The 144,179-nt window shown below is 33.0% G+C and overlaps 12 protein-coding genes, 1 long non-coding RNA gene and 2 pseudogenes across 18 annotated transcripts in view; 7 read left to right on the forward strand and 8 right to left on the reverse strand.

The window, feature by feature from the left end:
* The window catches only part of ABCC5 (multidrug resistance-associated protein 5), a 9,114-nt gene extending 5,565 nt beyond the window's left edge, over positions 1-3,549 (forward strand). Inside the window, exons 7-11 of the mRNA XM_085728190.1 lie at positions 217-431; positions 728-1,033; positions 1,291-1,354; positions 1,478-1,717; positions 2,786-3,549. Coding sequence (XP_085584316.1) covers positions 217-431; positions 728-1,033; positions 1,291-1,354; positions 1,478-1,717; positions 2,786-2,898 — 938 coding nt within the window. The 3' untranslated portion in view covers positions 2,899-3,549. The remainder of the gene's footprint in view (positions 1-216; positions 432-727; positions 1,034-1,290; positions 1,355-1,477; positions 1,718-2,785) is intronic.
* A 1,797-nt stretch (positions 3,550-5,346) lies between these two features.
* Positions 5,347-11,794, forward strand: LOC146956273 (NAD(P)-binding Rossmann-fold superfamily protein). Its single transcript, XM_085728194.1, has 12 exons — positions 5,347-5,525; positions 5,607-5,703; positions 7,149-7,213; positions 7,324-7,409; positions 7,558-7,642; positions 7,744-7,814; positions 8,858-8,989; positions 9,604-9,719; positions 9,861-9,984; positions 10,625-10,693; positions 11,229-11,349; positions 11,472-11,794. Exons 1-12 carry the CDS (start codon positions 5,441-5,443, stop codon positions 11,609-11,611), a joined length of 1,191 nt encoding a protein of 396 aa, XP_085584320.1. The 5' UTR covers positions 5,347-5,440; the 3' UTR covers positions 11,612-11,794.
* A 4,737-nt stretch (positions 11,795-16,531) lies between these two features.
* LOC146956274 (xyloglucan galactosyltransferase MUR3-like) lies at positions 16,532-19,247 on the forward strand. Of its 2 annotated transcripts, XR_015020075.1 has the most exons (2): positions 16,532-19,078; positions 19,116-19,247. XR_015020075.1 is itself a non-coding variant. In XM_085728199.1 (1 exon), the coding sequence occupies exon 1, from the start codon at positions 16,960-16,962 to the stop codon at positions 18,805-18,807; it is 1,848 nt and encodes a 615-aa protein (XP_085584325.1). In that variant the 5' UTR covers positions 16,532-16,959; the 3' UTR covers positions 18,808-19,247. The 2 variants fall into 2 exon arrangements, 1 of the variants encoding a protein (XP_085584325.1); XM_085728199.1 differs by having other exon boundaries at positions 16,532-19,247.
* Positions 19,248-20,557: 1,310 nt separating this feature from the next.
* Positions 20,558-22,091, reverse strand: PSB28 (photosystem II reaction center PSB28 protein). Its single transcript, XM_085728205.1, has 2 exons — positions 21,998-22,091; positions 20,558-21,270 (listed from the first exon to the last, which is right to left on the reverse strand). The coding sequence occupies exons 1-2, from the start codon at positions 22,068-22,070 to the stop codon at positions 20,795-20,797; spliced, it is 549 nt and encodes a 182-aa protein (XP_085584331.1). The 5' UTR covers positions 22,071-22,091; the 3' UTR covers positions 20,558-20,794.
* Positions 22,092-34,427: 12,336 nt separating this feature from the next.
* On the forward strand, positions 34,428-38,003 carry LOC146956276 (Leucine-rich repeat transmembrane protein kinase family protein). The gene is given in 3 exon segments (XM_085728212.1): positions 34,428-37,230; positions 37,349-37,711; positions 37,714-38,003. Coding segments are annotated over 3 exon segments (3,045 nt in total). The 5' UTR covers positions 34,428-34,586; the 3' UTR covers positions 37,752-38,003.
* A 1,016-nt stretch (positions 38,004-39,019) lies between these two features.
* Positions 39,020-40,010, reverse strand: LOC146956277 (uncharacterized). Its single transcript, XR_015020076.1, has 3 exons — positions 39,870-40,010; positions 39,602-39,712; positions 39,020-39,335 (listed from the first exon to the last, which is right to left on the reverse strand). It is a non-coding gene; the product is annotated as an uncharacterized LOC146956277 (long non-coding RNA).
* A 3,999-nt stretch (positions 40,011-44,009) lies between these two features.
* Positions 44,010-48,259, reverse strand: IAA11 (indole-3-acetic acid inducible 11). Its single transcript, XM_085728225.1, has 5 exons — positions 47,906-48,259; positions 46,712-47,040; positions 46,107-46,242; positions 44,536-44,597; positions 44,010-44,452 (listed from the first exon to the last, which is right to left on the reverse strand). Exons 1-5 carry the CDS (start codon positions 48,154-48,156, stop codon positions 44,418-44,420), a joined length of 813 nt encoding a protein of 270 aa, XP_085584351.1. The 5' UTR covers positions 48,157-48,259; the 3' UTR covers positions 44,010-44,417.
* A 7,333-nt stretch (positions 48,260-55,592) lies between these two features.
* LOC146956279 (uncharacterized) lies at positions 55,593-75,817 on the reverse strand. Its single transcript, XM_085728229.1, has 6 exons — positions 75,669-75,817; positions 75,127-75,571; positions 74,702-74,985; positions 56,602-56,743; positions 56,168-56,460; positions 55,593-55,943 (listed from the first exon to the last, which is right to left on the reverse strand). Exons 1-6 carry the CDS (start codon positions 75,693-75,695, stop codon positions 55,827-55,829), a joined length of 1,308 nt encoding a protein of 435 aa, XP_085584355.1. The 5' UTR covers positions 75,696-75,817; the 3' UTR covers positions 55,593-55,826.
* On the forward strand, positions 68,002-69,534 carry LOC146956280 (uncharacterized). Its single transcript, XM_085718152.1, has one exon. The coding sequence runs from the start codon at positions 68,026-68,028 to the stop codon at positions 69,250-69,252; it is 1,227 nt and encodes a 408-aa protein (XP_085574278.1). The 5' UTR covers positions 68,002-68,025; the 3' UTR covers positions 69,253-69,534.
* On the reverse strand, positions 71,334-72,448 carry LOC146956281 (uncharacterized; annotated as a pseudogene). The gene is made up of 4 exons (XR_015025021.1): positions 72,318-72,448; positions 71,988-72,076; positions 71,803-71,900; positions 71,334-71,645 (listed from the first exon to the last, which is right to left on the reverse strand). The product of XR_015025021.1 is annotated as an uncharacterized LOC146956281 (transcript).
* Positions 75,818-76,546: 729 nt separating the features above from the next.
* LOC146956282 (uncharacterized) lies at positions 76,547-78,256 on the reverse strand. 2 transcript variants are annotated; one of them, XM_085728236.1, is made up of 5 exons: positions 77,839-78,256; positions 77,635-77,745; positions 77,382-77,480; positions 77,199-77,297; positions 76,547-76,992 (listed from the first exon to the last, which is right to left on the reverse strand). In XM_085728236.1, coding segments are annotated over exons 1-5 (468 nt in total). In that variant the 5' UTR covers positions 77,840-78,256; the 3' UTR covers positions 76,547-76,834. The 2 variants fall into 2 exon arrangements, with proteins under 2 accessions (XP_085584362.1, XP_085584365.1); XM_085728239.1 differs by having other exon boundaries at positions 77,382-77,477; positions 77,839-77,972.
* A 1,789-nt stretch (positions 78,257-80,045) lies between these two features.
* Positions 80,046-80,651, forward strand: LOC146956283 (mitochondrial import receptor subunit TOM9-2 pseudogene; annotated as a pseudogene).
* A 6,407-nt stretch (positions 80,652-87,058) lies between these two features.
* Positions 87,059-94,829, reverse strand: LOC146956284 (lysine-specific demethylase JMJ25-like). Its single transcript, XM_085728246.1, has 13 exons — positions 94,323-94,829; positions 94,071-94,207; positions 93,215-93,314; positions 92,993-93,131; positions 92,653-92,716; positions 91,833-92,574; positions 90,712-91,041; positions 89,778-90,188; positions 88,923-88,995; positions 88,737-88,822; positions 88,193-88,312; positions 87,600-87,658; positions 87,059-87,409 (listed from the first exon to the last, which is right to left on the reverse strand). The coding sequence occupies exons 1-13, from the start codon at positions 94,704-94,706 to the stop codon at positions 87,382-87,384; spliced, it is 2,673 nt and encodes an 890-aa protein (XP_085584372.1). The 5' UTR covers positions 94,707-94,829; the 3' UTR covers positions 87,059-87,381.
* Positions 94,830-132,054: 37,225 nt separating this feature from the next.
* Positions 132,055-138,339, forward strand: LOC146956285 (putative inactive histone-lysine N-methyltransferase SUVR2). Of its 3 annotated transcripts, none has more exons than XM_085728255.1 (11): positions 132,055-132,137; positions 132,248-132,320; positions 132,925-133,142; positions 133,231-133,266; positions 133,370-133,727; positions 134,383-135,563; positions 135,768-136,030; positions 137,047-137,113; positions 137,230-137,280; positions 137,619-137,715; positions 138,000-138,339. In XM_085728255.1, exons 3-11 carry the CDS (start codon positions 132,951-132,953, stop codon positions 138,029-138,031), a joined length of 2,277 nt encoding a protein of 758 aa, XP_085584381.1. In that variant the 5' UTR covers positions 132,055-132,137; positions 132,248-132,320; positions 132,925-132,950; the 3' UTR covers positions 138,032-138,339. The 3 variants fall into 3 exon arrangements, with proteins under 3 accessions (XP_085584381.1, XP_085584384.1, XP_085584378.1); XM_085728258.1 differs by having other exon boundaries at positions 132,055-132,133; positions 132,218-132,320; XM_085728252.1 differs by having other exon boundaries at positions 132,055-132,133.
* Positions 138,340-138,419: 80 nt separating this feature from the next.
* Positions 138,420-140,329, reverse strand: LOC146956286 (Glutathione S-transferase family protein). Its single transcript, XM_085728264.1, has 3 exons — positions 139,545-140,329; positions 139,013-139,262; positions 138,420-138,923 (listed from the first exon to the last, which is right to left on the reverse strand). The coding sequence occupies exons 1-3, from the start codon at positions 140,318-140,320 to the stop codon at positions 138,738-138,740; spliced, it is 1,212 nt and encodes a 403-aa protein (XP_085584390.1). The 5' UTR covers positions 140,321-140,329; the 3' UTR covers positions 138,420-138,737.
* Between the last annotated feature and the right edge of the window lie 3,850 nt (positions 140,330-144,179).

Consider the following 144,179-nt stretch of genomic DNA (forward strand, 5'->3'; position numbering starts at 1 on the left):
CTTTACTGTTGAATTTGTTTATCACATGGAATAGTCTACTGATAGCTCATAATTGGTGTATGATTTTGTTCTTTTGCATTTCAATTTCGTTTAAAGGAGGTGTATATGGTATTAGATTGTATTATAGGAAAGGGCTTAAGTCATGGTTTGGAACAGAGCAGAATGCAATAGTAAACAATGTTCTGTTGCTAATTACTGTTACTTTTCTGCTTATAGGTATGGCCGGACTTGCTGTAACGTATGGCCTGAATTTAAATGGACGTTTGTCTCGCTGGATACTTAGCTTTTGTAAACTTGAAAATAAAATTATATCTATTGAAAGGATTTATCAGTACAGTCAAATTCCTAGTGAAGCACCACCACTTATTGAAGATTTTCGCCCTCCACCCTCATGGCCCGTGAATGGGACAATCCAACTAATTGATCTGAAGGTACCATCTAAGTTTCACATTAAATATGCTCTTTGTTCTTTGTTCAGCACCAAGTAGTTCATGCCTATTCTACTGCATTTAATTTTGATTTTAGCCATTATAATTTTTATTTATTTTTTAAATTTTTTGAGTGCGGGAAGATTCTTATGTTTTCTTCTGTTGCACAACATTAGAGTCTAATCCAAACTCTTAGAAATGTGCATTGCATCAAAAATTTTATTGTGATTTTTCTACTGCAATTGCCTCTTTCTGGCGATAATCCACCTCATTTTCCCTCTACTGTCTCTCTCTTGAAGGTTTGTTACAAGGAAAATCTTCCCTTGGTGCTTCATGGAGTATCCTGCACATTTCCTGGTGGGAAGAAGATTGGAATAGTTGGGCGAACTGGCAGTGGCAAATCTACTTTGATTCAGGCATTATTTCGATTGGTTGAACCAGCAGCCGGGAGTATCCTTATAGACAACATTGATATCTCAGGAATTGGCCTTCATGACCTTCGGAGCCATTTGAGTATCATACCACAAGATCCGACCTTATTTGAAGGCACCATTCGAGGCAATCTGGATCCTCTTGAAGAGCATTCTGATAAAGAGATTTGGGAGGTTAGTATAATAGTATTATTTAGATAGATAGGTTCGTTTAAATAATTGCACAAATTGTGTAATTTTTAACTTAGTAATGCTATTTTATTGTTAGATGATTGAATTAACTTCCGAATCCGCTTATAATTTTCACTCCTTTTCTAAATCTAATAGCATAAAAAAATAATTGAATAGTCCGTGTTATTTGAAAATTATGGCTATCTTATGTAAGAGTAGGTGGTTCTAATTTTGATTGCTTTGTGTTTAACTTCTCACAGGCACTAGATAAGTCTCAGCTTGGAGAGATCATTCGTGAGAAAGGACAAAAGCTTGATACACCAGGTAAGAGACCACCAAAATACTGGAATATTCCCGGTATCTTTTCTTCACCAACCCCTGAAAAAAGAAAAAGGGAAGGTAAAAGATTGAGTCACGGGTATCTTATGATTTGTTTCAAATTTGCAGTGCTAGAAAATGGTGATAATTGGAGTGTAGGACAGCGGCAACTTGTTTCTCTTGGCCGAGCTCTGCTCAAGCAGTCAAAGATACTTGTACTTGATGAAGCAACAGCTTCTGTTGACAGTGCTACTGATAATCTTATCCAGAAGGTTATCCGAGAGGAGTTCAGAGACTGTACTGTGTGCACTATTGCTCATCGTATTCCTACTGTTATTGACAGTGATCTTGTCCTGGTACTCAGTGATGGTACGTATTGTTTTATACTGTTCTTTGGCTTTCCTTTCTTTTTTGCAGTAAAATGCTTATAGGCTTTGCTTTGTCTAACAGGACAGTAAACAATTTTTTCCAAGTTTAATGTTGAAATCACATCAATATACCTCTTTGTTTCCTGTTGCAGCTTTGAGAAATTGTTCCATGAAAGTAAACATTCATGTCCCAAACAAAATAAAGTATGAGTTGTGTTTTTTGACACATAAATTTGACAATAATTTGGATAGTAACATAGTTCAAATATTCGATTAATTACATTCAAGTGGATAGTTTACGAATATAACAAGGTGTCACAACTCATTAACCATCCACTGGATATAATTTACCATTATTTTAAATGTCATTAACTACTCTTTTCTGGTGTATATTTAAACAAAACTTGTTGTTAATGGATATCAATATCATGTATATTTAAACACAATTTGGATGGTTAAAGGATATTAAGTATATTTGAACACCAAAATTTTTGTGGTTAACGACATTGAAAATCATGCTTAACTACGTTCAATAGATGGTTAGTGAGTTGCGACACCTTGTCATATTCACTAACCATCATCAGACAGTACTAACCACATATTAAAACTGTTTTAACTATCTAGATCGTTGTCAAAATTTTGTGTCAAAATGTCATCTCTGATAAAGTAAATACCAGTCATATAAGAGAGTTGAAAGTTCAGCAGGTTGTAGATTCTGCTTTTATAACGCGAGATTCTGTTATAGTGTCAGTTTTAAATCCATTTAGTATTTTAGTCAACGGAATACCAAAAATAGTAAAATTAGCTGACAATGTGTTCAATTTATGATTGCGCTTACGTGTTACTTTACTACATGCGTCTGCTCACTTCTAAATCTGTCAGGTAGCAATATGTATCTATATAATTCTTTTCTTTATCTTCCCATATCATGCTCAACATGAAAAGGAAATAGAGCGCAGATGTGATTTTAAATTGAGTGCTTGGGATGGCTGGAAATGATTTTTTTTATTTTATTTTTTATGTTTCACTACTAGGTGCTCATGATGTTAGCTTTTGACATTTTTTGCAGGTCTAGTTGCAGAGTTTGACACTCCATTGAAGCTATTAGAAGATAAGTCATCCATGTTTTTGAAGTTGGTGACTGAATATTCATCGCGATCAACTGGCATGCCGGATTTTTAAACAAGTTGAGAATGTCTGAAAATATTCAGAGTTAGTGGTGGAAAGATATTAAGAACCTTCAGAGGCAGAGGCAATCAAAAGCGGAAACAGTGGTGATGCTTAAGCTGCTGCCACTGCTGCATTGGCACACGCAGAGACATAAAATGAACAGACGTGTCCATCAACCGCTCCAGCGGGGGAGTAAACGAGTTTCCTGGTTGAAAGTGTTATGAGTTGATTCATCCTTTTGAGGAGTTCATGCATGGTTGACATGTTTTGTTACAAGAAAAAAGTAAGATGATCTGCTGTTACAGGAAGGTTGACATGGGGTGTCTGAATTGGGATCGTCAATTATGTACAATAAAGTAGTTTTGAGAATGAGGCAGTAGAGTTTTTACTTGGAAAAGTTTAGAGTTGGAACTAGTCTTGTGTATTCCACGTTTTTCTTATTAGTAGCAATGCAGAATCAAGCCGGTTTCTAGGCTGAAGTTTTGACTACATTTACTATCCCACAGAAATGACATTGCTTATATTTTCTCTTTTGCATAGTTGGCTGTTTAGTTTTGTTTTATCATCTGTAATCAACTCTTTTGTACAATGTCATAATTTGCTAGTGAACTATCCTTTGCAATATGATATTATATATTATGAATACTCTACGAATTTAATTTACGTTGTATGTGTAAATATTTTTACATTTTCAATATTTTAATAACAACTATTTCTAAAGTTATTATACATATTAGTAACTTAAAATCATAGGAGCTAGTGACTTTGCTGGTTTAGCAACTACCTGTAAGTGCTCTTAACTTGTACAAAGAATGCTACCTCTCTTGTTGATTGATTAAAATTCACATGTGTCCTATCAAATTATGAGTTCCATAAAAATTTGGAGATGGTTGTATACCTTTTAAGAATTTGAGAATGTATAAATGTGTACCAAAAATTAACCTTTTACGTCCGTATTTTATCTGAAAATCAAATTTTGTAGATTTTATAAGTTCATTTGCCAATAGCATTCCATCTTTGTTTCAAACACATTTTGTTTTTGTTTTTTTTTTGAAGGAAGGAACAAACACATTTTGTTTTGAACTGTACCTTAAGAGTTTGAAAAATAAGAATCTGTAAAACAATTAAGGCTAAAATATGGTATTGGTCTCTGCAAAATAGGTCAGTTTTGGTTTTAGCCCCTGCAAATTTTTTTTATGGTTTTTGGTCCCTGCAAAAATAGGTCAGTTTTGGTTTTAGTCCCTGCAATTTTTTTTATAGTTTTTGGTCCTTGCAAAAATAGGCTAGTTTTGGTTTTAGTCCCTGCAATTTTTTTTTTTTTTTTTTATAGTTTTTGGTCCCTGCAAAAATTTTTGTTTTTGAAAATAGTCCCTGACCCCAATTATGTGATGATTTGTCACTTTTGTGCATATGTGGCATATGTGCTTACTTAATAAAAAGAATATTATTTTTTTATAATTTATATAACAATAATTTTTTTTTAATTAAAAAATAATAATAAAACAGAGACAATAATTATTTTTTAATTTATAAAAGTGACAAATCATCACATAAATGGGGTCAGGGACTATTTCCAAAAATAAAAATTTTTGCAGGGACCAAAAACTATAAAAAAAATTTGCAGGGACTAAAACCAAAACTGACCTATTTTTGCAGGGACCAAAAACTATAAAAAAAATTTGCAGGGACTAAAACCAAAACTGGCCTATTTTGCAGGGACCAATACCATATTTAAGCCAACAATTAATGATAGGATTTTTTGTTTACCATTGTCGAAAAACCATAAATGATTAAAAATATGAAATGGAAAAACATAGTAATGTTTAGTTAAAGGAGAGTGTATTCGATAAGGGTGTGTTTGTTTCAAGTTTACCAAATTAATTCCTAGGAATAACATTCCTTGGAATATAAAGATGAGAATTTTATTCCAAGGTATTTAGGAAAAATATGTTTGGTTAACTTTATAATATTCCTAGGAACCATAAAAATAGGGATTATAATAGGTAACTATTTATGAATTTATTCTCATCTCCATGGGAACTTTATTCCCACCCTTCTCCTTGGGAAATTTTTTATATTCCCAGGAACGTTTTATACCCGGGAATAAAATTTAGTAAACTTGTAACAAACATAAGCATATATATTCCTATCCTTTTATTCCCGGGAATCAACAAATATAACTTGAAACAAACACACCCTAAGAGATTTTTTCAGCTTAACCAAATGTCACGTGTTTGCATCTAACCATAAAATGCAATAATGTTATATCTCTTCTAGAGAAAGAGTTTTTTTCACCCACCGTGGTTTTACCGGATCTATGAATTAATCTTTGCAGTTGCATGTAGAGATATCTATTTTCTATTTCATAAAAAAAGAAAAAGGGGTGGGTGTATTTTAGAATAAAAGAGGTGGTAATAATAGATCTAGTCCAAATATCGTGCACCTTCCGGCCTCCATAGCATATCAACATTTCTCTCTGTGTTCCCTTCTCTCCTCTATCTTTCTTTCTGCTTAGGTTCTTCTTCTTCTTCTTCGTTGTTGTGGTAACGCTAAGATGCAAGCCATTACAAGACGCTTAGGTCACGATTCTCTGAAATCCTCAACTTTGCTCAAATCCATCTATCCAATTTCCGATCACTGTACGTTTTCTCCAATGTAATGCATCATCCTTAATTCTCAATTCCATTTTTAATTAATTAATCAACTAATTGTAATTGCAGATTATGGTGTAAATCACGAGCGTTATGTTTCCACTATAGCTACCAAGGGCGTTGGTCACCTCGTCCGCAAGGGTACTGGTGGAAGATCATCTGTCAGGTTAACCTCATTGCTTCCATTTTTTAATTTTATTATAATATTCATTTCTCTTAGTTTAGGTTCTACATTTTGTATATGAGTTTTGAGCTAGATAGCTATTGAGTGAGGTATTTGAATTTGATGGAAGTTGTTGAGAGAAATGAGTATGGTAAAAGTCATTGATTTATTGAATCCGCTCATGTGGAGAGATATTTGAATGGTGTAGGACTTTTGGTATAGATGCAGACCTAGTGTTTTGACCTTGCTAGATCTTGGATTAGCAAGAAACAAAAACTAAAGCTGTAATTGTAAGCACAAACACCGACACTTCTCGGACACACCTTGAACACGTGTCAAACACCTCTCAATGGTGTTCGATTAAAAAGATGGTTAGATACATGTCAAGAGACTGAGCTACACTTCTCGAACTCCCTAACATTAGATTATATCGTATACTTTTTGAGACAAATACAACAATGATGTCTCATATCATTTTTTTAGGCTCATTATCATAGGATTAACTTTTTGTTATTAAAGACACGATTCATCTTCTTATCTTAGGATTATATATGTGAAGAATAGAATTGCATTATAAATGATTCCTCGTAATTTTAATATTCTTTTGTGAGGGCCTTAATCTTAATTCTCAGTTTAGATTTTTGTCATGTTAATTATATATTTGTATGCGGTGTCTCAGTCTCCTATATTTTGGACATTAGCCATGTTGCAGTATCTGTGTTGTGTTAGAGTCCGTGCTCCATAGCTGGCAATGAAGCCTACTGCTAGTGATTTCACCATTAACTGTTCGTTAACTTTGGCTCCTATATTTGTGTGGTCTAGAGTCTAGACACATTTTATAGCTGATATTTCCATCTCTTAACTTATCCATAGAAGAAGATTTGATAAGTTTTCCTAATTGGATGTAGTTTCTGCACTTGAGACAATCTGAAATAATGTTTTCACGAAATGAAGTTACATTGTTGAGTACATACTGATGTTCATCAAACTGTGAAAATGTTTAAGATTTGTTTAGGAAGGACTAGACACTGTAAATAATCATTTGTATGATCATCAGTTCATTATTTAGTGTAATGTATGATGTTTAATATTATGCCTTCTTGAAGTTATATCATGACTGTTTCTCTTTTATTGAATGTATGCTTGCAGTTTTAAGGCTAGGATTGATTTTCCTTGGGAGGTGTTCAACTTTGTTTTTTCGCGTTCTGAATTAATAGAAATGGTTATTTTGAAATTTTTTCTTGTAGTATGAATTATAGTTTATTAACCTCATTAACCTAAAGATTAGGATCATACTTCGGATCAAAATCTTCTTTTCACCTTTTTACTTGGTTTACTTGCTTTCCATTACTTTTTTGAGTAAGTATAGGGTTCGGAAGGTTTTGCTCTGTGTTAAATGTTCTTGTAAATGGCTGGTAAATTAATCTTGAAAGCAATTCCTTGTGCAGTGGTATTGTTGCTACAGTATTTGGAGCGACTGGATTCCTTGGTCGTTATGTTGTTCAACAACTTGGTAAGTTTGTGGGTTATGTAATTGTTTCAACGAAATTTTTACCCGAATATTGTTAAGAAAGCTTAAATCTTGTATTGCTTGTTTTTTGGGATGTCATTCCCCTCTTCCAGCTAAAATGGGATCTCAAGTCTTAGTTCCTTTCCGAGGCTCTGAAGATTCTCCTCGTCATCTCAAACTGATGGGAGATTTAGGACAGGTAACATTTTTAAACATTTGAATACTTGTGAAGAATCCACTTTTGTCTTTTCTTTCTTCCTTATTAGAATGGAAAGTAAGTAGTGGTATGTTTGTGGGCTATTTCCATTCACTATTTGTGCTAATCATCCAATGATTAATATGCCCAGATTGTACCCATGAAATTCAATCCAAGAGATGAGAGTTCGGTTAAAGCTGTAATGGCTAGAGCCAATGTTGTCATCAATCTTATTGGTAAATCTCACATAATTCTCACATAATCTCACATAATGGAAAGTATGTGATTTTTTGTCTCATAATCACATACTCATTTTGGCTTATTTGTTTGTTGGCAGGAAGGGATTATGAGACAAGAAACTACAGCTATGAGGAAGTGCACTATCACATGGCCGAGAAACTTGCAAAGGCATGTTCTTTCACATTTGTTAATTTTTTCTCATCCCATATCATCATGTTAATGTCTTATTCTTAAATTATGAAGCACTCACTACTTTCTCCGAGAATTTTATTTGCTTAGTGTTTGTACATTGGCGTTTATTTTCAATAATAACAGAACATTCTAAATCTTTAAAAGAAAATGAATTTAAATGTAGCCTCCAATGTTGATAAACACACTGCTAACTGAAATTTAGGATGTTCGTGAAGTTGTGAGAGAAAGGGGAAAAAGAAAGTCAACTCGACATGGTTACCATAATGTTCTCTCAAGAATCTATTGTGTATTATGGGATCTGGTCAACTAAATTTGATACCAAGCATAAAAAATATAACATCTCCAAATTGTTCAGTGCGACTCTCAAACTGCATATTGACTCTTGTGTTATGTAATGCAACCATTCCTAACAGGGTTTCAATTATTTAAAAGAAAGTCTTCCGAAATGATTATCGAATCAATTGAAAAATTGTAAGATTCACTAGATTGAGTTATCAGCTTATCTGAGGAAAGCAGTCAGTTTAGAGGTTCAAAGCAGTTTCAATGGGCTCAGAAGCCTCTTGCAAACTTTAGGTGATATCTCCAATGGATTTGAGTATTGGTTGAATCATACAATAATGAGAGGTTTAGAGCCCCTTTGTTACAGCTTTTTTTCAAATAAAATAATCACTTTTTCAAATGAGAAGCTGTTTTTAGTAGCTTCTCGCAAAATCAATTTTTTTATAACAGATTTTTTAAAGAAAAGGTGAATTTCATTATGGCAAACAAACACAGAAACTTCTGCTTTTTTTAAAAATCTCTAAAAATTAATCTCTAAAATATTGAGTATTAAAATCACTTTTTTTTAGGTCGTACCAAACGGGCCCTTAGTGCATGTTAAGTGAGCCAATATCAAGCCTTGCAAAGCTTGGTTTTGTTTAGTTTGAATGTTTTTTTTTTTTTTTTTTTTTTTTTTTATTGTAATATCTGTAATTCCCAAATTTGATCTGATATTTGATATTCATATTGAGTCGTTGCAGATTTCAAAAGAGCATGGTGGTATCATGAGGTTCATTCAAGTTTCTTGCTTAGGTGCATCTCCGTCATCTTCTTCCAGGATGCTTAGATGTAAAGCAGCTGCCGAAGAAGCGGTTTTAAGAGAATTACCTGAGGTACATTTAGTTTCTCACTCTCTAGGCCAATAATTTATTTCTAGTTTCGTTTTCATATGTAAAAGGAGCAACTATTCTCTAATATTTTGTTGACATTTGAAGCCTAGCAAAGAAAGGCTATATTTTTTGTCTCTTGTTTTCATTGGCTTTTGGATGGAAACAAAAATGATTAAGGATTTGATAAAAAATAACGCTCAATGATAGAGATAGATGTCAAAGACCAATCAATAATACTTTTTACCACCCAAGTATTGACTCTTAATTGTCTTGGTCTTGGTTTTTATTATTCTATGAGCGAATGGTAAATTAAATATAATTGACTCTTAATTGTCTTGGTCTTGGTTTATCTAGCAATGTCTTGAATATCAAGTAAAAGGGAAGTTTGATAGCATTCTTACTACTTTTTCAAAATGTCTCCAGGAAGTATATCTTGCCCTGTTTAAGCACTGATGCACTGTATATATCTGATAACAAAATAGAGACATACATTTTTTTCTTCTGTGAATGGTGAAATGAAAATCATATGCATTAATACAGTTAAAATATCGTGATCATCATGCTTTGCTATCTTGCAAGAGCATTAATTTGAGAATTCATAATATCACACTTAACAGGCCACGATCTTCAAACCTGCTGTTATGATTGGTACAGAGGACCGGATTTTAAACCGATGGGCTCATTTTGCAAAGAAGTATGGCTTTATTCCATTGATGGGGAACGGGAACACAAAGTATGAGTAAATCTATCAAACAATTACTCTTAACTTCAATGATTTTTACTGAAGTGAAGTGTATAGTTAGTGATTCTTCCTTTTGGCATTGAAATTTACTTTTTTTTTTATTTTTTTATTTTTTACATTCAATTATTGCAGAACCCAACCTGTATATGTTGTTGATGTCGCTGCCGCACTTACTACAGCTTTGAAGGATGATGGCACTAGCATGGGAAAGATTTATGAGTTGGGTGGTCCTGAGATCTTTACTGTGCATCAGTTGGTAATCTTTGACTTTATCCCTTCATTCGTGCATGCCTTGTCAAAACAAGAGATATTGCTTGTTAGGAAAAATTTGTTGAAGAAATCAATGAAATGATGTATGATAGAAAGTTGAGAGAAAGTGAGGAAAACTGAGAAAGTCATATCTGTGTTTGTAATCCTTTTGTTTCTGAAATTACAAAATTTACAGAATCTACAGTGATTAGAGTATTTATCGAGAAGTCTATCTAACCAACTTAATTAGTTACAGCACTAACTATTTTACTAGAAGATAGATGCTTCTGGAACAAGCTGCCCGAGTTTAACATCTCAGCAATTCACTCCGTCCCTATATACAAGACCCTTTTGATAAAAGCAAAAGAATTAAGAAAAAATGTTCTTGCATTAAGTTTGTCAACAATGTACATTCTTTTTCCAAATTTATCCTTCATTTTTTTAAGAGGGAGAAATGATTGATCTTTTAAATCTCTTCGTTAATTGGGGGTATTTTTGTGAAAAATTAGTTAATGATATTTGAAGAGGTTCTTATAAAAAGGGACAACAAAATTTGGCAAAAGGGTCTTATAAATAGGGACGGATGTCGTAGTAGCTAGCTAATAGTATTTTCCTAACGATGTTGAATCTTTTTATGTTAAATGCAGGCAGAGATTATGTATGATGTGATTCGTGAATGGCCTCGATATGTAAACGTGCCTCTTCCCATTGCAAAGGTAGGTTCATCACTTGTTCATTAGTTGATTACTTGTCTACTTACTTACTAATGAAATGCCATTAATGGGCATATTTTTGGTCTGCTGGGGTTATTATAATGCTTTCAATATTTTTATACAATGCAATTCCAGAAGTCTCACATTTAGAGTTTCATGCATCCTTAGCTCATTTTTTTAACGCATCCAGTAATCCTATATTAAATATGTAATTGGGGAGGGATATAATTTCTTGCAATGAAGCTATCTTCCTCAGTTGAAGATAAGTCAAAGACTCGTATAGATTTATGTTAATTTTCTGCGCTTTATATGCTATTTGGGGATATCTGGGTTAGTAGCTCACAATCTCATACGTGACTTGGAAGAGAGCTATTAGTTGGTTCTCTTCTGTTGTTTTAGTATTTTATTTTGGAACAAGGTCCCTTTTTCTTTTAGCTGTGCATGGGAGGGGAATAATCTGTTTCCTACTAAGAGTAAATTATGTCACTCTAATGTCATCATTGTATGCCAACGTTGTGTGGGACATGATTGATTTCAGGCATTGGCAACACCAAGGGAATTATTCTTAAACAAGCTTCCCTTTCCACTACCCAAGCCTGAGATGTTCAATCTGGATCAGATCCATGCTTATGCTGCAGATACTGTTGTTTCAGAAAATGGTGAGTTCCTTACTTAATCACAAGGTCTTCACAAGGTCTTTGATTCATTGTTTCAAGACATTATTCTGCAATTATCTTTCACTGTCTTGTGTCCGACATTTTCTGTTTGTTGAAATTTGCAGCTTTGACATTCAATGATCTTGGAATTGTTCCTCATAAGCTGAAGGGATACCCTATTGAGTTTCTTATTCAATACAGGAAAGGAGGTCCACAATTTGGTTCCACAATCAGTGAAAAGGTCTCTCCAGATGCTTGGCCATAAGATTCTTTGGATATTTGGGCCTGAATCATTTTTCTTTTTTTTGCTTGTACTATCACCATTTCATTTCACTATTTAAAAGTGATGGGAAAAGTTCAACTTTTTGTACCTTCCTTTCATAATGTAGAGTGGGTAACCATGTTTGTTGATGACGATAATAAAATCCAGATACCTGATTTCTGAAAACGGCTTCGAATCAAAGTCAAAGTTATATTTCTAATTGTAATATTGGATGCTATCTAATGTTCATGTACTCGTTTAGTCCTGAATCAGTTTCAAACCTCGAATCAACCACCGTGCTTAACCCTGTCGTCAACAGCTCCAGGAAAAACAAATTATGCATATCTAAAGAGAAGCAACTAATAGTAATTCAATAAATTTAAATATCAAAACAGGAAGAAACAGAGAGGAGGAGGTTTTATTTTTAAGAAAAAACAAAACAAAAGCCAAGGCATAAGTAAGTGACGGGAGAAGTTTAGCACTGTACTTAATAAAATAGATTATAATTGTCTCGTTTGAATTCCATAGCGTTTAGTCATAATGCATAAAGATAATTAAACGTTTTTTTTTTTTTGGTGGTGGCCGGATTTGAACCCCAACCTTTGCATATATTATACATTGTCCCTACCAACTGAGCTAAGCTCACGAGGACAATTAAACGATGTTTAAGTGTTAAGAATAAGCTAATTAACTTTTAAATTTTTTAAACATCAAAATACTTGTTTCCCGATCTTTTTATGTGTGCTTATTCAATTATGTGAAATATTTTTAGGCGATGTTTGGGTTTTAAAAGTTCAATGTTTGAAGTTTTTTTTTGCCTGGCAAAGCGATAACAAATTTTGAGAAATGATATTTGTACAATCATAAGTCATAACCTTCTTATTCTCTTTTTCTTAAGACAAAAACAATAGTCATAATACAATGCAAAAATTTGTAGAAATATCACTTCTCCAAATTTCATTTAGACACGGTAAGAAAACTGGTATAAGATGTACAAAAGTCTTGCACAGCTTTACACCGACTCCCCTTACACATTCATCTCAATATCCAATTGGACATCACGTACCAGTTTCATTTTTCAGCTTCCTTACAAATAAATAAATAGATCCCCTCGACCCCGGATGCAATAAAGGAATGTGGACATTATTATTCCATAAAAAGCAGCTTTACTCACAATTGGTCCCAGTACGTGCAGGATCCTTGCTGTGAGGACATATATATTTTTTATTTGTTAATATTAGTGGTTCTAACATCGGTCGTTAATAATTGAATTGAATCATGGTGGATCTGATGTTTGATATGGTGATGGTGATAATGATGATACAACGACGTCTTAAAATGATTTGTGCAAAATAGAAAGATTTGAAAGCGTTGTTGTATGTGTGTCGGTTGCACTTTTACAAGTAGACAATGCCGCGTCTCTGGCTGCGACCTTAATTATGAGGAAAAATATCAATCCACACTTATTAACCTTAATTATGAGAAAAAATTCAATCCACGCTTAATTAATGTAGGATATTTTGGAAACAATGATAGTTGACATTTACTTATATTTTGAGGAAAATGTTAATGAGTGTTATGTGACATTCTTTATGCATGTAAAATAGTAGTAAGATTTTATCAAAATTTATGCGTTTATTGTATTAGAAATCAAAATCTTTGATTTTTTTTAAAGAATTATTCCTTTATTAGAAATCTTTAATGAGTGTCATGGAGACACTTGTTAGCAAGACCCTATAAATAAAGTCAGAGATGAGAGATGCATATATTTTTTCTCATTTTTTAAATAAATTTTATAGACAGGTAAAATGACAAAAAAAAAAAAAACTATTGAAACTCGCACACATAATTAGAGGGGTTCAAACCCTAATTATGGTGTCTGACCTAAATAATTTCGGTATTTTTGTCGTTGAGCTAGAACTTGCGGACATTGTTTTCAAACTATTCCAATCGTATTCTTGACTACTTTTGCATAGAGAAAAAGAGAAACTCGGTTGCAAGACTTTTGACACATTTATTAAATTTTTAAAAAATATATAGAAAGAAAAAATAATTGTAAAATGTGTATTTTTGTATATGTCTAAATATTATGCCGAAAATTTTTTCTACTTGATTTTCAGAGAAAAATATATAGAGCCTAAGCACAAATAGTTAATATCATGGAGAGAAAAACAAAATATTCATTGAAAATGTTTTTTATTTTTTTTCAAAAATAAACGATATTCATTCATTCAAATTATTAGAATACGCTGATACAATATGTGAACAAATTCAGAACATTTATGTTAATAACATAAAACGGTAGAATGCATATATACCTACAAATATAATTATACTCAAGTCTCCATATCTGCAACCTTGACGAAGATAAATTCATTTATTTTAAGAGATAGTCTGTCCATGAATCTATCCAAAAAACACTTGAATAAGATAGTAAGAAATTTCTGCTAGCTTAACTAGAGGCATGAGTTCAAATCCAAGCCCTGCTAAGTCCTAATACAACAATGTTAAATTTCTTGAGGGAGTGCTCTGTCATATATTGCGGTTTTATCTGACTTGAGACATTAGTATATGAACTTGCGTGCGTAAAATATATAATTCACACTAAAAATATTATGTGTCTAAATGGAATGCTCAAATGCTTGTAACCAATTAAGCCATATCATGATGAATATGGCAGAATCACGGTGAACCACCATAATTTTGTTGAAATTAAAGAGTGTAACTTTTAAAAAAATCACAATAAATCATCATAATTTTGACACATCAACTCAACTGTAATACCAAACATGTACAAAGTATATTATGGGTTAGAGTCCATTTTATATAAACATAACTTTAAAAAGAAAATAAAGAATGAAAATGATACCCCCTCCGGTCACTATTATAAGCAAAACTTGACTTTTTAAATACATTGAATAATTATTGTATTCGGTCTATAATAGAGACTAGATACATTAATTATTCAATGTATCTAAAAAGTAGAATTTTGCTTATAATAGTGACCGGAGGGAGTAGTATTACCTAGTTTTGGTAATCCCATTGGTGATTTTTTTTTTTGCAGGCCCTAGTTTCCAAAAAAAAATATCCAATGTGCCCTAGTTTGAAAAAAAATATCCAATATGCCCTACTTTGTCATTTTCCCTTACATAGCTCCATCTGAGATGGCACCATGTATCCTTTAGGATAGCTCCATCTCAGATGGAGCCATCCTACCTCCTTTTTTTTTTTTTTTTTTTTTTTCGATTTTAAATTTTTTTTGGCTTATTATTTAATATCTCCTTTAGGGTGGCTCCAACTCAGTTGGCACCATCCTACTACCTTCTTTTAATTTTTTTTGTTTAATTTTTTTGCTGAAAATTTATTAAATGAATTTATTAAATAGAAATAATATAAAATAACTTAATAATATTGATTGGTACATTAAAAAAAATTAAAACAACATTATTATATAAGATGATATTTAAATAAAATATTACAATAAAAAGTATTTAAATATAAATATTACATTATTTTCTAGTTTTTCTAACTACTTTATGTCCGCCTGTACCACATGTTTTAGGTATCGGCACACGAGAGGACTTTTGTTGTTGAATTATTGGTTCCTCGTTTTCTTCGTCCCCATCTTCTTCTTCTTCATTGCAACTTTCACGAAGCCAGCAAGCTGCAAATTGGGTTGACGATCTACCAAAAGAGAAGTGGGCTTAAGCGTATGATGCAGGTCGAAGATGAGGCCACATGACATCAAACCTTGTTGAGTCAATGAACAATATATATATATAAGGTATTCGCAACATGCCAATTTCAGCTATGGTCAAAGCAACCTACTATAGGACAGCGGCGCTGTTTGCATTAAGAGGACATGGGGTAGGAGCAACAATAGGTTCTGGTGCGCAATTTGCAGAAAAGTGCATGGATTTGATTAAGGAAGAGGTGAGTAAGTCAACCACTCACGAAGTCACCCATTTTGATCGAATGGGATACACCTTCTCTGTTCGTGAAACTATCGATCATAAGGAAGGAATGGCGAAGGGAGAATACAAGGTCGACCTACAAGCAAGGTGGTGTGACTGTGGAAAATTCCAAGCTCTACATATGCCATGTTCACATGTCATAGGTGCATGTTCGAGCTTCAGTCATGACTATTCTTCCTATATAGATCCAGTTTTCCGAAATAAGAGAGTATACGCTGTTTACAACAGAAGCTTCAACCCTGTTCACCACCAGAGTTATTGGCCCCCGTATGTGGGATTTGTACTTTGCCCGAATTTGTTTACGCAAAGACCGAAAAAGGGTCGTCCAAATACCACTCTCATTAGGACCGAAATGGATGAAGTTGAAAAGGTTCCAAGAAAATGTAAATTGTGTCGAGGCGAAGGTCATTATCGCACAAATTGCCCTAATTTTAATCTTGCACGTCAGTAGTACTTTTCATTGTAATATTTATCATTTTATATAATAATGTTGTTTTAATTTTTTTAATGTATCAATCAATATTATTAAGTTATTTTATATTATTTCTATTTAATAAATTAATTTAATAAATTTTCAGCAAAAAATTAAACAAAAAAAATTAAAAGAAGCTAGTAGGATTTTGCCAATTGAAATGGAGCTACCTTAAAGGAGATATTAAATAATAAGCAAAAAAAAAAAATTTAAAATCGAAATAAAAAGGAGGTAGGATGGCTCCATATGAGATGGAGCCATCCTAAAGGATACATAGTGCCATCTCAGATGAAGCTATGTAAGGGAATGACAAAGTAGAGCATATTAGATATATTTTTTTTCAAACTAGGGCACATTGGATATTTTTTTTGAAAACGAGAGCCTGCAAAAAAAAAATTCCCCATTGGTATTTGGGAGCATGAGCATAGAACACAATTTGATGCAATGTACAAGGAGAGGAAACACTTCCCACATTACACACACTCTCATAAACACGCGTCAAAATCCAACTCGGCACCGACACGTTAATCATGAGAGACAATCTCGGCGCACGTTACTAACCTGCGCTCCTTCTCTCTCCCTCGTTGATTATTCAACCCCTCTCTCTCTCTCTCTCTCTCTCTGCAATATTCTCCCCCTTCAATCTCTCTCTCCAATCTCCATCTCTGTAAGTCTCGAATCCCCCTTTCTTCTTCATTCCATCCAATCAACTCCATTTTCATTTTTGTTTCAAAACTCATCCTTCTTTCAATTATTATTATTTACCACCTTAGCTTCAAAATCTTGTTCCATCTCAGATTAATCTCTAATCCTAATCATACTTCTTAGGTTTAGGTTTTTATTAAGATTTAGGGTTAGGGTTAGGTTTAGGTTAAGATTTGATGAACAAATGAATTGTTGATTGAATGCAAATGAGACGGCGCCCTGTGGCGGGCGTTCTCCCTGACCAAATGGAAAAAGGGGGATCAAAGAATCAAACTTCACGTCTTTGTTGTTTAGCTTCTTTATCAGCTTTTCTATGGATTTTTCTATTATACTTTCATTTTGTCTTCCTTAGAGCTGATAATACTACTACAAATACCACTCAATTTGTTGATGATCACATTACCAAATCAACACCTGTTTCTGTTCATTTTGATGAATCTACATCAACCCATGATGTAATTGATAAACCTCGAGTTAAATCATCGCAACCGCCTCCGAGGAAAATTGGGTTTCCTGACCCTGTTGTGATAAAGAATGACACCCCTGACCCTGTTGCGGTAAAGAGTGACACCCCTGTCCCTGAGAAGGAGGAGAAGAAGGAGGAGAAGAGTTTTCCTTTTATGAAAGCGTTGAAAACCGGTGAAAATAAGAGTGATCCTTGTGGGGGGAGGTATATTTATGTGCATGATCTTCCTTCAAGGTTTAATGAGGATATGTTGAAGGAGTGTAAAAGTTTGAGTCTTTGGACTAATATGTGTAAGTTTACTACCAATGCTGGTCTTGGGCCGCCGCTTGAGAATGTTGAAGGGGTTTTCTCGGATACGGGTTGGTATGCGACAAATCAGTTTGCGGTTGATGTTATATTTAGCAATAGGATGAAGCAGTATGAGTGCTTGACTGAGGATTCTTCGATTGCTGCTGCGATTTTTGTTCCGTTTTATGCTGGGTTTGATATTGCACGTTATCTTTGGGGTTATAATATCTCGAGGAGGGATGCGGCTTCGCTTGATCTGGTTGACTGGCTTATGAAGAGGCCGGAGTGGAGTATAATGAATGGGAAGGATCATTTTCTTGTTGCGGGGAGGATAACGTGGGATTTTCGGAGATTGTCTGAGGAAGAAACAGACTGGGGGAATAAGCTTCTGTTTTTACCGGCAGCAAAGAATATGTCCATGCTTGTGGTAGAGTCGAGTCCGTGGAATGCAAATGATTTTGGTATTCCTTATCCTACATACTTCCACCCTGCAAAAGATGCTGATGTGTTCAATTGGCAGGACAGAATGAGGCGATTAGAGAGGAAGTGGCTTTTCTCATTTGCTGGAGCTCCCCGTCCTGACAATGCCAAATCAATCAGGGGTCAGTTAATTGAGCAATGTAGAAGTTCTCCGGTTGGTAAGCTTTTGGAATGTGACTTTGGTGAAAGCAAATGTCATTCTCCCAGCAGCATAATGCAGATGTTTCAAAGCTCACAGTTCTGCTTGCAACCTCAGGGTGATTCATACACTCGAAGGTCTGCCTTTGATTCCATGTTGGCTGGCTGTATACCTGTCTTCTTCCATCCAGGTTCGGCATACACACAGTATACTTGGCATCTTCCTAAGAATTATACCAAGTATTCTGTCTTCATTCCAGAGGATGACATTCGTAAGAGGAACATGAGTATCGAGGAAATACTTGGTCAGATACCTCCTGAACAAGTGAGAATCATGAGAGAAGAGGTCATTGGTCTCATTCCAAGACTAGTATATGCTGACCCTCGCTCCAAGTTAGAAACTCTTAGAGACGCATTCGATGTTGCTGTACAAGCAGTAATTGACAAAGTTACACATTTGAGGAAGGATATTATTGAAGATCGTATTGATAAAAACTTCATTGAGGAGAACAGTTGGAAATATGCTTTGTTGGATGAGGGAAAACACGAGGTTGGTCCTCATGAATGGGATCCTTTCTTCTCAAAACCAAAAAATGATGGTAGTGGAGAGTCCACTGATTCATCTGCTGAAGCTGCAAAAAATTCTTGGAAGAATGAGCAAAGAAATCCATTGTAAAAGAATGGGAAAAGATTATATCACTGGCTGCAGTGAGGTTTAATTCAGATTGAGATATGCTTTCCCTGAATTGAGGAAGAACTGCAAGTTATTGTTGGGATCTTGCTGTGAACTTACTGCTGAACATGTGTCCAAGCATATTGAGCGGGTTCCTTTGTTGAAAACCCCGGCTCGGGGACTTAATCTTTTGGTTTACACGTTTTGTTTACCGGCTTTCCTGATTTCTGCTTCATGTATTCTACTTAGTGGTTACTAGAATGCATTTTATAAGGTTTATTACCAAAAAAAAAAAGAATGCATTTTATAAGGTTTAAATTTTCTTTTATGTAATATTTTTGTTCATTTGATTCATATAGGAAAAATAAACAAATTTATCATGGTTAATGGTAAACACCAACAAGTTTGTCATTGAAATCAGGAAAGAACTTGTTCTGTTGGGACGTGGCTATCTTTTGTCTTTTGATAATGGCGCTTTTATTTGAGTATATCTGGCACTTCATTTTCTGTCTATAGCTAGCTGCGTGAATAGGTTATTATCACTGTCATGCTACTTTATAATGGACTCAACTAGATAAAATTATGAGCTGTTTCTTTTGTCACCCGCTGCTTCTGGTTTTTGTACAATTGAAGTTTCTGCTGGTAAATTTTTTGTGAAGTCTACCACTTGATTAATTAAACTTTTCTGTAGTCGTTTTTAGAACTAGAACCAGTTGATATTATTAAACAATAATTGTTAAATGACTTTTAAACAATCGAAGGTAGAAAAGAAATTGCAGTGAAATTCTCTTCCAAGGTATGCAAGGTTCATTTTTTGATGTGCAATTATGCATGAAATGTATACTCCATGTTGATGTTGAGATTAGCATCTGTGAAATAATTCATCACATAGTGATAGATACCAGAAGTTTCTTTTCGGACAAATCTTGTAGCATTATTTTTTGCATGACTTGACACTGGCAAATGACAATTTTGTCTGTTATGGAGGAAATGCTAGCAACTACCAGGTTTGGTAAACTTCACTTCCTGCTGAGTATGATTATTTTATTGGGTAATGTTCACCTTAAAGCATCTTCGACTATTCTAAATTCTAATAGTTTGATTTGATCCATTCAACTATGCGAAAACTATGGTTAGGTATAGTTAAAACCATTTGTGCTTAATCCTTAAGAAAATAAATCATTTCAGTAACGGACAAGGTCCAGAACAACAAGTTGTTGTACGTGGTTTTGATTTTCCCACTGTCTAGAAGTATCCATAATCAAATAGTTTGAACATGTCACATATTAAAAATGATTGACAAGGAAAATCCTGTACATAGAGGCTAGAGCCATACGAATACTTCTCTTATCTGATGTCATTTTCTTTTTTAGCAGGCGCATAGGAATTGAGTAGAAGACAACCACTAGAAAAGGGTTATCCTGTATTTATTAATGATATACAAATTAATTTTTATGTATTGACGCTATAAGTTTACAACCTCGGAGTATATAATAAATCCTTAATGATAATGGCACTAGTAGAGATCATTGGTGTTGTATGTGTCTATGTGAGAAATAGAACTCAACATCCCTTTTAGTGGTGAAGTCCCTTTTGGATCCTAGCAGGGTTTAGTACTCAAAACTTGTATCATTCCAATTCGATAAAATCTGGCTAGAGCATCTAGATTCTAGACTATTTCCTCCTCTATTAGCTAGGGAGATATTCTACTACGATAACCGGTAAATAGTCACCCACAAATAAGCTCAGTAGGAAAAACAACAGACAAAACATGCTCAAAGAATTGCAATGCAGCTGCATGTTTGTATTACAATATTTCCTAACAAAAACTCTTGCCTTTTTTAATCATAATAAAAGAAAGCCGTAGAAGTGTAGAACAATAAGCTTTGGGATCTATAGGAAAGCAGTTACATGGTGGTAACTAAATTACAGAAAACAAACTTCTTGACAGAGGACAAAAGAATAGAAGGGAAAAAGTTAGCACATCAACTCAATATTTTATGAATTGCAAACCATTAGCATCAGAGTATCGCTCCATGAATCTCATGAACCTATCCCAGTCCCGTGGAGTCCGCATTATATACTTGGCTTCAATCCCTGAGGGCTTTCCGTTGACAAATTTAGCATTTACATCAACAGATTGAAGGACTCCTTCCTCATCAATCATATAAAAACCAGTAATGTCGCCTACTTCTCCAGAAGAATCAAAAACTGAGGGTTGATCAAACCTGAAGATAGCCATGCCATTTGTTCCATCCTTTGATTTTGTCAGCTTCACATCAGGTATTGTCAGTTCATCAGTTCCTTGAATGAATTGAATTTTGGGCTTCCCCGCCATCATGATAACCGGCATGTGCATGGGAGTTTTTTGAGTAATCATCGGTAACCTCAAACTTGGCACATGCAAATGTTGACCATTGAATGAGGAATTTAAGTTCAAACTTCCATGGATAATTAAAGAAGTGGCTGCATAAACAAATAGTCTATAATTTTCATCATGCATATCATATATCATATGCATCACTTTTTATTTTCTATGGCTAAAAATCTTCAAAGAAATCATATGTTCAAGATTTCAAGGTCAGGGGTCAAGGGAAGCAATGATATACTAGAAATTGCTCTACATGTATAAAGAATACTTGAAACTAATGGGAATTCTAAGATTACTTCATGTTCATACATTGCAAAAGTACAATTTTGTTATTAATTGCAAATTTTCTATTGTCCTGTTACTCCACAATTCTAGTACAAGTATAACTCAAAACTTCCCAATGCCATTCTGTTCCATAGAGTGTTGCCAAGAACATCATACATACCATCAGGGTGGAAGCTATATTAAATTATTGTTTCCAAATACTGAACAATGCAAGAATTAATGTTGTCAAGAAAAAAATGTTGGCAAAAAGATAAACAAAAGAAAATAATGTCACCCATCTTTTGTTTTGTTTATTTGGCATTCTGGAAAGCACATTAATTTACAAGTCAACAATTGGAGCAAACTATATAAGGCCTTAACCCCAAAAATGTTAACCTGATTCATATTATGAATTTACTGTTATTTTTTTAAAAATCTGACAACTGTTATAAAATTGTATAGTCCAAACAATGTCCAAACATAAGTTCTCAAAACATTTCACAGGAACCACAAAACAATAACAAACAAAGAAAGTAATGTTGAAGAGAGTGTTTGTACCTGAGTATGAGCGTGGCTTCTGAATTGAGTTGTAGAGTGGAGAGGAGAATGCAAGAGAGTGCATAGTTGCCATTGCCAAGAAAAAGAGAGAAGCAGTTCTTCTCAACACCTTGCTTCTCTAGTTGTCATAAAATCAAAAGATAGAAGTAAAATTGTGGTCCACAGAATGTCTATTGTGTCACAAACACAGCCATTCACTTGTGATGATAATGTTAAGAATGTGAGTCCATCAGATTTGTGACAATCCATTGGTGTTGCTGACATGGCATTTGCAATCAGCAAATGATAGACGTGGCATGAACTATAACATTTATGCTCTGTGTGTCGTCTCACACTCTATGTTCTTTATGAGAATGCTAACTTTCAATTTTAGATTTCTGATTTATCATATTTAAATTGAAGTTTTTAAAGAGTTCTCTGATAACATTATGGTGGTGGATAATTCTATATCACCTGATCGTATGACATGTCATTTAAAATATATGATATCAACAATTCTAAGTAAAAATAAATAAATGAAAAAAGACCAAAATTACGTGATTTAAAAATGGGGGATGAATTTCATGAGTTGGTTAAAATTGGAGGAAAAAAATTGTAATTAAGCCTTTGAAAAAAATCACGCAAACGAATGCTCCAAGAGTACTGTTTAAAGAATCTATGAAAAAAAATGTGTTTTAAAAAATACAAGTCAAACAATTGTCATAGTAAAAAATACACAGTTCTTTACGTAAAAGAAGGATTGAGTTGAGTTCCTCACCCCTCAAGAAGAATTGAGTTTCTTAAATGGATCTCACTTAATTCTTTATATTATTTCATACTTCCCAATTATTTAATCAATTGAACATTTTTTTTCTTAAAAAAAATTAAACTACATTTTTTAAATATTCATACAATTCATTATAAATTCTTAATACATAGCACCCTTTGAGTTCATTATTTGAGGTACATTGTTTTATAAATTCAACAAAGCACAAAAACATCGTTGTTGTTTTGCAGGACAACGATTGCAATTTTATGTCATTGCCAAAAAGATAAATATCGTTGTTACTTTAGTACAATGTCTTCGGGTTTGGTGAAAAGACACTAATAGCCAATTGATATTGGATGCTCTAAGGATACTTATTAACATTTTTTTTTATTTTTAAAAATATCATTTATCTGTCCCATTAATATTTTTGTATTAAAAAGTAGGTTACATGTTTTTAGATCCTGTAAAGATAACGACTTTCATTCTTTATCCCTTTAAAAATGCAATTTTAATCTTGTTTCTCCAAGTTTTTTATTACCAATGTTAATAATTATTTTTTTTACAAAAAGTCACGTTTTATGTTAGAGTAGCTTTTTTGACGACATATCATCGTTAAAATCTTGAAATATCATTGACATTTAACTATTTAAGGTTTATTTTCTTTTCTAAATTGAGTTCAACTAAAAATCAAAGTTTTTTTTTTTGACGTTAAAAATCAAAGTTAATATGCCTAGAGGAACTGGAAACATATTCAACTCCAAAAATAACACCTCTATTTTCATTTCTCTGACTCCCACTTTTTTGTTTTTCATTTTTCAAATTTACGGGCTACAATAAATTTGAAGTTTATGATACATATTTTTGTCTGCCGTTAACTTCAACAAGAAAAAAGTTATTTATCTGCAAATCAATAGGTTTGAAGTAAATTTACCAAAAAAATTATTGAGTTAAAAAATGTATTAAAGATTAACTTGAAGTGAATTTAGCAAAACACAACTTTTGAACCGATGAACATGAAGCAAAATTATTGAAACATAACATTACTCCGGTAAACTTGCTCCAAGTTTACCTTATCATAATTTAGAATCGGGAAACTTGAATATAATTTACTGGTTCAAAAATCAAAATTATGATCCGTTAAACTTGGTGGAGTTTTGTACTTGCAAAAAGTACGGTAAGGATTCTAGGGTTAAGAATCGTATGCTAGGGTTTAGACTGATTATTGGATGCCTTGAGAATGCTCTCAAGAGTAGTATTTATAGCCTGTCATGGGCTTGGGTTTCGGTTGCTTGGTTCCCAAGCAACAGGGGTATTTATGTATTTTAGGCGGTTTCTAGAGGTTTCTAGAAGCCTAGAAGGGCGGTGCCTCAAGGCGAGCGCGCCAGAGTCTCAGGAGCCCTTCTGGAGGGCGCCTGAGCCTTTCTGGAGGTCTTAGAGCCTTTCTGGAGGGCTTCTAAGCCTTTAGGAATATTATGACGGTTCACAGCCCCCCAAGCACGAGTCTTGGGACAAGGCGAAGTGATGATAACATGGGACTGGACCTTCTAGAGGTCATTTAAGTCTTTAGGAAGGTTTTGGTGGTTCACAGCCCCCCAAGCACGAGTCTTGGAACAAGACGAAGTGTTTGAATTTGCTTAATGTTTTGTTTTTAGTACGTATGTGCCTATGGGCGTCGTTTGTCTGAACTTGGAGAGTCGCCCTAGGGTGATTTTACGTTTTCTTCGGAGACCCCCAGGGAGTATATATTCGAATTGTTTTATAGGTCGACCTCTCGAAGCCCCCCAAGCACGAGTCTTGGGACAAGGCGAAGTGGTTTGTACGTCGTGACGAGTTGACTTCTTTATGGCGATTCCTCATTAAATTTGCATCAATTTTGTTTGCCGAATTCGTTTTAGAGATTTACATAAACAATTTTATTACTTTTGATGCTTCGGCGATTTTCAACGATTTTGAATTGTCGTGCTTATTTTCTTATATGCTCCGGTGACTGTGTCACCTCAGATTCTCAACATTTGGCGTTGATGTTCCGGCGACTTTTGTCGGCTCGGTTGACCTTCATTTGTTTGGCGATTTGGAGACTTTATTTTTCCATTCTCTTGTTTTTCTAATGGAGTCGATTTGCCGATTTTCCACCCCGCCAGAGCCTTTGACGTTTAGGGCGCTTGTCGATTTGTAGATTTCGTTGATGTCGTAGTAGTAGCGCTTTTTTAATCGCACTTCCCACTCTGAGGGAAGGCGTGCTTCCCACTCTGAGGGAAGACTTTTTATTTTACACTTCCAACTCTGATGGAAGGCGCTTCCCACTCTGAGGGAAGACTTTTGCTTCCCGCTCTGGGGGAAGACTTTTCACTTCCAACTCTGATGGAAGGCGCCTCCTACTCTGAAGGAGGACTTTTGGCTTCCCGCTCTGGGGGAAGATTTTTCACTTCCAACTCTGATGGAAGGCGCCTCCTACTCTGAAGGAGGACTTTTGGCTTCCCGCTCTGGGGGAAGACTTTTCACTTCCAACTCTGATGGAAGGCGCCTCCTACTCTGAAGGAGGACTTTTGCTTCCCGCTCTGGGGGAAGACTTTTCACTTCCAACTCTGATGGAAGGCGCCTCCTACTCTGAAGGAGGACTTTTGGCTTCCCGCTCTGGGGGAAGACTTTTCACTTCCAACTCTGATGGAAGGCGCCTCCTACTCTGAAGGAGGACTTTTGGCTTCCCGCTCTGGGGGAAGACTTTTCACTTCCAACTCTGATGGAAGGCGCCTCCTACTCTGAAGGAGGACTTTTGGCTTCCCGCTCTGGGGGAAGACTTTTCACTTCCAACTCTGATGGAAGGCGCCTCCTACTCTGAAGGAGGACTTTTGCTTCCCGCTCTGGGGGAAGACTTTTCACTTCCAACTCTGATGGAAGGCGCCTCCTACTCTGAAGGAGGACTTTTGGCTTCCCGCTCTGGGGGAAGACTTTTCACTTCCAACTCTGATGGAAGGCGCCTCCTACTCTGAAGGAGGACTTTTGGCTTCCCGCTCTGGGGGAAGACTTTTCACTTCCAACTCTGATGGAAGGCGCCTCCTACTCTGAAGGAGGACTTTTGCTTCCCGCTCTGGGGGAAGACTTTTCTCTGAGAAGGCTTTAATCATGCTTCCCACTCTGAGGGAAGGCTTCACTCTGAGAAGGCTTTTATCCTTGTTAAAAACCTGCAAAACAAATCTCAAAGTTTGATAAAGGTTAGGATAACTTAGAGTTTCATATTCCTGTTCTTAATGGTGGGACGATTGCTTCCTTGCATTTTTAATCATGGCGCCTTGTTTGGTGAGTTCTTCTTGTTTTGTTTAACCTCGCCCTTGGCGGGCTTGTCTTCCTTCCAAACTTTATTCATCTGAAATATAACGTTATTTCCGAACTTCCAAAGTAAATAAATAAATAAAAGAGTTTTAATCATTTGCAATTATATTTAATGGGAACTAACTGTTCTTTGTCTTCTTTTATTTAGCTCTTATTTAGCTCGCCTACGCTTTGTACTCTTCTTCCTTTTCCTCTCCACTCTTCTAATTGAATACCTCGCCTATTAACTTATTATTCTCCCATTAAATCCGAACTAACTCGCTCACTCCATTATTTTCTATGTCTTTTCTTCAACAAAAAGTCTCTTCCTAAACCTTTTAGTAGAAATACCGAATTTAATACAACTAAGCTTCCTTTATCATATAGCAGAAGTAGAACCGTGCCTCCAAAATTAGTAACAGTGGGAACATGGTTAATTTGAAACTAATTGAATAAGTGCTATCTTGGCCTTAAATCACCGATGAAGATAGAGAAAGAGAGGAAGTACCTTGGCAAAGGTAGTGCTCAACGAAATTTAATGGAACAATAGTACCTAATACGAGATGGCTTCAAGGGAGCTGTTTTTGTAGAACTCGCCATGTTATCGCACCGCTGGAGCTAGTTCACCAACCAATTTTATTGCAATTTATAAACTGATGTTGATGTGGATGAGTGCTACTTCACCAAGCCAACCGTTCATCCAACCTGCCGCTTTCGTTGACGTCCTCGCCCGACCTTGTTATGTTGAATTCCTGTTTGTTAATTTTCTTCCAATGGCGTCGTTCTGTCAGCTCTACCCCTTTGTTTTTAGACGAGAAGGGGGGGTTCATACTGTCGGCAATTAACATCAGTGCACCAATTCTCCGTTTCCAATTTGTTCAATTCTTTATAGATTTTGTTTATCTGATTTCAAATATGTATGGCCCGAACTTTGACGGCGGATAGATCACTTGATCGGTAAAATCTCGTGTCTTCAAAACGGCGTAATTGTTCCAGCTTTAATCTTGGTGAAGAGTGCCACTTTCGTTGAAATCCTCGTCCAACCTTGTTTTGTAGAATTTTCCTTATAAAGATATCACACACATAGTGTGAACAAATCATGTTAGCTGCGTTCATATTAATTGTAAAAACTCCTATAATATCATATACATAGTTTGTATACGAAAATTTAGAGACACAGAGCGTATGATTTCTTTTCCGAAAAGTGGAAGATCACGCAAAATAGTATTGATTCTTGTCAAAATTAATTAGTCCTTTTCGGTATATGCTCGCTCTGATGATCGAACATAGACAACATATATTAAAAAACAAACAAAGTTTAAACTGGACAAAGCAATCATCCCCTAATTGAATATGCAACCTTTTAACACAATTATTTTCATAATAATAATGCTAGAATAACAGTATAGTAGTATATTATATGACAGAGAGAGATGTTTCAACGATTTTAATTCGTCTTCCATCAAAATATGAAAGTAGCAATCCTATAAATTTATTTAGGGTCCTTAAAGGCATGAAGATAACACAAGTAACAAAGCTTCGTGAAACAATGGAATAATGGGAGTACAAGGAATAAGCCTCGAACAAATAATTACTAGGAATAAGAAACATGAATTTATAGGAAAGAGAAAATGATACCATGAATAATAATTACTAGGATTAAAATTAATAAGAACCAAAAACGCTTACGTATGAGGTATATTAGATAGCCAATTGGAATCTAAAGCACGCATTGATTGGATTACCATTCATGAGAATCAAACGATCACGTAGCAGATTGAAAAATAAAAAATCGAAGAGAAAACCTGGCGAAACATTCATGCGGGAAACACGATGAAAAAATTGAAAGGAGGCGTGGTGAAACCACGGCGGCGGCGATCTGGTGATTTGGAAGGATTTTAGGGTTTCCAAATCGTGATTTTCGATTCAGAAACGTGGTCAAGGTTAGTTTTACCTTTTCCCACAGACGGCGCCAACTGTACTTGCAAAAAGTACGGTAAGGATTCTAGGGTTAAGAATCGTATGCTAGGGTTTAGACTGATTATTGGATGCCTTGAGAATGCTCTCAAGAGTAGTATTTATAGCCTGTCATGGGCTTGGGTTTCGGTTGCTTGGTTCCCAAGCAACAGGGGTATTTATGTATTTTAGGCGGTTTCTAGAGGTTTCTAGAAGCCTAGAAGGGCGGTGCCTCAAGGCGAGCGCGCCAGAGTCTCAGGAGCCCTTCTGGAGGGCGCCTGAGCCTTTCTGGAGGTCTTAGAGCCTTTCTGGAGGGCTTCTAAGCCTTTAGGAATATTATGACGGTTCAAGTTTAACATGGGAAAGGGTAATCCTTTCCCACCATGGGTCAATTGAGTTTTTACCATGTGATCAAAAGAAGACCATGATATTATTGTGCTCTCTCAACATTATATTTTTTTCACATCATCTTCCCCAACCATTCTCTCTCCTCTCTCTCACCACCACTTGCAGCAACTCATCCACCACCAACAACCTCACTATCACAATATCATTTAGTCACTTACCAATGGCTTCTAATTGAAAACCAAAAAAATAAATGTAAACATTAATCATCATCAAACTCAAATATCCAAGTCATAAAACTTATAACAACTACATTTCACTCAAAGATGCAAATTTTTTATACTGGTGTTGTTCTAGATCTAACAGTTGAAAAGCTTTTTCCTCAACAAAAACAAAAAAACAAGTTGATCGAAAGTCAATTTTGCAAATTTCTTAAAACTAAATTATTCATCAACAATCTTTTGTGATACCACTGCCATTCCCGTTCAGGAAATTTTTGGTCAATATCATGCCAAGATTTTCCCATCCAAAAATCATGATGTTTGAACTATAATTTGAAATTAATTAATATATGATTTTTCTTTTACAGAAATTAATTCATATGAGTTATTTATTGAAATTAATATGGAGTTGTTAGTTTTTTTTTTTTTTGAAAGAATGGAGTTGTTTTTTTTTGAAGGAAGAAAGAATGGAGTTGTTAGTTAATGGCATGAAATTTTCGGTCAATATCTTGCCCAGATTTCAGTATGAGTTATTTATTGAAATTAATATGGAGTTATTTATCTATCTTTAATTGATTTCTGGGCAGTGGACTGATGGTGGGTTGCAATGGCGTGGGAACATATATGTTAATAACATGAAGGAGAGATAGTGGTTGGGAAAGAAGAAACTAGGAAAAAATATAGTGTTGAGGGAACAGGATTATATTGTGGTCTTCTTTTGATCAAATGGTAAAAACCCAATTGACCTATGGTGGGAAAGGATTACCCTTTCCCATGTTAAACTCCACCGTTAAGGTTAAACTTTGGATGAAGCTTACCAATTTGTATTTTCTTTTAAATTATTTAATTAAATAGTACAGTGGCGAACAAATGCAGAGGATGAGACAGTGGGATACTAATTTTGTGACACAATGTTACACCAAGATGAGGAGCATGAGGAGTCTGGACATGTTTCGGTAGAGGACCAATTGTGCTCTTAAATAGTAGGACAATAATATCGCTTGTAGAGTGTGGAATAAAAGGGTAAGTAATTTTTTTTAGTTTATTTTTCTTTTTTACATAAAATAAATATTTTGTTAACTATATGTTGGAAACTCATGTTGAGGCATAATCCGGAAAGTGTAAAATTAGTCCGCATTATATAATCTGAATCTATCCAATGCACTTTGACATCAATACATAAATAAAATAAACATTTTGTTAACTATATGTTGGAAACTCATGTTGAGGCATAATCCGGAAAGTGTAAAATTAGTCTGCATTATATAATCTGAATCTATCCAATGCACTTTGACATCAAGAGCCTTCAGGATGCTTCAAGTTCCAAAATCCACAAAATTATCCGGATTATATAATTCAAAAGTAGTTCGGATTATGAAATCCGGACTAGGAGTATTTTTGAAAAAAAAATAGGGTGCGCTAGAATCCAGCAGAGTGGAAAAAGTAATAGTCATTTTCTAATTGTTGGGTTCCAAAAGTTCATTAAATGTGCTAACTGACATGCTTGTATTGAACTTTGCAAGCCCAAACCGACATATATCAACTTTGAGGGAATTGCTCTTCTCCCATCTGTTTTTGCTCATTTCCGCTGAGAAATACACTTGCGTGAGTTAACTCATGCTGAGAATACACATGCGTGAGTTAACTCACGCTCAACTATTTTAACGGGAATGAGGAAAAACAGATGAGTGAAGAACGGTACCCCAACTTTAAAGGTTTTAATAAAGGGGAGGGAAATTCCGTTTAAAAATAAAATAAATGGAAGTGAAATGAGGAAAAAATAAAAGGAGCAAAGGAAAAGGATAATTTTTTTCTTCATAAGTAAACGATATTCATTCATTCAAATTGATAAAGTACATCATTACAATACAAATTCAAAGTTGCTAAAAACAAAAAAATGACAAATATGCTGTTCTGGACCGGCCAAAAGGACCTTAGGCCCATTTACTTAAGCCCAAACACCACGAGGGGGGTGCAAGGAGCAAGCAGGACCGGTTCAAACGAACCACAACGTCTCTCTGCACGTTCCCGCAATTATTTCTTTGGCGGTTACACTTCCCATGATTTCGTAACCGCCAAACCCAGGTGTGCTATTACAATGGCTCTACAGCCCTCCACCTCTATATATAGGGGACTCTCAGCAGTCCCCAAGGTAGAAGCTATCTCTCTCTCTCTCTCTCTCTCTCTCTCTCTCTCTCTTAACCCCCACTCTCTGATCTCTACTGACTTGAGTGTCGAAGCGCCTGCAGGTACACACCCCCCGCCGTTCCAAGAAGCATTCTTGACGCATTCTACCACCATCCAAGCCACTGCATTCAAAGCACCGGCAGTTACCATCTGATCAGGTACAATCATATGCAAACAAACTTACATAATCCATGTTAATGACATAAAACGACAGTGTGTCTATGCTTACAAATATGACTATATTCAAGCCTTCAGAATATTCATGTCTTCAGATCTGCAACGTTGACGACTCGTAAGACATTGATTGAATCTGCACTTGATCAAAACTAATCTTTCAACCTGATCAATAGAATAAACATTGCACTAAGACAAGGAAATAAAAAAATACACCGCACAAAGACGGTAAATCAAAACAAACAAAGTAATGATAAGACAACGAAATCATAAAAACAAAAAGAAATAAGATTGAAAATATGTGGAAAAGGATTATTGGAAAACCAATATACATGCATTACATACATCATACATTTTTTTTAGGGTACATACATCATACATGTACACTTGGTCAAAAAAGAAATATAATGCATCATACATATACATGTGCAATTAGGAGCACCTTGATCCCGTTTTAGCATCTCTTTGCTGTATGTAATAGTAATAATATGACATATCTTTTTCTTTTCTTTTTAAAAAATGTGAATGCTTGGCATGAAACCCCATGTGGACGCACGTAAGCAAAGTTTTCATTTTTCAACATTCTCCAATATACCACCCCTTGGATTCCTATAAAAATAATGGTATATATAACTATAAGAAAGAACATCACAAAAAAATTATAAGAAAGAAATAACAGCCATCAAATAATTCAGCACCATGACCAATTGATTATTTAAAATCCTCACTGTCTCTGTCAAAAAATAATGAGAAAAGAAAATGTACTTCACTAGGAAGCTGCTATTTCACATGCCTTCCATATGATTCAGTATATGGATGGATCATATAATAGGTGGCAAATGTGTTATAGGGCAATAGAAACGGTAGTAGTACTAGTAATGTGTATCACTTACCTAAATCCAACACACCACATGCTTGCATGTGAATATTGTAAGAGAGAAAAGAAGTAAAAAACAAAAAATAATGAATTTTGATATGAAAGAAGTGGCAGTTGGTGGGCTCATACTCTCATCATGCCATGATTGATTAAGTGCACCACTCTCCCCCCATTTTCTTCTGTTTCATATTTCCTATAATAGTTTACTATTATACTTTCTTAATGACATTGGCATTTGACCCTACTTTTATCTAGTACTGCAGTTTTGAGTCCTTTTTATTTGTATTCAAAAAGTTTAAAAGGTGAAAGAAAAATAAACCTCCCTCGGAAATTAACCTAATGTACTATATATCAAATTGTAGAACTATAAATTTTTGGTTACATTGTTTGGGTTCCTCTGTTGGCTACAGGTTCTTTTGTATATAATTCTAATATGATGCAAATGATAATTTTTGCATGTTTTTTTAAAAGGATATAATTTGTGCATGTTATTATTTGAGTTAAATACAATTTTGATCCTCCGAATTTTGTTGAAAATATAGTTCCAAAGTTTTAAAAGTTCTTAAAATTTTCTTACTACTAAATTTGAGTTTTTTTTTTTTTTTTTTGAAAGAACTGAATTTGAGCCTTGTTTTGTTCATGTTTTAAATTGAATAATAAGTTGATAACGTTTGTTGATTGCGTCTTATTGCTTTATTTTTCATATGACTGAAGTATTGTTTTAAAACTAAAAAACAAAAAAACTTTACTCCCTCCATTTCTTTTCTTTTGATGTTTTAGGTGATTGCACAAATATTAAGGAATCATTAAATTAAAAGAATAATTGTATGGTTATACTAAAATACCCTTACTTACTCCTTGATTTTTTTTCTCAAAATTCTAATCTCCTTAATTATTGACACTCACCACACAAATTGCATTTATTATTTAAACTTCCAATTTTCTCAAACTTATCACGTGACTTTAAATTGAACGTGGGAGCTGTGCAATTGTACTCCTTCTAAATTTTTTAACCCATTTTTTAATTCAATTGTGATAAGTCAATAGTCCCAACTTATTTAATTACTATTAAAGTGTGTTTTTCAACAAGGGTAGAATTGGATAAAAAGTATTAAAAATTCTAAAACATCAAAAGTTTTGGAATAAAGTTTAAGTTCTAAAACATCAAAAGAAAAGGAATGGAGGGAGTAATAAAATTATATTCCTCGAAAAGTATGCTTCATCACTTTACCTAGCGACTCCATTAAAAAAAAATCTAACGACTTGCCAGCTCATTATTCAACATGACACCTCAGCGAAAAATAAGTTCAAAATTTATTGGCGCAGAAAATTTATGAAAGTATAAAAATTAGAGCTTAGGGAATAAAATTTGTGAATAAGCAAAAATACCAAAATGTATTTATGCTTCCTGTTTATAGTTGATACTGTAACAGATGCTCTACTCTTAATACCCCACATTCCCACAATCATTTGTGTTCTTTCATTTCTTTGAAAGCAATTAGTGAGTGAATGGTAGAATTTGTCTTTTTTTCATGTTTCTTTCTCCCTCTAACATGGAAAGATTCCCTTTAAATCATTATGAATAATTAACATTTGTGAGGATAAAACCATCAAGTGGGGATGGATAATGGTTCATTTGTTATAATATTTCTTTTGGTTTAGATTTTCATATTAAGATAATCACAAGTACATAATTGTTCAGGTTAGGTAGATCCTACTTTTAAGTTTTAACCAATATGTTAGTTTGGACCATTTTATTCATCATTTCTGAATCTTTGTCATAGTTAAAAGTTACCCTTCAAGTCCACCACAAATTCAACTTTAACAATCATGAAACACACTTGAAGTAGCTTAATGAATACTTTTATTTTCTTATACTTAGAATAAATATTTTTATTGAATGCACTGTCATGGGCCATGACAAGATCTTTTGTGTTTGAATATTGTTTATTAGCTTCCCAAAAGGAAAGGTTCTAAAAACATTCATCCTTAAAGTTCAAATGAGTTTGTAAAGTTTACTTAACTATGTAGTAGCTTAGTAGTTACATTTTTTTTAATTCCTTTTACTACCTTTTCACATGAAATACTCTCAACACCGGCAATAATTTAAGAAAATGAATAAATTAATCACATAAGTTAGTGTCGAACATTGACATGTGTCAGACGCTAACATGTTACTAACACGTCTTTAATTTAAAGTGTCAGTGTTACCATTGACAGTTAATATAGGGGTAAAACTGTATGCTGATGATATAAATTCTTTCATATCTTTGCTGTAAAAAGGGATTCATAATAAACAAATAAGAGAAACAATTGGTTTTAATTTTAAATAAAAGAAAAAAAGTACATCTCTATTCCTTCTTCAAGTTGACAATGAAAACACATAAAAGAAGTAGGAACTAAATGGCATGAAGGGTCACATTCTCTACCATGTTTTATGTCGGAGAAATTTCCAATAATTCCAAACCTTCACTGTCACTATGTTAACATTATTATCTGCTATCAAATACTAATCCATAAACCTGACAAACCTTAAAAAAATGACCAAAATTAATGAATGGTTTATAACTAACCCAACCTTATTATATATCAAATCATATTTACATTAACCATATCCTCCTTTATCCTTCCAATCAATTCCTTATCAAAATCAAGAGATATCACTCTCTGTCAGTGTCATGTCTACTCCTTACAACACCATTGTCCTTCATTAGAGAGTGCAAATGGTAGAAAACTGAGACACTGATCGAGCAGAAGAAGAACAACAACAAAATGCAGCTCAAAACTCAGTCTTTCATCATCTTCTTCTTCTTCTTCTTCTTCTTCTTCTGTTGCATTTGTTGTGCTACAGAAGCAGATAATGAAGCATCTGCTTTACTTTCTATAAAAGCAGGTCTCATTGATCCATTGAATAGCCTACATGGTTGGAAGGATGCAGGTGCAGCTCAAGCTCATTGTAACTGGACTGGTGTCCAGTGCAACTCAGCTGGAGCTGTAGAGAAGCTTAATCTCTCACACATGAATCTGAGTGGAAGTGTCTCAAATGAGATACAAAGTTTAAAGAGTCTAACTTTTTTAAACTTGTGCTGCAATGGATTTGAGTCATCACTTTCAAAACACATAACCAACCTCACCTCACTAAAGAGTCTTGACGTAAGCCAGAATTTCTTCACCGGCGACTTTCCATTAGGCCTTGGAAAGGCGTCGGAACTTGTTACCTTGAATGCATCAAGCAACAATTTCTCAGGTTTTCTTCCTGAGGACCTTGGAAATATCTCTTCCTTAGAGACACTTGATCTTAGAGGCAGCTTCTTTGAAGGGTCTATTCCAAAATCCATCAGTAACTTGAGTAATCTGAAGTACCTTGGTCTATCTGGGAATAATCTCACCGGGAAAATCCCGGCTGAGATTGGTAAACTTTCGTCGCTGGAGTATATGATCATCGGTTATAACGAATTTGAAGGTGGAATTCCAAAGGAGTTCGGTAATTTAACCGAGCTGAAGTATCTTGATTTAGCAGAAGGCAATGTTGGTGGTGAAATTCCTGATGAGTTGGGAAAACTCAAGTTATTGAACACAGTTTTCTTATACAAGAACAGTTTTGAAGGAAAGATTCCAACAACTATTGGAAACATGACTTCATTGGTGCTGCTTGATCTCTCAGACAACATGTTATCAGGACATATTCCAGCTGAAATAAGTCAGCTGAAGAATTTGCAACTTCTGAACTTCATGAGGAACAAGCTATCTGGTCCTGTACCTTCTGGCCTTGGAGATTTGCCTCAACTAGAGGTGCTTGAGTTATGGAACAATTCTTTGTCAGGGCCATTGCCTAGAGACCTTGGCAAGAATTCTCCGCTGCAGTGGTTGGATGTATCGTCCAATTCACTCTCCGGCGAGATTCCAGAAACTCTTTGTACTAAGGGAAATCTCACCAAGCTTATACTTTTCAACAATGCCTTCAAGGGTCCGATTCCAACAAGCCTATCAAAATGTCCTTCACTCGTTCGTGTTCGGATTCAAAACAATTTTCTTTCTGGTACAATTCCTGTTGGTTTTGGTAAGCTTGAGAAGCTTCAGAGGCTAGAATTGGCTAACAATAGTCTCACTGGTGGAATTCCTGAGGACATTGCTTCTTCCACATCTCTTTCGTTCATTGATTTCTCCAGAAACAACCTCCACTCTTCTCTTCCTTCCACCATTATTTCCATTTCAAATCTGCAGACGTTCATCGTCTCTGAAAACAACCTGGAAGGGGATATTCCAGACCAATTCCAAGACTGTCCCTCACTTGGAGTTTTGGATCTCTCATCAAACTTTTTCACTGGAGTCATTCCAGAAAGCATTGCTTCGTGTCAGAAATTGGTAAAATTGAGCCTGCAAAACAACCTTTTGACGGGCGGCATTCCAAAAGCTATAGCAAGCATGCCTACATTGTCCATTCTTGATCTTGCTAATAACTCTCTAACTGGTCAAATACCTGATAACTTTGGTATGTCTCCAGCTCTGGAAACATTCAATGTCTCATACAACAAGTTAGAAGGTCCTGTCCCGGAAAATGGCATGCTAAGAGCAATAAATCCAAATGATCTTGTGGGAAATGCTGGCCTTTGCGGTGGTTTCTTCCCTCCATGTGGGAAAACCTCAGCATATACAATGAGGCACGGAAGCTCACACACAAAGCACATTATTGTAGGATGGATAATTGGAATATCATCCATCTTAGCCATTGGAGTTGCTGCTTTGGTAGCAAGATCCATATACATGAAGTGGTACACTGAAGGATTGTGCTTTCGAGGAAGATTTTATGGAGGTAGCAAGGGATGGCCTTGGAGATTGATGGCATTTCAGAGACTCGATTTTACAAGTACTGATATCTTATCCTGCATCAAGGAAACAAATGTGATAGGCATGGGAGGGACCGGGGTTGTTTATAAGGCTGAGATTGCGCAATCAAGTACAGTTGTGGCAGTCAAAAAATTATGGAGAACAGAATCTGATATCGAAGTAGGAAGTGGTGATGATCTTGTTGGAGAGGTGAATCTTTTAGGGAGGCTAAGGCATAGGAACATTGTTAGACTACTAGGTTTTCTTTATAATGACACTGATGTGATGATAGTTTATGAATTTATGGTCAATGGAAACCTTGGAGATGCCTTGCATGGTAAACAATCAGAGAGATTGCTTGTAGACTGGGTTTCACGGTATAACATAGCTCTAGGAATCGCACAAGGACTCGCTTATCTTCATCATGACTGTCATCCACCTGTTATCCATCGAGATATCAAGTCGAATAATATACTTCTTGACGCAAATCTTGAGGCAAGGATAGCAGATTTTGGATTAGCCAAGATGATGGTTCGCAAGAATGAAACAGTCTCCATGATTGCCGGATCCTATGGATACATTGCCCCTGGTGAGTTACTCCTTACAATACCGACTGTTTTTATTTTGTAGGGTACGCAATGTTTCTTCATTGTTCGATTTACAATATTCACATTTCTATCCATTTTAATGCTTTACTATTTTGGCAGAATATGGATACTCCTTGAAGGTGGATGAAAAGATTGACATTTACAGCTTTGGAATAGTTCTTTTGGAGCTTATTACAGGAAAGAGGCCTATAGATCCGGACTTTGGAGAATCTGTAGACATTGTAGGGTGGATTAGAAGTAAGATTGACAAAAATTCTCCAGAAGAGGCATTAGATCCAAGTGTAGGAAACTGTAAGCATGTTCAAGAAGAGATGCTTTTAGTTCTCAGAATAGCACTTCTTTGCACTGCTAAGCTACCTAAAGAAAGACCCTCCATGAGGGATGTTATAATGATGCTAGGAGAGGCAAAACCAAGGAGGAAAGGTGGCAAGAAAAATGAAACATTAACTGCTAACAAAGAGAGCATGTAACTAGCACATCACCAGTTAATGGCCTTCTTTAACTAAAAATTGAGTTTTTCCAACCCAGCAACTCAAATCTTCCATTGTACTTAGATGTTAATTTCCTGTAATTTTGTAATCAATTTAGCTGCTTACATTTACTTTCAAAATTTGTATATCAAGATGGATTAATGTTTGCAAATAATTGTATGTATCATGATTTTGGCGCCAGGCGGCATATATTTAAGCCAGAAAACCAAATAAAACAATTGTACCTACCATCATTTGAATAACAATAACAAATTTCTATCCAATCTTTTGCCATGTGTTCGTGTTACAACTTACAATTAACCCTTTAATCCGCAAGATTGAGTGTACTTTAAGTTCTGAACCACAAGATTGAGGAGAAACATATCCCAACACACATCATAACTTTGTCTGAAGGCTACAACCCTGAACCACTTCATTGCATTTATACCAGAACATTATTTATCTCTAAAACAGAGATACAAACACTTGACATGGCAATGACACATCGACATCGGTAATAATTTGAAAAAGTAGAAGAATCAAATGTAATCACATGTGTCATTGCCGTGTCATTGTCAGACATTGACACGTGTCAGACACTGGACACGGCTTCAATGTGAAGTGGCAATGCTACATGGTTATTTATTAGCCTCAATTTTGAATGATTTCTATTTTAAAGTAAGGAACCAATAATCAATGTGGCCAAACTGATCCTTCTGAAAATAGGTGTTATTTCAAAGGAAATTCTGAATTACAACAGCAGGGAAAGAAAGTTCAATCAGAACTAGATGGCTGCGGAAGTTAGCAATCACCTCGCATTTACAGCATTAAGAACTAAATTGACTTGCATGATTAGTAGTATTACATGAAAATTTATGGTGCCTGCATCCCAAGTGGATGGGGCACTCTTTGTTTTATGTATGGATCATCAAGAATCAGAGTTTCACTCATTTTAAGGTTGCATCATGGAAGTAGTTCTGGGTTAGGTTAAAGAGTGGCCACTGCTTCTTTTATGAGTGATATTTAAGCCCTATAGGATTGTATAATTACATGGTGGTTCTTGGCTGAGGCATGCTCTTGTTTTTCCTTGTATTAGCTCGCCTTTTTAATCATTGTTGTATTATTCAATGACTACTTTGACACTATTCTTACTACTTATATGTTTGCTATGAATAAATAAAAAGTACATAGAGTAGTATGTGACAAAATATTAAATGGTTAATGGTTTACAACATGTTATAAGTTCAAGTCTATCCACAGTTATCGTATCGAAAAAAGAAACTAAAACTATCAAATAACCATATGTTATATAATAAATTAAGGATTAATTGAATAGATTTTTCACTGCAACAAAATATTTCATATAATTGACAAAAAATCTGGATATCTTCACTCCAAAGCAATAGAAGACAACTGTATAGCTAAGCTAACCATCTTTCTGTGCAGCAATTGCACAAGCAGCAAAAATCTCATCATCTCTTGCTGCATGCTATATATCCATAATCACAGAGCCAAGAGTTACAACTTACAATAATGAGCCATCTGCCCTCTTGGCCTTTTCTCTTACCATTGTCTGGACAAACAAACAGATCCCCAGCCCTGTACGAAGATCATACCTGCACAGCACAAATATGGGGATCACGATCAAAATGACGAAAGTTCAACGACGACAATAATCAAAATGTTTGGACAATTTAATAATCAAGATGGTATATATCCAAGAGGATGGTTAGAGGCATACTGCATATTCCTTTTGTCCATTTAGGTAGAATTGTTGTTTGATCGCATCGCATAAGATTTGTAAGCTAATTGTTACCAAGTCATAAACCAAAAGAAGGGGTGCAAATGCAATGACATTTTAATGCATCTGTTAAGAGCTTACCAGTGGGCCGCTGGGTACATAACGAAAACTGATAGACTCCCCATTTTCTTTCCAGAAAGCAAACTTGTCAGGCGTAACATACTCTTTTACTGTCAAGTGCAAAGGAGTCGGCTACAACAATATCATTTTTAATAAATTAGTACAATCCAAAACAATCTAGGCATAAATTAAATTTAACATGCAATATATAGTAAGATTGTGTGAATAATTAGCATCATCTGTAGACTGTAACCATGGGAAGAACCAAAAAAACTTCATATAAGCTAACCTGCAAATACTGAGCAAGAGTCAGAATATCCACATTTATGGCCCTCAAACCCATCATTGTTTCCTTCACCTCATCATCAGATTCTCCATGCCCTACTTCCTTTGTTTTGCATGTTTTAGAATCGCCAAGCTTTGCTCATACCTGCAACCATACTACTCATTAGAAGTAGAACTAATGATGATTCAGAATGGAGAAAATATGGCTATGAAAACAGAAGGTAAGTTCTAAATCAGGTTCCCTAATATTAGGGATATTAGTATTGGAGAATGAGGTAATTATAACCCACAAAATTAGAAATGAGACTGACTTTTGGATATTAATCGGACCATATATGCTACCCTACTTAACACCTAAACAGAAAAACATAAAGAAATTGAATAGAAGACCAATGACTCAGTTTCCAAGTTAAGAAAGAAAAGATGACACTAAACACTAATTTCTGAATTTTGCTGTGCAAGCTTTTATATATTTCCTCCGTCCCAAATTATAAGACGCTTTGGTCATTTCACACGCATTAAGAAATGTAACTAATTTATCCCCATGAACTTAGCTCAGTTGGCAATAACAATGCATAATATATGCAGAGGTCGGTATTCGAACGCTGAACACCCACTTCTCCACGTTTAAAATGTGTGAGTTCTAGCCACTAGGCTACTTGATAAAAAAAATAAGAAATGTAATAAATATTTCAAGATATATATAATATGATTAATGCTTCAATAGTATTGTAAAAGGACATATAATATTGGAAAATTTTTTCCCCAAAGCCACTTATAATTTAGTACGGATGGAATATTTACCATGCATAAATAAATTCAACGTTTAAATTATTAGCACAAAATATTATTTCTAAGGACCTCTTATGTTTTGTATGGAATTCCCTCAAAAAAAAAAAAATGTTTTGTATGGGATGTGGGGCCAAATTTGAATGAAGGAAATGAGAGGGAATGAGAGCAAAGGGTTATTGCAAACCTAACAAGCTTTACATATAAGGAAGAGAAGGATTATTCATGCAAGATAAAACAAAGAAACAAAACAAAACCATGATCGGGAAAAGAAGAAATACCATAAGAAAAAGAGAAAAACGCATTCTCCGTGGCCGTCGTAGATCAGCCTCAGCCACCGTAGTTCAGCCTCAGCCTCAACCTGAAAAAGTTCCCTCAGAACCTGTTGAAATCTCTGACGATGAATTAATGGACGTCTCCCATCACCGTGGCAAACTTGGGTTTTATGATGATGATGTTGTATTAGAAAAGCTCTTTTACTCAAATCTTAAGCTTCTAATTGTTACCGGTGGGTCAGAGGGTTGTAGATATTAAGCTTGCCAAAGTCATTTAACTCATATTTTAATTGTCTGAATAGGTTTTATAATCCCTCATTCTAGTTGTTGATTTTCGAGGTAATTCAGACATCTTTACACATTCTAGTTGTTGATTTAGAAAAAAAGTTGTCAGTGTGCCAGGATGAGAAACTTCTCCGAAATGCGTTATATTTCGCCAATGTATGTGATGCAATCATGGTGACGGCGAGAGGGGCAATTTCTGCATTACCGACAAAAGATGTCGTCCTGCAATTTTATAAAATGTAACATCGGTGATTAACCTACTAACTTGGTTTTGATGGCACTAATTTGTGAAGTCCTTCATTGCAACATTTAGGCTAGATAGAAGAACATATCATTATGTTAAGTTGGATTTCTCTTTTGATGATGCCAGCTGTCGCGCATATGTTTTGATCTTGTTGTTTTGAACTCATAAGTATTGTGTTATCTTCTTCCATTTTGACTCCCCCTTATGGTAAATATATGATTGTTGAAACAACGGTTGTTCACAAAATTGAGTTGTGAAGAAACTATTTTCATGTGTGGATTAGTGAATGTAAAGTGAAAAACAATTGTGTGATGGAATTCAACGTATAATTGTCCATGATTGAACACTGACTTAGGAAGATAAATGTAAATATGAGAAATTGGTTCATCATGACTTTTATTTTTTGTCATTTTGAGATAATTATTTTCTCGTAAACTTAAAAGGTAATCCAATATCACTTGGTATAGTAAAAGAGTGGAATATATTTGGCTCAAAGTCTCGCCGGTTATGCTATACAAAAAAGAGGTGGTGATTATTATGAGTATCTTCCGTATTAAGCCCTAATAGTTATCGTGCTCTTGAACTTCGCGGGTAAGCTAGCTTTCTACTGCAAATGTTCTGAAACAACTTTTCTGAGACTAAAACAATTTGAAACTTTGAAATTGAAAGGTTATATAGATTATGAAAAAAAATTAATTGAAATAATAATGAGTAGTAGCAGCAATTAAAGAAGTAATTTGTTTCTAACAAGAAATCTTAAACTTATTGAAGCGAAATTGCAGGAAAAAATAAACTAATGAATAAGTCTACGTTGCGCCTTTGAACCTCTTTAGAGTTGGTTCATATTCTTACCTTAGGCTTTGTTTGGGAGTTTGGAGGGGAGGGGAAGGGAGGGTTTTGAAAAAAAGGAAGGAGCAAGTGGAAGAAATAGAAGACATTGGGAGGAGAGGGCTTTGGAGGTTAATTTTTTACTCATAATAAAAAATCCCCCTCATTTGGGGGAACTCAAAAATTGTATTGGGGGAGGGTTTTGGGGGTTTATATGAATTTTTCAAATCCAATCTATCTTGTTATAATATTTTTTTTTTGAAGGAATGTTGTTATAATATTCTTAAAATTAAAAGTATATTAATCATAAGTATTAGTTTATCATTCTCTAAAAAACTGTTCTTTAAAAAAATGTGAATTTTTTGTCCATTTTTCTATATATTTCCAACCCCCCAAAGCCCTCCCCTCCCTTCCCTTCCAAACTCCCAAACAAAGCCTTAGTGAAAATTAATTTGAGACATCATTCATTGTTATAATTTATTTTTAGTGAAAATTACTTTGTTATTAAAATCATTGAGTGCACATTAATGAAAGAAATTGAATGTCGGTTATTGTGAGACCATCGCAACAGAGCACCTTAAATTGGGTGCTTAAATTGATTTTATATGTCCACATCACTTATTTTACGGTAATACTTAATAGACACCAATTTTCTCCAACCCAGCACCTCAAAAGAAATTATTAAATAAATCCTACCAATAATTTTATATTATTACATTTCAACAAAATTTATTTATTTTATTAAGATTTATTAAATATGACCCATAAAAAATGAAGAGAGGGAGAGGGTGCTTCCATAGCCACCCTTCTCCATAGCCACCCATATATTATACCCCACAATGGGGGTGCCTATTTAATATGATGCTAAATAGATGAAGCACCCGCCATTGTGGATGGCGTGAATTCTTAATATTGAATTTCAAATTTCATTTAATTTTTTTTTTGTAATGATTGTTTTTAATATTTGAAAATCAGAAATTTAAAACTCTGAAGATTAGTGGAGAGCATGCTTGTTGCGAGTGAGTCTTTAGAAAATGTTGCATTAATTAAGTTGTGTTTAGAAAATGTTGCATTAATTGAGTTTTCCAAGCCAGCAACTCAAATCTTCCATTGTACTTTGAGCTTTAACTTTGTTCATTTAGTGTAATTTTGTACTCCATCCTGTCACTATTATAAGTAAAATTTGACTTTTTAGATACATTGAATAATTAATGTATCTAGTCTTTATTAACTTGATACATTAATTATTCAATGTATCTAAAAAGTGAAATTTTGTTTATAATAGCGACCGGAGGGAGTAATCAATTTAGTGGTTAACAGTTGCTCTTAAACTATGTACATCAAGATGGATTCACTTTTGCAAATAACATTTTTATGTGTATCATGGTTTTGATGCAGCTGCATATATTCAAACCAGAAAATCAAATAAAACAATTGTACCTACCATCACTTGAATAACAACAAATTTTTATCCAATTATTTGGCGTGTGTTATAAGTAACCCTTTAAACCCACAAGATTGTGTGTGCTTTAAGTTCTAAACCACAAGATTGAGGAGAAACATATCACAAGACACATTCTAACTTTGTCTGAAGGCAACAACCATGAATCACTTGAGTATGTTTTGCACTAGAGCATTATTAGCCTCAATTTTCAATGAGTGCTATTTTAAAGTAAAGGACCAATAATCAACATGACAAAATTGATCCTACTGAAAATAAGTGTTCTGTCAAAGGAAACTTTGAATTACAATCAGAAAAGGTAAGTTCAATTAAAACTAGATGGCTGAGGAAGTTAGCAAGCACCTCACATTTACAGCATTAAGAAATAGACTAACTTGTATGATTAGTTAGTAGTATTACATGAAAATTTATGACGCCGGCATCATCTAAGTGATGATGTATATTGGCAGTGACAGAAATACCAAGGTAAACAACCAAAAACCAAATCAGGAAAACCCAAAAAAAAAAAAAAAACAAAAAAAAAAAACGATTTTATCATTTGAATCTCAAAATCCATTTACTTGCTGTACTTCATTACTTTTTTCTTCCTTCTATTTGTGTTACATATAAGGTGGATAAGTAAGTTCCTCTTATCCTTAGCCATGAAAACAATATTTATATGGGCTTGCTTTACTGTTTTCTGTTCTTTTCTTCCAATCTTGGTGCTGCAAAAAAGTAATCAAATTAGCAAAGTAAAAATGTTTAGGGTAAGTTAAGTCGTATTAAGTATAACTACGCATCTGCTTACCGAGTCCATTAGCCTCGGATGTCCTCATGATTCTTAGCCTCCTCACAGAACTAAGGAACATCCTGATGTTATTTGCAAGAGGGAGATTAATAAATATCAAAGCAGAGAAAACATTATATCCCTTCAGTATTAAATCACATAAAGGCAAACTAACATGAAACTACAAACAAGCAATATTTTCCCAGGTTCCAGAACAAAGCCACAGGCACTATCTAATATAGGAAGTCCTGATTTTTGTGGACTCGTAATAGGCTGGAGGATTGTGCTGAATGGTGGATTAAGTTTTGCAAATATAAGTATAGGATGTGCAAATAGTAATAAATTGTGATATATTATTGCCTATAGCTTGAATTTCTGAAACTAGTGATATTATAGAACCATGAGAATGAGTGTCCCTGCACATTAAGCAAGCGGACATATGAATGCTCGCACGTAAAGCCATCCCTGCAGAGACATGAAAACAGTCTCCCTACAGAGAGACCAGTTGCTAAACCATTGAACAGGATATTAACCAAGAGAATCAATCCAGTAAACAAGCTTTAAACACATGATTTTTTGTTAAACATTGGAACAGGCTATTAACCCATTCACTTGCTAAACCATATCTGGTGAGAATGAGATTTTATCAGAGTGAGAGGGACTTTTATTAGACTTAATATTAAAATGCATGGCTAAGATTGAAAAGTTCATTGAGAGACTTCACATGACCTTTTTCAAAACCTTATCCCAGCAAAATTGCAGCCAACAAATTTGGCTTTTCCTCTTCCATTAACCCAACCCACCTATTCTTCTTCCTCCATTAAAATTGTCTAAGACCATCCCGTCTCTTCTTCCCAGCCCCCATTAGACTCTTATTTCATGTGATGAACAACTATGTCTTCTCTCAACCGTGTCTCTTCCTCTCTTCGCAATGTGTTTTTTTTTTTTTTTGTTTCCTGTTTTGATCCTTCAGTTTTTCTTTGCTCGCTCACAATTGTCCAGTAAAAACTTTCGATTTCGGCCTAACAATTGTTTCTGTGCCCTTTTATATCAAATAGTTGAAACTTGGCTATTGAAACTAAAAGTTTGAAGTAAAAAATAACATGAAAATTTAATTATGTCATCTGACATGCCAGACCCCTTCTCTCAAGATGGAACAGGGAGCCGAATAATGAAATTAGTTTCGATAGTGCCATATTATTGGGGAAGTCAAAATCATGGGCTTATATATGTACTACTATGCAAATGGCTAAAAAGTATGCATAAAGTTGAAATCTTTGTATCAAATACTCAAACTCAAACTGTAACAATGCCTCTGGCTATCTTTTTTCTTCTAAAGTACGACCAACTATTGCTACCATCATATTGACAATTTAAGAGTGCAAAAATTAGGAAACGGAAAACAGAAGAAACAAGAGAAGATATCAGAGTGGTGATGGATGAAAGAAGGGACAATGCAGAGATAGAAGCAGTGGAAGAAGCAAGTTGTAATGACAAGTTTTTAAATTTGGAGATGTTGGGGACAGGAAGGAGAGACATGTGTGATATATACTATCTATAACTTTAATGCAATAGAAAACTAGTTTACTTACCCCCACGGAACATCTCCAACAAGCATCCAATCTCCTTCCTTGTCTTCATAAGTGAGTACAAACTTGGACGATCCATCCAACAGTATTGAATGCCTTTCTCCTCTGGTAGTCATGTTGTGATCCTCCCCATTTGATCCTATTGACCATGATTTCAATACCATTAGGAGAAAAAAAGTAATAAAACACATCAAAGAGGAAAACACAAAATTAATGTTTTTTTGCTTTTCAAAATAGAAATATGATATAGACAATAATAGAAAGTATGGCAAGCTGCATGCACGAGTGTTGAGATCATATCTCGATCAATAACTATACTTAACAACAAGAATTTTTTTTAATGGTATAAACCATCATATTGTGGTATATTTGTTAACATTTATGCCCAATGCCATTGTGCAGTTTGAAAACGTAAAAAAGAAAAAGTTGCTTCATAAACAAATGAAACAATACCTTACTATTAAGCTATATTTAAAGCAGTAACAAAAAAAGTATAAAATGGATAAAATATTCACCATGAAGATAAAATTCTTGGTATCTTGAAAACATGACAGAATTCAAAGAAATGACATTCTCTTATGATGAGTATAGAAACCAAGAAAATATACCTTTGCAAGTGACGCTTGTAGTTGATTCGTCAAACATGTCCTCCAACGTCCGTGCCAATGTTTCATAGGAACTGTGGGCACTCAAATCAACCTTTCTTCCAATAGGTATCCCATCCATATTTACTTTGACAAACGGGGATTTCCTGAGGTGTCTTTTTTCTTTGATATTAATGTTGTTATCATCATTTCCGTTGTCAGTACTCTTCCTTACCACAGTATTATTATTCTTGCTCTTCTCGGCCACAGAGTTGAATGCTTCAGTTGATTTAGCGTTGGCATTAAAGCTATTCACTCGATATGATCGAAGGGGCGGCCATCCAACTACTTGACTGTTTTGGTAAATTCAATCACAAAAGAAACGACAACCCCATCAGTGAAGGACCGAGGGAAAAAAAATCAGTAAATATTTGATTAATTTGTTTTTCTACAGAAGGGGACAGCATGATACCACATACACTCCCTTTACATTTTTAAGTAGCTGAGTCAAATTATAAGGAAACTCTTAATTATGCATTAGATGAAATGTTTTAGATTGTGTATTCATCAATAGAATTGGAACAATAATTAACCAATCAAGAATCAATACCATATAAGTTCAGTTAAATCTACAGAAAATTACAGCACTATTGGTCTTCAGAGTTGAATATTACAGCGTTGAGAATTAATGGTATGAATCTATGACACATAAATGAAACCAAATAGGTCTAGATCATCTTAAAGCATAGATAGCAAGTTGAAAATACCATTACCATCCCTTTTCACAGTTACTATCAAGTAAACCCTCTTGCAGATTTATACAAAAAATAATATAAAAAATCCTCTTGCAGATTACAGCAATACAGAAACAAAAAGAGTTCTAATTGCCAATCAAGTAAAATCAAATTGGTTTCTCTTAACCCCTAAAGTCATTTAGTCTTTGAACTTTCCAAACCAATTCTAGCCTATTGAATTGAATTGAATTGAATTGAATTTCTTAAGGTAAGTAACACCATGTGACCCTTAATTCCACAAACTAGCGACAAAAAAACTAAATTTTGGACAGACATACAAACAAGACCCCATATGGGCCATATCTATGAATATTCTACAACACCAGATATAAAAAACAACAAGATCAAATCATAACATTGATTATGCAACATAATAATATACTAAAACAAAATATACAAAACAATATTAAGATGGTAATTAAACCTGGGACGGTTAGTAGCATCAAGAGAATCAGCAGGTCTTTTGGTTCCAGCAGAGGAAGGTGAAGAAGAAGAAGAAAAATCTTTAGCAGTGAAAATTCTAGCATAAGAACCATGATGTTGATGATGGTAGTTATGTGATTTTGCAGGGTGAGAAAGGCTTAACCCAAGACCCAATTCAAGCTCAGACTCATCTGGGCTAGAAGAATCCTCAGAAGAAAGTGTCAAGTTTTCATCTTTAGACACAGTAGACATGACCCAACACAGAAAAAAAAAATCAACTGGGTAGTGAAAAAATTTGATTTTTTTGAAGAATTTGAAGAAGAAGAAGAAGAAGAAGAGAAAGAAAAGGGTGAATGAATTTGAAGGGTGTAGAGAGAGTAATAAATGGTTAGGTGAGAAGAATGAATAGTGTGAAGTTGAAGAGAAGGAGAAGAAGGAAAGGAAAGGAAAGGAAAGGAAAGAAGTGTGGGCCCCACGTGTCTGGTCTAGTTTGTTTGTGCGTCCATCAATGAATGGTTTTGCTTTAAATTGGTGGTACAACTTTTCTATCTTTCTTTCCTCTTCTTCTAGATTCTCTCTCTTGTCTTTGTCTATACTCTACGCTCTGCTCTGCTAACTTTTTCAATTTCTCCTCCTCGATCATATCGCACAAATTCATTTCTCTCTATCAAACTATGCTAAAATTTAAATCAACAAATTAAATTAAATAAACTAATCGCTTCCTTTAAACTTTAGTATCCGATCAAATGACCGACTAATTTGATTGATTCAATCTCATTCTTCCTCCGTGAAGACCTCATTTAAACATAAAGTAAGACTTTCTATGGACAAACCTTCCAAAAAAACTCAAACACATTTTCGATGGTTTTGGGCATCGCTAATGTCAAAATAACCGTCAGAAGTTATCGTGTGCTTTAAATTGCAATTAAGACCATGATTTCTTGTAGTGTATTATAAATTTGCTAACATTTTGAATAGTTTAAACTTATTAATCTACATTAGTTTTTTTTTTTAAGTATTATGTGTATTTTTGTCAAATATAATTGAAAGATGATATCATGTAATTCGATAATATAAATGTCATGTAAAATATCAAAATGACGTTTAATATATCATTGATCAGTTAGTTCGTTAGTCTATTTAAACATATGATAGATTACTTATTTAAATAAGTTCATGTGAAATATGTCTTTAAGCAGACTAACAAGCCGTAACAGACTTTCAAAAAAGTCAGTCTTAGACCTAAAAATAAGTTTATGATATACATGTCAGACCTAACCTTCAATATTTTGACCAGATTAAAATTGGTTTTTATAACACCTGACCCTGACCAACTTATAGTTTGGTCTTTGGTTAAATCTAAATATGAGGGTTTCTTCAACAATTTATATCAATGGAGTATTTGGCCACTTAGATTGTGTGACCATTACTAAAATTTGATTGTATAAGACAGAACAACGCATGACAAACTATTACGGTACTGAACATTTTTTTTGTCTTAAACGATGTTTAGTGAACAAAATGTTATTTTGGTATTTTAGACAACTTGTAATTTGGATAAAAATTTATGTTGTAGTTTAGTGAGAAACAAGAATTTCAGTTTTTGTCATGTCCATTTCCCCCAAATTTGTCATATCGTCGGAACAATTTTAAAATCAAATACAGTACAACTGAAGTTGTCTTATCTTGTCCCTTGTTTAGGTTGGTAGCGTCATTGTGTTTTGGTGTTTTTGTTTTTTGTATCTTTTCAATCTTAGCACTTCATGTATTTTGATTGTTCTATTGAAAATATAAATTATTAAACTTTTACAACATTAAATACACGAGTTTCAAAAAATAATTTTATCTTTAAGTTTTTAACTTGTGTTTTAGGTGCATAAGTTAACATTTTCCTCGTCTATCTTAAAGGGAGAACTTTCTTTGAAAAAAAATCTTAGAGGGATATTTAATGAAGGGATTTTTCTATAATGGTAAATTTGCACATGTTAGAAAATTCAAAATAATAAGTTTGTTTTAAAGCTTGTGTATTTTACATTGAATATACAACTTTTTACTAACTGTTGTTTTTTATATAAAATTGCTACTTTTAGTTTCTTTAACATGTGAAATATTGTACGTAATAGACAAACCTTTTCACGAAGGAGAATGTTAACCACTGCCCCAAATGTATTGGTTAAACATTCAAAACAAATAAGTTTTCATGAAAAAGTTATGTAATTATTGCTTGATATGTTATATTTCCAAGACAAAATTTTTATTTGAAGATTCCTTAACAATTGTTCTGAGGACACTGATCATCAAGACTTTTTAATGAAGGGAAATGTTAACTTGTGCTCTTGGGGCACAAGTTTAGAAACTATACATAGTAACTTTTTTTTGAAAAGTGTGCATTCAATGCATTTAAATTTTAAAGTTTAATCTTTTCAATGCAGAAGTTATCTTTTAATTCCTTTTTTAACTTCTTAACTTGTGCCCTTAGGGCACAAGTTAAGAGGACCCTTTAATGAAAACCTAGTGATTTTTTTATTACAAATTTCCTACCCCTAATTAAATGACACATGTCCAAAATTTGTGATTATTGATTTTTTTTTTTTTCTCTGCAGATATACAGCAGAGCGAGCGAAGATAAGAGATGAGATATTGGCGAGAAAATAGATAGGGTAGAATCAAAACAGAAAAGATATGCAAGTGTGGTAGGACCCAGGGGACCAACATACATGCTTTCCAAACGACAAGCCGACAAAGGAGGGGACCAAACATCACACGGCTCGGGAAAAGAAACATAATAGCCTGTCGTTTTCTCAAGAAAAACAACCTGTGAGATTAGATGAGTAAGTAAGTATGGTGGCCGTGTGGAATGGGGACAGCCCACCACACCACACCACACCACACCATCAGGTCGTGACCCATTCCTCTTGCTTTGCCTATAAAATCATCCATGTTTTGTGTAGACATGGAGATAAAATAAGAAGCCTATAAGGCTAGACAAAGTGAGTGGGAAAAAAAACAAGATTTTTGAAAGAAATAGAAACATTTACGACTTACTATTTCATTTGATTATAGAGCAAGTAAAAGAAGAGTCTCCTTTCTAATGATCTTTATTTAGGAAGAAACAAATGATCCAAAAAAACACTTATAATTAAATGCAGGGTGTATAAATAATTCTCCATAGTAGAAGTGGGGTATTCAATTCATTTAATAAAAGTTAAAAATTTGTATTTTTAACATGATTTAATTTATTTTTATTCTTTCAAAGGTGATTTAAGGACCAAAATTTTGAATACAAAGTTCATCTAATAATTATGAGTTATATTACCAAGTTTTCTAAGAGCACATGTTAAAGATTAAAAATATAAATAATTAACTTATCAGACCACTCTCTTTATTTATCTCTTTCAAGTGTCCATAAACCATTTTCCTTAAAAAAATAAAATTTCCACTTTACTATTTTATAACAACATTTTTTGTAAAACGAAAACATAATGGACATACATAATAGCACATTATTTTATGAAAAAATTTCACTGTGTGAACTTTAACCAAATTTTAATAAAAAATGAATTTTATGTTTCAAAGTGAATTATACATTTTCCCTTCTTTTTTAGTTGCTTCTTTTGTAAATAAGAAATTGTTCCTATTAATTTATCATTTTTCAAAGTTTAATTCAACATAAGTTTTTTTTTTGTGGTCGTTGAAGTTTTGCATATATCATGCATTGTCCATACCAACTGAGCTAAGCTCACGAGGACAATTCAACATTAATTATGATTATACGAATAACATTCTTTACTATTTATTGAAAAGAGATAAATGAGTGAAATTAGATAATAAATAATCATTGTCATTATAGGAAAAGACAAATGAGTCATACAAAATTTATTGGTTTTTTGATATTGATATGTTTAGAATGTTTTTTTTTTGGTACATATGTTTAGAATGTTTAAAACGCAACCAAAAGGAAATTGAGTGAGTATAAAATTCATTCAATGAATACAAAATTACTTCACTCATAAAAAAAATTACTAGAATAAATGAAAAAGGCTGTTTTGAACTTTTGTTTATGAAGAAGATATGGGTTCCCCATTTCATAAACTTGGCTTTCGATTTAGTGGATATGTGGGGAGAGATGAATGAATGAATTTGGCTGGCAGTTAGATATGCTGCGTATATATTCTTATATACATTTCCAATCTCTTTTCTTGTATATCACATAGGATGAGGCTGACCTTAGCTTAAGTTGCAGGTTACATACACACTCGACAGTCGATAAAAATATACAAAAATTCATACATTGGGACCCTGTGACTGATTAGTGCTTAAATTTCACTTTTAGCTTCCAAAATTTTGAGCCCATCAAAGTTCCCTATTGGTTTGAGCCCAAATTGGCCCCCCTAGTCACCAAAAAATATGTCAATGTGTTACAATATTTTGTTGTTTTGTAGGGATGGTGACAATAGGGATTGGTCTCATTACCACAAGCATTAATTATGCATGATATAGTAGAACTAGAAGATTGCAGCTACCAGTTGAGATCAATGCAATCCTAGTATTTTTTTACTAGACTGCAATACTTGTTTGGAGAAAAACATCACTAGTAACATACAATAGTCTAAGCTAAGGTTAATATTAAAACAAGTTTTACCAAAGTAAACATGAATTGCTAAAAAAAATTACTCTGGTGACAGAACAACAGATAATTCAGCACAAGTTGCATCAATCTACTTATATATATAAGAAAGGAAATGTCCATTGAATTTACCAATTTGCCCCTATGAGGGGCATTTTGGTAATTCAATTATTGGAGGTTTTTTTTTTTTTTTAAGGTTTGACCTATGAATTTCCATTTTTGCCCCTAACCAATTTTTTTAATTATTTTCTTATTTTTATATTTTTAATAACATTTAATTATTTTCCAATTTTTATATTTTTAACTATTTTTTCAATTTTTCCTCCCAAATTCAATTGCTTCTACATTGCCGTTGTGGGAGATTAAGGTATCGTTTGACCCGACTTTTTTTCAAACTTCTCTACATTTTTAAGGAGAAGTTAGGCCGAATACAATATCAATTAAGTACTTACTAAAAAAAGTATTTTTTTGAACGCATAAAATTGAATGGAATGAGCTTTGACCAAAAGCTGTTGAATGTTACTTTAAAAAACTACTTCTCGACAATTTATTTCACAAGCACCTCTTTTCAACTCACGCCAGAAACTTTTTCTTTATTTTTTAATATTATATTTCAATATGTTTTTTTCTTCCATTTAACTTTATTTTTTTTTAACCGTTCCATTAATTTTTTAAGGAGATTCCATTTAATTTTATTACCTTTTTTCAAAGGAATTTTATTATCTTTTTATCACTTATATATTTAATTTCAATATCGTTTAATCATCACAATGTCACAAATATTTTTATTCACGCTGTCATTTAATGATCCCAAATATTTTTATCTCCTTTCTTCAACCTCGCGAATATATACACACATTAACGTTTAGAGTAATATTTTATGTCCGTCTGTCTGTTTTTTTGTTACGCTAATGCATATAATTTTTTTAGTGTTGCTTGGTTGAGTGCTACCTCACCAATTTTTTTAAATATTTTCCAATTTTTATATTTTTAAAAACTTTTAACTATTTTACAATTTTTTTATTTTTAACTATTTAAAACTAAGTTGATGGTTCATGGTTTTTAAGGTTTATATTTTGACATATTACAATGATTCACAATTATCCGTCATTTTACCATCTATCCTTTCAATGTAATCTTCCAGACTGAATATTACTAAGCATATGTGAAGAGACTGAATATTGCTCTGTTGATATTACTTTTTTGACGTCAAAGAGATTTTTTATTTTTTAACGGTCAAAATATTAATAACAAGTTCCTACACAAGACGCTAAAGAGTTTAATGTGTTTCTTTCGTTCATTTTGTGTCATATAAATATTGGTGTTAATCCCTTTTTGGTAACTCTATGACAGTAGCGCTCACTTTTATAATTTTAACTATTATGTAATTTATGATGTTTTCCTGCTCTTGATAAAGCTTTCATAAATATTTTGATAAAGTTTCTTAATTTTTGTGCCATATTCATTAATTTGTTCATTTTTCCTTCGGAACAATTTTTTTACAAAATACGTTACTGAACCCCATGCCTTAAACCATGCATCACAAATATTTGGATTATGCGAACTTCATTCTCAAATTTACTAAGAATGGTAATATTCCGTAATTTGAACATCTCTCCTTTAAAACAAGTTTTTAAAAGTGCGTATAATTCACATGAAAGGACTCGATACTAAATTGCAGTTAATATCTGCCTTTGCTGTAGATCATGTGAAATGATTTATATACGTTGAAACTGAAAGGCAAAATGATATAAATCAAGTAGAGAGGCATTCAACTATCTGTCTGATTCAGAAGTTTGTTCACCTGAAAGGAATGGATACTAAATTACAGTTACTATCTACCTTCGTTGTAGATCATGTGAAAGGATTTATATATGTGGTACTAAATTGCATTTAATATCTGCCTTTGCTAGGGGTGGCAAAAATACCCATGCCCACGGGTACCCGTGGGTAAAATCCGTCACGGGTATGGAGCGGGTAGCTAAACTGGCATCCACGGGTATAATAAACGGGTATTTGACTACCCATTATTATCTGGACACAGACACGGATTGGATTGTATCCATACCTATGGGTACCCATACCCGATAATAAATTAAGTAAATTACTAATATATCTTTATATATCATATCTTATTACTTAAAGTTGGTACCTTATTGAAGAAAATTTTACCCCCCACCTAAAAATCCTCAATAATAACCTATTTTTATTTTAAATTTTTTTAATTCATCTTATTAAGTTCACCGTTTCCACTTCATTCACATCAAAAAACATATAGATTATATAAGAATCATGAATTTTCTATGAATTATGTATGATTTATGAAATTTTGAGTGGATTATGTATGGATGTTTAAAAGTTGAAGTTTTTTGGTAATTAAAAAAAGTTATTATTTGTACCAAAAAATAAATAAATTCAAAACTCCATGGGTACCCATGGATACCTCAATACCCACGGGTACCCGTATAGTGAGTACCCACGAGGATACGGGGCGGGCACGGGTATCATACTTATCCAACGGGGCGGGGACGGGTATCATATTATCCGTACCCATGGGTATCCATTGACATCCTTAGCCTTTGCTGTAGATAATGTGAAAAGATTTATATACGTTAAAGCTAAAAACACAAAATGATATAAATTAGGTAGAGAGGCTTTCAGCTATCTATCTGATGCAGAAGTTTGTTCGCCTGAAAGAACTAGATACTAAATTGCAGTTAATATCTGTCTTTGCTGTAGATCATGTGAAATGATTTATATATGTTGAAGCTGAAAGTCAAAATGATATAAATCAGGCAGCTTTGGTAATAGGGTTTTCATTGGTTTATAGATAGATATCAATTATTACTGGAAAAATGTTTCTACAGCTGACAAAATATGTTTTCATTTGTTACTTGTGATCAAACCATTTTAAAGATTTAATTTTGTAATCCGTAATGTAAGAGTACTCTAAATATTGTATTATGGTTTATAATTATCTGTCATTTCACAATCTATCCTTCCAATATAATATTTTGTCAAATACGTTACTGAACCCCCGTGCGAAGCACGGGTTTGTAACTAGTTTAGGTTCAAACAAAATTTCCCTTTTCTAACATCTCTATCATCATAGAATAATGCCTCACGATCCCTAACATAAGACTACAAATAGAAACCGGTCAAGAACAACAAATTGATCTATGCTTGCTTGCTTGCAAAAGAAGAAAACAGGGTCTCAAATGCTTTAACATATAAAACAAGATAACTAATATTTTTCAAAACATATTCCAATTGTGAACTAGGCTGAGCTGGATAATCATCGCTGTAACTTCGGAAGCCCACGCGTCTCTAAAACTGTGGTATTTTTTCTCCTTGATCCCCTGACCTTTCCACCAGAACCACGCCCCCCTTCTATTATTGCCTCCGCCTCTGCCTGTCAATGTTGATGTTCACATAATTAAGAGAACATATAACATGCGATTTAAGGCTTTTCCACTGATAATTAATCAATGCCATATAACTTAGTGTTTAAAATTTAGTTACTCTAATGATGTGGACCTTATTAATTGTTTATTCAATTCAAAGTTGGATAAAATCACAAAACTTAACCTCCAAATTCAGGAAAACATTATAGTGAAATAAATTAGAGGTACTTACATTAAAACCGTCAGGTATCTGAGGAGGCTCCTCCTGAACAGCATCCATGTTTTCTGGGGTTGTAACATCAGCATTAGCAACACGTGATGAATTTGATGAAGATGCCTCATCCTGTGCAAGTGGAGTTTCCGAGACAATAGGTTGCTTTTGAAGATCATAACGGCCCCTTTGTTTTTTTTGTGGTTGTAGTTGTTGTTGTTGCAGTGTTGGAAACTCAATGTCATTCACCTTCTGAGACATTAACTGTTCAAACCTTTTCACTTCTGATTCATCCAATTTACCTTTGTCCGCAACTAACAAAAAAATAACACGTAATTCAAATTAATTCCAAAGAATCAAGAAATTGATGGTACATTATATATAAACTATAGTATGAAATCAAACTATAATATATTTCATCTCTTCTTAAATACAAGCAAAAAGTCAATAATTACCGGGTGGTGGATGCTCGGAACGAAATTGTGGATCAATATCTTGGGCTTTTTTCTTTCCGTTGTCCCTGCCACCAGAATCACGTTCCCTTGTATTATTGCCCCCGCCTCTGCCTGTCGATGTTGGTGTAGTAGGCGTATCTGACTGCAACATTAACATTCATATCACATAATTAAGAGAACATATAGCATTTGATTTAAGGCTTTTCCACTGATAATTAATCAAACCATATATATAGCTTTGTATTTAAAATTTAGTTACCTCAATGATATATGTGGACCTTATTAATAGTTTATTCAATTCAAATTTGAATAAAATCACAAAACTTAAACTCCAAATTCAGGAAAATATCATGGCAAACATTAAATTATACTAAAATTAATTAGAGGTACATAGAATAGACATGTTAGATACCTGTGAAAACTCCTCTTGAGCAGCCACAGGTTCTTCAATCTCAAGAGCATCCTTGTTTTCATCAGCATTAGCAACACCTGATGAATTTGATGAAGATGCCTCTTCCTGTGCATGTGGAGTTTCCATGACATAAGGTTGAATTTGAAGATCATCACGGCCAGAGACATTCACCTCCAGAGACATTAACCGTTCAAACCTTTTCACGACTGACTCATCCAAATTACCATTGTCCGTAACTAACAACAAAAAATAACACGTAATTCAAATTAAATCCAAAGAATCAAGAAATTGGTGGTACATTATAAACTATAGGATGAAATTAAAATATATTATAAAACTATAGTCTTCAATACAAGCAAAAGATCAATAATTACCGGGTGGTGGATGCTCGGAATAAAATCGAGGTTCAATATCTTTGGATGTTATTGGGGCTGGATTTAATTCATGTGGTACTTGATGATCATGAGTAATGATATGAAGAATATCATTCTTTATATAATAACCTGTTCGGTATGGAGCAAGATACATGCTGTGAACAAATTTGCGACATTCCACAGTATCTTTGATTTTCACAAATCCTGAAACAACTAAAAGCACACCATTAGGGTTTTCTTCACATTCAAGAGTATGTATTGATGTGGTTTCTATTGTAACGGAATGTCTCGATATAAGTTTCTGAATTTGGTCGATTCCGGTGGCTGATTCAGCGGGTCCTTCGTCGGTTACAAGAATCATGGTGCTGTGTTCGGAGTAGAAGCCATGCATGTTGTTAGCATCACTACAAAGAAGTCCATAGTATTGTGAAGCAAAGGATTCACCCAACTGCGTGACACACAGAAATTATGACATTAATATCATTACATTATCATTAATCAAGAAATAAAAAGAAATGAAAATGAAGAATGAATGAATACTTGAGGAAGAGGCATGCCAGCCATTTTTGAGGTATCTTGCAAGAAAGAGGATGGATCAACGTGTCTTTGCACTGGAGAGAGAGAGAGTGAGAGAGAGAGATTGAAGAATTAATGAAGAAAATGGTGTGGTTTATAGGAATTTAGTTTTGTTGGAAAGTTAGGAAGAAGAGTAAAATAGAGAGGATATGGTTGTGGAGATTAACAAAGAAAGCACCTTCAAAATATTGAAGAGACTAGAATTTGTGACGGTTAGTTTTGGCGGGGCTTTCCTTTTCCTTCCTTTAACTGTTTATTTGCAACTTACAAGTACTACTAATCACTATGTGATATATTTGATTTAGGTACCTTGGACTTATTGATCATTTTCTTAATATATAGTAATTTTTTTTATGAGTGAAGTCCCATTCATTTGCTTGAGAAAGAAAAGAAAAAAAAACAAAGATCTAATTTGGTCCTTAAAAATATAAATTCAACCTTTTTCTTTAGTAATAATAATAAATTCAACTTTTCATTTCTTAAAAAAGAACTTGTTTATTTTAATTCTTGGCTCAATCTCTATCCAAAAACAGTTTTTTGTGTTGATATCTACATTTTAAGAGACAATATGGCCTCTTTCAATAATAAAAAATTCACGGGGATATTTTGATCCCTAAAATTGGATTTACAATTCATATTTATCTTTCTTCTTTATTCCTTCGTCTTTCTTCAAATACTTTGTTCAATTGTACAATGCATCACTATTATTACATTTTTCTGCAATTAAGGGAGACTAATCTAATAAAGCCTAAATGACACTGGATACGACTGAAAGATATACTGAGGCGGGGTTTTATCAACATTTTTGGGATGATCTTGGAGGATTTTGTGATCGTTAGATATCATGGATGATGATGTGCATCACCTCGGTTGACTACCATATTCTTTTCAACGGTTATTGAATTAAATTAATCCTATCACCCCGGCAAGAGGGCTTCAACAAGGGTGTCCTTGTAAATAAGGAGTTGATTTGTTCTCCTTATTATATTTACTAGCGGAAAGATGGGCACTATCGTGCCCGTCTGTCCACTCTTTCTACTGCACTAACGCATGTGATTATTTTATTATGTTTGTTTGTATAATTTTGATTAAATTTTTTAAATTTTAAAATATTAATAGAAATTATTGATATATTGATTTATAAACAAAATATTGTCAAAGCATATAACAAAATTATTTATGAACTCTACATATTTTAGTTTGCCTGCATATAAAATAAAGATAAAATAATGATCATTTATTGTTTATTCTAATAGTAATTAGTAACATCATAACATAAATGTTTAAATGACATGTTATGTAAAAGAAACATTGCTATAGATTATTTAATTTAGTCGACATACCTTGACAACGACGACAACGCAACGATGTAAAATTAACTCTGTCTTCTATATCCACATCTTGTATTTGTGCATCTTCAAAATTTTCATTAACTGTGTCCTCCATATCCACATTTTGTATTTGTGCATCTCCAAAATTTTCATTAATTGTGTCTTCCATATCCACATCTTGTATTTGTGCATTGTCAAAATTTTCATCAACTTCCACATTATCGGCGACCAAAGTGATATTATAATTTATGACATAACAAATGTAAATATTTGATATATTCTACAAAAGCATTGAAGTTACCATATTCTTGTTCATAATATCTTGGTTCATCATATTCTGATTCATTATCATGAGTTCCTTGAAAAGTTGATGCATTATTAAGATCTGGTAGTTAAAATAAATATATAAGAATATTTATGACAAAAAAAAGTATCACAATATAATAATAAATAATAGTAATTGTTAAATAAGTGTAAAAGTATATAATTTTTTCCTAAAAAAAAAAAGTGTAAAACTATATAATTTTGTTTTCATCACTAACCAAGTGTTGGGTCATTAATATGTATGGTACTTGATTCTTCTTAGTTGTCATGGGTTCCTTAAAAGTGTGTATTTGAAAAATTCATAGCTGTGAAAATTTGATTGGGCACGTTTGGCTCAACGATATCATTAGTGCATGATATTTCAACTTCATTTCCTTTTTCTTTTTCTTTCCGTCATTTATAATTTTCTCGTCTTTGAAGTAGTCGTTGTTGTTTTGCTCATTGTCCATTCCTGTTTTCTTTTCCTTTCATAATTTGTCCTTACTTTCTGGTGATCCTCCCTCGATAGTTGACTTTTGCTATTTCCCATTTTTTAATAAGAACCGTCAAAATTAAAAGATTAATAATTAATAATGAAAGAGATTTTTGTTTTTTGTTTTAAAGGGGTAATAATGAAAGAGTTAGTAAAAGTACCATCATATACTTAATTTTTTTTAACAAAAGAAGGCATGACTTTTTAATATTTTTTTATCAATGTATGACTGTGATATTTGTCCAAACAGTGACATCCATATCATTGCTCCATTTAGGTGTGCTCTATTTACCCAATTTCAAGCCATAGATGTGTGACATGTCGCCAAAATAAATTTAAGTGTTAAGATTAAATAGAATGTGGGAGCTAATGTAAATGCGAGATTGTTCTGCGGCTATGCTACAACAGCAGGAATGAGAGAAGGCCATTTGAAAATATTGGAGGTACTTATCAATGGTGCGGCATCACAACTTGCATGTGAAGAGGACAACCATTGCTAACTAAACTAACTAATAAAAACTTGAATGGGGAAACAAAGATCACATAGAAAGCATAAAGGAGTTGAGTGATAGAGGGTTCAATGTCATCATCGGCACCGACATTACATATGTTGCTGAAGCTATATTGCCTTTATTAAACAAATAATTAAAAAAACCATGATTCTCTTTATATAAAAAAAACCACACTATTAGTTTGTATAAGCAATTATAAACCAGCAAACTCAAATAATCCATAAAATTAATCGATTTTGATTAGTTGTAACATGAAAGAAAAAGAAAAAATTAATTCTGAATTCTGATGCAGAGGATTGAGAGAGGTTGATAAAAACTAAACAATGCGGGAACGAACCATAAACTGTGAGAATCCTACTTATTAATATTTAATATTTAATATAGTGCTAACAAATCTTTTTTTAAAATATTTTGAGTCATAATCTTTTTTTAGAGGATTTAAAGTCCAATTTTTAACATTATTTTTTGCTCACTTTGTTACTAATATTTTTTTAGATGATTTAAAGTCCAATCTTTAACAATATTGTTTGCTCACGTTTGTTACTAATCTTTTGTTTACTCACGTTTGTAACTAATCTTTTGTTTAGAGGATTTAAAGTCCAATCTTTAACATTATTTTTTGCTCATGTTTGTTACATTTGTTTTAATATTTAAATTAAATTTATTTTTATCTATTTGTTACATGTGTTATTTGTATTTAAAATTAAAGGTATTTTTGAAAAAAAATCCAACCCAAAAGTGTTGAAAGGGATAATTTTCTTTAGGCTTAAATGTGTCATTGGTCCCTGCACTTTTACCAATTTTTGGCATTAGTCCCTGCACTTTTTTTTGTTTGGTTTTAGTCCCTGCACTTTGTAAAAATATTGTTATTGGTCCTTCTGTTGATAAAAAAAAGTTAGAACTAACAGAATTGTTGTTAATCTGTTTTATAATTATTTTATTAACAAATTATATTATTTAGAATAATAATAATAATAAACGGCTGTTTAAAAAAACAAAATTCCCCTAAAAAAAAAACAAAATAAAATCTCCTTTAATAAACAAAATAATAATAATTATTTTGACGCACGGAACCAAAGTCTAATCCATCTTCTTCCTCAATTTATCACTACCACCATACAAACATTCCCCAAACACTAATAGAACAGCTAAACATAGAACAGCTTAACATTCCTCAAACACTAATAAGTAAAACCATACAAACAAGCCACTACTCCTCTAGCAACAAAACCAGCAGGTATGATAGAGCAGTATAAAAAGCAACATGAAACATAGGTTCTGCATAGTATAACCACAGCAAAAACAAGGCATCTGTGAAAGATTAAAAGATCTGCAACATAAAAAACATAGTATTCCCCAAAAGCTATTTTATAGAAAAAGTAGCTCAGCGATATACGAACATAAACGACATCAGAAACACAAAGGGAAACCAGAAACGCGAAATCAGATTGATGATGGAGATCGAAATAATGATCGATTTGGGATCTCAAACAACAATTTGGGTTGCTGAAAATGAATTGGGGTTCAATTTAAAACCTAAAATCCATTTCCCCTTTCTCAATATTCAATCGTGTTTTTGTTTCATGCTCATTTCCTTTTTTTTTTGTCTAATTTAATAATAAAAATAATAAAACTAATTAAAAATCAATTGTTTTATTTGTTTTATTTTTAATTTTTAATTTTTGTTTTTCTGTGCCACGTGGCGTAACATGATTGGGTCACGCGGCATTCTGTTAGTTCTAACTTTTTTTAATTAACAGAAGGACCAATAACAATACTTTTACAAAGTGCAGGGACTAAAACCAAACAAAAAAAAGTGCAGGGACCAATGCCAAAATTTGGTAAAAGTGCAGGGACCAATGACACATTTAAGCCATATATATAGTACTTCTGCTCTTTTTATTGCGCTAACGTTTGAAAATTATGAACGGTGTTTTTTTTATGAAATTTTGATTTTGATTAAAACAAAAAAATATATAAATGGTTGTTGCTTTCAAGTTATAAAATTCAAACTAACTATGATTATCTATTTCAACGACACCAACAATAATACAATATAACAAAAAAATATAATGTAAACCCTTTTTTTAATGACACCAACAACAATTTTAATATAGAAAAAGTTGTTTAAGGGTATAATTGGAATGATGAAAAAGTAAGTATAAATATATTCATCTAGTTTGTTACACTTTTTAAATGATAAAGAAAAAAACAAAATATATATATATTCATATCGTGTTTGTTACATTTGTTTTAATATTTAATTTTATTCTTATCTATTTGTTAGATGTGTTATTTCTATTGAAAATTAAGGGTATTTTTGGAGAGAAAAATCCAACCCAAAAGTGTTGGAAGAGATGGTTTTCTTTATATATAACTAGTGGAAAGACGGACACTATCGCTCCCGTCTGTCCGCTCTTTCTACTGCGCTAACACATGTGATTATTTTATTATGTTTGTTTGTATAATTTTGATTAAAATTTTTAATTTTTAAATATTAATGAAAATTATTGATATATTGAGTTATAAACAAAATATTGTCAAGGCATATAACAATTATTTATGAACTCAACATATTTTAGTTTGTTTGCGTATAAAATAATTATCTTTTATTGTTTATTCTAATAGTAATTAGTAACATCATAACATAAATGTATAAATGACATGTTATGTAAAAGAAACATTGTTAAAAAATATCTTTAAAAACTACATTTTTTGTAAAGTCTCCATCTTCTCCTTTCTATTTTCCCTTCTTTAATGAAAACTTTTGGTGAATTTTGATAAACTCATCTTGATAAAGCTACATATAATTGACCATGGCTGAAAACATGCCGTAGAAGATAGATTCCGACATTGGGAATGGTCTGCCCTTGTGACTTATTTATAGTAATAGCAAAACTTAGTCTAAAGATAAACTATTTTCTACTAAGCACAAAGGGAAGTCCTGAACTCGCATTTACCTTTATTAAACATATAATGATTTTTATTTAATAATTAGATAAAAAAAACCATGGTTCAATGTTCTTAATAAATTTGATCCAGAATCCTTAAAATTAGGCCAGAATTCTTCGCACTAAATCAAAGAAATTATTTGATTGCTCTCTATGAATAATGCTCACAAACTTGCTAATAACTTAATAAATTTTTACGATGTGCCTTTATTTATTAGAAATAACTTGCTAATAAAACTTTCTCTTTGAATACATACACTGTTTGGCCTAATTTTAGATTGCTAGGTCAAATATAATCAATTATAAACCAACAATGTCAAATAATCCATAAAATTAATCGACTTTGATTAGTTGTAACATGAAAGAAAAAGAAAAAAAAACTTATAGATTAATTCTGAATTCTGATGCAGAGGGCTGAGAGAGGTTGAGAAAAACTAAACAATGCGGGAGCGAACTATGAATTGTGAGAACCTTTATTTAATATAGTGCTAACAAATTTTTTTTCTAAAATATTTTGAGTCCTAATCTTTTCTTTAGAGGATTTAAAGTCCAATCTTTAACATTATTTTTTGCTCACGTTTGTTACTAATATTTTTTTAGAGGATTTAAAGTCCAATCTTTAACATTATTTATTGCTCACGTTTGTTACTAATCTTTTTTTAGAGGATTTAAAGTCCAATCTTTAACATTATTTTTTGCTCACGTTTTGTTACTAATACTTTTTTAGAGGATTTAAAGTCCAATCTTTAACATTATTTTTTGCTCACGTTTTGTTACTAATACTTTTTTAGAGGATTTAAAGTCCAACCTTTAACATTATTTTTTGCTCACGTTTTTTACTAATATTTTTTTTAGAGGATTTAAAGTCCAATCTTTAACATTATTTTTTGCTAACGTCTGTTACTAATATTTTTTTAGAGGATTTAAAATCCAATCTTTAACATTATTTTTTGCTCACGTTTGTTACCAATCTTTTTTTTAGAGGAATTAAAGTTCAATCTTTAACATTATTTTTTGCTAACGTTTGTTACTAATCTTTTTTTAGAGGATTTAAAGTCCTATCTTTAACATTATTTTTTGCTCACATTTGTTACTAATCTTTTTTTTAGAGGATTTAAGGTCCAATCTTTAACATTATTTTTTGCTCAATCGGTTTCTGTTTTTGGAACAACATCCGGCTATCTTGCCTGTGTTATTTCCAGTCTGCATTCAAAATGATCAAAGAATGAGAGTGACTTGAATTCTTCTATCTTCGGTGAGAGTGAGGGTTTAGTTTCTAAACTGAGAGTGATATCGGAAAAGAAAATAGGATTTTCGATTTTTTTTTCCTTTCAAATTTTGTTTAGTTTGAAATTTTTCGGCTATTATTTTTGTTTAAAAAAATTTAAAAAAACTCATAGACTCGTGAGAAATAAAGCAGGAAAAAAACTTAAACTTCGGATTATTTTTTTTGCATAAGTGATTATTGTTCACCTTTGATTTTCTCAAATTCCGATTCATTCATTCTTCTAACAATAGTAATCTACTAACCCTGCAAATAAAGCAGGGAAAACATAAATTTCACACAACTAATAATATTAATATGATCAATTTTGGATTGCAAACAAATACCCATAATTACTATGATGAATTCTGGATCGATTTGATTTCATGAGAAGAGACATAAAGAATAAAGAATGCAAATATAATTGGCATTAACGGTGGTAAAAGAGCATTAACGGAGACGATTAGTGACATGGATTACTAATCCACGTGTTATTTTATAATTGGCTATTTGTATTTAAAATTAAGGGTATTTTTGGAAAGAAAAGTCCAACCCAAAAGTGTGCTGAAAGGACTAGTTTTCTTTATATATAGTATAGATATAGAAATATAGATAAGTAAATAGGCTAAAACGCACTTTTTGCTCCTTAAGTTTGCAAAAGTTGCAATTTTGCCCCCTATTAAAAAAATGGCAAAAGTGACCCCCTATGTCTACCCCTTTTGCAAAACATCAATTTTGAATTGGTCAATCCTACGTGTCATGCCACCTGGGTATTTTTTTGAATTAATAAAAATAAAAAAAAGTCACATGTGTGTTTACAGAATTAAAAAAAAGGGCGCTAATTTTAGCGAGAAGCAATTTCACGAGCCTTCGTGAATTCAAGGCCACCGTTAGATTTTGTTTGGCATTAATCAAGGATGGTTGGAAAAAAAGATGACATCATGCTACAGTATCAAGATACACAATACAAAGGTGGTCGTGATAACTTCGCTTTAAATTTTGTCGTGATCTCCAGCATTTTCCTCAAAAAAAAGGATCGATTGGAGGGCAGCACGTGACATTCATCTTCTTTGTCTAAATCATTCATCTTCTTCCTTCATTTCTTCATACCCCAAATCCAGCAAAACAAAAAAAAAATCAATTAACATGAAATTACAATAGATTTCCAGCAACAATAAATCAATTAACAAAAATTCACACTTCACCCCTTCTTTCTCCTTAACAAAAAATCACTCCTTGTTTTCCGGCACGGTGTTGACAAAGGATGGTTGGAAAATTATAATTATCCCTTTCCTATTTCAATTAGCTTCACGTAGGGATATTTGACTAACTTACTACAAAGCATTCAATTAGCAGGCTTAATGCATCGAACATTTAGTGTTGTTGTTGTAAAGAAGAATAAAAAGGGTGTGGGTGGTGGGTTTGGAAGATGATTTATTCATGTTATTCATGCTTTTCTTTCTCCCTCTCTTCACACACAACAAACAGCAACAGCAAAAGCACGCTTGCTTTCTTTCTATGCAGCAACGTGTTGGTTTGTTCACGCCCGCTTTCTGTAGAATAACCAAAGGACGCTCGCTTTCTTCTTCTTTCAGCAACGTGTTGTGTTGTTCATGTTATTTTCAACATTATGATTCACTCGTTTTTGGAGCATTGGTGAAACTGAAGCTTCCAACATATTCTTTTCCCTTTTCTTCTTTCTTTTTTTCTCTTCTAATTCCTTCAAATTAACCGATTAAATAGCAAGAAAAAAACCCAGAATATTTGATTTGTGTTGCTGGGGATAGTGAAGAAAAACCCAGAATATTTGATATAAACGCGTGGCAATTTTAATATTTTTTAATTAAAAATTTACACATGTGGCATGCCATTCAGCGTTGACCAGGTCAAAATTGAGGTTTTGCAAAAGGGGTAGACATGGGGTCACTTTTGCCATTTTTTTTAATAGGGGGTCAAAATTGCAACTTTTGCAAACGGGCAAAAAGTGTGTTTTAGCCAAATAAATATATGTGACTTTTAAATGTAACAAACTCAACAAACCATGTTTATGTTTTTTTAGTGACAACAACAGTATAACAAATAAAACAAAGTTTTTTTTTTGTTACTAATAAAACAAAGCTTAACACCAACAATATAACATTATTATAGGAAAATTTGTTTAAGGTTATAATCAAAATAACAAAAAATCAGTCCGAAATCTCCCTGAAGTCTATCGTATTCTTTGTAACAAAAAATTGCAGAATAAAACAACTGGGTCTCTTTATAAATAGTGCGAAAGTTTAAGTGTATAAACATTGACAAGGGTTTCTCTTATCAACGTTATCAAAGGGTTATTCAGTGGAGGTAACCAATTTGACCTATCCTCGTAATTCTTGTCTTGCATATGCATCTCTGATTTTTATGTTATTTTCTATCATAGTTGTTTAATTTTTTTTTTGTTTAAATTAAACCGTGTATTATTCAAAGAATTTCTTAATACACGATATACAATGAATCCATCTATTTATCATTGCAACAAACACAAGTGTCTCTACCATTGATATGATGTTGCGAAATTTGAATGCACGAGAATAATGGTTAATACCTATTATCATCTTTTATTTTAGAGTTTGTTGTTATTATGTTTTTTTTTTTAAGGGTGTTGTTATTATGTTTATTATTGTTGTTGCCGCCGTTGCTGTGCTGTTCAGTTTGATACATTTATCGCAAATCTGAATGCAAAAGAACAAGTACTCTTTTGTTTAAAGTTTGAATTCTAATAATGTTTAAAGTTTGAATTCTAATAATTATTATCATTATTATTGTTATTTTTATCATTATTACTATTATTATCAGTATATGATGATGATCATGATGATTGATGATATCTGATGTTTAGAGCTTTGTTGATGAATTACGTTTTGAAGTGTCGGGACACTTCAATTAGATATCAAGGGTTATTCGATTCCTAATTTTTGGGTTGATAGTGGACCTTTATGGTTTATCAATTTTCTGCCATATTGGCTGCTGATTTAGTGTGAGTGTTATGGTTGTTACATGATAGGTTTTGACATAGTTGGAATTTCTTTTCTTATATAGTGATGTCAACACATTTCAACTAATTAGCCTTTTTATATCAAAATCAAGAGAACCTTACAGTTCTTTTATAACACTAATATTTGCATGCTGGCAATCATTCTGCAGTGGCTCAGTGAGAAATACATACGAGATGGAAGAAAACAATATATTGACAAATCTACCGGTCGATGTGTTGGAATTGATGATTATGAACCGCTTGCCCCTTAAAGATTGGCTTGGATTAAGGGCAACCTGTCGTTCTTGTAGGAAAACAGTTTCTAATTTCTTTGAAAACAAGCGTTGCTGCCATTTACCTGAACTGCCATTAGTTTTCCTGAAATCCAAAAAATCAAGGTTCATTTATAGCTTGGATACAAAAAGTGTATATCGCATTAGAACACCACAATTAGGGCGCAACAATAGATGTCTTGGCTCAGTTGACGGTTGGTTGATTGTGGGTGACTTTTCTGAAAAGGGTTTTGCAAAATTTTTCTTCTCAAATCCAGTGACTGATGCTAGAATCACGATACCATCAAAGCTGCACTTGCCCCCTTCCGCCCAATGTGATGGAAAGTTACATGTGAGCAAAATGGTGGCCTCTTCCAAACCAAATTGTGATGGTTCTGATTGTTATTTAGTCGGTCTTTTAGGTGATGATTGTCACATTGCAATTTATAAACTTTTTGATAAGTCATGGATTATAGTTGAGCCAGATAAGGATTCAAGGACTTATTTTATAGATGTGGAAATTATTGGTACAAAATTGTATGCATGTGACGGGTTCTCAAATTCTATATTGGTTTATGATCTCAAAGACTCCATTAATGGACCTCCAAAGGCTAAAATGTTGATTGAACTTCCAGAAATAATGCCACAAGAATCAAGTATAACTAGTAACCAGTGTTACATTTTGCTAGCTAAAGATGAAGTGTTAAGAGAGTTATACTTGATTCATATGTTAAGTAACGGAGAGGTTAAAAATCAACATGTTGTCTTTGACCGTTTGGAAATACCCACATCATTTGTTAAGCCGCCTCAGATTAACAGCTTTGAAGTCTTCAAGCTGGACACGGACAAGGATTCTATTGGATGGCAGAATGTGAAGCTGGAAGATAGAGTGTCTTTTTTTTTGTCTTTTGTTAGTAGCTACAAGAGTATGGTTATGTCAAGGGATGTACTTAATTGCAATAAAGAGTTGAGGATTGGAGGGAATAGCATTTATTTTGCTGTTACTTTTCCATGTCCTATAAATCCATGGTCAGGTTTAGAGTTGGGGATGTTTTGTTTGACTGATAGCAGCATCAAATACTTTCCCGTGGAGACATCGAAGCATGGCGATGTCCCTTATCCTTCATGGTTTGTACCAAGTTTATGGTAATTCCACTGTCTTGACACTTACATATGTTTTGATCCATTGCATGCCAATGGTGTCTTACAGATTTTAATGTCAAGGCCAAGATGCTTTAAAATATTTACGCCTCAAAATGCAAGAACTTGGAGATTCATGTCCACATTTGGCATAAGTTTTTTTTTTTATTTGTTATTGAACAATGGCTTGCAGCCTTTTATTTCTTTTTTTCTTTTCCATTTTGTTTAAGGACCTCTATTTATTATTTCTTTCTTCAAAGCATGCAGTGTTGATCCCATACAAAGGGATTTAGTCCAGGTTTGGCTGTATCTATATTTGAAAGCATTGCTAATAGTTCTTTCTTTATGAATTTAGCAGTTTCATATTCTTCTGTTGTTTTCCTTACCAATAACTAGAAGATTGCAGCTACCAGAGATTTGTTAAGGTGGTCCCCCAAGTTGAGATCAATGCAATCCTAGTATTTTTTACTAGACTGCAATACTTGTTAGGAGAAAAACATCACTAGTAAAATACAATATTCTAAGGTTAACAATAAAACAAGTTTTACCAAAGTAAACATGAATTGGTAAAAGAAAATACTTTGGTGACAGAATAACAGATAATTCAGCACAAGTTACATCAATTTAGGTTCAAACAAAATTTCCCTTTTCTAACATCTCTATCATCATTGAATAATGCCTCACAATCCCTAACATAAGACTAGAAATATGCGCAAAACTTCCCCCCTGAATGACCAAATAGAAACCGGTCAAGAACAACAAATTGATCTATGCTTGCTTGCTTGCAAAAGAAGAAAACAGGGTGGTCTCAAATGCTTTAACATATAAAAGAAGATAACTACAAGTCTACAACACCTAAGATTGATACCAGTAACTGCATATAACCACCTCAAATCTCGATTTGAAATATCAGGAATGAGGAAAGGCCATTTGAAAATATTGGAGGTTCTTATCAACTGTGGGGCGTCGCAACTTGCATGTGAAGAGGACAACCATTGCTGACTAAACTAAGTACAAAAAAACTTGAGTGGAGAAACAAATATCACATAGAAAGCTTAAAGGAGTTAAGTGATAGAGGGTTCAATATCATCATCGACACCGACGTTACACACGTTGCTGAATAAGAAATTTTGTTTTACTTGGAAACTACTTACGAAGAAGAAGAAAGAAAGAAAAGTAAAATAAAGAAGAGTTGGTTGTTGAGATTAACAAAGAAACCTTCTAAATATGAAAAGCAAAATAAAAGATTATAAAGAGACAGAGACTAGAAGTGTCGGTTTGTTTTTCTTTTGCTTTCCTTTCTTAGTTTGCTAAAATATGGCGAATAGCTCATAAGATAGTTTGTTACGGTTGAGCTTATGATGACTAAAATTAACGTTGAAATAGTTTATCAATATGAAATGACATAAAAATAATGTATTTGTATTTGATTAATCTTTAATTTCTTTCAATAAATACAGACTTCTTTCCAAACAAGCCTATAAGTTACTTGAAAATTAACTTACCTAAAAATGGTATAAGATATAAGTTCATGAGAAATCAACGGTTACCAAACAAGCCTAAATGAGCTTATAAGACATAAGTTTTATGCTAAAAAATGGGACTTGCCAAACACCCTTAATTATGTGTGTGTGGTGTATATATGTAATTACGTAAATATTTTTTAGGGGATTGTGGATTTCTAATGGCCATTACTCAAAGTTACATGGGTCGATCCACGAATGACTTTAGTGATGGATAGTATAGTAATGGTCACTAAAAGTCACTTTTCTTGTAGTTTGGGTATCAATTTAACTCTCATTACATAATTTATTGTTTCTCACAACATTTTTTTATGCAATGTGTGAAAAATGTTTCCTAAATTGATTTTTCTTTTTTGACAAATCCTTAATTGAAAAATGCTGTAGTGTCTATTTTGAGGTATGTAATATTATCTACAACTACAAGATTTTGGTAGTGGCCTCAAAATGAAAATAATATATGTTGAATTAAGAATGCTACATGAATATCTCAGAATACATTAGTAAGTTAAACAACTAGTGTCTTCAGTAGAAAATAAATTGTCCATGCACACAAAAAGGCATTTATGATCCACCAAAACTTCACTCTTGCAAAAACATTCTTATTTAAAATCTTAACCATATAAAAGGGCAAATCAATGAACAACATAGTAGTATAGGAATCATGTTCCAACTGAGTTTCATGCTCCTTCTTTCAAGCATGGCCTCTTTTAAGATCAAAAGTTTGAAACTTGCACTTTGCTTTTGGAGGAGCTTTGCCTTTGGCTTTGATTAGCCAAAACCTTGGCATGACCTCTCATGGCCCCTCTTGCATCTTTATTTCTCTTAGGTAAGGACACATTATTGTTCATATCATCTATACTTCCAATTAATTCATCATTATCTGAAACAAAAATTCATTAAAATTATCACGTTTATACACGAATGACAATTTAGTAATAATCATATATAAAATGTACACATTAATTACCCTATCAATTTTTTAACGTATGTGAAAAATACCAAAATGGACTTATATATACGGACAAATGTAGTATTACCGGGACTAGATAGGACTGCACGGGGGCGTATAACAGAACTAGCTCTTGCATTTTCTTTTGGAAAACCTCACCAGCTCGATTGCTATTCTTCAATATTCCTGTGGAAGTTGAAACATCATTCACCAATCATTACTCCTTTACCAAAAGAAAGTGATGCTAAATTGACATTATATGTAGAATTCAACCTTCGATTGAAGGAGTGAATCTTCTTGTTATTATAAAGCCTTTGTGTTTTTGGAATTTGATCGTTGACTTTTACTCTGATTCTCCTCTTCTGCATTTAAAGATTAACAATTTCATGTTTGAAGCCGATGCCGGCCGGAAAAGAAAATTGCAAAGGCAAAAATTACGAGTTGAGATTCTCTCAATTTCGTAAAAGAAATAGAAAGTTCCATTTATTATATGTTTGAAAGAGATACAAATAGAGTATTGATAAATAAATCGAGAGGATCTTGACCCAAAAAAAATAGAGATTATTGCTAAACCAAATCAAAAGCTCCATGTAGACAAATTACCTTCAAAGTGTAAAGACTCAATGAGCTTCAAAAAAGCCAAAATTCCACTATCATTTTCAGGATAAACAGTCTTCTTGCTCTGTGACCCTCACTTTCACTCTTGGATACACTTCAAAAAACAGCACAAGTTTAAGTTAGTGAGGAAAAAAGTGATTAACACTATACTAGTTGTGTCTATATATTTGAAGGAAACTCACTTGAATATGTTGTTTGAAATAGAACTGATGTTGAAAATTGATAGAGGATAGTTGTAGAGTTGAACACTTGTTCTAGTTTATAAAGATGAGCCTCATACACAATTACAACCTAGCTATTGGTGGCCCTGTTAAATGAGTAAAAAGGAAGTAACAAAAAAGTGACAATGATGTTTCTTTGCTTAAACATCAAGTAGGTAAGATTGTTCAGATTAACTAGTGGTTCATAACATACTCTTTAATATATTCATTTGTATATGATTTGATAAACCTTAATCCCCATGACAATTTAATTTAGGACTTTGTGATAGTGTAAAATGTGGCGTCCTAAGGCTTATATTTGAAAAGAAATTGTAATACTCATTTCAAAATCTGCCGCAAATCTTTATCGAAACTAGTCTATTTTACAAAGTATTTTAAATTGGAGGTTAAGGGTGTTCCTCCTCACGTATAACAGAGAGTAGAGACAAAGTGGAAAATATTTTTGATATCATGAATCAGGTATGGAAACACTTTTCGCCTCGCCATGTTGACATTCCTACCTAGGGGCAGAGCATTAATTATGCATGATATAGTAGAACTGTAAGATTGCAGCTACCAGAGATTTGTTAAGGCGGTCCCCCAAGTTGAGATCAATGCAATCCTACTATTTTTTACTAGACTGCAATACTTGTTTGGAGAAAAACATCACTAGTAAAATACAATAGTCTAAGCTAAGGTTAATATTAAAACAAGTTTTACCAAAGTAAACATGAATTGGTAAAAAAATTACTCTGGTGACAGAACAACAGATAATTCAGCACAAGTTGCATCAATTTAGGTTCAAACAAAATTTCCCTTTTCTAACATCTCTATCATCATTGAATAATGCCTCACAATCCCTAACATAAGACTACAAATAGAAACCAGTCAAGAACAACAAATTGATCTATGCTTGCTTGCTTGCAAAAGAAGAAAACAGGGTCTCAAATGCTTTAACATATAAAACAAGATAACTAATATTTTTCAAAACATATTCCAATTGTGAACTAGGCTGAGCTGGATAATCGTGGCCATGTCTCCCTATCAGTTTTCGGCTTTTTTCTTTCCATTGTCCCTGCCACCAGAATCACGCTCCCTTGTATTATTGCCGCTGCCTCTCCATGACGATGCCTGTGGCTTTGGAATCGGAAGCTGATTCGTGGATATTATGTCCTTTCCTTTCTTTGATCTCTTGACCCTTCCACTAGAACCACACCCCCTTGTATTATCTAACTGCAACATTAACATTCATATCACAGAATTAAGAGAACATATAACATTCGATCCAAGGCTTTTCCACTGATAATTAATCCTTAGTGTTTAAAATTTAGTTACTCTAATGATGTGGCAAACATAACCTCCAAATTCAGGAAAATATTATGGCAAACATTATAGTATACTGAAATAAATTAGAGGTACTTACATTAGAACGGTCAGGTATCTGAGGAGGCTCCTCCTGAACAGCCATATTTGACGAAGATGCCTCATCTTGTGCAGTTGGAGTTTTCGAGACAATAGGTTGCTTTTGAAGATCATGACGGCCCTTTAGTTTTTTTTGTGGTTGTAGTTGCAGTTTTGGAAACTGAATGTCGTTCACCTCCAGAGACATTAACGGTTCAAACCTTTTCACTTCTGATTCATCCAATTTTGCGTTGTCCGGAACTAACAACAATAAACAACACGTAATTCAAATTAAATCCAAAGAATCAAGAAATTGATGGTACATATATATATAAACTATAGTATGAAATTAAAATATATTATAAACTATAGTCTTATATATAAGCAAAAGATCAATAATTACCGGGTGGTGGATGCTCGGAACGAAATTGAGGATCAATATCTTGGGCTTTTTTCTTTCCGTTGTCCCTGCCACCAGAATCACACTCCCTTGTATCTGACTGCAACATTAACATTCATAACATAATTAAGAGAACATATAGCATTTGATTAAAGGCTTTTCCACTGATAATTAATCAACCATATATATAACTTTGTATTTAAAATTTAGTTACCTCAATGATTTGATGTGGACCTTATTAATAGTTTATTCAATTCAAATTTGAATAAAATCACAAAACTTAAACTCCAAATTCAGGAAAATATCATGGCAAACATTAAATTATACTAAAATTAATTAGAGGTACATAGAATAGACATGTTAGATACCTGTGAAAACTCCTCTTGAGCAGCCACAGGTTCTTCAATCTCAAGAGCATCCATGTTTTCATCAGCATTAGCAACACCTGATGAATTTGATGAAGATGCCTCTTCCTGTGCATGTGGAGTTTCCATGACATAAGGTTGAATTTGAAGATCATCACGGCCCCGCAACCGAATGTTCTTCTTCAATGTTAGAGACATTAACAGTTTTAAATCTTCTGTGAGATCCCTACCTTCAATTTTAGGATCAGAACGGCCCAGTAACCTAAATGGAGTTTTACTGAACTTAACTAACAACAACAAAAAGTAACACATAATTAAAATAAAACCCAAATAATTAGAAAATTGATGCTACATTATAGACTATAGTATGAAATTAAAATAATATTATAAAGTATAATCTTAAATACAAGCAAAAAGTAAATAATTACCAAATGGAGGTGGATGCTCGGAATAAAATCGAGGATCAATATCTTTGAATGCTATTGGGGCTACTGGTTTTGATTCATGTGCTACAAGATGATGATGAGTAATGATATGAAGAATATCATTCTTTATAAAATAGCCATTACCATTTCCTTGTGGAGCAAGATAGATGGTGTGAACAAACATGCGATATTCTGCAATATCTTTGATTTTCACAAATCCTGAAACAACAAAAAGCACACCAAGACCCCAACGTCCAAGAAAGTGCACTGTATTGGTTTGTATAGTATCGAACTTGAGTGACAGTATAAGATTATGAATTTGGTTGAGGTCGGTAGCGGTTGTGACGGTGTGGCCGTTGATGACAAGAATCATGGTGCTGTTTTCGGTGTAGAAGTAATGCATGTTGTTAGCATCACTACAAAGAAGTCGATGGTATTCTGAAGCAAACTGCGTGACACACAGAAATTATAACATTAATATCAATACATATCATCATTAATCAAGAAAAAAAAATGAAAATGACGAATGAAGAATGAATGAATACGTTGCCAAGAGGAGGCATGTTGGCCATTTTTTGAGCTCCCTTTGAGATAATTGCAGAAGGAAGATTGTGTCTCTGTGCTGAAAAGAAAAGGAAAGGTTTATTAAAGAATTAATCAAGAAACACACACAACGCAAAGCAATGCAGTTGGATAAGAAGTAAAATGAAGAGGATTTGGTTGTTGATTGAGATTAACAGAGAAACCTTCTAAATATGAAAAGCAAAATAAAAGATTATAAAGAGAGTATTAGACTAGAAGTGTCGGTTAGTTTTTCTTTTGCTTTCGTTTCTTAGTTTGCTAAAATATGGGGAACAGCTCATAAGATAGTTTATTATAGTTGAGCTTATGAATTAACGGTTTAATTAGTTTTTAAATATGAGATGACATAAAAATAATATATTTAATTTAATCTTTAATTTCTTTTAATATTACGGACTTCTTTCCAAACAAGCCTATAAGCTGCTTGAAAATTAACTTATCAAAAAATGGTATAAGATATAAGTTCATGAGAAATCGGTGGTTACCAAACAAGTCTATTTTAGTCAAATAAGCTTATACGACGTAAGTTTTAAGCTCAAAGATGGGACTTGACAAACACCCTTAATCATGTGTCTGTGGTGTGGTGTATATGTAATTACATAAATATTTTTTAGGGGATTTTGAATTTCTAATCACCATTACTCAAAGTTACATGGTCGGATACACGAATGACTTTAAGTGATGGATAGCTACAAAATTTGTTGTATCTCACGCCATTTTCTTATGCAATGTGTGAAGAATGTTTCCTGAATTGATTTTTTTTTTTTTTGACAAATTGAAAAATGTTGTAGTGTCTATTTTGAGGTATCTAATATTATCTACAACTACAAGATTTTGGTAGTGGCCTCAAAATGAAAATAATAAATGTTGAATTAAGAATGTTACATGAATATCTCAGAATACATTAGTAAGATAAACAACTAGTGTCTTCAGTATAAAACAAACTGTCCATGCACACAAAAAGGCATGTATGATCTGCCAAAATTTCACTCTTACAAAAACTTTCTTATTTAAAATCTTAACCATATAAAAGGGCAAATCAATGAACAACATAGTAGTATAGGAATCATATTCCAACTGATTTTGATGCCCCTTCTTTCAAGCATGGCCTCTTTTAAGATCAAAAGTTTCAAACGTGCACTTTGCTTTTGGAGGAGCTTTGCCTTTGCCTTTGATTAGCCAAAACCTTGGCATGACCTCCCATGGTCCCTCTTGCATCTTTATTTCTCTTAGTTAAGGATACATTGTTGTTCAGATCATGTATACTTCCAATTAATTCATCATTATCTGAAACCAAAATTCATGAAAATTATCATGTTTATACACATAACAATTTAGTAATAATCATATATAAAACGTACACATTAATTACCCTATCAATTTTTTAACGTACGTGAAAAAATAAAACATACACATTAATTACCCTATCAATTTTTTAACGTACGTGAAAAATACCAAAATAGACTTATATATACGGACAAATGTAGTATTACCGGGACTAGATAGGACTGCACGGGGGCGGATAACAGAACTAGCTTTTGCATTTTCTTTTGGAACAACCTCACCAGCTTGTTTGCTATTCTTCAATATTCCTGTGGAAGTTGAAATATCATCAATCGTTACTTCCTTTACCAATAGAAAGCAAAGCTAAATTGACATTAGATGTAGAATTCAACCTTTGGTTGAAGGAGTGAATCTTCTTGTTATTATATGTTGAGGAAAAACCTTTGTGTTTTTGGAAATCGATTGTTGACTTTTACTCTGATTCTCCTCTTCTGCATTCAAAGATTAACAATTTCATGTTTGAAGCCGATGCTGGCCGGAAAAGAATATTGCAAAGGTAAAAATTAGAACTTGAGATTCTCTCAATTTCGCAAAAAATAGAGATTATTGCTAAACCAAATCAAAAGCTCCATGTAGACAAATTACCTTCAAAGTGTAACGACTCAATGAGCTTCAAAAAAGCCAAAATTCCACTATCATTTTCAGGATAAACATAGTCTTCTTGCTCTGTGACCCTCACTTTCACTCTTGGATACACTTCAAAAAACAGCACAAGTTTAAGTTAGTGAGGAAAAAATTGATTAACACTTTAAGTTACTAGTTGTGTCTATATATTTGAAGGAAACTCACTTGAATATGTTGTTTGAAATAGAACTGATGTTGAAAATTGATAGAGGATAGTTGTAGAGTTGAACACTTGTTCTAGTTTATAAAGATGAGCCTCATACACATTTACAACCTAGCTATTGTTGGCCCTGTTAAATGAGTAAAAAGGAAGTAACAAAAAAGTGACAATGATGTTTCTTTGCTTAAACATCAAGTAGGTAAGATTGTTCAGATTACATGTGAGTGGCATTGAGTGAGAATTAATCATCAATTTTATAACATCCTATTAATTGAGCCTCAAATTTGGTTGAAAACATAACTAATTAGGCCTCAATCAAATATGATAGACTATGCTACTACCAATGAGAAGTAAGAGTTCCCCACCAATTTACTATAAGAAAGAGAAATCATATTTTAACATTAAAAATTTAATGTCAAATACGGTTTATAATGTGTTTTTCTACATAATCATAATAGACACATGTCTTAAACCTTCAACCAACATCAAGGCAATAATTTAACCTTTTGTCAATAAGAAAAGAAACATTGAACTCTTCTCGGCGGAAATTATAGGAGTGTTATTTGAACAACTATTTAGTTGATAATTTATGAGACAACTACAAAAAAAAAGTAAGTATTTGCATGAAAACCAAAGCAATAGAGAGATATGTGAGTATGAGAGATAAATTTATCACAAAATATGTTCAGATATCATTTCTCCAAAAATAATACCATTACAATATTTTCAAATAGCTCTATTGTAAGCCAACCAAATTATATTAAACTTATCACGTAAGCCCTTTTCCATAATGATGGATGACTTAAGCCACAAAATTAATTGCATGATGCAAAGGAGGCAAAGCAACTACTAAAACAAAACCACAATAAGACACTACTCCACAAGCCAAAAAAAAGGACATTCAAAAAAGATAATTCTTTAACACCCACCACCAACACATAGATGTGATTAATTCAAAAAATAAAATCACGTTTTATCAAATTGTATGTCGTTGGAAGAATCGGTGGCTTCATTATTTTGAAATAATTCAAATTGTACCTTTTTTTTTTACCTAATTCAAATTGTACATATAAGCCAATAATACTTTACACCACAAAACCTCTCTATCGGTTTTTAAACTTTGACACCATTTTTCTAGCAATTTATATAAATTGCGAACTCCTTACCAACCTTTTCATGCTTGCAACATGGTCAATTCAATGGACCTTCTTAGATGTTATAACATGTTCCTAAATGCTTCACATGTTTCTACTTGCTTCACATTCTCTAATTGTTGATATGTGTTGACGCATCCTAAAATGTCATCGAAGGACATGTTATTGTGCATCATCACGTCCCTAATGATTACATGCCATAAATACCTCATATGCTCATGCAATGCTCATTCATTGTCATATGTTTTATGTGTATAAGTCGTTATTGTTCGCACTTGCATTTTGTCTTCCATGATTCTCGATTACTCGTGCTTTGTTGTTGACGTGTGCACGTTTGCAAAAATACAATCGTTGCATGTGTCGATGATCCATGCTCTGATTTAAGTGATTTCAGGTGAGAAAGTGTTCATTGTCTTTAGTGTGGTTTAAATTGTTTGTAAAAGCATATACCTTAAGTACTCATTTGTATATGATTTGATTTGATTTGATAAACCTTTGAGAATTTAATTTAGGACTTTGTGATTGTGAAAAATGTGGCATCCTAAGCCTTATATATTTGAAAAGAAATTGTAATACTCATTTTAAAATCTGCCGCAAATCTTTTTCGAAACCAGTCTATTTTGCAAAATATTTTAAATTGGAGGTTAAGGGTGTTCCATGTATATCAGAGAGTAGAGACGAAGTGGAAAATATTTTTGATGACATAAATCAGGTACGGAAACACTTCTCGCCTCACAATGTTGACATTCCTACCATCATGTAAGTTTAAAAGAAAAAGAAAAAAAACAAACTTCATATTGAAAGTACTTTAATCCACAAAAGTAGTACCTTTTAACTTAAAACTTTTTCCTTAATTAAATTTTGCCCCAAATCTTAGAAAGACAAAATTGGTTACACTTTTTATTTTGGATTTGATTTGATTGTATTATTGTAAATCAAATCACGTCAACTAAATATCATAATTTTTTTTACCATAAATTATTTTCTTTCATTTTTATTTAAAAAAAAAATAAATAAAAATCTTTTGCAGCAAGGCACATCACAAAATAAACACTACGTTCATCAGTAGTAAATAAAAATCAGAAAAGGGGCAAAACTAAACCCTAGTTCTTTCTTTCTTCCAATCTTTGCGATTTCTCTTCTGTTATTCCGTTATGGCGACTGTAGCTCGAAGAGGCGGTATCTCTCTACCTGCCAAACCATCCGATTCCTGGCTCACCAAGTTCTCACGCACTCCCGCCGTCACCTGGACCAAGGAAACCGCCGCCAGTACCTCCGTCGTCGTCGGAAAACTCCTCAAAAGCACCGGTAAAGCTGCTTGGATCGCTGGAACCACCTTCATTGTCCTAGTCGTTCCTCTCATCATCGAGATGGATCGCGAACAGCAGCTTAACGATCTTGAACTTCAGCAGGCTAGTATTCTTGGTACTCCTCCCAAGTGATCTTCGTCGGTTTCTTGATTTAGGGTTTGATATTGAAAACAGTGTTTATGATTTGAATAATTCTATGATTTTGTGTATTTTTAGACTTAGTTTAGTGCGGAATTGTTGATTTGATTGATTTACATAATGCTAATTACTATAATAATGATCTTATGTGAATCTCTGTTCTTCTTTTGAATAATGCAATATGATCTATCTTGTTGGTTAAACAAGTTTATTTAAGCATTATAACGCATGTTTCATCTTCAATTTTATTGGATTGTTTTTTGTAAACGCTTTTGTAGTTTATGATGTGGTAACTTAGTTTGGATATAATGCATGGGTTTGGGGTTGAATCCAGACAGGACATGTGATAAAAGACTTTCTTGTGACATATTGAGACATGGCCCCGTTTGGATAAGTAGCTTATTTACAACTTATAGCAGAAGCACTTATTATGATAAGCACTTGTGTATAAGTATACCTAAGCTATTTTTATAGCAAAAAATAAAATAAAGTTAAGTTATTTTGTGCATATGCTATAAGCTGTTTTTATAAGCCATATTGGAGAATTTATGAAAAATGTCGGAAGTTTTCATAAGTTCTCCCAAAGAGTCTCGTAAAACGTATGTCAATAGATAAACTCATAAGGTATTTGGATTAAGTGAATTTGTGCCGGGAAAGTCATGGTTACTTAAGTGCACTTAAGTGTATTTTATGAAAAGATAAATGATTGTTGAGAGAGAGAAAGAGCAATGTAGTCATCGTGACTTTCTCCGCCTTAAAGTTGGCAAATTCGGATCCTCAAATAAGTCAATCCAAACATACCCTACATGAAGATTGCATTCTTCTATGTAAATTGCAATGGTGCTGTTAAACTATTATTTCTCTGCATAGTAAATAAAATGAACTTGTGGTTGGGTTTTGTACTTTGTGTGATTATCTTTAAACAACTCATAATGAACACTACTTCAATTTGGTCCACCGCCACATCTTCCACCGGTTTGCACAGGCACTATATTCTGATACTCTGCATCTTGTTAACTTGTTTGCTCCAAACTCAATCTGTACAAACACTTCAATTTTCATATCTCAGTGTGAACATTCTCATATAGATGGAATATATGGGTAAGGGATGAAGAGTATATACTGAACAGGATTCTTATTATAATCAAAAGTACTCTGAGAATAACATTTGCACTGTTGGTTACAAGAAGCTAACACAACCTCTAGGAATTATGGAATATAAAAATAGTTATATAATTTTAAGTTAAATATTTTGGTAACAATTGCATAATCTTAATCAACATGGATTGTCCCACAACTCATGATCTTTTTTATTGTATTGTATCTATTTTAACATTTAAATGAATGAAATTTATGTATGTCCAAAAAAGAAATGGATGCACCACAACTCACTAAGAAATTGCCTAGCTGTACGAAGACGTTGCAAGGAGTTGTTAGCTTCTAGCTAAGTCAGATTTTTAGCGCGATGAACAACTCAAGAAAACACAAACCTCTCAATTGTGAAAACACAAGTTTTTTTAAAAAATATCCGATTCCCTTGGAGATTTCAAAAATTACATATACTAGATCGCCGACCCGTGTGCTATCGCACGGGTCAATATGAACTCAATAAATTAAAAATTTAGGAGTTCAACATTACATGAAAGACGATAAATTAAAACAATGTGAAATCCTATAGCTATATTATCTAGGATAAGTATGGTTTATAATTAATGTTTTGCAATGATCATGCTTGTAGATAATGGTAAACTAAACATATTTAAGAGTCACTTGGTGTTAAAAGAATTAGTATTAAATCCAATGATGCCTTAAAGCATTGACTTGTTGGCATTCATTATTCTTCGGGTTCTTTCTTTCACAATATAACTTTGGAACAAAATCATGTATAAATCAAGGATCAATACATTACATGTTGAGTACGTATAATAACCTCATAAAATAAGCGTAAAACTGCAAAAATAATTATAATGATTGTAGATCTCACCCACCTTAATGAAAGCCATCTAAGAACATAATCAACCCATGTGTGCTCTTTCATTTCTACAGGGTATAAATGTTGTGAAGTCAACAATATAGACTTATCTATTTATTTAGAAAGTAGCCCCAATTGAAGAAATATTGACAGATGGGATGATAGCTGAGCACATGTTCTAATGACCACCAAGATTAGAACAAATTGCTTGCTACAAACCTGAGTATGACCATTTTAGTCCAAAAATATCATATTACCTGCAGTCATAGCTCTTCTAAAATCAATACATTAATATGCAGGGTTAATATGCACATCGGATTCTCTTATATGCCACATACAGAGTTCAAAGAATTGGGTTTAGCTACTATGACAATCATATGCTGTAATGGAAATTTATAGAACGATAATATAATCATCACAGGCCTGTCTTATGTGAGAACTGAAAACAAATGTATAGATCTTTTACAAACGTGATTTCGCAAAGAAAGGATAACTCTTACATTAAGACCGTGTAATGTTAGGAAACGATTGATGGTATCATCATCAAGAGTTAATTTCTTCACAGTAAAACTCTGCCAGTTGAGGAACAAATTTGCGTCACTAACTTCCACCTTAAATAGAGCACGTTTGTCGACGAAGAACAAATAGAAAGGGAAGAACAAAAGGCTATCTTTTTGAAGAAAAAATATAGAAAAGAGTAATCTAAAAGTTCATGGAAAATGGGCAAACAAACATGGTATAAGAAAACAATCTCCAATCACAAAAACAAACTTTTGCAGAAGATTATTGCAGAGGAGTGTGAGAAAATGAGTCATGAAGTAGAAGAAGAAGTGGAATTTGAGAGAATGAGTCATGAAGTAGAACTTGAAAAATGAAGAGAAACTTGGAAAGCGGTCACCGATTAATAATTGTGACAATTTTCCAATATGATAATGAAGAGACAAAAAATTTAAAAGAGTAGAAAACAACTCTCGTAAGTTGGAATGAATTAAATGCCACCGATTTCTTAATTATTTTTTTAAAGGAAAAATTCGAAATTCAAATTGGCATGAATTTAGGAGGGAAATATTTTTAGGGTTAACCTGATTAGCATTTAATGCAGCAAAATTAGAGGCAAATTTGTAGGGTTTAGTTGTTGCATCCCGTAACAACTTTTAAGAATAAGGGATAAAGAAGCAAGACAACAATTACATTGTAAAATATCCCACGAATTGGTAAGTAACAGTGCCTAAATATAGTGAGACTGCCACACTAATGACTAGTTAGTGTAACTCCTCCCAATTAAGTCTTAAGTGGCTCATTAACAAAGTTTTCATGCAATTTCTTCAAAAAAAAACTAAAAAAAGTTTTCATTCAAATGTCCAAGATACTTTCCAATGCAGTTGTTCTTATTTGTTTTATCGAGTGATTATTCTTAATTGTAGACGATTCTCTAAGCTTTCCGCACGTCAATGGAAGCATAATGGAGAAGAGTCAAATATATTAGATGTTTTAGACATCTAGAAGTCTTGATAGTTTTGTAACCTCCATAGCCCATCTCATCAAGAGTAGACAGAGCCAATTAATAGGGATGTTAAAAAACCATCAAGAGTAATGCTCTTTTTTTTTTTTTGGCACCAAGAGTAATGCGAGTAAGGGGTTTGCCTTTGACTAGTAAAATTAGCAAAGTATACTCTTTTCTCTTCCTCATATATTTGTGAGATGATTTGGGCAGCAAGTTTCAGAAATCAAACACTCACAACATAAAATAACTCTATTTTTGTTGCTAAAACTGAAGATGGAGATCGTATGAAATAAACTTTTTCAAAATATTCTAATATAAATTCTATTCAACGACAATGTGCAATATTTATTAGAGCAGACGACGTGAAGGATCAAATCATCGGTGTGAAGTCCACACCTCATAGTTTCTGCTCATAAGGTACACATCATTTGTTCATACATGAACACCTAGTAATTAAAAGAAAAAACATGTGAATTATAATCTCAATTAAACAAACGTTGGCTTATATTTTGATTCCTTTGTAGTTATATACATTCTGGTAAAAGAATGAAATGGATCCTCTCATGTGTAATTTACACATGCGATAGTAAAGTGTGATCTCTCACCATTCATTAAGAGAGAGAAACTCATAAAAAATTTAAATAAAGTAAGTTTGAATGGTGCTAGATTAAACTTTACCCTCTCATTTACAATTAGTACACTTGTGACAATGACGAGAGTGTCTTCAACTTCCTCTATTTATGTCATCTACAAGATATTAATAGTGCTCCAGCCATCGGACACCATTCATGTTCATTGCAACGGGTTTAGAGAACTCAGAATTGACTAAATGTTGACCCCATTACATCTAGTTAGAGGGAATTCTGCTATCTACATTTACGTTTAAGATAGAGTTTAATCTAGTGTTTTTATATTCCAGCTTCTTCGTAGGAAGGAAAGATGAACAACTAACTATCAATAATCAACTCAAACTTTGACATCTCTTCCTTTGTGTGACTCTACTACTACTTGACGGTCTAACCCAAAAAAAATGAGGATAGATACAATTTACAGGTTACATAGGGTACTCTAGGTACTCTTTTCTACGGATAGAAAATTTGGAACTAACAAGTCTACATTGACATACACTTTAAATGAAAAAAACAACAGAAATATATTTGTACAACTATTTTGTAACAATTTTGAAATAATATTTTTACAATTATTTTATGACAACTTTTTAAACAATTATTTTTCACTCACATTGTGTTTTTCATTTTTTTCTCTATTGTTTTGGTGTTCTTGTCAATATCTACATTTCTTTATGGGTCAAGCTAACTACTGTCCCCGCCAGACACGGATGCAAGTAGAGCACATTGGGGTCAGCTGACCTCACACCTAGCTTTTTCAACCAATAATACTCCCTCCGTTTCAAAATGAGTGTCGCTTTAGGCTTTGGCACACAGATTAAGAAATGGAATGAAATAATCATTGGATATAATGCTTTTACTAAACTGTCCTTACTTTATTAGAAAAAGACAAACTTAAAGTTGCATTGAAAATTGTGTGAGAGAAAAGTTTGAGAGGGTAAAGTTGGAAGAAAAAAATTAAAGTTGCATTGGAAATGTAAAGCGACATTCATTTTGAAACAAATTTTTTTAGCTAAAGCGACACTCATTTTGAAACGGAGGGAGTAGTATTTTTCTATGTTGACCCCACTTTAACTATTATCTTGCCCACACATAATGACATAACTCAGTTAATACACTAAACATATTATACTCTCCTATAAACTAATATTATATTGAATGTATTAAAATAGTTATATCTTGACCAAAAATAAAAAAAAAATTAGTTATATTACTAATTTACTTTATATGTTGGAAAATGGTTCACTACTCGTTAGGCTTTAAGCCTTTAACTTGACCTTTGGTTTTTAATTAAAGGAAAAAAGAAAATGCCACAAAAAAAAAAAAAGATATAAAGAAAATTGGTATTCATTGTCTAGTGGAAGACGAAAAGTTTAAAGACTTTGTAGTTGTATGTTACCCACTTACAATACCAAGTCACAATCTAAATCTCAAGGCATAAACTAGAAAAGGTTTCAAACTTGCATCATTTTTAAGTTGAGGTATTTTATCAAGTGATTGACAGACAACCTCAAGAGCTTAACAACAGATTTACCATGGTGAGTATTGAATTGTTTATTTGCACGCGAAAACTGCAATTGTTGAAAAGAGTTTCTCTTCTATGAATTTTGTGAAGCATCAGATGCACAACCGTATGCAAGATGAGTTTTTTGAATCATTGTCAAATAACATACATATAGAGTGATATATTTGCTAATGTTGAAAATGAAAAGAAAAAAAAATCCTAAACACTATCAAAATATGGAGTTACGAATAGGACGATTATAATTCTTCGATATTAAAATGTCTTTAGTTTTTGGATATACAATGGTATAATTATTGTAGTCTGCAATGTTTTGCTTAGTAATAATGACTTCATTATTTTATTTGTCATGAATTTATAGATTTTATGATAAATGACTTTGCCCACACTTATTGAAATTTTTGGATCCGTCCCTGATCCATGGGACACTAGTTAAGAAAACAAAAAAAAAAAAATGTATGTTTTGTATTGAAAACAACATTTTCTACACTTTTAAGTATTTGATTACACAAATTCCAAGAAATTCTTATTATACTTTTTCATAACTAATTTTTCATAACTAGAACCTCAGGGGCGTTGGCATTTTCCTTTCTTTATATATATATATATATATATATATATATATGTGTGTGTGTGTGTGTGTGTGTGTGTGTGTGTGTTTGTCCCATAAGTTATCATAAAAGTAGTTGTTCAGATAACATACCTTAAAAAACAAACAGGGATGTTCATGTCTATTGAAAACAAATTAAGACAAAATTCTAACACCAACCATGTTTTATTCTTTAATTGTAAAAAACATTAATGTGCCCAAGTGTGTCACGATCCCAACATATGAAAAGTTCACATGACTTGAGCCTTACCAGTACTACCTTTTAGCGGCAAAAACAAAGGTCATTAGGATTCATCGAACATAGTTCACTTCACTTTACACTTGATAAAACTACTTGTAGTGACAAAAACAATCGAGGTCACGACTTCAAATCAATAACTACAGCATTTTGCATCAAGGTAACTTAGTATCTCATCATCTCATTAATGCATTCAAAAGATTAATGATACAGTGCTAGCGTTAGCTTCTGCAATAATCCAGACAAACCCGAAAATTAGTACACAGGATATACAAGTGGTGATCCTTGTAAGAACACCATTACAAGTCATATATTGTTTAAAAAATGCTTCCTCAAGGTGTGCCAGACATAACAAAATATGGACTCTTGCCTCTACAGTTGCAATACAAAGAATCCAAGATCACCACACCTAACTACGCGACTCAAATTTACATCCCTATCCAGATTCAATCTCTGAGATACATCTACAGTTTACATAGGAACCTTGGTTTCTCCAGACCTGTAAATTGAATGACAGACATCAATTTCATGATATAAACAGACGAACCGTGAGCCTAAAGAAACTAAAGTTATGTACAATGACAAGATATTATTTTCAACGTCTTTGACTGCAAAGTGAACAACATACATTCAAAAAATGCAAGTATCACAAATCCATAACCATAGGCCTAAAGTTTGCAATCACTAACCTTGCTTCCTCCAACTTCTCGACCAGATCAAGCATAGCATACATAATCATTTTCTTCACCTTTTACCAAAAGAAGCAGCAATCAGATAAAAAAAACAATACACAAAATATCAATAACAATCTTTTGATATGACAGGACAAGTATGATACAGTAACATAGGTTCTGAAATAGGTAGAAAATCAAAACTTTTAAAATTCAACAAGTAAAAACAGTTGGATGACAATTAATATGTTAGATTACAATTACTAGAGTGACTTAGTTAGCACCTTGTGGTTTAGAATCAAGACGTAAAAAAATGTTTGAATTAAGCAATTCGAATCAAGCAAATGTGAATAGTATGCTTGAACCAGTTCAACCTATTAGTGTTTGAATCTGGACAAACGCAACATGACAGTGACATCACTAGGTGTAACTGAAAGCTAACAACAGTCCAAATTGTTCCAATAAGCCAAGCCCAGATTCTAAAACAGCTATTGGGCTATAATGAAATCTAGTTGAAAGAAGCTAATAACAAAACAGGATATGCAATATCTCAATATTGGATAAGTGTATAAACAGCATAATCAAATCAACAAATGTAGCATGGAATATACCTCCAATTTGTCCTCTGCAGACTTGTGATTTACTGGAAGTTTGCGGAATTCCTCTGTCAAACGAAAGCACTCGCCAATATTTTCAGGAGAGACAAAATCAAGTGCAACCTTGGTGCATGACTGCAAAACGGTGATGCACATTATCATTGACATTTAGACATATTTTTCGAGCATTAGAAAGAAAAGCAACAAAGACATAACAAGTGAGCTAGTGATAGATAATTTAGGCAATTCGTATGAAATTGTAGTGAAGATTTTCTTTCACGGTTGGCACCATTCAAGAAAGTTTTTTTTTGAAGAAGCCACCATTCAAGAAAGTTATTCCGTTTGATCATCTATTTTAAATCATGTAACTCTACTCCCAAGAATATCAGTCCCCATGAATATACTGATGGGAATCACAGTCTTGGGTTGTAACCTATATGTATTCTCTCTCTTCTGTCTTTTACCTAAAACTCACAACCGCAACATATACACTTTGTGGCAAACAAGGAAACATTACAAGCTAGAATGAAAACAAATCCATAATATATGTATGTTATACCTTCAGATTTCGGACTTGGTGGGGACAACCAGCTGGAATGAAAACAGCATCTCCCAGCTTCTGAACAAAAGTCCAGGGTTCAATTCCTACAAGTCAATGTTGAATTGTCAACAAAATGACACATGTCAATTGATCAATACTGCTCAAACTAAACAATATAAAAAAACTATAAACATTATTACTAACCATACTCCTCCTTAAGCCTCTTTTTATGCTCGATAGTCAAATAAAACGTCTGATCATGGATGGGGTGAACAACCTACAATATCAAAGAAGGTGTTATTCAAGAAATTAAATACAAATAGAGTGGACGACCATCAGTCTTCCTAGCCATCTACATACAGCAGGCCCTTCGTCTGTCGAGTGAACTTTTAAACAGTAAAACGAATGATATTAAGATTATCAACTCAATGGGTGACTATAAGACATTTCCTGCATATCATATGTTTCAATATTGCTAACTACATCAACATAATTCCTTATTCATGTCATGACGGTACATATTCAAAACTAACTAATCACAAGTATTACCAGCAGCCCCTGAACTTATGGTGGGAGACTGAGTGAATGCAGGTGGGTGATTTATCTCCATATCCCTGACCCAAAGACTGTCATGTATAACAATAAACTGAGCTGGAGATAGAGCCCAGGTAAGATACCAGCTCTGAAGCATGGGACTCCAACATTCAAGATGTACCCAAACCCGGTACTCGTGTGTAAGTACCAAGTATGTACCAAAAATTATTTTTCAAAAGAAAAAATTGGGTACTTTGTTTGGATACACATGAGTACTTCTTGGGTACCAGTATGTACCCACAACTCTGTTGCACCGACACTTTTGATTAATTGTGTGTGTGTCCGACAAGGAGAGATAGCATCAATTTTATCATGGTGTGCACTCCTAATATTACATATACAGTGACAATTATAGAGCATGTTACTGAAAGTAAAACTAACTGGGAGCAACAAAGTTTAGTTAATGACTCAAGTTAAAATGGGACATCCCAACAGATAATAGAAAATTATCTTAACTAATTTTACCTGCTTTAAAGGAGAGCAATGGACATGCCTGAACTCTCTGAAATGCTTCTTTAAATATTCTTCCAATTTAGGTACATCCTCTCTCCGAAAGATATCCCAGAGAGCACCGTCTAAAGAATTTCCCCCAACCAATAAACTATTTTCTTTATCAACTTCTTTGAGCTCTGGATCAACCACCTTTTCATCACATATTCCACTTCCATTTTCCACAAATCGAACACTATTTTGCTCGTATGAAGCCTTTATGGAAGAAGATGAATTATCAAGCATGTCAATCTTGGGCTCTCCGTCCCGATTATCACCATGTAGCTCCCTCTTGTCTTGCTCAAGGTGCTTTTGTGTCAGTTTTTTAATGGCATTAATGCCCTTAGAATCCAGCTTCACTTCAGCAATATGAGTCAACACATTTACCTAAAAAGCCAGATTAAACAAGAAACATGTTTCATTTTCCTCATAATAGAGTATGCATTCAAAGACACGAATCCAAAAAAAAAAATGAAGCACAGACAAAGAACTGGCCAGGAAGGACAATGGATCTGCTAATAAGTATAGGCATTGATCATATTTCAAGTCCAAAAGATACCTTATAAAATGATGCAGCTAATCATGAACAAATAAATAAATAAGAAAAATTAGCAGTAACCAAAACAAAAGGTAAGTAACACGTCAAAGTAAATTAAATTGAATATATAATCAAATGATAGTATTTTCAAAGAACACTACGGTGCAACAAGCAAAAAAGTAAGGCATGTACTTGAAACTACAAGGCTAACAGCTCATGGTGTAACAGCTTACAAAGGCATTGTATACGTCCTAAAAACTATGCACCTTTCAATATGATACTCAATTATAAAAATAACAGTAAACATAAAATAAAATATCATAAGACATTGTGGAAAAACCAATGCTAGAAAGACTATGAATTGAAGCATACTGCATCTGACATATCACAATGGAGCTTAGTCACAGAATCACCCCGCCCAAGCTCCTGAGCAAATCCATAAGCAATATATGTTTTTGGGCCCATGTCTGGCTGTAAAACATCTTTAGGCAACTTCACAGCAAGGTTTAGAACACCATTGAAAGGATCTGTATATTCTTTGAACGGCAAGGAAGATATGAACTCGGCACAATGACGGGGCAAACTTTCCTCAAATAAATTAGAAGGAGGCCAATCTTTCAGTTTCAAAACCTGAGGCCAATTAAGCCAGTCCAGGCGAGCCTTTGTGTACCCAGTAAAGAATTGGTGCAAATTAAGATCTCCCTGCATCAATCAACATCTCAGATAAAAATTGCAGAAATTACTGGCAACAGATAGACATGTCATGTAAAGGAAGAAAAATTATTAAAACTAAGCAGATAGAATTTACTTTAGTGTGACAAACTATATAGAAAGGAAAGAAAATGAATACAACTAGGGGATGCAAGGGCAACAAAAAGTACTTGGGTAGATCAAGCAAAAAGAACAGGGACACTAGAATACAAGAAATTGAGATAGTGCTGAAAGATAAGATAGTGAGAAATTGAGAGACACTGAGGCCTATGACTAAGAGAAAGATGAGAGAAGTTATAATTAAGGCTGTACAAATTACGTTCACGATATCTAAATTTGTTGATAATGTTGGGAAGTTGTTGCTGTTGTATATTTGCAGACAAATAGGACTTTAACCTTGTGCTGGTCACTCTTCATGACCCAGAGAGCAGACCATCTAGTCTAGACACGTTTTTTTAATAAGCAACTGTCCGCCAAAAATTAGTTGGAACAGTAACTTGGTACTCCAACATCTTTTCAAGACATTCATTACAGATATGAAGTATGACTTGAGTAATGAACAAAATTAAATACGTTTAAGTTTCTCTTAATCCCAAAAGGATGGAAATACCCAAATTCAGAAAACATGTATGAAATTCAACTGCACAAAAAATTGTAACTAAATTATTCCCTAAATAAAGTAAAATTATAGTAAATTCCAAATTTTAGCAAAGATCACAATACAAGCTCAAGATATGGAAATCGAACAAAATTCATGCTCAAGATTGAGAAATTGAACAAACCTCACACCAATCCAAGCAATCAATAGTTTTCACATCCAAAAGTGTTTTTTGCTTGGTATTACGTATCTGACGGAATGCACGCCACATGACAAACGGTTCCCAGCTTAAACCTGATGTACATTCAAGTACATTGCTGACAATTATAGGCTCCCCTTTGCTCCAGTGCCATTGAAAATGTCTTAAATCCTCATGACGTAGATTTACTGCCCTGGGACAGTATAAGAAGTTCTCACTGGAATCTTCACGAGAAGCTGCCTTCCTTGTGCTATTGTGTATGTCAGATGCATTCAAAACAGGCTTCAAACAAGAACACCTACTATCAGAAGTCTCCACCGCAACTTGAAGCTTAATTGTTTCTTCATGTTCTTTTGCTTTACATACTAACTCGGAGATGCAATTTTGTGGAAGTATGCTTCTCAGTTCAAGGAAACCATGATCACAATCATCATCGGCTTTTGGACAGGGAATGCTACCATCACTGTCTGCAAGCCATCCAGATCTTGACCATTCACGAATCTCGGGTTGGGCAGCAGCACGAGGTTCACTTTCATTTACTCTCTCTTCATTACCATTTCCACCATGCAGATAATCACGCCCTCGGAAGATAAACTCAAACTCGATTGGATCTGCACCACCTAGAAGCTTCCCACCACGAAGCTCGCAGCAACAAAGGAGACAAATGTCAAAAGAGCATTTTGTACAGCTTCTGTGGTAGTCAAATATTGACGTTTTGCAGTTGTCACTACAAAAAGTGTAAAGTCATTAACAATATAGAATTAGTATAACTGAAAAAACAAATATATATGAAATAAGCCCCTACCAGTACACACGCTCTTTTTTAGGGATATCTGCGGCTTTTATTTTTAGCTCAGAACGTGAGATCCCTGCAATGTTCATCCCAAAGACAAAAAAAAAAAAATTAACACATAATCAAAAAGAAGAAGAGAAAAAAAAGAATATATAAGTATAGTGTGAAGCAGGTTATCGATTATGTAAGTAATCCAAAAGAAAGAAGAAGAGGAGTAAAGAAACAAATTAACTCTAAAATAAAGAGTCAAAACCATGAAGCATGAGAAAAGCAACACACATTAATAAAAGGATAGATAGAAAAAGCAAGAAGAAATGAATTGCAAGAAGTGAGACTCTTGGAGGAAAAATACCTTGTCTCTTTGCTTCTATCTCCTTCTCAGCCATTTGTTCTTCATCCAATCGTCTTAAATACGGAAGAAGTATTTTCAGCATATACTTGGAGAGCTCAACCTCATGGTCATTCTTGGTTTCTGGCTTCTCTTTAATTGCCTGTAGTGAACCAGATTATCACATTTCAAATGTAGAATACAACAAATCACAGGAATAGTTAATCTATAAGGGGGAGAACTGACCTTGATAAGTGCAGGTGAGTCCAAGCATGCTTTGCAATTGCAATTACCACAGCATCCTGGACATTTCTTGGCAATGTCCTCCTCTTTCAAGTCAGGATACCTTCATAAGACAGCAAAAACATACACTGGTCAGAATGTCGTCATCCAAAATCCAAACCGATAATAAATATTTTTTTTAACAATATATTAATAATAATAACTTTATCCAAATATCCCTAAAATATCATGTTTTTCACCTCCTCAGCTGTTGAACCAGTCTCATTCAATAACAAGACGTTGTGTGGCACACTAGTGTGAGAAGAAGTCTTACATTGTTTATAAAAGTGAAGGTTGGGCACTCTGTGAGAGGATCCATAAACCCATTGCCTTAAGGTTTTAGGTTACAATGTGGTATCCAAACTCACTTGTGTGGTTGCTCTGAGCCCAATGTAGACAATCCCCAGACTCCTCTCATGACCCGACAATGGTATCAGAGTCAGGGTTCGACAAGGGATCAACCGGCTCCTTATATCGAAAGTTCAGGTCATGGGTTCCAACGGTGACTTTGACAATGGCGGTGCAAGTATAAGTGCCAGTGTATGTGGATGAAAGAACTTCCACTTGAGGGGGGGCATAAATGAATTGATAAACTCACACTTGAGGGGAGATTGTTCTGTAGCAAGTGAGAGGACCCTTAAACCCAATGCCTTAAGGTTTTGGGTTAAAGTGTGATGTCCAAACTCACTTGTCTAGTTGCTCTGAGCCCAATGGGGGTGGTCCCAAGGCTCCCCTCGTGACCCCACACAAGATAACCAACAAATAGGAAGCAAGTTAAACAGAATAAAACATAAGTTAAGGAAGTTGTAGTTGTACATACCAACTGTTAATACAGGGTATGCAAAATTTCTTCCGGTTGCATTCCGTGCATTTCACAACCCTGCCCTTGTCATTTCTTTTACATTGATGGCAATTAGTGTCCTTATTACAGACCAATAAGGACACATCTTCAATCCCCTGTTGATTGAGAAACAGTAACAGAACCACAATTACATACAACATGTAACTCCAAATTCAAACATAAATCTACAACATTAAATAAAAATTAGCAAAAAAGATCATATGATGTTACCATCTGTTGCTGTTCAATGCATTCAGGTTTCTCCCCCTCCTGAGCAGCATTGATTTCATCAGAAACACCGACACCAATTGCCACCTTCTTCTTCCTACCACGTTTCCCCTTAATCTTCTTCAGTTCCAGCTCCTCCTCCACATCCGTCAAGTAATCCTCATTCAACGATCTACTATTCTTCCTAGCACGCTCACTCCTTCTCACACTTTCGCCCTTTTCGGCTTCCTTCTCCATTTTTCTCTTTCTGCCACGTTTCTTTGCCGGAGGAGCGGCAGCATCAACAGAAGCTTCATCAGGAGCAGCTATGGTTTCTTGATTATCAGGAATGGATTCTTCCCCTGTGAAAGCAACTGTGTTGTTGTTGTTGTCTTCTTCCCCCGCCATGGAAAAATTCAAATGGAGAGAACAGAGTTGTTTTTGTTTGTAGTGTTTGAAAATTGGAATGTAAACGGCGGTGAAAGTAAACCCTAGCTAGATGCTGATGGGTTTCTTCACAGCTTTAAACATAATAAGGTGAGATTTTGCAAAACCTGAAATTAAAGACGAGTATGATACATTCATAATCTCGTAATCCGATAATAACGTTATAAACTTTGAAACTTCAAAATCTCGTCATCCGATAATAACGTTATAAACTTTAAAACTTCGAAATCTCGTCATCCGATAATAACGTTGTAAGTCTTGAAACAAGATATCTAATTGTTTTCCAGTGCACAAGATACTCATACTATATTTGGTTTGTTTTAGTTACTAGTGTAACTAGTAGAGTTGTGTTTATGTTACTCAAAGACAAGTCAACTACATTATCAACTAAAAGTACATTTAAGTACACAATCCATGGAAAGATATATTGCTCAGCTGATTTAAGTTGAGAAAAGGTGTTGAAGGAGTAAAAAAATCCTAAATTCAAACATGAAAAAGAAGAAAATATTCATATGTTGAGGCAAAATCTCTAAATAGTTTTAAAGATAACAAACTTTGATGATTAAAAGATTAATGGACTTTGATTAGTTTCTTGGTATTTAATATGTGTTTTTGAGGGATTAACTAAGACAGGTACTAAGTATAAATCAAACCAAGAAGAAAGTAATCAAAGAACATTAAAGTTTAAGAACCCAGTCAAAGTTCAGAAGGTTTGAAGATAGTTCAGAAGGTTGATCTTATGGTTTATCAAGAACAAGCTCATAAATGTATGAACAATGTCAAGAATATTCAAGGTTCACGTGACATAAATAAAAGTATTATGGCTTTGGATCAATCGAGGATTAAAGGCATTTATTTGGATAAAAGTTAAAATGCATATTCATTATTCATTAAAGACTTATGAACAAATGAAGTACAAACATTAGGAATATTCCTTTAAGAATATCATCCAAGATGTTATACATGTTACGCTTCATTGATGGTACACTGTTATGATTTGATTACATCAAATGAAATTCTTACAAATCATCCTAAGTGAAACAAATGAACATTATGAGTTCAAAAGATTCGTTTCAGTCACGTGTTTTATATGACATAAAGGTACATCAAGTACAAAAGCAAAAAGTAAGCTTAAGTCTTATTCAATAATAAGTAGACACGTATGGGAGCATGCCATGTACAAGATCAACAAAATCCCCTAAAACATGGGTATGAGGTGACAACACCACTTTCCTCTCTCATGCACAAGTTCCAAGACAGGTCTGCAAAGGCATGGGTCTAGAAACTCACTGAAGTTCATACGAAGAACAAAGTTCATAAGATAAACCCATAAATTCATCAGATCTTCATACACATGAACCTAGGAACGTTCTGAAGTTCATACTGATGAACCCAGAAACATTCTGAAGTTCATAATGTTGTTCCAGACTTTAAAGCGAAAGTTGTTGGACACGTTCTAACAACTACATGAGGTCAAGAAACTCTGCAAAAGGATAAGAAGACTCACTTTGAATATACACATCTAACAAGCATACTTAAACAACTTATTAAAAGTGTTTAAAGCTTCAAAGCTAAACTGATTGCACAAATCATCTTTCAAGATTCATAAAATCTTAAAGAGTGTGTAACAGTCCTCTCTTATCTTCTCAAAGATAATCTCTTTCCTCTTCTTCTTGTCCTAACTCTTTCAAACTTCCAAATCATTGCAAGAGAAAAATTCATCTAGCTTTAAGTGTGTTAAAGTGTTAGTTGAGTAAAAGGAAAAGTGTAAAGTCCTGAGTGATTAACAAGAAAAGTTGTAAGCATGTTGAGGCTTAGAGAATACAGATTGTAATTGTTCTAAGGGAACATAGTTGTAAGGTGCAAGAGTTGATAAGGTTGTCTCAAGCATCATAGTGAAAAATCTCACCTAAGGTGGGGACTAGAGTAGCCTATATTGCTGAACCACTATAATTTATTTGTGTTTTATTATTCTATCCTTATTCTCTTTACTTTCAAGATTCACATCACACACAAAATTATTTAACTTTAATATTTTGTTTTATACTAACACTTCAAAACGTTCTGAGTTATGTTTTAAATATGTTCTTCCAAATTTCAACTTGAGAAGTACCTTTTAAGTACAAAATTAAATTTTAAAAATGGTCACAATTCAAACCCCCTTTCTTGTGACTATTATATCTACTTCGTTGTGAGCACTTGACTCACCAAACAAACAACCAAGCAAAGACAAATTGACGAACCAATATTAGCCAAAATGAACCAAACTAAACCGGACAAAATCAAACCAAATTAAAACAAAACAAATAGAACCAAACTAAGAGAAATTCAAAAAAAACCAATGTGAACCAAATCAAACAAGACCAAACCAAAAGAACAATAAAGACATGTAGGAAGTATGCAAAACTAAACCCAAACACTCCAAAAGTCATAAAAACACCCCAAAACTCAAACAACCCACAAAGAGAGGATCGTAGACTCCAAAAAAAAATTCAAAAAAACCCACTTTGTCTATGCAAGATTTCCAAGCTCTTTAACCATTGCTTTACTGCCGCTTCATGAAATACCAAAACAAAAGGCAAATCAAGCAATCATAACTTGAGTGTCATTCTTTGATCTAAGACAACAAATCAGAGACAGAGGAAACAAAACTCTAGGTGACATCAGCATTCCCACACAACAACATCAAGATTCCCCCAAACTTCGTATACTGACCAACAAAAGAGAGATAATCAAATAAAGAACAACCAACTAACCAGATTAGCAAATGTGATGCGGTGACAAAGGTGATTTGCACATGTCGACCAACTACAAAAAAAAAAAACCAAACTAAATGTATCACACAATATTCCCAAAATTTTGGTTTTGGGAACTCCCCAGCGAAAACAACGAATAATTCAAGGAGTGCCAAACCATGCTCTTGATGGCATGTTAACAATATAGATAATTAGAGAGAATAACAAAGAGGCTAACAAAGACGGCTAGAGTCTCATAGAATACCAATAGTTCAACATTACAAAAAGTTATAAGAGAATATATAATAAAACTTAATGGACTCAAACTTACTAATATAAAGACTCAATAACTTAAGCTCATTACTTTATTATCCAACACCTACCCTCAAACTCAAGATGCATCAAAAAGAAACGTTACGCAAAAACATATTAAATAATATAAAGTTCTAACACACATTTCATGGCTTATTATGTTCGTGTTTGGTGTATTGTTTGATTTTGTCTAGCTTTGTAGACACCATGTTATTTACAACAAGTTTAAAGGGAAAATTGTGTAATTATGAGGATATTGTTGGTTGTCTAATCTTATGGGTTGGTTTAAGTAATGATAAGTGCCAATTTTCGGATTATTTACATGACACTTGTTAACTTGTTTTGCAAGTAAAAGAGGAAAGAACGAAAAACCCAATTTACTGTGAATTCCTACTATTTTAGTTATGGGTCAATTAAGCTTCTTTTACCTGCGCTCCTTCATATTTTTTAGGTTTAAGAGATTAATGGCGGAAATGACAAAGATTTTACTTAAATGGTTTAAAAGATTACCTGCGCTCCTTCCTAGTTATAATGGTTGTTGCTATGATAATTTCGCAAAGTTCGTTGACCTTAAAGCATGTTCCATTGCATAAAACACTGGCTTGATCAATGTTCATTAAAAGTATAATAGAAACTTCAACCTTTAGTCTCAGGCAATGGTTCAGTAAGCCTGGACATTTAATGTTATTGAAAATATCAAAGAAAAACCATTCTTCATGAACCTTAAAATCCTTAACGTATCTATATGGAGTGTAATGACTAATTTTTTTCTTCTCCAAAAATCAAAGGTAAAGTAAAAGAGGCTTCGAGTTTCTAATTTATGCACTATATTGGGATCAACAAAACCAACAAACGCCATTGATAAGTCAACATAATGTGAAATGCATAAATATGTTGGTATAGGCTACCTTGTAAAAAAAGAGGACTTTTATATCCACATGTATTTGGGGGGGGGGGGGGGGGGGGGGGGGGGGGTGGGTCAAAGGCTTAGTGGTGTTGCCTTAAGATCTTGGAGTGTGATAGGACCATGGTGCCTTGGGGGATTCCACATCTCTCGAGTGTGATTGGACCTTGGGGGCATCCACATGTCTCACGTTTGGTTGCCCATGGTGCCAATTTCGACGGGCTAGTCCATACTGATTTTTGCTAAGACTTTAAATCCCCCCCCCCCCCCTCCCCGGCACCACCACCACCACAATTTGTGGATGTGATTGGACCCCTCGAATTAATCGGTCCTTAATTCGGATATCGAGTTTTTTTTTGTTAAAAAAACTCAAAAGTAAAAGGTCATTGAAATTTAGAAGATAGCCACATTCTTATAAGACATTTGATAAGATCCTGACATTACTCATTGGTCCATTTGTTCTTGTCAATTTACTGTTTTAAAGATTTTCAGTTTAATGTAATAAGGAATTCAAGATTGAAGATTTCAAATCAAATTCATATAAATTTCAAAATATGGATTAAGCAAAACCAAGTAAAATTATTCATGATAAAATTATGAAATTGAGCAAACCAAAATCCCTAATTGATAATTATTTTTCAGTACATTGGATTTTCCCTTACATTACATTGCAATTTTGCAAACTAATGAGACTTATATGTTCCAAAGACTTGAACCTCTTGATGACTTGGCCGTTTTGATCACATAGGTTTCTTTTCAAGGAGAAGCAAAGTTGATGCTGCATCAATATCCGCACGAAGCTCTTCCAACGATGCCTTCACTTTTTTAAGTCCATCAAAATCAAGATCATCATAGGCAATAGGCAGTTTACCTTTGTCAATTGTCTCCACCTTCTTCAGCTCTTTCGTCACACCCATAAGTTCTTTGTCGAGCACTTTGATATTTCCATTTTCTGAAGGCTCGACATTTTGCCTCGATGATTCACCTTGTGTTTCACGAAGGTGCTCATTGATAAATGCCAAGAAGTGTTAATTTCATGTTGTATTTTATGCACTTTTTGTTACTTGCTTTGCAAGTTATTGAAGGAAAAGCCGAGAAATAAGTGTTAAATGCCTTATTACGCTTTATATATCTTACTCTATCTTTTTTTGCAGGAATTTTCCCCAAGACACTGAGCAAAGACCAAAAATCATGAAAAAGTGCAAAATGGCAGAAGCTGATCTAGGAGGCAGTAGCAACTCGCACTCAACTCGCAACTGCGAGTACCAATGCGAGCAACTCGCAACTGCGAGCTCATTTACTCGTAATTGCGAGTTAGGGCGGTTTGACCACTCAAAAGGTGACGTGGCAGCAACTCATTGGTCCAGAAGAAGCACTCGTAATTGCGAGTGAGGCTGCTCGCAGCTGCGAGCTCAAGCAGAACAGAATGCTATTAATAGCCCACTTGTTATTCCTTGAAGAGGATTATGAGGGATCATCTTAGATATTTTTAGGATCTTTTACTCTTAGTTTTTCTTAGCTTTTCATTGTAATATCTTAGAGAGAAATAGGGTTAGATCATATAGAGTGAGAGTGATTTTGGAAGTTGGATTCTTCTTCCTTTGTTGAGACATCACAAGGTGTAATGAATCCTTCCTTTTCAATCCATCCTTGCAAGGCTTCCATGACGATGTGTAGCTAAATATCCTTTGTTGGGATGAGAGGTACTTGATTCTTGCTAACATGTAATCTTTTGATCTTGCAATATATGGTTCTAGCAATTTATATTCAATATTGTTGTTATTCTTGTTGTTAATGCTTTCAATGAGATTCAAGATGATTTGGACACGAACTCTTGAATCTAGACCTAGAGTAGCAATCTATCTTAGGTTAACTTACTCGACATCTTTGGTAATCTTTGATAATCACTTTTAATCAAGAGTTTAATGCTTTCGGACATTTAGTCAGGATGGACACGGTCGATTAAGTTATCCAATCGTCTTTGTGATCGTTTAAGGGATTTGGACACGAATGTTTAAACGATACCTTAGAGATAATGATATCACTTTGGACACGAAGGGTATTGTAGAAATGATTGTGATAATTTTGTTTATAAAGCTAGAATTCGTATGGATCATTTGGTTATGTGTGACGCTTGGTTAAGGAACTCTACTCCTAACAAGTTTCAAGCCTTATTTATCTCAACTTTACTTTTGCAAGTTAGTTAATCTAGTTAGAATTCAAACAAACAAGCACTCTTAATACTTGGAATGATATTTGATGTTGAATTGTCCTTGATATCGCACTATTCCCTGTGGAGACGATACACAAATACTTATCTTGTTTGATGCAAAACTACTTCATCACTCATCGGCCACAACTTGAAAAGAGGGAGAACCGAAAGCAAATGGGTTACCAGCAGGGGTAAATCCAACTATACCAACTCTAGCATTACAAAGAATTGACAACTCATTTGCTTTCTTAAAAAGACCATTCTTTCTCTTAGAAAATGTGGCATACCTTGCATCTTTGTTCTCAACAAATTCAATAGCTATTTTTTTACGACCCATGATTCACAAACTTCTTTCTTGTTGGAAATAGAGGAAGAGATGTGATCGTATTTATAGAGGACGGTTATACTTTTTGACTTGAAATTAATAAATATTTGTATTAAATGAATTAATTTAATGTTGCTTGGACTGAATTAATATTTTGTGCGACTATAAATCATTATAAAAAAATAATGGTTTAAATAAGTTTCTCGTCCTTTTTTTGACCAAGAAAAAGTTAACTATTATCATTAATCAACCAATGTTCAATACAAGAAGGATAAGAATTAAAAATACGGTGACTAGCCCAAGAACAGGCCTCCCTAGCTAAAGTATGAGCATCCATGTTCGCTTGTCTCCTAACAAACTTCACTTCAAAGTTGGAATGTAAAAATAACTGATAAATAATTCTATAAACAATAGCATAGAATTCTGAATCACCACGGTCTGGAGACGATAGAGCTTGTGTAACGCCCACTTTTTCATAATTGTTATTTGAATTGATTTATTAGAATATTATGTGAAATATTATTAATATATGTTATATTGGTGAAATATATGTTAATAGTTATTAAATAGGTATTTTTCTAAGTTGGGGGAGAAATATTATTATTAGTAGAAATAATTAATTATTAAGGGAAAGAGTAGGACTGTGGTGAGAAGAGCAATTAGGGAAAGAATAAAATCAGTAAATGGGAAAGAAAAACATAACGCGTATAACTGAGAAAAGAGGAGAGAAAGCAGAGAAGTCAGAGAGAACCCTAATTGGACGAAGAACGCGACTGTTGGAATTCAGAAAACTAATCTAAGGTAAGGGTGGGATTCCTTTCAATAATTTTGATATGTAATTCTGAAAATTGGTGAATTGTTGTTCTTGAGGTTAGGGTTAGAGAAGTTATGATAATTGATGAATTATGATGAATTATGTTGTTGAATGCATGGTTATATGTTGTTTTACTTGCTATGTTGTATATAGAATCTGTAAACATTGTTCTAAATCATTTTGGGGGTTTGGGTGATTGAAAATTGGTTTTTAATAGTGATTCTTAAGCGAAAAACGCATTGATAAACTGATTTTTGAACTGCTGAGAAGCCCAAAATCGGCCACCGAATTGTCAAAATCGGCCACCATTTTCTGATCTAAATTTCCAGTTTTAGTTCTGGAAAAATCGGCCACCGATTTGTCAAAATCGGCCACCGATTTTCTGACAGGTCAATCTAGGAAATACTCACATTTTTCACCCATTTCTGTTTTGAATTAGCCTTCGGCGTAAACATGAAAGTTGTAGATAATTGAGTTAGCTTTCTAATGGATTTGGAGTGACTAGAAAATTATTTGTAGATTTTGAGTTATGATAAAAATAGTCCAGGTGGGTCTTCAGAAAACTTTAAGAAAACTTAGCATAACTAATCCCAAGTTAGTCCAAAAACTTATGGTTGGTTTCCCAACTTCAAACTTAAGTGTTAGTGATTTAATTGAGGTGTTTCATGGGTATTTGGCTTATGTTCTATTGATCAAAACTTAATTGCTATTGAAGGATGTTTTGAACCTTGAGATGAATGTAATTGATTTATATATATGTTATGTTGTTGATTTCCGTTGTTGACGTTGTTGTATCGTCTAATGTCGAAGTTGGGGAGTGTGTCATAATTGTTTTAGGCACATATGTTGTTGTTGTAGGTGTTGTTGTAGTTGTATGTTGATATACACTAGTTGAGTCCATTGCATTTAGAGTTGCGTTGTTGCATAGTTAGCGATGGGGGCTTAATGCCTGACAGGTCCTTTATGACCTTAGCGATGGGGGCTTAATGCCTGACAGGTCCTTTATGACCTTAGCGATGGGGGCTTAATGCCCGACAGGTCCAATTATGACCTTAGCGAAGGGGGCTTAATGCCCTGGTGGTACCACATGCATAACGAAGTTGTCTAAGTTGTTGTTGAGTTTGTCTAAGTTGTTGTTGAAGTTGTAGTCGCATTGTCGAGTTGTTGTCGTCGTTGTTGCATGGTCGAGTTGTCGGTGTCGTTGTGGATAATGTTGTTGTTGTTGTACCTTGTTGCTGAAAATAATTATGTTGTTGCTTATGTATTTATTTATATACATTACTAATGATGCCTGTTGTGATATGATTTGTTGTTTTCATTAATTTGATGAATTATATATTATTATTATTGGATAAGTTTCTCACCCCTTCTGCTTGAAAACGTTGCCCTTCGTATGGGTAACTTGCAGGTAATGATGGCTTGTAGGTTTGGTCGGCTCAAGTGTCTAGGGCTCTGATACATATTAGGATGGGGATTCGTCGCAACTGTTTTCGTTTTCTTCATTTCTTTAATGTATCATATTTTTGGTAAAAGACTTAATAATGGAGTTTATCGTTGTCGAAAATAATGTTGATTACGTTGAGGCCTTTGTGCCAAGATTTTCCCTTTATGTTGGATTTGGTTGAAATAGTATTTTCTAAAGAATTATTCCGCTGCAGTTTTGGAGATATTTTAAATGTTGATTTAAATAAATAGCTATTTTCTATTTATGAAATTTTGATTAGCAGTGTGACACTCCGTTGTATGGTTTACTCTGATTATATTAATTAATATTACGTTGTTGGGAGAACGGGGTGTTACAGCTTGCACCAGAGTAGCAGAGTCAGACTCAAAGACAACCCGGTCCCATCTATTCACTTCAGCAAAGTGAATAGCATCGAGTAAGGCTACTGCCTCCCCCTCCAAAACTGTCATATTTGCCTGTTGCCATTTCGTTTGAGCCCGAATAAATTGAATTCGGGAGTCTCTAACACAACACGCAAAAGATGTAAGATGGTTACGGTCATGGAACGCAGCATCCACATTGCACTTCAACCATGTCTCGCTCGGTTTCTCCCACACTGAGTTGTTACCTTGCACTCTATTCTGGCCGTGTTGCACAACCGGTAGTGAGGGATGTTTATGAACCTCCTGCCATTGCTGCCATGTATCTAATGCTCTCCTTCCAATGCTTGTTGAAGTATGATGATCATCATTCCAAATGACATCATTACGTGCAACCCAAATTTGCCAAAGAAGTAAAGCCACCCGACCAGCAATGTCTCGGCTTTCAGAACAACATATGTCAAAAACAAAATCTGCCAAACTGCTCTCAATTCCAACTCGCGTTTGCAGCACAGTTGAAAGTACTACCCAATACCAACTTTCACGCGCTGTCGTACAACCCACAAAAGCATGCCAATCATCCTCAACAGCTGTATCACACCAGGGGCAGATCACCTCACATTGTACATGTCGTGATCGAAGTCGGAGACGAGTAGGAACACACCCCCTGCAAATCCTCCATAACAAATTACGTGCTTTATGAGGGGAATTCACCTTTCAGATTCTATGCCACTCTCCCTCAACATGGAACCGGTCAGTGTGTAACAACTCTATCATAGCTAGTTTATAACCAGTCTTAACAGTATACCTCCCGCTACGTTCCATCATCCACACTATTCTATCATTCTGAACTTCTGCAAACAGTGGTGTGTCGAGAATAGCTTGCACCATATCATCTGAAAACAAAGATTCAATCTTAGCAATGTCCCAAACTCGTTCCTAATAAAAAAAAAAGTGGCATGTTTTCATTCTTACAATGTTTTTCTGCACGCAGTTTTAGTCTTTGTTGATAAGTCAATGTGTATTTTTGAATGATCTTTTTTCAGGCATGTTTATAACATTGTAAAAGTTGACCTAGTAGTTGGCTAGTGATCTTGGTGTATGCTCCTCTCAAGGTCTCATGTTCGATTCTTTCTGATGCCAATTTCGGTGGGCAAGTCCATTGAGAGCTTTTCTCTGGCTTTAAACGGGGCCCCTACAAGTGGATGATGAGATTGGTCTCCTCGGATTAGTCGGTTCCTGGATCAGATACCGAGTTTAAAAAGAACCATTATAAAAAGTTCCTAAAAAAACTAAAAATTTGATTTTTAGGTCGAGATTTTTGTTACATTTATCTTTAACTTTTGAAATTTAAAACATTTATATTTAATTCATCATGATAAAAATTTCTAAATTTTTGCAACGAAACTTTTCATAATGTTCTAAACATGCTAAAAAAATTATTCAAAAAATTATAAGCTTAAGAATAATTAATTAATCTTGAAAAACAACTTGGATTGAATTTGATTGAGGGAAATTTTGTAGGGACAAAAACGTGTTGCTTTTTTATGGGACGAAAAAACAAAATTTGGTAATTTTTTAGGAACGAAAAATATATTAATTCAAGTTTAATTATATTTTCTAATAAGGCATATTATAAAGTTATGTCCCATTAACAAATCTCATATGGTTTATTCAAAATAAACTGCATATTAAAAAGTAAAAGATTGTAGCGAAATTTGATATGTTGGGATCTTTTTTATGATATACAGATGACAATACTATCTCGTTGAAAAATAACACACACAAATAGATAAGTCATAATTCAAACTCCGATCACGATATTCGGTCCAACAATTTTGACATTTTTCCGAGTTAAGCCATGACTTATGGATTGTTGGGATCCTTTTTTAACACAAAAAGTTATAATATTTTTTTAATTAGTTGAATAAATTTAATGTTTATAGTATTGACTTTTTAAAAAAATTCACAAGGAATTTTATTCTATCCTAAATGACAAATATCAATCAATCAATCAAGTAGTATGTACACTTCCAAAAAGACGGGCATTTCTTTCCGCTCTTTTTATTGCGTTAACATTTGAAAATTATGAACGATGTTTTGTTTATAAAATTTTGATTTTGATTAAAACTAAAAAAAATAAATGTTTGTTGCTTTTAAGTTATAAAAAAATCAAATTAACCATAATTATTTATTTTAACCACACCGATAACAAAACAATATAACAAAAAAAAATATAATCTAAATTATTTTTTTAATGACACCAACAACAATTTTATTATAGCAAAAGTTGTTTAAGGGTATAATTAGAATGATAAAAAAGTAATTATAAATATACATATCTAGTTTGTTACACTTTTTAAATGATAAAGAAAAAAAACAAAAAAAAAAATATTCATATCGTGTTTGTTACATTTGTTTTAATATTTAAATTTATTCTTATCTATTTGTTGCATGTGTTATTTGTATTGAAAATTGAAGGTAATTTTGTAAAGAAAAATCCAACCCAAAAATGCTGAAAGGGGTAGTTTTCTTTATATATAGTATAGATAGAATAGTATAGATAAAGTAAAGTTTTTTAAATCACACGTTGCTTTGCAAATTTTTTCTCGATACTTTTATTATTTTTTTCTAATTTTTAAAACTGTTTTTTTCACATAGATATCTCAACAAACTAAATATATAACTTTGATCTTATGCACTGTATATTTTATTTAAGTTTTTAGTTAATTACTAATATTTATTTTTTCTGGAGATAAATTTCTAATATTTTACGTAACATAAATATCTCAAGAGAGCTAGCAATCCAGGGAGCTGCATTTTTTCAAATCTTCAGCGAAACAATCCTGGTCCACACTGCAGCTTCCAGTATCTTCAGAGTCATTCCTTATCTTACATCATCAAACATCCACAACAACCATTACTTGTTCAAAATGATTAATTAACACTAAAAACAACTTAAAACTATAAAATCTTAAATACATACTAATTAGATATCTTCGGCAACGCAATCACTCAATTTCTTGTTCGTTATGGACGCTAAGTACAACATGACAACCAACTATTTTGCCGATTGTCAGTGAGTAACTAAGAAATTAATTCCCCTGGTTAGTAGTAAAATAGAGGTTGACGTTGACAAGGCTACCACGTCGAACCCTCGAGAGGAGCAGCCTTTGGCTCCTATAGAAAAGTCCTTTGAGAAGCAACCATTGGCTATTGTTGAGGATCCAATAGATGAGGCAACTCACAAGGAAAAACTATATGAAACACCAAAGTAAATACCTACTTATGAAGAACAACAGTTTGAAGTTCCCATGCGGAAACTGGTTGTGGAAAAAGCGATTTAGGTACCAAAGGTTGTTGAGAATCCTAAAACAACCGCATCATTCCATTTTGCGTTGGCTAATTTAACTGACGAGGTGACTCAGAATAATATTGATACTATTGGTATGGTTCAACAACTTGAGCAAAACTTAACAATTTTGGAACCAATTCTGACTTTGTCAGTTCAAACTATTTAACCAGGAAATAATTCTCCTAGTAATTACGATGCAACAACTGTCTCCACCCCTCTGGAGTTGGTTCCTGAAACACAACAAGAGATAGGAGCAAACTCACAAATTTTCCTAGTGCTCTTAAAATACTTTGATCTTATTCAGCATATCTTGGTGATAAATTTTTTTTTATCCTAAGGCGCCTTTCACACCTTATTTTACAAAGTATTAGAAGAAAAAACTCAACGGAGAAGCTTATAGAACCCATTCTAAGGGTGCTCCTTCTCTTCCTTCTCAATGATGAGAATGTTGAATTTTGCTCTTCACCCTGCACATTATGCTCGCGCCCTGCAGCCGTTCCAATTATACCCTTGCGCATGTTAACTAACGCAAGTGTAAATGTATGCGTTAGTTAACATACGTTACGCAACTTAAGTAACGTAAGTATAAAACACATGCGTGACTTAAGTCACACTGCGTGAGTTAACTCACGCAGGTTTTGTTTTTACATATTCACAATGTTTCAAGATTATTAAGCCGATCCTGATCATATGTAAACACTTTTACACCGTGTAGCAATGTAGGCTTTAATACTAGCTGGCTTTCTCTAATGATTTTATTGCAAAAAAGTAGGATAAACTCAAAATAGCATGCATGCACATGAATTTTATAGTGAGGATCACATGCTTGTTCGTCGAGTTAAAACAGAGCATGATTGGAGAGGATTTCCCTATGCTCTGAACCCTTACTTGTATTGTAAACGAATAAGACAGGACAGTGAAGGTCAAGATGCTTGTGTGGTGCAATCAAGAGAGATTCGAATTTATTAGCAAGAAATAAAAAATAGACATACATACTTTTGTGAATATGCAAAAACAAAACCAGCGTGAGTTAACTCACGCATGTGTTAATTCCAGCGTGACTTAAGTCACGCATGTGTGAAAACTAAGTCACGTTTGTTTTACACTTGCGCATCTTAACTTGCGCTGCGTTAGTTAACTAGCGCAAGGGTAAATTTGGTACGGTTGCAGGGCGCGAGCAAAATGTGCTGGGTGGAGAGCGGAATTCGAGAATGTTTGTACGAACAATCTCCTTGTTTATTAGGAAGGTTTTTTTTAGAGATATTCACGGACTTCCAAACCCTTTAATTAATTAGATCTCTCACTCTTTATTCTTTCTGTTTTGTCCTTTATCGGGGGTTTTCGTTTGGTCCCCCCCCCCCTCTCGTACACTTTTCCCTTTTTTAATAAATCTTTCAAGCAAATGGTATAGGACAAGGGCAGTTATGGGGTGTCAACTTGGTTGGGATGCTTCGTTTCCCCTTGATGCCTTTATTTGCTCATTGATGCCCCTTGATGTTGTTGCTGTGTGTGTGTGTGTGTTTATGTGTGTCTATAAATGAAATATTTGCACAAGTGGGTGAAAAAGAACAAGGAAGAGATTGACAGGATAATAAATGAAATATGTGTCTTGTTCAACAAAAATCAATTTTGGATAACATGGATCCTACATCATCTGTATCTCAAGTTTATGAAATTCCTCCGAAATAAATGGAAGACAAAGGATAATGTTTTGTCCATCTTATTCTAGTCATCCTAACAAAGACGATGTCAAGCTAATGACGTAAAATAAGCGCTTATAATTAAAGATACTTTTGGAAGAGGCAAAGTTTGTGCATAAAACAAAAACTTGCATTGAATGGGTTATGTTTTTATGTTGTATTCGTTAGACGGGGACATGTTCACTTAGTGTGTAACACCCCGTTTTCCCCAACATAAAAATTTCATATAAATCAGAGTACTTTATTTCATAAACGGAATGTCACATACTTCTTAAAAATCATAAATAGATAATAATAATTATCCTTCAAAGTTCAACATCATAAAATCTGAAACTACGCAGCGGAAAATAGTTCAGTATGGTAAAAGTCTTGGCACGCAGGCCTTATCAGAAAATCTCATAAATTAGTTCAATACTTAATCATAAAAAAGGTTCATAAAAGACACGTAAGGAATAGATTATGAAAGCAAAAGCCCCATCCCGTTACGTATCAGAGCACCTAGACACAAAGTGAGGAGTCCACTCACGAACGCCTCTAGTCTTTATTACATGCAAGTTACCAATACGAAGGGCAACATTTTCAAGCAAAGGGGTGAGATTTCACAGTCAACAAATTAAACATATAATTCATCAAAATGCATTTAACAACACAAAATATCTTAACATGTCAACCTTTATCAATTAGCATCATATCAATTCATAATCAAATATTACCATCAAATATCATCATTAAATATCATCATTAAATCATAATAAAACATCTTTTAAATCAACATCAGACATCATATACAACTTGATACTTGACTCGACAATGCGACTCAACTTGACAATGCCACTCTTAACAACTTAACGACTCAAATCATCGTGAAACTTCTTGATATGCAAATGCATGTGGTACCATTCAGCAACATATATGAGCGTAATTAGGCTCTTCAACAAGTGAGCATAAAGCTGCCGGGCTTAAAGCCCCCAACGTATTTGAGCATAAAGCTGTCGGGCCTAAAGCCCTCAACATAGTTTGAGCATAAAGTTGTCGGGCCTAAAGCCCCCAACATAGTTTGAGCATAAAGCTGTCGGGCCTCAAGCCCCCATCTTTAATGAGTATGCAATGGACTCAACTCCTACAACTTAGACATCTTGAACTTCTTAAACAACTTATATGATTCCAATAATTTGGACAACTTCTTACGACTTCACAACTTAGACCGACACTTACAACTTTATGACATTAATGGTCAATAGCATCAAACGATAAACATCAACATCTTAAACATCGCATCAACATAAGCATCATAAATAACACATATTTAAATCACATATCTTCCAAATAGCACTTCATTATATAACACATCTTTAAATAGCATCATTATCAAATACACATCATTAAATAGCACTTCAGTTATACATCATCAATTAACACATCAATTTCACATCATCAAATAATTCACAAATTACACTTAGTCAAATAATACATCAACTATACTTCTTAAATATCTCATTTTTACATACCACATCTTAACTTAGGCTTCCTGGACATCTTCTAATAATCTAGACATCCTTCATTTCCTACTCCAAGTTCATCTTAAAACTACACGATCTTTAAATAGTAACACATCTTTATATAACACATCAATTACACAAAAATAATTCACAATTACACTAATGAGGTCTCTCCCATATAATAACCATTATCTTAATTCTAACGAAAATACCTCGTAGTAGCTATGCTCCTTATTAAGTAACACATCAATACACATCATCAAATAATGTACCATATATAAAGCTTAATAATCATTTTATCATTGTTATTATCCTCGATCATTATAAACCATTATTCATTCACCTTCTGACTCTAGAAACTAGAACTACTATATACAATCAAATAATATTTAGACATTGTGGATGATTCTAAATTCCTATTAGGATTTTAACGGGTCGGCTATAGAGATTCAAAACTCATCATAATGTACTCTACAATGTCATATCATATATTTATCTATTTTTAAATTTATTGTGCTATAAGGATGTACTACTCGTATCTCCTTAATATATATTAATATAAAAAAATTAGGCTTTTTATACATAGAGGATTACATCATACATGCTTGTAAAATTAACTTATTAAGGCTTAAATATGTTTTTCGTCCCTGCAAATAGGGGTCGCTTAAAATTTCGTCCCTGCAATCGCTAATCCTTTTTTTTTGCCACTGCAAAGTTTAATCACTTAAAATTTCGTCCCTTGACCAACTTAATCACTGCCACGTCATCTGTTTACCCATCCTCTTCTCAGACCAGTGCGAAAAGACAAAAATACCCCTGTCTTCTTCCTCATTTTCCCTTTCTTCTTCTTCCTCCTCTCCTCTCTCTACACTCAAGAACAGAACCACCATTACCACCACCAAAATTAATTTAACAGCCACAAAATTGAGCCATGACTCATTCACCAATTTCAATTCCTCTTATCCATAACAAATTTCTTCATCTATTTTCGATTTCTCTTATCCCTAACATCAAAACCCCCAATTTCATAATACGTTCAAACCAAATCCAACCCAGAATTTGAAACGCATCAGCCTTCCATTGATAAGCCTTAAATTCGATTTTGAACCCAGAATTCGAATTTGAATACAAAATATGAATAACCCAAAATTCGAAAATAGTGTTATTGAGAAGTAAGCAAAGCTTCAATTTTGTGTTCTTTAAAACCAGAATTCGAAAATTGCAATCGAAATCGAATTCGAAATCGAAATCGAAATGTTTTAACCCAGAATTCGAAATCGATTTGTTCTGTGTTCTTTAAATTTGCAATCTATCTAAGCTTCAATTAATTCGAATTTGTGAGAAAAATAGGAGTGGCTGGGAAAAAAAATTACCCCAACCCAGAATTCGAATTTGTGTGAATTTGTGTTCTTCGAATTTATAGTTGATTTTTGGAAACATGGAAGTGGAAGGATGCAACTTTTTTGATTGAATTTGATAGAAAACTAGATTTCTGAAAGTGAAAGAGAAAGAAGAAATGAGGGTTGTTGAAAAAGAGAGAGGAAGAAGTTGAACAGATCTATAGTAGAGAGAAGAAGAAGTAATTGTGTTCGAATTGGATTAGGAATAGTTGGGATTTGATTTGGTGGAAGGAGGTAGAAGAGGATGTTACCGCCGGCAGGATGTAATCGGCGGCGAAGGTGTGTAAGGGATGGAGGGAGATGGCGAGAAAAAGAGTGAAGGGAGGAAGAAGAGCTAGCTGACTTATTGAGGGGCAATTTTGTCCATTCCCGTGCCCATTTGCTGAGTCACACAAGTGAAAACCAGATTAACAGTGCCACGTCAGTAATCAGATGACATGGCATTAATTAACTGGGTCAAGGGACGAGATTTTAAGTGATTAAACTTTGCAGGGGCAAAAAAAAAGGATTAGCGATTGCAGGGACGAAATTTTAAGCGACCCCTATTTGCAGGGACGAAAAACATATTTAAGCCTAAAAAATATTATAATATGTTTTGATAAACCAATTATAATTAGGTTATATTCCCCCATAGTAAAACATAATATTTATTTAGCAGATATGTGTATTCCCATAGGAAGAGTACTGTGTATAATTTTTAGAAAAGAATCCCACTCACTCAATTATGAGTTACGCAATTAGCTTTACACTTCCAAAACAATAGCCTATTTGATTGATGATTAAGTAACAGGTGCATCATAAGTAATTTGGAATTACTATTAACCCTATTGAATCGTATTCGTTGGATATTCGCAAAGTGTTCTAGAAATAGTTCCTGTTAGAATCTATGAGGCTTCTCACGTTCTTAGAGGATAATACACTCAATTTTCTATTCTGCCAAATTTTCTATTCAGAGCCGTAATGGCTGAAACCCCATATTTTGACTTTTCCTCACGTGATCGAACTCCATATTTAACTTCTCTAGTCCTAGTTTCACAATTCTAGTCTCTATCATTCAACAACATTAATCAGTAAATTTCACATAGATCAATCAACATGATTAGACCACCAAGGTCCATAGAATTATAAACAAGTAATCAATTTATAATTCGAACATCCTAAGATGAAAGTTCCCCCTTACATCAATTCAACGGTTTTTCATCACCTAATCATCAATTCTCACTCAAACCCTAATTCTCAATTCTCACCAAAACTCAACCTAATCATGCTAAATTCATTTTTCAGAATCATACCCTTAATAATATTGAGAATTAGTCTCACCCTTACCTGGTTATTGCAGAAAATCGCAGCTCTCCTCTTGTTCTCCTCTCTTCTGGTTATTACGTACTGTGTTTCTAACTTATGTCTGCACTATTTATCTTTTCGTATTACTCTACTCACCTCTAAACTTACTCTTCTCACCAAACAGCGCCACTTTTAATATTTTTATTTTACTTTTCATATCTTATTTTATTTAATAATAAAACTAGTGTAGTGACCCGTGCCAAGCACGGGGAAATAAAAAACTTTTTTTATCAAATGTATAGATTTTATATTATGTTATCTTAAAGTTATAAGTGTGGTTATAATTTAAATTTGATATGGAAAAAATATCATCTTAATTTTGTATATATTTTGAAATATCTAAACATTGCACATAATGATTAAGTATTAGGATTTATAATTATAAAATATAGTTGTAGTTTAAGGGTTGTTCATTGTTAAACTTAGCACATGTAATATTTTTGCAAAAAATACGCCGACGTATTATATATTATTATTTGTTGACATAATGTATTATATTAATCATAAAAACTAAAATATTTGTATTTTTTTTATAAAATAGTCAGTGTCAGATGTAGAGATCCAGTATGTGAATGCAAATGTTAGATTTTTTACGGATGTGTATAAACATAGTTTGTGCTACACAAATGCCGATTGTTCTTTGTTTTTATTTTTACAAAACCAATGGTCTAATGTAAATATTGTATTTTAGGGTAACAACGATGTAAAATAAAAATTCCAATGGTTGTTATACCTGAAAAGTGCATCAATTAAAAGTCAATTGCAGGAGGATCTGCTTATATAGAAATTGCATGTCCTGTAATGACCAGTACGCCTTACAACGAAATAAAAAAAAATACGACCTACAAACAGTACGCAACTTTAGTTTTCTCAATTATAGCAACAACAATTCTAAAACATAATCAATGATCATACTTTTTGAAAAACTTCACGATACACAACATTTGTGGTCTCCTTGCAAACATTATTATCTTCGTCCAATATGAGCAGCTTAAAACCTTTTCTAGAAGTAACTCGAGAGACAACGACATAGAGTTGTCCATGCGTGATCACGGACCTAAGAAGATAAACTCACACTCAAGATAAAGATTGACCCTGACTTTTATTTATCGTCATTGCAAAACAAAGCGTCAATGGAAATTGCATGCGTCTCCTGGATCACTCGGAATAAGATTCATCTTGGGAATGGATATCATGGTACCTGCCCTTTTTCCTGTAATGACGGTAGCAACTATCGTGCTCTTCCCTAGATGAGTAACTGTCAGCCTCGTACCATTACACAGTCCATTGGCCTGATCAATGTTTCTCATCAGCATAACTGGACATCCTACCCTTAGTTTCAACCGGTGATTTGGAATTCCAGAGCTCTTAATACCATTAAGAAATTCCGTTGTGAACCACTCGCTCTGGACATCAGAATTTTCGCTCGATCGACAAACAGAATCAGAGATTAAATACTCTTTCTCCTCACCTGGAATCAGTGACATCATATATTCGTTAACATGCTCAACTGAATCAAGCGTTGGTGCGAGTATTCCCCTTTCTTGGAAAAAGAGTGGGTCACCAATTTTATCATTCAAACCCGGGATATACAAAGTCTATTAGTGACATCAACGAATTTGTTGTGTCGGATATGAGCAAATCTTCAAGAATTTCTTCCTTCATTTCACCATTCTCATCTGAAGCGTCGTTGCCGTCTCCAATTGAGAGTATCCACTTGCCAAAATTAGCAATTTCTTCCTGCTCTGCAGGTACCGAAGATACACTCAATCTCATATTAATAGTGAGCCTCAACACATTACAATAAGCTCATATCTTTGATGAATTGATTGATGCATCAACAATATCCTGCATCAATCCTTTTCGGACAATAGGAAATGTATGCCTGAAATCACCACCTAAAACTACAGTCATTCCACCAAAAGGTCTAAACTCGTTAACGGGATCATTCTTGGACATGATATCACGCATCGATTGGTTAACTGCATCAAAACATCGTCGGTGCATCATTAACAGCACGCACCAGGTCTGCCCTAGGATTATTCTTATCCATGGTCAGAGATGATGCCTCATTAATCTCAACAGGGACTGTCAGCGTTGAGTGTGCGGTTCTTCCACCTGGTAATAGAAGAGTCGTTATACCATTGGATGCAGCATTCAATACAATTAACCCCTTTGATCTAACAGCAGTCGACAATGTTTTTCATATAAAGGTTTTTCCAGTACATCGTAACCATATAAGAAAAAGAAACCACCGTCGTCAGAACCAACGGAGTCCATGATCTTGTCATGCACACATCTTTGTTCATCAGTCAGCATCAAAACATGTCAGCGTGTGTCTTTGCCAGTTCATCCTTGTTGTAATTTAGCTCATCAACGATAAGCTTGTTTGTGAAGGTTGGCATGTCTACTGCATTTGGACTTGGCATAGAATTGAATTCAGTAAGCGACCGTCCATTTTCCTGAAGCAGCATTTCAATTTGAATCAAACACAGGTTCTTTAAGTCATCTTCACTGATACATAGATCTGCATATTAAATGTAAAGTTACAAAATTAATATTAACATCTTTGCATGCATCTGTGTGCACGTTGAAGAGAAAAAAAAAATATTAGCTTTATATGAGAAGCCTTTATATTTAAACGTATCATTAAACGTATCATTATGAACTGCCATGTCACATCCCATACAATATTAGGGCTCATCATTGTGCTAGTGGTTAAGAGATGCACAAACAACCAACGTAGTTGTTGACCCGAACCTAACTCACCATTTTCCGTTATACAATCTATAAACTTTTTGTCGTCATCAGGTAATCCCAAAGCAGAGCATGCTTCCTGGAACGTGTCATAGGTATGTTCATTAACTGTTTTTATGCAACTATATCCCATGCAACCCTTCTGAATGGTCAACTATATCCCAGGCGGTGTGCAATGAAGCCTTCCAATGCAAGCTGTATAAACACTCTAAAAACTCTCCTTACATGACCATTTGGATCCCTTCCTAAAATCTTTTCTCCTAATGGTATATCCTGCACTAAGTATTATAAATCCTCCCAAAACTTTACTCTAAGGTTTTCTTCTAACCCTACATGAGGTGCATAAGCACTAATAACATTAAAGGTATCTTATTCCACTACAAAATGTAGGACTATGATCCTATCTCCCAACCTTTTTATATCAATAACATCCTTATTCCACTCTTTACCCACAATAATGCTTTCCCCATTTCTCGTTCCAACTTTGCAGTATACCAAAAGTTAAATTCTGAAATATCTAATTTGTTCTCCTTTCCACACACCCATATATTTTTATGTAGACACATAAAATTATTCATCCTCCTAGCGAGTGTGCACTATTTTCATAATTTTTTTTGTTAAGAGTTTCTATAGACCACGTTTCAAAATGAGAATCCTACTCTCATGAACTAACTTCTGTACCCATGTTCGTTCACGAGGATTTGGCTAAAGAAGTTACTTCGCGATTATTCTAAAAAATAAATAAAATTTAATTAACATAAATTATAAGGAAATGTTAAAGTGTGCCCTTAGGACATTGGTCAAGAAGATAAAAATAGAAATATTGCATTGGAAAATGAGTTAAAATATTATTCTTTTAAAAAAAAAGTTAAAAAATTGTTGAATCCAATGCAAACCTACTGCATAACACTACGTGCCTAGATATTTTGAATGAAGATATAATATTAATCTCACTTGGGAGGTTTCTCATATAGTCTAATACGATGATACATCCCAATGTAAGCTCCATGAGAAGTACCAACATTATAATGATTTATTTTGTTATTTTTTGAATGTCATTTGTTTAACTTTTTTATCTTAAATTTTATATTTTTGATTTATCACTTTCGTGCAATTTTTTTATCATGACAATATTTTTTTTAACATCTATTATTTCAAATTTCTTCGCCTTTTTTAGAGTGTGAGCAAAGAAGAAAGTTAGTTATCAAGTGCCAATCTAGTTGAGACGTCATGCCTTTCTCTTTATGTTGTTGCATTCTATTCATTTATTAAAAAAATCTTCGCCTTTGATCTTTTGCGGGATCTCACAAAAGAAAAACGTAGATGTGTTATACTAAGTTAACAAAATAAATGTTTAATATACATTTAAAATTGACATGGAAATTTTTTAATAAGTGTAATATTCTGGCAGTATAGTCACCCAGTAATCTCCAAATCCTTAAACAAACCCATAAAATTAACAGCAAGTTATTATTTTCCCTTATTATTTCTCTATGTTCAAATTCCTTTTTCATATTTTTTTTGAAGAAGCTAAATTAGCTCACCTAAATTGACTTATTTTTTTCTAATTTACTTTCTCTCTTCTCATAAATGAAATAAAAAAACATCCCTCTTTGAAACCGCTACCAACCCACCTTTTTTACGATGTTGTGCTTCTGAACTTATTAGACTATCTCACCAAGTCACAAATACAAAGAATCGCACACTGAAAAGGGAGAAGTTAATGTGTCATGTGTGAGTTAAACATCTATGTTGGATCATGTACCTAATGTCTTAAGATTTTGGGTCAAAATATGGTGTTATGTAATTTTTGAGGATTATCTTAACAAAATGTGATGATCCAACTCATTGTATACTCCATCAAAACTCTGAACATTATGATGAATTGCTTTCTTATCTTTTTTTATGTCATTTGTTTAATTTTTTATATTAATTAAAAAAATTAAATTTTTTATTTTATTTCAAATTCCCTCACTTTTGCTCTTTGGTGGGGAACAAACCATGGAAAAACGCCAATGTGTTATGATTAGTTGACAAAATAAAAATAAAAGCGCTTTTTAATTTTCTCTCTATTTATCTCTTCCTCCCAATACTTTTCGTACAATTTATTATATTCTTCTTCCCAAAAATTTTCGTACGATTCCTTTTTATGTGCTTGTATGACACTGCAATAATTGAAAATGAAGACAAACATGTGTACTAATCGAATACACGGTGACAATAGATGTCTAATAAAAATAGATGCTTAGAGCATCCCCAACGGTGAGATCTTCACCATTTAAGATCCGGTAACTAATAGGTATCCCATGGGAAATTTTTTTTTAGGGTCTTCTAATACCGAGAGTCTCACTTGAGACCCCCAATTCATAAGTGGACCCGACAATACTTTTTTTATTAAAATAATATGTTAGTGTTGAAATTTAAATGATGAAGAGTTATTGGTGGGAACCATTTATACTTTTTGTTAAAGGATCTCCATTGGAGTGATTGAGTACTTATTATGTACTTTTACTAAAAAATTATAAAAGAATGATGTGTACATGTGGGACCCGTTTAAAAACTCAAAATTGGGGGTCTCCATTAGGGATGCTCTTACAATTTGATACATCAAAATCAAGCAAAAGACGAACAACTAAACTCTAAGATTAATGGTTTCGGACCCACTGAAAAATGAGAGTAGTATTTTTTTATTTTTTACAAATAGTGAGTATTGTTTTTTGAAATAACTATACTCACTATTTGTAAAAAATAGTGAGTATTGTTGAAAACTAAAAAATACAATAAAATTGAAAAGAATTTTGAATTCTTTGGTTCAATATCGGCATTGTGTGAAGAATGGTGAAATTAGAATCAATATCTAGAAAAAATTCAAGAAAATCACTACATTAACATATGGATCCAAAATTTACTGCAAAAATAATTAATAATATATTTTATAAAAAAATTACATCATTTGAAAATGAAAAAAAAAGTATTAAGTTGTTTTTAAAAACATATGAGTAGATAAAAAAGTATGAGTAATTTATTTTTTTCTCATCACAAATGTTTTTATTTTTTTTATAAATAATATGAACTTAAATAATGTTTTTTATGTACCATTAATTTAATCAGTCCTTATATACAAAGAAAAAAACGTTTTTCTTTGACCCTTCTTATCACACTTGTTTTTTATTTTCTTGCTTCTACAAATAATATGAACTTTTTTATGGAGAAAAACAAAAATGTTTTGCTTTGAATGATGTTTCCTATGTGAAATATAGACATTGATTCTACTAATTTTTGCTCCCTTATTAAATTATAGCTACTATGTTGGTACATGTAATCCTTCAAAAAAAAAAAATAGTTGGTACATGTTATATTTGTTTTTTTTATCTCTTTTTTGCATATCTTGTGCCTAGTTTAGATACTATCAATATTTTTTAATTTTAATTTTTTTTTATCTTATAGAGAGAAAAAACATTAATTTTCTCACATAAATTTTTCAAATCACATGAAAAAATAGAGACGAAATTTTATATCAATTCTAATGATGCAAAACAAAAAATATGTAAACTATAATTAGTTATGATAGTGCTACGTATAAGAAATTTTTATACTGAGTTGAAAAATGTCAATAAAGTTTAAGGCATTATTGCATACATATAAATTTTCATCGCAAATTAATTTCATTTCATGTCCATTAAGTGTAAAGTTAATTTGATTAAATGTCATAACATTTTTAAATGAAAATTAAGGTGACAGTAAAGATAATTGGGACAAAGACAATCATTGAAATTAATGGAAAAGATTATGCTGCCTCTTTCTTTGAATTTGGTTTATGTCCATAATTGTTTATTTGGCTAGGTTTATGTCCTTTAATTTTTTTTATTTGTCATTTTTTTCTTAATAAATTTTTAGCCTAAAAAGCTCGTTAAAAAATATGCTTAAAATATCTATAATTTGCTATTTTTTTTTACAAATATAATTTGCTATTTTAAATACAAAAACTATCTTGAATACTATTTACAAATGAATGACATAATATTTTATTCATTATCATAGTTGAAAAGTGATACATATAAAACAAATGATTTTTTTAATGACAAATGTTAGTAATTAGTTGCAAAAAGAAACCATTAATTACATTAATTGGAACATTTCTTTAGAGTTAGAAGTCGCGATTATGTGTCTCGAGAAACCATGTCTATTGGTCAATGGCTGATTGAAGCTTTTGATACATTCTATTGAAGAAACTGTGATAAATGAAAAGCCGTCATAGTAAATCATGATGAAGTTAAAAATATGTTCTTATTATAAAAGGTTTGTCCAAATTAGATGATCTGAACCAATTGCATGCAACCATTAGTATGATGTGTAACATATCGGGAGATGTGTTAAGAATTTATCAAATAAGAGTTCATGTGTAATACAAACTCTAAGCTAAATATTTATAAAATAAGAGTTCATGCAAGATAAATATTTATAAAATAGTTATAGATAAAAGCTAAATCAATATGTTTTTTTAGGGAAAGCTAAATCAATCTATTGAGATTAGTTTTTCGACAGATCAATACATTAAGTAATATTCAACCAACATAACGTATCTAAACTCTAACATCTTGATTCTATATCAAATGCAAAACATTGCTTCGACTTAAAATTATATTGCTGATTTTGAACGCCTTGAAGTCGAAGAATGGAGATACATGCTCTCCAATGGGACCCTGAGAAAATAGAATTAGCAATTAACAATTAGATACAAATAAAAATTAAAATCAACCCCATAATCTACAACAAAGTGATTCAACATTCATGCTTTTTTTTTGACAAAAAACTTCCATGCTTTAAAAACATAGAAAATTCTTTTCTTTTATGAATTCTTTTATGGGGGAAGAAATGGGGGAAGAGACATATGAAAATAATGGAAAAAAATTTATCTATATATAGTGAAAAAGATCATGGAATGATCAATTTTGATTGGTCTATGAAAACTAAATGCGTCATGATTCATTTTGATTGGCTAATAAAAAAGAAATGAGTCATGATTCAATTTGATTGGATTATAAGAAAGCATTAAATGAGATGAAGAATGTGATTTACATTTTTTTTAGGGAAGGTTTAACGTTTATTTTAGCAAGTCCTTAAATACAATCATAAGTTTTCATATTTTTTATATTCTTTGCCAATCACCCATTTATGTGCGGTTGTCCATACTTAAAAATAAACATATCTAAACTTTTTCTTTTACCGATACTTAAATATGAATTTGAAAAGAAAAAAAAAGTATTTTTTTTTGGGAAAAAAATAGTTATTTAATAATTTTAGTTTTATTTTGAATTTTGAGTTTTTAACTGGGATATTTCGAAATCGTCTGTATTTTTTATTATAACTTTTAACTCGGTTAAAACAAAATAGAGGTATATGTTTCTTTATTTTTTTATTACATTTTCTAACTCGGTTTTTAAAAAATAAATAAACACAGGTCATGTAAAAAAAAAAGATATCATGTTAAAATTATTTAGGGTAAATACAGACTTTGGTCCCTTAACTTATTTTTGCGTTTCATTTTGGTCCCTTAACTTTAAACTGTCTTAATTTGGTCCCTTAAGTATCTCTCCGTTTACCAAAATGGTCCCTTCCGTTAGTTTTCCGTTATGTTTAATAAAAAAAGTTAAATGTGGTACACGTGTCATTTTGTCATTTGTTGAGAATTTATTTTGTTATTTTTTAACGTGTTATTTTCTTCAAAATACAAAAAAAAACAAAAATTCAAAACCCAGCCCCCCTGTTTCTCTTCTCAGTCGAATCTCTCTTCCTTCACCACGCTAAAAATCATCACCGTCCCCTCGTCGCCGGTGAATCACTGTCGCCGGTGGAAACTCATCACCGTCCCCTCGTTAAAAATCCAGATTCGAAACACCTTAACTCAGATCTAGAAACAAAGGCTTCAAACAAACACTACACCTTCAAAGAAAATAAATGATACCAGACAATAAATTTTTGAAAATTAATTTTCCAATTTTTTCAAATTTTTTAGATTTTTTTATTTCTAAATTAATATAACGAAAATAACAAAAATAAAAAATCTCAACAAATGGCAAAATGACACGTGTATCACATTTAACTTTTTTTATTAAACATAACGGAAAACTAACGGAAATGACCATTTTGGTAAACGGAGAGATACTTAAGGGACCAAATTGAGACAGTTTAAAGTTAAGGGACCAAAATGAAACGCAAAAATAAGTTAAGGGACCAAAGTCTGTATTTACCCAATTATTTAAATGCATAATTCTTTGACCAAATCATATCAATAATATTTTAATCAATATGAAATATGTAACCAAAAAAAAAAAAATCAATATGAAATATATATTGCCATTTTCGGTTCATGTCATATTAATAATAGTATTATTTTTGGAAAAACAATGCATCAATTTAGAATATTTCATAAAAAAATAAACATAAAATAATAGCAATAAATATCAAATGCATAAGAATGCTTGGTTTAGTTTATGGTGCCATGTGTCGTAACCATACTTTGAGGGGTTCATTAGTTTATGATGCCACATGTCATAACCAAAAGAAGAGAAAATAACTTCCATAATGGGACATGAAATAGGTCATAAATTTATATTATATTGATTAAAACACATTTACGTGCATTTGTTATTTTTTTTTGACAATTACCTGCATTTGTTATTAAAACATATGACATAATTTTTAAAAACAATTAAGATAAACATTGTAGGAAATTCGTAAAATTGAAATTTGAAAAATTACCAAGTTATTGGTAAAATTTAATTTTAGATATCAATCGATTCTTCTTTTAAATTATCTTTGTTATTATTATTTGACAAAAAAAATTCCTTTAGAATCTGGCAAATAGACTTTAATTTTACATAAAAAAAATTTAGGACACATCAAGGTCAGGACATGTCTCATGACTCAATAAGCACTTACAAAAATTTTAGAGATCCCTTGTCAAAGAGATCTTCACTCTAATAGCGGAGATTGAATCCACACCCTTGAAATTGAGTCAACTCATTATTAGCAAAACCAATCTTGATTAGGAATGCTATTATTAGTATTAGTAGGGGTGTTCGCGGTGCGGTTTGGTTCGGTTTTAAGGGTAAAAGTCATCTGAACCGCAAGATAAATAAGTACGTGGTTTGGTTTGGTTCGGTTGACTTTTAAAATAAAATCCAAACCAAACCAAACCAAACCAATCCGGTTTGGATTGGATCGGTTGGTGCGGTTTTTTTAGACAATAATATTTTTTTTTGTTTTCAACTTTAAAATCAAATTAAAAAGCTAAAACACAACATATTTTCAGGAATGTTTTAAATTTAATCCAACATTATAATTTTATTTTCATCCAACAATGTTTTCAACTACGTAGACCAAATTAAAACGTGGACAAAAAGTACTCCTATTTTGTAAGAAATACAAAAGACTAAAATTTTAATCATTCTCTAAGAGTTCAAGTAGCACATAAATACATTTTTAATAGAAAAAGCAGCAAAGTAGAAACTTAATAAGAGACACATAAAATGACAAAGTTTGTCTGACCTATTAAATGACAAAGTTTAATATTTATTGGATCAACCCAATTAAAATGACACATAAAATATAATTATTTTAAATTATAAAAATATAAATTTCAAAATTTAATCCATTCAAAAAAAAATCAAAATTTAATGAATTTTTTTTTTGTGAATTTGTCAAAAACTTTTTTATGTAAATTAAATATTCCCTTAAAACAAATGAATATAAAACATTAATTAAAAGGTTAAAAGATTCAAATAATTCATTTTTTTTATACAGATAGGAAAATCGAACTATTTGAATTTTAAATGTCTTCCATTTATTTGTTATAATATACTACTTCAATATTTGTTTGTTTCCATCTTTTTTTTTTTGGTTTAGTTGTTTCCTTTTTTTTTTGGTAGTGTTTAGTTGTTTCCTTTAATTAAGGGTTATAATTAACGCTATCATTTAATTTTTTTCTGTTTCCTGTCTGATCCACCAAATGAGGCATTTTCATTCTAAATAATTAAATGACACATTTTAACCTTTATATAATCATTCTAATTTAAATGACATATTAATTACTCTTAAATTGCTTTATCATTATATTATCCTTAATAAATGCAAAAATAATTATATTTGAGAACTATATTAAATTATTAAGTATACAAAAATACATGAAAATTTTGTGTTAATATAATTCATTTTATGTTATATTTGAGAACTATATTAAATGGATTTTTTTTCTCAAAAAAAAAATCATTTTGGCTTGTTAAAAATACCAAATACGCGAAACTTAGAAAGGAAAAAAAAAACAAAAAGAAAAAAGGCATGACATTGAGACAAAAGATTGAAAATAATACAATTTTTGATTGAAATGGTGGGTGGAATTGCTTGCAAATGGATGATATTTATAATAAAGGGTAGATAACAAAATTAACAATATTATTTAATAGTCCCCACAAAAAAATTATTTAATAGTAACTATCTAATTGACAAATTAAAGGAGAAAAAGTCATATATTGATTGTCAAATAAATAAGATGAAATGACACTTAAAGGATAGTGTATTATCTCATATATGGTCAAAAGAAATAAAAAAGAAACCATGTATATTGCTCAATGGTTGATTGAAGCTTTTGATACATTCTATTGAAGAAACTATGATAAGTGAAAAGTCGTCATAGTAAAACATGATGATTTAAGATGTCTTCTTATTAGAAAAGGTTTGTCCAAATTAGATGATGTAAACCAATTGTATGCAACCTTTATGATGATGTTTAACATGTCCGGAGATGTATTTAAAATCATCAATTAGGATTCATCAAATAAGAGTTCATGTGTAGGATTCATCAAATAAGAGTTCATGTGTAATATACGTTTTTGTGCAAGACAAAAATTCATAAAATAGATATAGATAAAGACTAAATCAATTTATTGAGATTAGTTTATCGACATATAAATTCATTAAATAATATTCAATAAACCTAAGGTATCTAAACTCTAACATCTTGATTCTATATCAAATACAAAACATTGTCTTGACTAAAAATTATATTGTTGATGTTGAACATCTTGAAGTCGTAGAATGTAGACACATGCTCTCCAATGAGATCCTGGGAAAGTAACATTATCCATTAGCAATTAGATACAAATAAAAAAGAAAATCAACCCCATAATCTACGACCAATTGATTAAACTTCTATGATTTCAAAACACATAAAAAATAATGAAAAAAATAATGATTTGTAGATGGGGGAAGAGACACATGAAAATAATGAAAAAAAAATTGTCTATATATAGGGAAAAAAATCATGGCTTGATCAATTTTGATTGGTTGATGAAAACTTAATGAGTCATTGTCCATCTTGATTGGCTAATAAAAAAACAAATGAGTCATAATTTAATTTGATTGGGTGATAAAAAAACATTAAATGTGATGAAGAATGTGAAGATGCCACATGTACTTTTTCCCATAGAAGTATGCTTTTATATTATATAAAGATAAGTCACACCAACATTATAACTTCACAAAATCACATACTTCACATCAATCTTGAAAATCACACAATTTACCTATAAATCATGTAAACTACTTAAATTCATAAATCATATAAATCACACATATAAATCATATAAATATATGTTAAAACTCATCAAAATAATTAAATAATTACGACGGGCGTTACATAGTGGATCACCATATTTCTTTTTTGAAAAACTAACCTTTTATGGATAGTCTCTAAGGCTTTGTTTGCGAGTTTAGAGGGGAAGAGAGGGGAGAGTTTTAGAAAAAATGAAAGAGCATGTGGACGAAATAAATGACATTGGAAGGGGAGGACTTCAGGGGGTTAATTTTTCTTCATAATACAAAACCTTCCTCATTTGAGGAACTAAAAAGTTGTATTGGAAGAGGGTTTTGGAGAGTTTATACGAATTCTTCAAATTTAATCCATGTTGTTATAATATTCTTAATATTAAAAATATATCAATCACAAAGCATTAGTTTATCATTCTCTAAAAAATACTCTTTCAAAAAAATGTGAATAATTTATCAATTTTCCTCTATATTTCTCACCCTCCAAAGTCCTTCCTTCCCCTCCCCTCCAAACTTTCAAACAAAGCCTAAGCGAAAAAATTGTTCACTGGTCGAATTTAACAAAGTTTTGACACTGTGATTTTCATCTTAAATTAGTGCAGGCATGTTTACTTTCTAAATATATCAATCATAAGCATGTTCACTTTCTCGTCATGTGGAAAGTCCACTTCTCATGGAAGGGAAGGAGAGTAGAAGTAGACGCATATTGTTAAAGCTCGCCAAAACATCAGTAAAGTTTTAATTATTTCACTCGATTTTACATATTTATCATTTATCTTAAAAGAATGGCTGGATTTTTTTTTTGTTAGAGCTTGATGCATAGGATTCAAATGTTTAGGTTTTGATTAATCAATAGCAATGCATGCTAATTTTTCTTTTGAATTGCTAAAGTCAAGTCACGTGTTTATGACTTTTCTAGAATTTTAGCACGACTTTGAAATGTTACTGCTTTGTGCAAGTTTATTTCTATCACTGCTCCTCAATAACATGTCTAACTTTGAGCCATTTGCAACTAGCCAAAATGTGAGGTAGCTTTACAATTTTACTGTACACATGGGACCGACAATTTTGTGTTTTAACTCTGTTGTTTTATGATGAATCTTGTTAATTATTTGTTTGTTGTGTTTGACATGATTAAGACAATTTTTTTCTGCAAATTGAGCATAATCATTTTACCAAATATAGCCTATCATGTGAGAATTTGATAGCTCATTTGAGCCAAATTGACAGAATTTACATCAATTCAGGAATTTTCAAACTTGCAAGGCAAGCCTATTTCGTCCAGCAAATCTGTCACGTTTTCCAAATCTAGTTCTAGTTTGAATCATAACACAAATTCTTATTATTTTGAATTATGAAAACCTGAAACTTCATTGTTCATTCAAATAAAAAATTATTTACATTTCAAGTGAGATTTGTGATTCTTAATAAGAATACCTTGGTAACAAAGAAAAAAAATGAAAAGAAAAAGAAATAAAAAGAAAAAAAATATATAGAACAAGTTATCAAGGATAATTCATTATCACCAATGGGTTGTTTCTTTTTTTTCCTTCTTTTTTTGACAAAACCAATGGGTTGTTTCTGACTAATGAATAAAGGGGAATTGTAAATTTATGTATTTACATTTCTAATCTCATACTTGTGAGATTACAAGTATTGATGTAAGTTATGTTCGTTGAGTTTCTTCCTGATTTTTTAAGAAAATTGCAGCGAAGACGAAACATAGAGAGGCGCGATAGAATGTAGCGGTGAAGCTTCAACCAAAGGACACTGTATGTGATGGTGGATATGGTGGCGGTGGTGGTGGTGTGGTGTGTGACCTGCCATGGATCATAACCTAACTCTTTTTTTTTTATCAAAAGGACAAACAAAAAAAACTATAAATGAAGAAACTGAGTTCCCATAACATTAACTAGACAATATCTCGATACGGCCCACGTTCAAGCTCTAAACCGTAGTCAAGGAGATAGAGAAGTAGGGATGATCCTAAGCTCATGAATAAGTGAGGCGCCAAGTTTAGTGAACCAGTCTGCACAAGAGTTTCCTTCACGCAAGTTATGAACAAAATCAACATTCCAATCTCTCAACATATATGAACAAATTTTATCAAACAAATGAGCATAAGGGTGATCATAACCTAACTCTGTGATACCATATCGAACTTCTAGAATATTCTGTTATTGAATTCTGTTATTATAAAATGATGATTACAATTGGCGAAGGTCTCAGGCTTATATATGCTTTGAGATCCTACCTGCTATATCAGGTTACAATAGACGACAATTGTTAGTTAGTAACAGTTGTATTCTAGCATTCTAACTAACTTCAACCAAGTGTACGCTAACACACTCAGAGAAGAATGCTCTTGAGAGAGTCACACACACCTCATGTCCAAGTTGAATACAAGTTAAATTGGAATATTCTAAAATAGTTATGTTCATATGACCTCCATCTTTAGTTATATAAACCAAAAAAACTTTTATTTTCTATTGTGTGTGTTTGATTTTTGCAACTTGCTGCCCAAATTATCTCACAAGTGGTGTGGTTATTTGTTATTTAAAAAATAGTAGAAAAATCCACCCATGACATGTTGTTGGTCAAAGAGAATATGCCAATATATATCAGAGATTTTGTAACGAAGGGTGTATGTGAAATACCTTTATGAAAATAGGTTAAGGAAAATAGGCAAAAAGAGTTGAAAAGATCTTTAGAGAAAATGGGAGAAAAAATTGGAGTGTGCTTATGAAACGAAAGAAAACAGATACATAAAAAGAAAAATATAGGAAAAAGGAGTCTCTTTGCAAAAGAAAATAGGTAAAAAAGAGTTTCTTTGAAGAAGAAAACAAAAAGAGTGAGATAAAGATTGAAAAAAAGATTGAATTTTCTTATAACCGAAGATTAGGTGAGGGAGAACTATTGCATGTTTGTTTTCTTATTTGTGCTTAGTGGTGTTTTTGATGCCGTTTTATTCGGTTTTGGGGTTAAATTGTTATCCGAACCGTAAAATAAAAAAGCATAGGGTTTGGTTTGGTTCGATTGTTGCGATTGCCGCTAAGCTTACGGTACTTACAAAAAAGAGCAATTCCACTGATGCCAAAGAACAATTTCTCTTATTCACATTTTTTTTAGTCACCAGACTATTTAACAACAAAAATAAATAATAAATACATTTAATGTCAACTTTTCACTTTTCAATATACATTAATAATATTAATTAAAGGTATAAAAAAAAAAGAATAATAAATACATGTAAATTTGTCTTTTTTTTTTGTTACACATATAAATTTGTCTTTAACCAAAAACAAAGTCATGTAAATTTGTCTTTTGTGTATAAATAAAGTTAATAAAGTAGCAATAAATTTTTCTTAATAACAAAATTCTCAAAAAAAAATTTATCCTATTTAATCTTTTTTTTAATCATCTTTTTCAAAAAAAAACTGTTGCTTATTCTTATGAAATTAAATGCAATTTAATTTCAATTTTCTCCATAAGTAATATCCAATGAAAAGTGTTTTTACATCTTTCCATGAAACTTATTTCAAAGAAAACACAAAAAATTATACTCATTTCAATTGTCTAAAATGGAGTATGTTTTAATTTTCTTAATAAGTGTGAATTAAGTTTCTTTTGCTTACAATTTGGGACGGAGGAAATATTTATGATAATTCTTAATTTAGAAAGGGTTAAATATGTTTTTGGTTTCTATAAATATATCAAATTTTTGTTTTAGTCTCTCTAAAAAATTTCTTCGATTTTTAGTCCCTATAAAATTTTTAAAAACCACTTTTGGTGCCTATTTTTAAGCCAACTAATGCATTTTTTAATGAAATTGTGCAGAAATGTGTAGTATTTTGTAAAAATCTCTCCCAAAAAAATTGATTTTTTTTAACAACACATGAATTAAATATAAATTTTTAACCGCCAAATATATAAAAATTCATATTTAATTCATGTTTTGTTAAAAAAATTCTATTTTTTTAAAGGTTCTTATAATATTATAAACTTTTATGCAAAATTTTATTCAAAAATATGAATTCTACATTTGAGTTTATTTAAAAAGAGGGACCAAAAGTGAAAATGAAAATTTTTTAGAGGACTAAAAGTGGAAGAAATTTTTTAGAGGGACTAAAATGAAAAGTTGATATTTGTAAGGACTAAAAACATATTTAACCCATTCAAAAATTATTCACTAACAAATTAAACACTTCAATTTTCAATGCATTAAATATGCAATTTTCAAAATTTCAAGATCATTAACTTACTCCATTTTAGACACTTAAAAAGGGGATTTAGAGCATCCATAATGGGAGAGTCTTAAACATTTAATACCTGATACCTAATAGGTACACCCATTATGGAAAAAAAAAGTGAGGGTCTTAAAAGATGCAAGATCTAAATTAAGACCTCTTTCTTAAATGGGTCCACATCACCTTTTTATTAAAATAATAATTAAAAAGTGTATTAAAATAGATGGTATATTAAATAAATAATATTGGTAGGACCCAATTAGACATTTTGTTAGAGGGTCTCCATTGGAGTGGTTGAGTACCTATTATTAAAAAATTATTAAAAAGTGATATGTCAATATGAGACTCATTTGAGACCTCAAAGATGAGAGTCTCCATTGTGGATGCTCTTATGACCTTCGTTAACATTTCCTAAGATTTATTTAATAGGTATAGATGTTTAAGGACAATTTTTTTTTTTTAAATGTTCTTGCTATTACCAAAAAAAACAAGGCTTAAATATTGCATTGGCCCTTGCAAATATGGCCCGATTGAGTTTTGGTCCTTGTAAAATAAAAATTCAGAAATCCGTCCTTGCAAAATTTTCTGTCTTTTAAAAATACCCCTGGGCCCACTGAAGCTGCATGGTGGCACTCCGATGCTGACGTGGCACATGCTGACTGTGCATAATTGGCCACGTGGCATCTGACGTGGCATATAAATTAATTTAAAAATGTAAAAAATTTGAAAAATTAATTTAAAATCCGAAAAAAAATCTGAAAAATTAATTTAAAATTTGAAAATTATAAAAAAAAATTTAAAAAATCTAAAAATAAATTAAAAAATCATAAAAAATTTCCGAAAAAAATCTGAAAATTATAAAAAATTTCAGAAAAATCTGAAAATAAATTTAAAAATCATAAAAAATTTCTGAAAAATTTTCGAATATTAAATTTTTAAAAAATATTTTAAAAATTCTGAAAATTGTTTTTTAAATAAATATTTTTTTTGTATATTATATATTCTGAAATTTCTGAAAAAAATATATTTTTTTTAAAATTAGAATCCACCAGTGTTGTTTTGATTTTTTTGTATCACCCGATTGGGTTGGCATATGGATTAACTGGGTTAGGTTTATGTCCCCCCAGTTTTTTTTTGTATTTATTTTTTCTTTTTTTTTAATAATATATATATATATATAAATATATATATATATATGAGCACCTGACATAGACTGAAATCTGCAAGACACTACAACTCTATTGGACTGTCTTCTATTCCTTTTTTATGTCGTTGGACCCTTGACTTATCAAAAAAAAAATTAGACTTTTCATAAAAGAACAAGAAATTAGATTTTTTTTAAAAAATTTAAAAAAAAATAGGAAATTTATCTTCAGATTTTTCTTTCAAAATTTAAAACTATTAATTTATTTTTTAAAAAAATTTAAAATACATTTTCCAAAATCTGGAAAAAAATTCAGGATTACAAAAATCGAAAAATAAAATATATTTTCCAAATATTAGAAAAAAATAATTTTTCATTTGTTTTTTTAAATTAAAAATATTTTTCGTTTTGCAATATATTTTTTATGATTTTTAAATTTATTTTCAGATTTTTAGGAAATTTTTTATAATTTTCAGATTTTTTCAGAAATTTTTTATGATTTATAAATTTATTTTTAGATTTTTCGAAATTTTTTTATAATTTTCAGATTTTTATGTAAATTTTTTTTGATTTTTAAATTTATTTTCAGATTTTTCAAATTTAAATAAAGAATTTTTTTAATTTACGAAAATTAATTTCTGAAAAAATAAAAAATAAATATTTTAATTTTGAATTTGTTTTTATAATTTTCAAACAAAAATTCTAATTTTTTTTAATTTGTAAAAAAAAAAAATTCTATTAATTTCCATTTTTTTCTATTTTAAATTTTTCGAATTTTTTTTTAGATTTTTTCAATTAAATTTGTTTTTATAATTTTCAGATTTTTTTCGGATTTTAAATTAATTTTTCAGATTTTTTACATTTTTTAATTAATTTATATGCCACGTGGCAATTATGCACAGTCAGCATGTGCCACGTCAGCATCGGAGTGCCACCATGCAGCTTCAGTGGGCCTAGGGACTTTTTTAACAGACAGGAAAGTTTGCACGGACTGATTTCTGAATTTTTATTTTACAAGGACCAAAACTCAACCGGACCATATTTGCAGGGACCAATGTAATATTTAAGCCAAAAAACAAAGGCAAAGTGTGGAGCCCTATTTATTTTTCCTCAAACCTCCTCGTTCCTCTCACTCTCATTCTCAGTCTCACTCACACTCCCCCAGAAACAACAAAATGACACTAAGCACTTCAGTCAGTTGAAAACCCAGGTAGGTAAACCCTTTCATCTTCAACACTCTTTTTTCCCTTTTCATTTCACATTAATCTAACCACAACATCTCTCACTTCACAAGCTTCATTTCGCTCCTTTCTTCCTTCACCAGATCATGCTACGAAACCTCGCTCACAACATTGCTTCATCTCGCTGAACACACTCTTCTTCCGATTCTAACCTAGGTCCATTTCTTTTCACTCTTTCTTTTCTTAGACTCTGAATTTTTGTGTATTGTACTTTTTTTTGTGGTTTTGGGTTTTTGTTTGGTAAGATCAATGTTTTTTATCTACGATTCTATCATTGCATGTTCTCTAGATGACTTTTATCACATGTATAAACATAAATGACTGAAAAAAAAAGTGATTTTTCAAATAATCCCTTTTTTAAAGCTTAACCCATTTATGTACTGTTGTTTATTTTCTCATGGAATTTCAAGAATATAAAGATTAGGGTAATGCAGAAGTTTATAACCCCTTTGACTCACTCATGACTTTGGATGCTTCTTTTTTTTAAAAAAAAGTGATTTTAGAAATAATCATTTTTTTAAAGCTTTACATACATCAAAATGTAAACTTTTTTGTTGTTTAATTTATTTTCTTAACCGGTGTCTTGGTTTTTGTTTTTGTGCTCAGTTTTCACTTTGAAATGTTAGGTAACTGAATTTTAGCTGTGACTGTTAGAAGAATGGTTAGGTCTTCTTTGTTAGTAGAAGAATGTTTATGGTGTATTTATTTATATCTTGGAAATCTTTGGAATTAAGGGTGTTTTTCATTTGGGTGTCTGTAGCAAAAGTAACAGTTCACTGATTATAAATGGCGCCAAGGCCCAATCCAAAAATAGCAGCGGCCCTCCAGGCAATGACAGAGTTTGGGATTCCTGAAGCAAAAGTGAAACGGGCGCTAAAGAAACTCCTTAAGTTGTTTGATAAAAACTGGCAACTTATCGAGGAAGAGAACTATAGAGCTTTATTGGATGCTATATTTGAAGAAGGCGATGATTTTGAGGTGTTTTTCTCGCTTTATTTTTACCCCTCTCCCCTGTGGCTGCGCACACACTGCAAACTTACTTCTATTGTTGGATTTTATTTGACAGGAGCCAGAACCACAAAAGAAAAACAAGAGAGTGAATGTACGTAACATTCATAATTTTCTGTTGGCAACTTATCTGCATTACTTTATCGATTTTATGTCTATAGCTGCTGAATATGTATTCTGCATTTTCATATAACCAGGAAGAAGAGATGGAGGCCGAGGAAGCTCCGTTAAATGTTGAATCTGCTCGACCTTTGAAAAGATTGAGATTAAGAGGACAAGAGAACAATTCCCCTAGCTCAGCTTCTTCCCCGTTGAAGAAGTCTCACATAGAAAAGGACACAGCACTTGAAGGCGGCTCCTCACAGCAGCCTCGAAACAACGCAGTGTCATCTGATGTGAATGGGAGGGTTGCAGCACGTCCCATGCGAGATGCTAGTTATGACAGGGGAAAGCAACCTGCATCACCACATGCTTCTTATGAATTGACCGTACCTAAATCTGAGCCCGTTGATGAGGAAGATTATGAGCGGCGTCCCCTTGCAATGGTTCCCCCTGGTATTCAATGAACTATCCCTTAATATTATTTTTATTGTTTTTGGCATCTTAGTTGTAATTGGCATGTTTGGATTATAATTTGCAAACTTTGATTTAATTTATCAGAAAAGTAACTTTGTTTTATTCTTCTTTTCAAACCATGGATTGTGATTCAAACTCATGCTCACACACACGCACCCAACTATGGTTTTGCTAAATGTATTATTTGTGGATGGAACTATGTGATGTATCTGATTGCTAGTACGATAAGATAGATGTATACATCTTACAAAATACAGATACAGAACTTTATTGTCAGAGTACTTGAAAAGAATAAAGTCAATGCACGAATTATTAGTTTAACTGCTTTTGACACTACCATTGCATAATTGCATCATGTTGTCAGCTGAAACTGATAGAGGCGAGGCACATTGATCATATGCACTATTTTCCATAAACAATATGCAAGCAAGCCTTTACTGATTTATGAGTTTCTAGAAAGTTTGCATAAGATACTCTATGGTAGGCACTGCTTGTATTTTAGAAGGCAGAGTTTGACCTCTGAATCTGACCAATTATTTTTCTTTTTCAACATTGTTTTGCCACTTTTCATATCGTTCTTTCGTTGCATGTTAACATTCATCTTGTAAAGATATATATATTTTTTTAAATGCAGAACCATCAAGCTTAAGGCGCTATTCAAGGAAGAATGGTGTTACTGAAAAGCAAGGTGCCCATGTCTCCATGACACCATCACACCATAACACACGTAAAGAAGTGGTTTCTGATGTTGTGATAGCCTCTTCAGCTCAGGGAGAAGTAAAACTTTCTCTGAGCTGCAGCTCAGCTCTCCAGGGACCAGATTTCCGCATGCCTACTCAAGAACAACTTCTAAAGATGATGGAGGATAAATGTCTGCGATCATATAAAATCATCGACCCAAATTTTTCTGTCGGAAAAATGTTGAGAGATATATGTGATTGCATGTTGGAATTTAGTACTGATTCAAACGATAACTCACAAGAAGGTTCAATGTCAAAATCAAGCATAGATGTGTCAAAGGAATCAGAGGTTGATGGCACACCCGCCATTGGGGGCAGTAAGGATTTGGACACGGGTTCTCACTCATCAAATGGATCAATCCAAGTTAATTCTTTTTCTGCCTTGGTTTCACCTCGAGGCCCCTTTTCACCAGCCCATCAGAGCAGTTTGGATGATGCTGTACTGGTTTCCGAGATGAACAGAACAATTGATATTCCACAAAGTGATGTTAGAATGCAGCCGGAGGATCCCGTGTCTCCAAATTCACTCAGTTTAGTAGTTGTTCCACATCACCAGTCTACAGAAGATCGTATAAGGTCTTATCATGATGTTAGTGACCTTACAAAAGGAGAAGAGAATAATCAAATTTCATGGGTGAATGAATCATCTACTAACGACTTTCCACCACCTTTCAACTACATACCCCAAAACCTTGTGTTCCGAGATGCTTCTGTTAACATTTCTCTATCTCGTATTGGGGCTGAGGACAGTTGTTCCTGTATAGGAAGTTGCATCTTGTTGTCAGACACACATTGTGCCTGTACATATAAAACTGGGGGCAAATTTGCATATACAGCTCAAGGCCTAATTAAGGAAGAATTTTTGGAAGAGTGTATTGCTATCAGTCACAACCCTCAACAGCATTGCTTTTACTGCAAAGATTGTCCACTTGAAAGGTCAAAGAGTGATGGTTGTTTGGAACCATGTAAAGGACACTTGAAGAGAAAGTTTATTAAAGAATGTTGGAGCAAATGTGGCTGTGGGAAACAATGTGGAAATCGCGTTATCCAGCGTGGAATAACATACAACTTGCAGGTGAGTGTTTCAGTAATCTCTGCCACTAGTAAACAAATACATTTTCTCCAATATTGATTCATAATTTTTATTAAAAAGTTCTTACACGTTGAATTTATTGTTTATGTCAAGTTATGTATCTGCAGGTCCAAGTTCCTATGTATTATAATGTTATTCCCCAGTACATTTTTAAAATGTTTTCTCTAATTAATATTTTAAATTTAGGTATTTTTCACATCCGAAGGAAAAGGATGGGGACTTCGTACCTTAGAGGAACTGCCAAAAGGAGCATTTGTGTGTGAGTTTGCTGGAGAAATTTTAACCATTAAAGAGTTGCATGAGAGGAACATGAAATGTGCTGAAAATGGGAAATCTACTTACCCTGTTCTACTGGATGCGGCTTGGGATTCAACATTTGTGAAGGATGAAGAAGCTCTATGCTTAGATGCAGCGTCCTTTGGCAACATTGCTAGATTTATCAATCACAGGTATTGAATTTCTCACCTATTGTTTCAAGGCTGGCACCCTAAAATTCAAGCTAGGGAAAACAGAGAAATAGGAGGACATAACAATTGATATCTGGAAAAATGCGAGAAGACAAAGTAGGAGGACATAACCATTGATATTCAGAAAAAAAATGGAGGATATAGTTGGGACCCTATTACTTGTTTGCACTTTTCATTGATAAGACAGTATTCATTTTTCATAGTTTATACTATAATTGTTTTTAATATGAGATTACCAACATAGGAAGACATAACCAGGGAGGAAAATTTAATCATACAGACTATGCATCTAGAAAAAAAAGAAGATATTGGGATGTTTCATCAAAGTTTGTATGTATTTATAATATTATAGGAATAAGAAAAATAGCTTGAGTTTAATGTGGTTGTAGTTCATATTGTTTTAAACACGTGCACTTCTAATTATAAACATCCGAAGAGAAAAGAATTTTTTTTATGTAATTGTCATGATCGAGAAATAATTAGTTCATCATAAATTAAAATACGTATTACAATGTTCAAAATGAGCCGGAGCCTTTTTCCACCAGGTGAGTCTGCAGCATGGATCCTCAAACTATGCTCATACGTAATGATAGACCATTTAATAACAATTATTTTAATCGTTTGAACTACACTTCTCCTTGATCTCTCCCTACCCCAAACTGTTTAAATATCCTTGAGCTGATTTACCTTCCTTAACTTGCCTCGCATAACTGTTTATCTATCGCAATATTCCCATCTTTATAAAACTGGGCTTACTTTCTTGTATGCTATTTTTATACATTCAACTCAAATATTATTACTTATCTCCTAGCTGAGCAGTGAAAGGATCAATCTTTGTTTCATTTGCATGCTTCTAATGGTTGATTGTGTATTCAGATGATTCAATACTTATGACTGTGTTATGTTAACTCTTGACTTCTGCCAAATAGTGCCTCGGCAAATGTTTGAATGTTTTTTGGTTATTTAGGAGATTTTGTAATAACTATTTAATTTTTCAGATGTTCTGATGCAAACTTGGTTGAAATCCCAATTCAGATTGAGTGTCCAGATCATTACTACTATCATGTGAGAAGCTACCTAATCCTTGAAGTCTGAAAAACTGTTTTACTTGCCTTTTGTTGTTACACTAATCTGTGTGGCAATTTTGCTTACCAATGCTTTTGATGTTTTACAATTTGCAGTTCGCCCTTTTTACCACCAGAAACATAGCAGCGCATGAAGAGCTCACTTGGGTAAGTTTTGTTATGTAATATGGTTTTTCATGAAATTTTCTACACTTGGGTCCTCCTATATTGTATAAAATTTTCACTTCTTTATGGTGCTTACTAATTACTCTTTTTAAGTATGAACAACTTAGCAACGATTAACACAGTTGGGATAATTTATTTACGGCTAAACTTATTTTCTAGTTTTTCATGGCTACTTAATTGAGAAATGCTTATGTACTTTGAGTGGATAGCAGACCATTTAGTAAGATTATACTGAGGAGTGCCTGTTCATTTTTGTAGTTTACTTTCTTCAAATCATTTCATTAATCTATAATCAACTTATTTTTATTTTGTTTCTGCAGGATTATGGCATTGACTTTGACGACCATGATCAACCTGTCAAACTGTTTCAGTGCAAATGTGGCAGTAAGTTCTGCAGGAATATGAAGCGATCAAACAGTAGGTTCAATTTCTCAAACAGCCTGTTTTACTTAATCTTTTGCTGGATTGATAGTTGTTGAAAAGGCCACGACACATGTCAAATTGGATTTTTTAATTTTTAAATTTAATTTACTTTGTTGTAGAACTTGAGAGGCAACTTATTTGCCTTTTGGATTGTTTAATAATGCGCTTATAGCTTATGCTCTGATTGGTTTCAATTCACGCACCATGTATGCAGACACCACCACTTTCGCCATTATTGATGTGTGATTTCCGTATTTAATTTTACTCTTTTGATGCAGGATCCACTAGGTCTGCGTTAATTTCTGGATGATAAACATGCTGCATTGAACCATTTTGTGGTCTCACCCAGGTCCTGGATGAGTCGTAACAAGACCCAGCTTACTTCAGGGATGCATGTTTTGGTTTTTTTTGGGAGCTTATTACCGTTGGCGGTTGAGCTATAGTTACTTTGTATAGCTTTATGGGAAGTATTAGGCAGTCTTACCCAAAAAAGACAAATGAATTAACCTTCATTTTGGTCCTTCGTTAATATTTGTAGTTTGATCTTCAGTTTGGAGCTCCGTTAAGTATATGTAACTAACTGCTGTGTCGTATATGAAGATATATCATGTTGCGAAATTTTATTAGCATATGTTTTCGTTTTGGAGCTTTTTTTTTTTTTTTACATTTTAGCATTTGCTCCTCTGGTTGAAAATATATAACTTTTAAAAGCCGAAATATTGTCATTTATCTGAGAGGGGATACATAGCATTTTGCAATCTGGTACATTAGAAATGATCTTAGGAAGAATCATTTGATTTGAGCTGGCTGGGACTGTGAGAGCCAGAGATGAAATTGAAAGTGTGGTTTGAGTTGCAAAAAAGGGGAAAATTTTGGCGCTAATCACCAGCCAGTACATGATTACATTTAGTAAAGTATGATATAGCTATACACTTGCATTGCCTATAAGCGTTGAATTGCATATTATTATTCTTACATACAGAACAGAACCAACGGATGAAAGATTTGTTCATTGCCTATTTAACAAATACTGGTTCAGTTGATGATGATAGGGATTCCCTGCCATGAGGCATGCAAAGAATTTCATGCTCTGAAGTTGAAGGCATAATTGGTCTAATGCTCCCTGGGTTGAGAGGAAAAAGGGTTTTGTAGTAACCATCCATAATTTCTTGAAAATTACAAGTATCTGCAACTTTGGGAATCTGTCCAAGGCTCGAAACACATACTATGTTAGTAGACAAACAACACAAATGATAGATAAACCTAAACATTTTTTGAGCAAAGCAAGCACCTGATAAATGTCACGCATGTAGGCATGTAGATTGGTATACTCATACAACTTCTTCTTGGTGCATTTAAACAAAACATTATAAGCAATATCAAACCGAATCAAAGTAGTAAACAGACATATATCAACAAGTGTGAGCGCGTCTCCACACAAATAGCGAGAATTTGATAAGTGATTCTCCAACTTGTCTAATGTACAAAACAACTCATTCACCGCTTTATCATATGCTTCTTGGCTCTGTGCAAACCCACACCTGCAATGCAAATTGCAACAATAATACCCAATTCAATAATCAATGATGACAGAAGCAAAATTAATGATGAATGTCTACTCCAATGGTATGAGTTGGAAGCATCCAAAGGGAGGTCTAACTGTTGTTGAAAATATTCGAGCATGTTTGGAATCACGCTGAGTTAAACAAAATCAGGATGACTTGCTACAATGATATGCTTTGAACAAAACCAAAAGTGTCACCATGATTTTCTCAAACTCATCGTGATTACAGAAGTTGCACGCAGTTGTTAGCATTTCTTACCTATACACACCATTGTTCACATTTGGATATATCACTTGATACCATTCCTCAATCTTATCCTTTAACTCGGGTGGTGAAAGATCCAAGTCCGGGTTATGGGCCAACCCATTTAACCCGGAATTAAACAATTGAATTATATCATAACTCTCATTACATACAACATCTTTGGAGTCTTTGTTCCACAACATTGGCACAGTGGATCTTCCATCATACCCACCACTTCTCAGCCTGTAAACTTCCTTCAAAGTCTTGCAACCATTCGCCTTATCCAAACTCGGACTAATTGCCCGACCCGTATCGCCAACTCGTTTGAATTCCCACGACCCGTCCATTCCCGGCGATGCCACTGACACCGGTACGGAATCTTCCAAGCCTTTGAGTGCACGGACTATGAGAGTACGGTGGGCCCACGGGCATGGCAGGCCAACGTAGAGGTGGAGACCACTCGGCGGTGGACCGGAGAATCGGAATTTGGAAGCGGGTCTGGAATATCCGCCGGTGGGGTCGGAGGGAGCGAGCTGAGACATCATGAGCTGCCACGTGGAGTTCCAGGCGGTGCGGACGGTTGTGACGAGAAGACCCGGTGGGAGGGACCGACCCCAGAGAAGTTTTGTAACAGAACTTAGTAGGGAAGAGGAATTGTTGTTGTCAAGGGACATAGTCAGGCGAGAACGGATGAGGGAACTTCCGGTGAGTCTCCGGTTGCGGAAAGTGGTTGTCGGAGGAATGACGACAAGGTGGTGTGAGGAAGAGGGAGAAGCGCACAACATCGACATTTCTTGTGAAGATATCGAATATTTTGAGGGTTTAAACAAGCTTAATTACATTTTTGATCATCTATCTATTTTCATTCATTTCCGAAAGGTTGTTATCTTAGTCTTAGGTCACATGTTAATGAATAAAAGTTTTTTTTTATAGAAAAGAATAAAACTTTGACTTTAATAAAATGTTGAATCTACGATTTTTAAGATAATTATTTTTATTTTAAATTCCTTAGCATATGTCTTTAGAGTACATGACTACATGTTAGTATTTGCCTTTACGAAATTGATTCTTTCATTTAAAATTACTCGGCTTTTAAAAAAAAAAATATTACTCGGCTTTTGATCATCAATATTTTGTCCATTTTACATGTTCCCTCCGTTTTAAAATGAGTTTTAACAACAAAAAAAAATTGAAAATGAAAGTCATTTTCAGTTTTCAATGCAATAATAACTTTTTCTTTTTAATTGTACATTTCAATTAATACTATATACACTACTTTCAAAGTATTATTTTTTCATCAATGAAAAACAAACCATTATTTTGATTAGAATAATTTGGTAAAATAACATCCCTCTTTATATTTATATTAATGCATTTTTTAATATGTGTATAAAAATCTTAAACGACGCTCATTTTAAAATGAAGGGAGTATTTTTTAGATTTTTTATTGGTAATTTCTTGGTTGGAGATAATTTTACATCATCACAACGTATGAGACGTGATTTAATATATGTCATATTAGCACTTCTCAGCCTAAATATATGAAAATGGAACACACCAAAAAATTGACTAACATTTCTTCTATTATATTAATTTTTACCACAACATAAATTAAACACAAACAAAATCTTGGATGAGCCAAACAAATTTATGTTGGGTATTTTAAGAGAATTGTCCAAATCATAAATACAAAGTTACGGCATATTTGCAGATAATATAATATACTCCCTCCATCCCATAATAACTGAGTCAATTGTAAAAAAATACTGTCCCAAAAAAATTGACCCATTTCACTTTTCAATACAATATCAATTACTACTTTTTTCCAATTTTAACTCTAATTAATACTACTTTCACAACTCCCAATTCAATATATTCTACTTTGCATTTATGATAAGGACACTCAAAACCATTTTTTTTCTCTCTTTCACTTATACATTTTTTCTTAATAAGTGTGAAATGGGTCAAGGGCTCAGTTAAAATGAGACGAAGGGAGTAGTAGATTTCCAAGGATCATTGGAATTATGAGTAGCAATCTTGAGAGATGTTAAGGTTGATAGCTATTCTACCTCTTTATCGATGAGCGTAATGATTAGTATATATACTCATTAGTAGAGGTTTGGATCTCTCAATGGACTTATGGTGAAAAGTAACACAACTCATCGCGACCCATTTCCAATTACAGTTCATTAATAAACATTCTTATATATATATATATATATATATTATAATCATGTACTACCTCTGTTTTAAAACGAGTGTCATTTCAACAAAAAATATTGTTTCAAAATGAATTTCACTTACACTTTACAATGTAAGAAATACTTTTTTTACTTCCAACGTTACCCTCTAATAATTATTAAGTGCATTTTCAAAGCATTATACTCAATTTGCATTTATGATGGCGGAAAATCCACCAATAGTGATTCAGGTTCGTTTTGTAAAATTGTAATATTTTTTGACAACATCATTTCATTTCTTAATTTATATGTAAAAACCTTAAACGACGTTCGTTTTAAAATCAATGTAGTAATACTATTTAACAGTGACATACTTAATTACACAGAATTATGAAATAAGCGGTAATATAATTTTTATTTTTTTCATTAATTGAGTTTCACAAACTCAACCACGTATTTTGCACATGAATATACCATACTCATTAACTCAAGTGGTAACATGATGAATTGATGATAATGTGAAACCCAATATACACATAATTTATCAATAGATTTTTTTTATCAAAATTATGTTTCGTAGTTAACTATATATTGTGCATTTAGAATTAAGTAGATGATAAATTTTCACTTAAGAATTTTAAAGCATAAAATCTCCTCTTGAAAAAAAAATATCTAAAAGAATTTTATAAATATAGTAACCTTTATATAATAAAGTACGATGATTATACAAAAGCTTATCATCATATGAGTGAGATTAAGTCTCCAGTATTATAAAATATGATATAAAATTATATACAAAATTTTAATAACTCGCTCAAAATTCAAATGCTACAATTATAGACATATTTCAGAAATAATCAAGTTATACGCATCGAAAATAAACAAGACTTATATTTTATTATTATCAAGGCTATAAGAAAAAACAATCATAAACTTCCATAAGGTTATGTAGGGGCACGATTCAAACCCCGGATTTTCCACTTATTCTCTTCAAAGGTGAAACTCTAACCACTAACCTATTTGACAAAAAAAAACTTCTATAAGTATTAAAGAATATCAATAATACACACACTCATGGACATACTTACATATATATATATATATATATATATATATATATATATTTACACATACACACACACACACACACACACATATATATATATATATATATAATATGTCGTAATAGTAAAATTATTAAATGTATCGCAAATGCGCAATTTATAACGGTATAAAATAAATAAAGTATTCTCAATAGAGAAGAATTATGGAATTTCAATGTATTGCTTTTACAAAATGGGTTTACAATAATATGAAAAGGATATGAACTATAGATAAATGTAATTCATATACTAAAAGAAATAAATTTATTTATGTCATCAAACTCGAGATTTAACTGAGGTATTGCTTGATAATACTAAATTGTGATTCTCTTTCTTCAAACGATTGTGATGAGGAAAGTATTTTGTCCCTAAGCTGTAGGTTCCTTAACTATTTCAATAGAGCTTTAAGTATGATAATTTTGGGGTTTTAGCTATTGAATTAAAAAATATGTGAAAAATAAAGATAAAGGCATGAAGGTAAAGGGATGAAGTTGTAAATAAGTTGAGTTTGATTGATTATGTGTCTTACAAATTGTACAAGATGAGTATTAACGAAAAAAAATTAATGAAAAAAAATGTTCATAATAATCAAACGACATGGCCTGCAACTTGTAGCCTTGTTCGGCTATTTGCGCGTCTAATGCATATGTTCCCCTCGTTGAGAGGATATGTGGTGCCCCACATTTGGTTGGTAGACCTCGATTTTGCGGCGTGATCCGTTAGAGTTCAATGTGCGGAACCTTCCTTAAATTATGTGTATGTGCCATTGCTCCTTAATTTTTATTTTATTTTTTACAAAAATAAAACGATATTTATTCATTCAAATTGATAGAATGCATCATTCAACATTGCTAAAAACGTAAACGATGAATCTACGAACAAATTCGTAGCACCTTAGTTTACGGCATACAACGACAAAATGCCTACAAATAATATAATAAAATTATAGTGACCGGAATACTCATGCCTCCGACCTACAACGTTGACACTCAAATCATTGATTGGATATTTGATCTTTCAATAGGAAACAAGTGAGCACCGTAGCAAGACGATATATCAAACAAAGTTGCACAAGACGACGAACAACACAACGCCACACTCAGAAGACGAGATCACGAAGAAAAAAACCAGATCTATGTGAAAATCATTTACTTAGATTGAAATAGAGAGAAAAAAGATGAAGATAAGTTAGTTCAGGTAAAAAAGTTAACCCAAAACCACATCGTCGATGAAGAAAATGGAATATAGAACTTAAAGAGAGAAAATTAGGGTCGGCTTTTTCGAGAAGAAGGAACTAGAGAGGTGTATTCTTCCCTTTATATTTTTATTCTCTCTTGTTTTTCATTTTTATTTAGTTTTTATCCTTC

This window comes from Medicago sativa, chromosome 1, assembly GCF_051527215.1.
Source record: "Medicago sativa cultivar Bolivia chromosome 1, Bolivia_mono, whole genome shotgun sequence".
Taxonomy (NCBI): Eukaryota; Viridiplantae; Streptophyta; class Magnoliopsida; order Fabales; family Fabaceae; genus Medicago; species Medicago sativa.

What these genes read in the sequence shown, in the direction of transcription:
- LOC146956273 (XM_085728194.1), top strand. Translation starts at nt 5,441, where the DNA reads ATGCAAGCCATTACAAGACGCTTAGGTCACGATTCTCTGAAATCCTCA. An exon ending in GGTGGAAGATCATCTGTCAG is followed by an intron (nt 5,704 to 7,148) that starts GTTAACCTCATT and finishes TTCCTTGTGCAG; the next exon opens with TGGTATTGTTGCTACAGTAT. An exon ending in TGTTGTCATCAATCTTATTG is followed by an intron (nt 7,643 to 7,743) that starts GTAAATCTCACA and finishes GTTTGTTGGCAG; the next exon opens with GAAGGGATTATGAGACAAGA.
- LOC146956274 (XM_085728199.1), top strand. Translation starts at nt 16,960, where the DNA reads ATGCAAATGAGACGGCGCCCTGTGGCGGGCGTTCTCCCTGACCAAATG.
- PSB28 (XM_085728205.1), bottom strand. Translation starts at nt 22,070, where the DNA reads ATGGCAACTATGCACTCTCTTGCATTCTCCTCTCCACTCTACAACTCA. An exon ending in GAAGCCACGCTCATACTCAG is followed by an intron (nt 21,271 to 21,997) that starts GTACAAACACTC and finishes TTGTTTATGCAG; the next exon opens with CCACTTCTTTAATTATCCAT.
- IAA11 (XM_085728225.1), bottom strand. Translation starts at nt 48,156, where the DNA reads ATGTCTACTGTGTCTAAAGATGAAAACTTGACACTTTCTTCTGAGGAT. An exon ending in TACAAGCGTCACTTGCAAAG is followed by an intron (nt 46,243 to 46,711) that starts GTATATTTTCTT and finishes CATGGTCAATAG; the next exon opens with GATCAAATGGGGAGGATCAC. An exon ending in GTTGGAGATGTTCCGTGGGG is followed by an intron (nt 44,598 to 46,106) that starts GTAAGTAAACTA and finishes AAATAACATCAG; the next exon opens with GATGTTCCTTAGTTCTGTGA.
- LOC146956280 (XM_085718152.1), top strand. Translation starts at nt 68,026, where the DNA reads ATGGAAGAAAACAATATATTGACAAATCTACCGGTCGATGTGTTGGAA.
- LOC146956279 (XM_085728229.1), bottom strand. Translation starts at nt 75,695, where the DNA reads ATGGCCAACATGCCTCCTCTTGGCAAC. An exon ending in CGAGCATCCACCTCCATTTG is followed by an intron (nt 74,986 to 75,126) that starts GTAATTATTTAC and finishes TGTTGTTGTTAG; the next exon opens with TTAAGTTCAGTAAAACTCCA. An exon ending in TTCCGAGCATCCACCACCCG is followed by an intron (nt 56,461 to 56,601) that starts GTAATTATTGAC and finishes TTTTTTTGTTAG; the next exon opens with TTGCGGACAAAGGTAAATTG.
- LOC146956282 (XM_085728236.1), bottom strand. An exon ending in ATTCACTCCTTCAACCAAAG is followed by an intron (nt 77,298 to 77,381) that starts GTTGAATTCTAC and finishes CAACTTCCACAG; the next exon opens with GAATATTGAAGAATAGCAAA. An exon ending in TGCAGTCCTATCTAGTCCCG is followed by an intron (nt 76,993 to 77,198) that starts GTAATACTACAT and finishes TTTTGGTTTCAG; the next exon opens with ATAATGATGAATTAATTGGA.
- LOC146956284 (XM_085728246.1), bottom strand. Translation starts at nt 94,706, where the DNA reads ATGGCGGGGGAAGAAGACAACAACAACAACACAGTTGCTTTCACAGGG. An exon ending in ATTGTGATATGTCAGATGCA is followed by an intron (nt 90,189 to 90,711) that starts GTATGCTTCAAT and finishes CTGGCTTTTTAG; the next exon opens with GTAAATGTGTTGACTCATAT. An exon ending in ACCAAGTCCGAAATCTGAAG is followed by an intron (nt 88,313 to 88,736) that starts GTATAACATACA and finishes ACCGTTTTGCAG; the next exon opens with TCATGCACCAAGGTTGCACT.
- LOC146956285 (XM_085728255.1), top strand. Translation starts at nt 132,951, where the DNA reads ATGGCGCCAAGGCCCAATCCAAAAATAGCAGCGGCCCTCCAGGCAATG. An exon ending in GAATAACATACAACTTGCAG is followed by an intron (nt 135,564 to 135,767) that starts GTGAGTGTTTCA and finishes TTTTAAATTTAG; the next exon opens with GTATTTTTCACATCCGAAGG. An exon ending in GAATATGAAGCGATCAAACA is followed by an intron (nt 137,716 to 137,999) that starts GTAGGTTCAATT and finishes CTTTTGATGCAG; the next exon opens with GATCCACTAGGTCTGCGTTA.
- LOC146956286 (XM_085728264.1), bottom strand. Translation starts at nt 140,320, where the DNA reads ATGTCGATGTTGTGCGCTTCTCCCTCTTCCTCACACCACCTTGTCGTC. An exon ending in GTGAACAATGGTGTGTATAG is followed by an intron (nt 139,263 to 139,544) that starts GTAAGAAATGCT and finishes TTTGCATTGCAG; the next exon opens with GTGTGGGTTTGCACAGAGCC. An exon ending in ACATGCGTGACATTTATCAG is followed by an intron (nt 138,924 to 139,012) that starts GTGCTTGCTTTG and finishes AGCCTTGGACAG; the next exon opens with ATTCCCAAAGTTGCAGATAC.